At 45.3% G+C, this 144179-nt stretch overlaps 1 long non-coding RNA gene and 1 pseudogene across 4 annotated transcripts; one reads left to right on the forward strand and one right to left on the reverse strand.

Moving 5' to 3' along the window:
• Positions 1–19797: 19797 nt before the first annotated feature.
• LOC138296617 (uncharacterized) lies at positions 19798–118081 on the forward strand. 4 transcript variants are annotated; one of them, XR_011203871.1, is made up of 5 exons: positions 19798–20070; positions 42311–42374; positions 51430–51522; positions 114820–115045; positions 116662–118081. It is a non-coding gene; the product is annotated as an uncharacterized lncRNA (long non-coding RNA). The 4 variants fall into 4 exon arrangements; XR_011203873.1 differs by lacking the exon at positions 114820–115045 and adding an exon at positions 91127–91170 and having other exon boundaries at positions 19804–20070; XR_011203874.1 differs by lacking the exons at positions 114820–115045; positions 116662–118081 and adding an exon at positions 69962–70163 and having other exon boundaries at positions 19807–20070.
• LOC138296616 (phosphatidylinositol transfer protein alpha isoform pseudogene) lies at positions 20747–21792 on the reverse strand (annotated as a pseudogene).
• Positions 118082–144179: the final 26098 nt, after the last annotated feature.

Here is a 144179-nt window from a genome sequence, read left to right on the forward strand (position 1 = left end):
TTCAAACACCCGACGCCTGGTAAAGACACTGCAGACGCCGTCAGGCAAGGGGAGCGACCAAGTAGGCAAGGGTCGCTCCCTGGGAAGGGTTTGGGGGGACACATATATTTCAGGCCATTTCTGCCCCCCCGGGGGCAGATCGGCCTATTGTTATTAGGCCGATCTGCCCCCGGGGGCAGAAACCTCTAGGCCCCAGGGCAATTTTTTTTTTGTTTTTTTGTTTTTTTGTTTGTTTGTTTTTTTAGAAATGGGGAGCGACCCCTTAGGCAAGGGTCGCTCCCCTGAAGGGGCAAATTGTATTTAGGCCATTTCTGCCCGCTTTGGGGGCAGATCGGAAGATTTTAGGTCAATCTGCCCCCAAGGGGGGCAGAAGCCACTAGGCACCAGGGATCTTTTTTTTTGCGCCGTCACGCAAGGGGAGCGACCCCGTAGGCAAGGGTCGCTCCCCAGGGTGGTGGGGGCAAATTTATTTTAGGCCACTTCTGCCCCCCCTGGGGCCTGCTGAGCTAGAGGCCAAAATCCACAGGTAAACACTTCTGTTTTCTGTGAAAAAATGTGATGTGTCCACGTTGTGTTTTGGGCCATTTCCTTTCATGGGCGCTAGGCCCACCCACACAAGTGAGGTACCATTTTTATCGGGAGACTTGGAGGAACGCTGGGTGGAAGGACATTTGTGGCTCCTCTCAGATTCCAGAACTTTCTGTCACCGAAATGAGAGGAAAACGTGTTTTTTTGGTCAAATTTTGAGGTTTGCAAAGGATTCTGGGTAACAGAACCTGGTCAGAGCCCCACAAGTCACCCCATCTGGGATTCCCCTAGGTGTCTAGTTTACAGAAATGTGCTGGTTTGATAGGTTTCCCCAGGTGCCGGCTGAGTTAGAGGCCAAAATCCACAGGTAGGCACAGTTTTCTGTGAAAAAATGTGATGTGTCCATGTTGTGTTTTGGGCCATTTTCTTTTGTGGGCGCTAGGCCTACCCACACAAGTGAGGTACCATTTTTATCGGGAGACTTGGGGGAACGCTGGGTGGAAGGAAATTTGTGGCTCCTTTCAGATTCCAGAACTTTCTGTCACCGAAATGTGAGGAAAATGTGTTTTTTTAGCCAGATTTTTGAGGTTTGCAAAGGATTCTGGGTAACAGAACCTGGTCAGAGAACCACAAGTCACCCCATCTTGGATTCCCCTAGGTCTCTAGGTTTAAAAAATGCACAGGTTTGGTAGGTTTCCCTAGGTGCCGGCTGAACTAGAGGCCAAAATCTACAGGTAGGCACTTTGCAAAAAACACCTCTGTTTTCTGTAAAAAAAATTGGGATGTGTCCACGTTGTGTTTTGGGCCATTTCCTTTTGTGGGCGCTAGGCCTACCCACACAAGTGAGGTACCATTTTTATCGGTAGACTTGGGGGAACGCTGGGTGGAAGGAAATTTGTGGCTCCTCTCAGATTCCAGAACTTTCTGTCACCGAAATGTGAGGACAATTTGTTTTTTTAGCCAAATTGTGAGGTTTGCAAAGGATTCTGGGTAACAGAACCTGGTCAGAGCCCCACAAGTCACCCCATCTTGGATTTCCCTAGGACTCTGGTTTTCAAAAATGCACAGGTTTGGTAGGTTTCCCTAGGTGCCGGCTGAGCTAGAGGCCAAAATCTACAGGTAGGCACTTTGCAAAAAACACCTCTGTTTTCTATCAAAAAATGGGATGTGTCCACGTTGTGTTTTGGGGTATTTCCTGTCGCGGGCGCTAGGCCTACCCACACAAGTGAGGTATCATTTTTATCGGGAGACTTGGGGGAACATGGAATAGCAAAACAAGTGTTATTGCCCCTTGTCTTTCTCTACATTTTTTCCTTCCAAATATAAGAGAGTGTGTAAAAAAGACGTCTATTTGAGAAATGCCCTGTAATTCACATGCTAGTATGGGCACCCCGGAATTCAGAGATGTGCAAATAACCACTGCTCCTCAACACCTTATCTTGTGCCCATTTTGGAAATACAAAGGTTTTCTTGATAGCTATTTTTGACTCTTTATATTTCAGCAAATGAATTGCTGTATACCCGGTATAGAATGAAAACCCAAGGCAGGGTGCAGGTCATTTATTGGCTCTGGGTATCTAGAGTTCTTGATGAACCTACAAGCCCTATATATCCCCGCAACCAGAAGAGTCCAGCAGATGTAACGGTATATTGCTTTAAAAAATCTGACATTGCAGGAAAAAGTTACAGAGTAAAACGCAGAGAAAAATTGCAGATTTTTTCACCTCAATTTCAATATTTCTTTTTTTCAGTTCTTATTTTCTGTAGGAAACCCTTGTAGGATCTACACAAATTACCCCTTGCTGAATTCAGAATTCTGTCTACTTTTCAGAAATGTTTCGGTTTCTGGGATGCAGCATTGGTTTCATGCCCATTTCTGTCACTGACTGGAAGGAGGCTGAAAGCACAAAAAAATAGTAAAAATGGGGTATGTCCCAGTAAAATGGCACAATTGTGTTGAAAAATTGGGTTTTCTGATTCAAGTCTGCCTGTTTCTGAAAGCTGGGAAGCTGGTGATTTTAGCACCGCAAACCCTTTGTTGATGCCATTTTCAGGGAAAAAACCACAAGCCTTCTTCTGCAGCCCCTTTTCCCATTTAAAAAAAAATAAAAAATTTCACTGTATTTTGGCTAATTTCTTGGCCTCCTTCTGGGGAACCCACAAAGGCTGGGTACCTCTAGAATCCCTAGGATGTTGGAAAAAAAGGATGCAAATTTGGCGTTGGTAGCCTATGTGAACAAAAAGTTATGAGGGCCTAAGCGCGAACTGCCCCAAATAGCCAAAAAAAGGCTTGGCACGTGAGGGGGAAAAGGCCTGGCAGCGAAGGGGTTAAAGTACATAATGTGCAGTTCTGTTTTTTTTTTCCACAATCTATATAACTGTTTTTCCCCACTATTCACGGGTGATTCTTTATACAGTACATCATTTACGGTGTAAAATTGTAGAAACTGAGAACAGTAAAAAAGGGAAAATGAAATGTTTACATTTAATGTAAGATTGCATTACAACATAAGAAATGTGTACTATTTTATTAAAAGTACGAACCTTTGCATTGCAGAAACTAAATGTTTATTTTGTAATTTCATAAAGCATAGTATTATTGTATATTTATGTTTTTTTTTTATACAGATTAATGGAACCATCTATTTACATTGTCAAGGTATATTATCAAGGTGAATGCTAAGCCAGACAAAGATATACCCACTGAGGCACCCAAACCCATACCAATGCACCCACTCACACATCCATCTACACACCAATAAAACCACTGACGCACCCAGTCACACACTGATACAGTGAGAGACACACCCACCTATACATCTATACAGCCACTCACACAGCCACTCACACATATAGCCACTCACACACCCAGTCACTTGAACATCCACTGAAACAGCCACTCTTTCATCCATACAGCCACTCACACACTCCTCATACAGCCACCCACACCGTCACTAAGTCATTAACCTGTATAGCCACTCACACAACCACTCACTCACCTATACAGGCACTCACACAATAGGTCATTGACTCATACAGCCACTCATGCAGGCACTCACTCACCCATGCACTCACTCAAACACCCATTGGCTCACTCATACAGCTATTCACCTATACCCCCATGCCCACACTAAGGTACTCACTCATACAGACCCTCACACAGGCACTCACCCATACTGCTACTCACACACCCAGTAACTCACTCATTTATCCACTCACACATATAGCCACTCATACCCAGTCACTCATTCATACAGCCACTCACATACCCAGCCAGTCACTCATACAGTCATTCACACAGCTGCTCACTCACCCATACAGCCACTCCCACAGCCAATCACACACCTGTAAAGCCACTGACACACTAAGCCATTCACTCATGCAGCACACGTGCAGGCACACACTCACGCATACTCGCGGTGAAATATCTACTGATTTACTCATACAGCTACTCACACAGGCACTCACTCACTCATACAGCCACTGACACACCCAAGCACTCACTGATTCAGCTACTCAGACACTCACTCAGCCATACAACCACTCACACAGCCAGTCACTCACACACCCACTCACACAGCTACTCACTCACTCATACAGCCACTTACATCCAGTCACTTGAGTATACACCACTCACGATCCCAGTTACTCACTCATGCAACCACTCACACACCCAGTCAATGATCCATACGCTCATACAGTCAGCCACCCATAAAGCCACTCACATATTACACACATAATAACATAAAAATGAAAACACCCATTCAAAGTAACATATTTATATACGCGTAACAACGGGTATTCACGCTGTTACAAACAAAAACATAACATATCATTTTTCTTTCTTAAACCGTAATAGATGGTTCTAACAAGAACCGTTTTTTGAGGGAAACGTACATTTTTTATATTTTTTTGTGTTTTAAAACAATTTTGTTTTTTTTGTGTTATTTTTGTTTTGTTTTAAAAAAGAAGTGTGAAAAATTAGCTTTCAGAGCAAAACGCATAAAAGTTGTGCAACAAATGTTTTAAACGAAAAAAATGAACACGTGTGGGTGTTGCAAATTTAAACTAGAGCAGGGATGGACTGTTCTCCCAAACTCAGCACCTTTCTGCATTTGACACAAAAGTGTCTCAACATTTCAAACTCGGGCAGAGTAGCAGGAAGCTGTGATGTGCTTGCTGGAGTTGTAAAAGTCACTGGAACCATGTCGCCCGCCAAAGACGTATAAGGATTGGTCCAATTACACTGTCTCTCAGCATGAGCAAGGCGTCATGGATTGATGTTTTTTAAGTACCTTACTTGATGTTCCACAGGAGTACTTTTTTGAAATTGCTCTTGACAGCACTTTTTGACACAGGGTGACTTCACTCTCTGTGCTACAACCTTTTTCTCAACCGATGGTATCATAAAGAGTTTCCAGGCAATGCTTTCCTGTTTAGGAGCAGGTTCTTCATCAGATGAAGAACTTGCCATCTAATGTCGAGGACCAGCAGATGCCATGTAAAAAACATAAATTTGAAAACAAAACTGCTGCTGCAGATGTGTAAGTGCCAATTTTCACAGCCACACCTAAAGCAGTAAAAATTGGGTGGGGACTTCCTCCATAAATGGCTAAAATGTGTTTCAACCAGAAAAATCAATTTGTTCCTGTGTCACATGGGATTCATGATGACATCATCATGGCATTAGTACGTCATTGCGAATCAGGACAATGTATTTAAACAAGGTTTAAAACTTGTTTTCCTTATTATTATATGTTTCTTTATTATTTTAATAAATCACTTAACTCAAACAATCATTTTAAGGCGTCTATATTAATTTTTAAGTACTGTTAAAAAACGTGCCATATTCTCAGACCTTCCGCGGAAATATATGATGGGTGATTCACGACGGATCCACAAACGCGGAAACAAATTAAAAAAAAAATATATTCTTAATAATACAATTCTGTGTCAGGACCGGAGGCTTCGGATTCTGCTTCTCTCTCTTTTTACTGCACTTAAACTGCAGCTTATTAAAACACTTTACCACAAAAAACTACATTTCCCATGAATCCACAAACAGATGGCCCGTTGTGCCCATTCTAACATAATTTGTGGATCTAAAGGAGTGTTAGATTATTTAGCCTGGACCACCAGTTCTAAAATCTTCGTGAGAGGGCCAGATGTGTCAAAGTTTGTCTTAACTGTTTTTACAGGCTTGGTCTAAGGCCTGCTTGGGGTTTTTAGAAAACCTCTTTATGAAAGTTGCCATGTTTGGCTCGAGCTCAGGTGTCTCTGCCATCTTGCCCAACAACGAGGGCCGAGGGCATTCAGAGCGCAAAGTATTATGTACGTCCCGATCAAAACCCTCTCTAATTCAGTCTTGTACATAATGTGCTACCTCTGCACATGTGATCCACTCTGTGGATCGCTGATGGGTTATGTTTTCCAGATCAAATGATAAAGTGCGGGGAACCTGGTTGCCCTCCTGTATATAATGAGACCTACGCTTGTGTTTACCAGAAGGTTTGGGCTGGTCCTGGTCTTGATCAGAACCTGAGGATAGGGAACTCGACGAGGGATTCCCTTCTGTCTGAACAGAGGATTCCATACTGGTCTCTGGGACCTCCAGGGTCGGGAAGGAACCATATTCGTGGTCTTTTATCATGGACGCAGCCATATGCGCAAGGATCTCTGCAGATGAGGCTGGTCTCTTAGAGCCTTGTTGGGCAAAACCCACATCAAAATTTTGGCCATGCTGAGAGTCAGTTTCAGGCAGAGAGCACCCTCTCAATTCACGGTGACCAAATCGTGCAAGCGGTTGAGTAAAGAGCTTCAGAGCATTTATAAGAGCCTGGTTTACTGAGTCCTGGACATGATAAGCCAGGGCTTCCACCAATCTCTCCTCCATATAATGCTCATCAGCTACTTCAGGATGATCCTGATCATATTAATCCTCCTCGGCGTAGTATGCCATGACTTTACTGAGGATGAATGAAGGAGTTCAATGGGGGGGTAATGCCCCAGCAGGAATAGGCTCACAAGTGAGTTAATAAAAAAATATCTATATATATGATATATATATTTATAGCAGGATAAAATGTGGAGGGAGCTCCTGCCAACAAACCCCAAGGCAAGGCCCAATAGCATTTATCCACCCCGTTGAGCGTTCAAGGGGCTTGATTAATATTTGAAGTGCACACACAATCGCGCAGTGTCTCCTTCGATCTCCCAGAACACTACGGAGGAGATCGGGGAGAGTGCATGCGCGCCGTGAAAATAGGAAGAGGACTAGTCCTCTTCTGCAGCGGTCGTGGTCTATGAGTCCCAAGGACTCCAAAGCTTCCTAAAAACGGGCAAAGCCCAATCCATGAAATTGCCCTGTAGGGCGGCCTCCTCTAGGAAAAAACAAACTTCTCCAATAAATGCTGGCGCACGAATCGATCGCATTGGAAGCGATCGAGCGCACGGAGCGCTGATAATAGTTTTGAAGCACCACAACAAGCCTCAAATCCCCACTCCAGCTCCACACTGCTAATATGAGCAAATGTTTAAAATCACGAGGATCACTTATCTTTAGGCTGCAAGCAGCTAAGAAAGGGGTAGGACTGTGTTGGCAGAGCTAAATATACAGGGAGCAGACCTTTGATTGGCAGACATTATGGACTTCATGGGTAGTTTTTTGTGGTTGTGTTTTAATTGGCTGCTGTTTAATTGCAGTAAAGAGAGAGAGAAGCATAATCCTCGTCTCAGTGTCCTTACTAGAAAATTCTTGACGCATAATCTAGAAAATTTTGTATTCTCATCTTAAATGGCCTTTCAATTAAAAACATACCAGGTGCTTTTTTACTAGTTATTGTGATTTCAGTATAATCATAGCTGTCAAGTGTTTAAGAGGCTTGCAGGTTACATTTCACATGTCTGCGAAGTGCTACGCATCTAGGATTACATTAATGGAATGTTTTATTTTCAGCATTTAGAAATTACACATGTTGTTTATTGGTAATATTGTTTGCAAAACAAAATCAAACAGAGACATGTTATGTTTTTCAGCTGTGCATTTACATTAAGTTTAATAATACTTACACCGTATGCTTCTGCTGAGAGTCTTAAACCCTCCGATGGAACAGGCAGTGACCCAAATATTGAAAGATACGTTTGTATCACCACTCTCATCCAAACCCTACTTTACAGCAACATACTATTTTCTTAACAGTCTAAATAGATGGTGTTTGCTAACTGAGGTTGGTGATGGACACATTCAATTCCAACACCACTGATGAAACAATATCACTCTCTCTCTCTGACCTCCCACCCAAGCACAACCTATCTCCAGGAAGTATCTAGGGAATTCAGTTGCTGATGGCAGCTGGCTTTGATGGCCACCTATCATCTGGCTGGGTCTGAAATCATTTATTAGCATGGGGCCCAGATGAAAAGACTGGTAAGAAATAACAAAGGACCTGGGTTACATTAGAAAAGGGAAACATTATTAACTTTTCATAAGCTGTTCATGCATGTTGTAGCTGTTTTAAGGAATTGTATGAGCTACTGCATGCCAAAAAGGCTCCTACAGGTTATCTGAATTGTCTGCTGCCACTGGGGATCAGGAGTACCACTGTCTGAACATTTACCAGGTCAAATGGCTTAATTCCAGGGAGTGCATAGCTGGGGTAGGTGTGACGGACCCGTTGTACTACTGAAAAATTTTCATGTTGACTGGACCACTTAAGCCCGGCGCTATCCCTATGGGGCGCATCCTTTAATATGAGGAGGGTTCCTGCCGCGTATATTTAACTTTATGTCCTGACGAATCGCACCTTGATCTTTGTTGACTGTTTGATCGAGAAACATGTTGACCTTTTTCATTTTTAGCAGTATAGGGACTTCCAATCCTGCCTCCACCAAATCCCTAGACTTTAGGGTTTAAGGTCATTAGACACTATACTTGAATAGGGTAAAATAGACATTAATCAGACTTTTCCCTTACCCATTGTTTTTAACTTTGACAGAGGCGCATTTTCTTAATACATTTTTCTATTGTCATCGTCCCCTCTAGTCAATTTTAACAGCATTATTCACCAATGCCACATAACTGCACTCACCTACCGGCAAACATCTCTAATAAAAGATCTACGGTAAAGAGCTCCCTCGAGGGGCCATCAGGCATTGCAGTGCCAGCATGACAAGGAGCAAAGCCCGATGATAAAGTATGTCACCAAACAGTGAGCGAGGGCTCTTGTTCCTGATTTAGGACACCCACAGGGACCTACCGATCTTTCCCAGATTAGGATTTGATCTACCATCTTTACTGTGGAACTGTGCATCCATTGTTTTGTGATTTATATGGGGGTATTATGCACAGTGCCATTCTTTTCTAAGAATCTCCCATTACACAGGCCCTCCTACTTTTTTGTTTTTGACAAATGGCTTAATAGCCTGAAGCAGAAGGTAAACACATCACTGTATAACTTCTAGCTACTGATTTTTTTAAAAAAGGCCCTCGACCCCAATCACTGACACATACAATCACTCAAACTAGTCCTCTAGATTACAGGTTAGAGTTAAGAAAGTTACATTTAAAAAAACTTTAAATTCAATAAAAAATCTAAATGTTACAGGGATATTATAGTTATGAGATATAATTTTTTTTAAACATAGAAATTCACTGAAAAAAACAAAAGATACAGGGAATTTATAGTTAGAAAAATTACATTAAAAAAACCCTTAGACATTCAGTTGAAAAAACAAAGTTTCAGGGATGTTAAAGTTAGCAAATAGAATTAAAACAAACTTAGAAATTCACTGAAAAACCAGAGGTTACTGGGACATTATAGTTAAACTCACATTTCAAACAAACAAAACCATAGCAATTCAGCAGTTATAGTTATCTCACCTAAGTATAACTTACGCACCCGCAATGCACTCCTTATGACCTCACATATAACATCACTCATGACATGGTCAGGGACATCTCAAATTACATCACTGATGACATCTCAAATGGCATCACTGATGACGTCTCTGATGACATCATCTGCAGTACTGCCCATAACCACTCACATACCCAGTGAGACACCCATACAACCACTCACAAGTACACACACCTACTCACTAAGCCACTCATAAAGCCATACAACTACTCGCACACCCACACAACCAGTCAGATACCTAGTTAGACACCCACACAAACACTCAGACACCCTCTCAAAGACCCAAACATCCACTCACACACCCAATCAAGCACTCCTGTGCTCACTGACACACTCACACATCCACTCACACACCCACTTGCACATTCATACTATCACTTGTGCACTCAATTACACACCAATGTGGACACCCACTCACACTTCCACATATCCACTCACACACACACCCACACACCTATACAGCTATTCAAACCTTCACCCACACACCGACACAGGTACTCACATGCCCACTCACACACTAATATACACCTCACACACCCATCCACTCACCCATGGAAACTCTCAGGCAGCCACAAAGCCACACACACATTCACTCACACACCCATACAATCACTAAAACAGCCACTTACAAATTCAGGAAATCACTTACACACTCATTCACAGAGCTATACAGCTACTCACACAACCAATGACAGACCTATTGAGCCACTCACAAACACACTTACACATCCATACAGCCACTCATATACTAAGTCACTCAGATACCCACTCACAAACTCATACAATCACACAGCCACTGGGATCACATAGGTTAGAATTAGCATCAGTTATTAGGGGTATAACATAAATAGTAATTAAAGTTATGCAACAGCATATTATTTATCATTAAGTCTCATAAACTTTTACAAAACACTTACATCCATTGGATGATGTCATTAGTGATGTCATTTGAATGTCATCAGTAATGTAATCAGTGATGTTACTGACCATGTCATGAGTGATGCAGTATGTGTGGTCATAAGCAGTGTGTGCCGGGTCGTAAGTTATATTTAGGTGAGGTAACTATAAGTGCTGAATTTCTATGGTTTTATACATTTAAAATGTGAGCCTAACTTTAACGTCCCTTTAACCTTTGGTTTTTACAGTAAATGTATAAGTTTTTTTTAATTCTGTTTCCTAACCATAACACCCCTGTAACCTTTGTTTTTTCAGTGAATTTCTAAGATTTTTTTTAATTTAATTTTCCTTACTATAAAGTCCCTGTAATCTTTGTGTCAGTGGGAAAAAAAGTAATATATATATATATATATATGTCCTGCCTCTGTCGTAGTCCTGATTGAGGTGTGCTTCAGCTGTTTGCAAGACAACCCTCTCAACAAAATAAATTTACCACTAAAATCCTTCTTTCAGATATCAACAAAGTAGCCAATGCTTGTAGTGTTCTGCTGCATAAAGATTAATTTGATACAGAGCTGCCAATACCAATACATCAGAAGCATTTCAGCTATGCTCACTGGCCTGGTGAATAGTACTGCCAATGTATAATAAATACATGTTGAATCCATAACTAGATTGATGCCAAAAATTAAACCTAAAAATATTTTCACTACAGAATTAAATGAATTCTGGTTAACAGCCCATCAAAATTACATGGGGAACGTTACAAAAGCCACACCAAGCAATTGGGCTCAAGTGGGCTAGAATAATCACACATAGAAACATAATGCAATCCAATTGCCTGGCTATTGGTCTCCAAAATGTTAAATTACGTAAACTACTCACGGTAAAAAATAGAATATAAGTGATGGAAAACAGCATGCAAATAAATCATAAACACAAAATACCTTCCTGTCCAAGTGGGCTGGTTATGCCTAACAATATGGTCAAAATATTGCTCCAAAGTCCAAGCCAAGTGGCAAAAGTGTGCCTCCCATTGTAGAGGTGCCAATGCAACAGATTAAAACCACAAAGATGTGAAAGAGAGAAAGAAAACTGAAAAGCAAGGAAAGCATGGTGGTTTGTGCTTTTTACATTTGTGTAAAAACCACAAAACACAAAACAAGTAATTTTTAAAACAATTTTGGTACAACTACTCTTAAAAGAGGCTCCTAAAAAATAACAGCATATAATAACCATTACCTAAACACATAAAACGTTCCTCACTAGAATGCAATCCTCCTGAGAACAACATATCAATATCCAAAATGTACTTGGATTCCAAAACTCGCAAACTGTGTTCCTTATCACCACCCCTGGCATCAGGTGTAATTTCATCAATCACCACAAATTTCAACAATTTTCCATTATGAAGATGTACTTCAGTGAAATGGCAGATATTATTGATCATTGTGATGCACTGCTTTTTTGTGTTCCAAGGTAAGCTTCTTGGCCCTGGATTAATACTGCCAATGTATAGTTTTACACATGAGCAAATAAGGCAATATACACAAGTGGTGCTACACCCAAAATTACCATTGATATTATGTATTCGCTTGCTGTTAGGAATCTTAATCTTGGAACAACTGGAACTATTGCTACAAGCCTTACACTTCATGCAACAGAAACAGATCATATTCCAACTTAACCTATACTTTAATATTCTGCATCTCTGAAAGGTGTTTTGAGGTGTATCATGAATATATCCTTCCTTTGAGGATAGCATCAGTTTAAAGGATATGCCAATTCTTGTTCAAAGCCTTTCTCCGATGGAAGGCCTCATTGGAATATGTTGTAATAAATCTCATCTGATCTGTTTAATTTCTATTGAGGTCTCTCCATGGGTAAAGCAATTGTGTATGTGAAACAGCATCCACCGTAGTACTTGCTTGTCCTATCACCTTTGCACAGTAACATCTCTCATAAAACCTGTCTTTCATAACAGTTTCTCACTCTTATAGGCCTCTAAGGTGCTACAGTTCCATTTACTCTGGTGTAACTCTCCATATTGAATGCTGTAAATAAGGCTGGGGAGGTGAAAGCTCGAAGCACTCAAAAGACTATTCCCAACCATAGGTTTGCTGCAAAGTTTGCTATTTAACTTTCCTTGGCTGGCTTGGATTTAAAACCACAATAGTCTTGCTGCTGATTTGACTTGTAAGTTGGATGTTATAAGGATTATAATTCAAAAGTGGATATAAAGTTCCTGGCAGATAACTAATTTCCCTTGCAGATAACAAAAATATAATCACTTGATCATAGCCATAAGACTACATGATCATCAAAAGCAACCAACCGAGTGGACACCTGCTCCTCCCACCAGCCCATGAATAAATTTGCATTGCTGGGGGGCAAAGTAGGCGCCTATTGCTGTTCCCTGGAGCTGCTGGTACACCTTCCTATAAAAAAAGAAGTTATTAGTTAGACAGTATAACATCATGTCCAAAAGCATCCTGTATGTAATAACAAGGAAATTGACCTAGCTCTCAAAAAGTGCCTGGCCACTGATATACCCAGATCATATTTGATACGTGTTTAGAGGCTACACACATCAAGGGTCAACAATAAGTAATCATATTCCCAGTGTATGCCCTCAATTAATGTGCGGAAATGTGTAGTGTCCCTCACATAAACTGGAAGTGCTTAACAAATGGTCTTAAGTATTAATCTATATATTTTGACTTATTCTCCAGAAGAGACCCTGTCGCAGATACAATAGGTCTCCCGGGTGGTTTCTGGGCATCCTCATGAAGTCTGGGCAACACATAATATGCCACGGTACATGGATATTTACATTTAAGGAAAGTGTACTCGTCCCATTCCAAGAGCCCTTGATCTTTCCAGTCATGCAACATTTCCCAATACTTCTGATTGGAAGCTGCAATCTCCAGTAGCATAGCAAGTTGACTCCTTCAGCTGCGTGTTACCTTCCTTAAGATAATCAGATTTGGGATTGACCACTACATTACCCCCTTAATCCGACAGGTGGATGACAATAGAGAGATCAGTTTTGAGGCTTTCCAATAATTGAAATTGGACTCCTGACATTTACTGCCTTTTGATTTATATCTCATTTTCTTCAATTCATTTATGACACTCTTCTCAAACACCTCCAATATATCAATATGAACTGCAGGTATAAATGTAAATTTAGGCTTGAAAGGGCCAGGGCACGAACAATCAACATCAATATTCAGATCATGTAGGTTAATAAAAGGATCTGCATGGCTAGCAGTATCTGTGTTAAGTGTAGCCAATGTGTGTAAAGTTTCAATGTCCTCAATACATAGTTTACTCAAAACTGGTCCAGAGTACCATCACCAGATAGCTTAGGTCACAAGTTTTTCACCTTGAGTTTCCTAAGAAAGCAAAACATGACAATTCTGGTTTGGACATAATATAACCTACTAGAAGAACAGAAGGATAACCCTAGAGATTAAGGATTAATTTCCCCACTGGATAATTCCAGATTGGTTAGGTTGATCACATTCTTTTTTGCAAATGTCTTGCCCTTGTTGTCATTCCATGGGGCCCTTTTCTTTCTCTTTTTGAATCTTATTTTTGCTTATATATTCCTCTTGCTCTGCCTTGTCTGCCTTTGCCTCTTCTGGGATTTTGTTCCATATATATTCTTTGTTTAGCATCTGGAATTCTTCCTATTGGTTTCTGTACTCAAATTCTGGTTTCCAACAAGCAGTGTTTCTTAGACATCAGATAAGTTTCTGTTCAATGCATCACTCTCTACGGGGCCCACAGCTGGGGGTACCCTAGTAACTCTATGAGTAAGTTGATTCTCTTGTGGTTGTGCCCCTCCAAACATAAATGATCATATTTCCTCTGAAAAGTATGAGTTCTCCTTGATTCATAGACCTCGAAATCTCTTGCAAACTTTCATTGCTTTTTATTAGGTATTTCTTCCTCATGTTTATTAAGGTGAATCTGGAGTTTAGAGGTAAATTCATCATATGCTTCTTTTGATAATATTCCCTGAAGTTCATCTGTTAGCTTTGCAATCTCCTCTACCAATTTACTGCGGTCTTTGAAAGCATACTTTATAAGGATCCTCATTGTAGTCACACAAAAATCCTTATAGTTGTTTGCCCACTCCTCCAACATATCAGGATCAGAATCCTCTTAAGTGGGTAAACGCTCCACATCAATATACCATTGCAGAGAATCTGCCTCCCACCATTTAGCTATTTCCTTTTTGTGCAGGCCTTCTCGCTTCTCTTGTAATATTGGTATTATCATGCTGTTATCACTATTCTTTCTGATGTCAGGAGCAAGTGGTGGACTGCCACTGGGTAATACATACATATATATATATATATATATATATACATATATATATATATATATATATATATGTGTGTATATAGATTAACCTAGTGGTGGTTGCCACTAGGTAGCTATAGTTAGAACTTTTATTTGTTTTGCTAATAACTTTGGTGCCGTTTGATGAATTCCAAGAAAATACGACACGCACTACAGCTGCTGTATGGAAAGTTTCATGGTAATCCATCAACCGGGGGCTGAGAAAAAGGGGCTCCCAAAACATGTTTTCCCCATTCATTTTGCCTTAGGGATTTTGAACAGCGATAGCGCCCAAACCACTTGATGGAATTACACCAAATTGGGCAGAAAGGTAGCTCTTGGTCGAGAAAGCAACCTTTTTGTTATTTGGTGTAAATCTGTTCAGTAGTTTTTGGGATATTAAAAAAAAATCCAAGTTTGTATATCTAGGGACGCAAAGGCTTTGCACACCCTCACGATTTTGTGCTGAGATCTGATTAACTGCCAGCACTTCAACAAGGAAGTGTTGGCTGCCCTGATGGGACTCGGCTTCAGCTGAGTTCCAGAAAAAAAAGATGTAAAGAAACATAAGGGGCCAGGGTAGGGACACCCTGACCCCTTAGGTCTGCTGCTGGAGTCCTACAGGGACCCCCCCAAGCTAAATAGCATCTATTTTTTAATTTTAGCTGCAAAAACTAAAAACAAAAACAAGCGTGGGCTCCTGTGCTTGCTAATTCTGAAGTCCCCGGGTGGGCCAAGTCCCTGAGGCATTACCATTTTAATGCTGCAACCTCCCCGGGGCAAAAAAAAATAATGTGTGCAGGGGGTCACCCAGCCCCCGCAGTCCTGCGGACCGCCACCTCCCTGGGACTTTTATCAAACTCAGTGCACTCCCCCAGGGACCACAACCTCCCTGGGCTTTATACTAATTTGATGCGGGTGCCACGCAGCCCCCGCTGCTCTGGGGACCACCACCACCCCGACCTTTCATCAAACTCAGTGCTGGGGACCCCCCGTAGCCCAGGGGACGTCACCTCCCTTGGGATTTATACCATATTGATTGGGGCGTGCTCCCCCCGCAGCCCTGGAGACCACCACCTCCCCGGGGGCACTAAACACAAACAGTGAGGAGGGACCAGCCCCTCTGGGGCTATTAATGTTGGAAGGGGCCACGCAGCCCCCCTCGAGGAGCCAGGTAAATTGATATTTGAAGAAATGATGACTGAATTGGTCGAATAATTAGTTAGTAAGGAGCAATAATGGTATGAAAGTGAGAGAAATAGAATGGGTATCGATTTATGTATTAAAATTATGAAGTAAATATCGGATTATGATTGAAAAATATGGAGACTAACATGTTCCAAGATGGCCGCCGTAAATTAAGAGTGTTTTGTTGTCCATTGTTTGTGTTGTTGCAATATTTAAAATGTCAAATGGAAATAAAAGTATGGACTATAATTTCCTGTGAACAAGGGAGCCGTGTCTCCCAAAACGCGTCGGGCGGGTATATGTTTTTGCCTTTTGGCTAAATAAATATTTTCTTTAGTGATATCCAGTGACTGCAGAGTTGTCCTTTTGGCAAAGGAACGATCTTTCGAATATTTAGGGGCCCGTGACCCCGCTGCAGTCTGCCGTGCTGGGCGCAGACCAATGCGTGTTTGGATCAGGCTTTCCCTCCATGCATTTTCCCATAGGGTCTTTAGAGACAACTACAATCCAAACTGCTGAATGGAATTACACCAAATTTGGCAGGAACCTAGATCTTGATGCACAGATTGTGCGTTTTGTTATTTTGTGTTAAGCCATTCTGTAGTTTTGAAGTTATTAAAGGAAAAATAAATATAGATATCTGGGTGGAGCCTAAGCACAGATCTCATGGTAAGATCTGATTGACTGTCAGCACCTCAACCAGGAAGTGCTAGCAGCCATATTGGGACCAATATACATGAAAGCACCCCATTGAAATGCATTGTAGTGGATGGCAGGTTTAGATGGTCACAAAAAGAAGACCCTAAGGGTGACAGAGTTTAGTTGCAATATAAATAATTTGTTGATGGTACAATACAAATTTTAGGAACTGTGGTGTCTTCTAAGGTAACTTTACCCTGTGAAAAAGCCTTCTGCTGGGATTTCATGAATCATGTTGAGAGAAAACTGTTGCTCATGATTTTCCCATAGAGGATTTAGAAGGTGCTCCAGAAGCTAAAATGAGAGCATATTGGCTGTAAATTCACACTATCTTTTTAAGCCAGATGAGAATGAAGTCTGACATTCTCAGGAAAACATGAACTTCCAACAGGAGCCGCCTGTCAGTTTATTCCCTTGTGTTTTAATGCAGTCTTCCAGAGTGTTCTAAAGAACAACTAGTACAATAACAGTCTTACTTATGACAAAAGTGTGGCACACTTGTAGCCATCTTGATTGAATCAAATTGATGAAACTTAAACATTTAATTTAGAAACAAACAAAATGAGGGGGGTTCCTTTTGTCATCGAAATTATGGTTAGTGCTGTAGAAAGTAAATGTAGAACATGTTTTGAATGAGTTCTCAAATATCTTCCTCTTCTATTTCATTAAAACATTCTGACATGCAGACTGAAACATGCACTTTCAGCACCAGCAAAAGACTGCCAGTTAAATCCCTGGTGGTCAACAGTTTATTAGAGTGTTCTAATGAGCAACTAGAGTGCTAACATTCTGAAATTATGCTGAGAGTGTGCCACATCTGAATGCAATCTTCATGGAATCGAAGTGGAAAACTGAAAGCTTTTTCTACTGAGGATACTACAGTAAATGAGGAAGTTAGATGTAAGTAATATCTTTATTTGTGTGATTAATTAAAACCATTGCAATAGTGATGAACAGTAAACATTCAATTGGTCAGAATAGTCGGCCATGATTGAGGTTCAAAGTTTACAATTCGATATTGTATCAATAGTCAGATCTGACAGTGCAAAAAGCATGCAGCTAAAACAATAGGAAATTGATTGTGAAAGATAAAATCTACTTTTAGCAACCAAAATTGTTAAAACTAAGGTACCATAAGATCATCAAATTTAGTATGGGCAGCAAAGGATGTAGAAAGTCAGCCATGTAGGAACTTATTCTACAAATAACAAGAGCAAGAACAGTTAGAGATAATTTATTAGAATTAGAACCGGCTTTTAGCAGCCACAATCTGTTGAGATTGATAGACTGTGAGACCTTAAAATTCTGTATAGGCTGTAAAAACAAAATGCAAATTTAGCAACACTTTAGACTATTACTCCAGTCGGCAGGGATCAGGTAGTTTAAAAGTTCTAGTTGAATGTTCAAATTAACAAACAATTGGAGTGTTACTGGTATTTAGTTCCTGTTCAGCAATGCTTAGGAATCATAAAAGGCAACAGGCTAGCTGAACATCTCCACTAGCAAACCATCCTTTCACTGCCTGCCTGCATGTTCTTATTTCCTTGACATTAATGAGGGGCTTTAGCAGTAGTCTGTGTTCATATATACATTTCCCACATATACAGATGTTTCACATCCTCTTTTGCTGCCCCACACAGGCAGCAACTAAAGGTTGTCTGTGGGTGTTTTCATGTAGGTAAATGAAACAGGGAAGGGAGGGTGCCAAGTTGGTGCCAGAGATATATATCTTTGTTTTTTTTGGTCAACCCTGCACCTAGGTAAGATTGTAGTGCTGCCCAAGGGTAGCTGTGCAGATTGAACCATTCATGCGCCCTTCCAAACAGCACTGCTTTGTCATTTGCTAAGGAAACCCTTTTGAGAGTTTTGTTGACAAGCTGTTTAGGGCTGTTGCATGTCCCAGAGGCCTCCCAGAGATCACGTCTGCCTAGTTAATCTATTAACTCTTGCAAGTAGAACTTTGACAACATTTGATTCCATAAGTGAGCATTTAATGAACCAGGCTCAGCTCTCTTGATCTTATACCAGTTTTTGATTGAAGCAGCTCTGCATGCACGTTGCTGTGACTGCATACTGAATTCCAGTCTTATTTGAGCCAGAGAAATATATTGTGGTAAGTTAAAAATCATTCACAATGCTCTTGTTACTCTACAATCAAGCATGCTGCCGTCCCTACACCTCATACCTTCACTCCCATAGGTGTTAGTTGGAATGAGCTTTGCCTATTTCGCCTGAATCAGTGGAGTGAAATTTAGTCCTATGAATTTTTTCTTAAGAGTTTTTTAGTGCTACTGATGTTGCAATTCCTCTTCTTTTTAATGCCTCTTTATGAGCCATAAATGTACCTTTGCTGTCTTATTATGACCCCCAGATATTTACATTCATTAGCTGTTTCTAGCTGATGTCCTGCCAAATGCCAATGATGTTTTTGAATGACCTTTCTTTGATTTAAATGCATGACTTGGTATTTTTCTAAGTTTATATTCAACCCATTTTCAGCAGAATAACTTTGAGTGGTGTCCAGTAAGCGTTGGAGGCCAACCGGAAATCAGCTGATGAGCACAAGTTCATCAGCGTATAATAAATTTGAAAGGGCAAGTCAATTCATCTTTGGGGTGTGGAGTTGCACTTGTCCAACTCAGTTGATGAATCTGACATGAAGAGATTGAACGAAGTCTGGGCTAATATGCAGCCTTGTTTCAGCCCCTTTGTGGTTTGAATCCTTCTTGACAGATGGTCGCCAGCTCACAGCTTCACTTGGATGCAGGTGTCTGTATGTAGAGGAATCAACTGATTCAAAAGACTGGATGGAATATTTATTTTAGTAAGTTTGTCCCACAATTTCTTTCTATCTATATGGTAGAATGCTGAGAAGTAATCGATGAAGCAGACGTATAATGTCAAGCTGGCATCTTTTACAGCGTCAATCAGCAGGGAAATAATTTGTACATTTGTGTTAGCCCCCATGTGCTTACTCACACCTGTTTGATTGAGGGGGATGACTGCATTTTCTGCCATCCAATCTGTTAATTCAATGTACAGTAGTATTTAACATCATTGTATTTTAGGGCAACCAGCCTGTATTTTTTTGGCACCTTCTTGTCACTTTTCTTGAAAATTGGGGAAATAATTGACCCCCTCTAAAAACCTGGGATTATTTCAATGTAACGGGTGCAAGGATCAGCGTCGGACAGGACGTACCCCGGGGGCACTGCTCAGAGTGCCTGAGTAAAGGTCAAACCTCTACGCCACGCCAGCTCCATGGCGCAGGGGGCGGGGCCTCAACAACCAGGAAGACGCCGAGAGGCAGGAACAGGATGCCGCTGGGAAGGCGAGGAGGTCGGAGAAAGATGCGAGGAGGACGGAGAAAGAAGCGAGGAGGACGGAGAAAGAGTTGAGGAGGTCGGGAAACGAATGAGGAAGACGAAGACTGAGAGCGAGACCACCTGAAGGAGCCAGCCACGTTTCAGGAGGAACGTGGCCTCACCAGGTACGTGCAACGATCTAGGGAAGGGAAGAGAGAGTCAACAAAAAGACACAAAAGTGTGAAGCATTATTTGTTAGGTCACTATTTTTCCTTTTTATTTACAAGACCTATTAAAACCACTGAAAGGACAAAATAAGAAAGGACACTGGGTGAACGAAAAGCAGGGTACTAACCTAAGAAAGAAGTCGGACAAATTAAAGAAGACGTAAGAGGTCAGAAAACTAGAGTGAAAGGGCCTCAGACAAAGAAAATAGGAGACTCACTAAGAAACTAACAAATCACAGAAGAAAGGGGCACAGAAAAACACAAGAAAGAAGACAGAAAAAGAGAAAGAATAGCCATAGGGGAAAGAGTAACACCTACCATAAAGACAAACGTACCTTTTAAAACGGGCTTCTTCTTTTTCTCTCCCGATAATGGTGGACCACCTTCTGGATCCCTGAGGCGCCAACACGGAAAAGAAAAAAAAAAAGAGACAATAAGGAACAAGGAAGAACAAACAAAAAGGAAGAATATAGCTTACAGACATACAGACAAGTAGAAAAAGAGAAAAGATAAATAAAGGAAGATACAATTTATTGGAAAAGACAAATAAAAAAAAGAGAAAACCATAAACTTAAGTTGCATACTTACGTATCCATTTGTACTTACCTGTCACAAGTGGTGTAAGAAGTGGGATTAATACTGGACTCATCTGCTCACTATAATAAAGGGCATCTAGATTTAGCTATAGGCGGTTTCCAATGTCTGCCAAAGCTGGGAGAAGGACGGATCCAGTGTTCGGCATCACTCCAAAGGTAGAGCCACTCAGCCTCCCTCTAGGCTGGTCTCGCACTAGTACAGGAGGACACACAGCTAATCGTCTGAAGCCGTCATTCCCTTCACTGGGTCCTTCTTTCACATCTCATCCAGCTCTCTCTTGGTCTCATCCTCCATCCTGCGGATGTCCTCCATGGTCAGCTCCACCCATCGGTCTAGCCAGCAGAAGAGCTGCCAATGAAAGTTGGTAAAAAGACGGCATTCTTGCTTATGTATGAAGTTCTCCACTTTGTTCTGCAGGCCCCGCCACTTGAACTTTACAGTGACTAGTTTATATGCACAAATGTGAGGACAGTCCCTCTGCTGCCCCAGCACCTTCTTCCAATCAGGGCCCAGAGGACCACGCCCAATCTTCAATGATTTGTATTTTGATGGGTCTTCATCTGGTTTGTAATCCTTTGTTAAAACCTGGTGTCTGTCAGCAATGCCAATATGAACTACCTCCACATTCTTCCATACTTCAGGCCCCAGTTTGTGCACATTCTCCTGTGTACCCAGATCCGGTTTGTGCCAAGTTTCAGTTTTTATCAGGAAATCATCTTTTATGTATTCGTTTGTAATAAGTGTTCTGCAGTATGGGCAAGCATTCCAGGCTTTTTCATGCATGGTCAGAGCTTCTTCAGGAGCCAAGATCCTCACATATGGTTGGACTTTGCTGTGCAGATTGTAGATCTTATGATTATACTGTACTCTTTCTCCATCTTTTTTCGTACGGTTCATTCTTGAGCACTTCGACCCCTTCACCACCACCAGTCTCATTTTTACTGGCTTCAGCTGCAGAGTACAGCTGACCCACTTGGTACTCTTTGACACTCAGCAGCAGGAGAACTCAGAACTCCTTGATGAGAACCATGGCGCCTCCGTTGGGTCTTCCTGAAGGGCAGTGGCGATTCCACTCCTCGGGACCCAGTATCACTCCAAGCCCGGGTCTCCAATACCCCTGGCGTCCCTTACGTTCCTTTCCACTAGTCTCCCAATATTACTGTCTCCTGTTTTACCTAATGTGACCTAAGTCTCCCAGCCCCACCTGCGATCGACTCTAATACTGGTCTACAAGTTCTCTGCTATCTACTGTCTCCGTCACCTGGGCCTCACGACTGTCCTGCTCACTGCTTCTTCATCTAGTCTCAAGTGCCCCACTTTCATTAGCACTTCTCCGCCCTAGGTCCCTCTGTCCCTTCGGTTGCCTCCTAGTCCATCTAGCTGTTCCAGTTCCTCTGTTCTCTTGGTCATGAACTGCTTTCCCCTGCCTTCTTAATGAAGGTCTCAGGCTCCCCTTAGCCTCTCGGTCTTTCTATGTTACATCAAGCTGCCAGCCCTCAATTTCATCCTCCGCTGATCCGGAGTTAGCTTCTCCCAATGATTTAGTGAAGTTGTCCGAGCTAGTTGTTACTTTTGGTTCCCGCCATTCACTTTTCTTCCCAAAGATTCTTCGCCAGAACCTGCAGTCCTTCTGGATGATGAATTTTGCATTTAATCCTTTTATTGTTTATTGTATGTGTATGGAGTTAGGATCCGTCACTGGCCAGTTTAAATCAGCATGTTGCACATTCATTATAATTTCTTGTGGGAAATGTTCACTGTGATCTTTTGCTCCTAAATGAATATCTGCAATTTTGCACATCAAGGGAAGGGTTGCAAAAGTGTAGTCTATTGTGGTGATTGCTGGCCTGTTGTGAAGGGATGCTGCAGGGGGCAATCTCCCAGGAAGCGCCCATTCAGTGCACAAAAACCTAGATGTTCCATATCCCTCAGTAGAGTTTTGGCTAATTTAGTTGCTTTCCCACTTGCTACTTTCCTGGTGTGGGATGCTCCCTGTTGAAAAATGTTCTTCCAAGAAATAGTCCTCTTCTGTTGGCCCCAGCAAGTGCATGTTAAAGTCGCCCGCTAATATGAAATTTGACAAAGGCTCCTCCACTAGTAGCCTTATTAATTCCTCTCCCAGTAGTTTCAGTTCATTGATCTCATCATGTGGATGGAGGTACACGTTTATGAGCACCAGTTGTAGGTCATCATTACACTTTTTATATCCACTCTGAGTGATTGTGTGGCATTTGTTGAAGTTGATTTGGTATCTAGCACATTGACCTGTTAATGCTCTTTACTGAAGTATATATTGCAAGCCCTCCTTTTAAATGTCCAAATGTAGTGCTTTTTACAGCTGGGAGATGTTGTGTTTTGAATCTGTGTAGATGAAACGGTTGATCTAGACAAGTCTCTTGTAGGAAGATGAGATTGAAGTTTTGGAAGTATAGCCGTAGCTGAGAGTCCATTTTTTCCCCAAACCATTTATGTTCCAAGAGCATAATCATAAAAGGGTATTGTCCATTGGTGACTCTTTTGTTCCGAGTCAGGCATTAATACTCTAAATACGTATTGTTCTAGCTAGCCAACCCCAATCATCAGATATTGAGATACCAATCCTGGCTTGTCTCACCATCCAGCTGTAAATTGTCTCCTTGTGTACTGGAGATGTGCTACATGGGCCACTATGTACAGATTGTGTCTTTGTCGTTGTGTGCATGGGGCAAGGGGCATGGCTGCTCATTGCCTTTCAGAAGCAGAGGTTCTGGATGACCTGTTTCTTCCTAGGACATCACTTTGATCCCCCAGACATTCAGTTGTGCTTGCTCGTCCATGATCATCTTTGCTATTTCAAACAATCCCCAGGTTGCTTTTGTTGCCTTTTTCTCTAAGGTGTTTGTACTATTAGAATTCAATTGTTGCCATATCACTGGATCCTAAATACACAAGCCTGCAAATCGATGTTGGTAGTCTCAGAATATTTCTTCAATTGATGATTTCCCCCCCGGCCTCCAGACTTCTACTCTGGGATAAACCGGATAGTACAGGTTTCTGACTGTGCCTGTAAGTCATAAAAGGAGTTTGTTGATATACCTACTCTTCACTTTTTGGTGGACTTTATACCCCTGTCTGTACTGATTCCAAGATACTTTCATTAGTTAAGAGTAAAGTTGAAAGTTCCTCCTGTAATGCTGCCATCACCGCCTCTATTGTACTTGTTGTTCTGTCATCCTGGCTTTTGCCTCCTCTGCTCCCTTGGGCCTACTCAGCTGCTTCGATGTTAGTACCAGGCTGGTTAAGGTTATTTCACATGTTTGCTGTTGTTATTTTACTATTTGCCCTGGACTTATTATCGCTAGAGCCGGTTTGGAAGAATGTTGTTATGTCCTCCTTTTCCTACCCTTCCTCCACTGTTTCTGCCATTGCTTTGAGGAACATGCTGCTGTTGTTCCTGCCTCAGCCTTCTCTGACTGCCCTGGCTGTGGGGAATACTTCCTGATAGCTGATTCCTCCAAGGGTCCAGGTGAGACCCCATCAGTCTCTTGATCTTTGGTGTTTACATTTTTCTGAGAATGATCTTAAGTTTTTGAACATTTTCCTTGCTAGTTCCATCCCTCTCAACCTTCTCAGTAATTTGATCAGTTGTTGTGATAGCCAGCATGGGTATTGCCTGAGATGCTGCCCTTGTGGTGTTGGTAGCCTCTTTTATATCAGACAGGAGATTCCCCCATTATGGCCGGTAGTATTGATAGTTTGTCAACTATTGTGATACAATTGCAACATGATTGAGTTAGTTATGTTTCAGTCTGGGCCTTTCTAATCAGATTATTCATGTCAGATAGTTTGGTATCGATATTTGAGACATGTATAGCCAGAGAGTTAAGGAGAGATAGTTGAATATCTATTTTATTGGATTGGTATTCCATCACATTGATTGACAGTTTACATAGTGTTTAATAAAGATGTCCATAAATTGTCTGTCCCATTCTGCTTCTCCTTAGTGATCGTAGTTTCCGGCATTTTGCTGCCCTTCTCCTGAGATACTTCCAGAGTATATAAAGCTACCAATTCTTCCCACTCTTGAGTCGTCTGATATGATGCATTTGATGTGTCACCAATTGCAATCTCAATGTCTGACCTCTCATGCCTCTCTGGGGGGGGGGGAGTTATTATCGGGGTGCTATTTGAAGCCTGTTTTATGGATGCGAGTGTAGCTAGGTAAGGTTCACTGAGTTTGTCTCCATTACGTGACTTGTCATGTAATAACTCAGGTTTGATAGTGCTCTGTGAAACTTCATTTACGTTGTGATGCAGAGATCGTCTGATTTACAACCGCCTGGGAGTTCTTTTGCTTCTTGAAATTTTGAACCAGAGCTTGTTATCGGTTTTTCCTTGAGATAGGTCTCCATGAAGGTTACTTTGTGTAGGTTTTTACGGGCACAGAAATATCTAGCAGCAACCTTCAACCAGACGCTGAAACATCGGTTCATGCTTTTCCGCTTTGGGTTGATGAAAACGAAGGATATGGTCCCTTCATGGAAACAGCAGGGCCTGACACACTCCTGTCGACTGTGTGGGTACAGTAAAGAGTCTTTAGAACATATTTTTTGTGTGTGCCCGGCCTTGCAAAACCACAGGACATTTTATCTGAAAAACATTTTTAAGACACTGAACTTACGCTCATGTAGACCGGCCATCATTAGCTGGCACAGCGGACTCTCAATCCCGTTTTCTTGTTTAGGGACCAAATTCATGGTGCAGGCCCAGAAGCATTTAAGCATTTAAGATGCTCGCTCAGCTTCACTCATCTATTATTAAAGTGTTCGCAAGGGAGCAAGAAAGTCCCAAATTTAAGTTTAAGACCAAGTTTTGGAATCAGTGGAGAACATTTTAGTTATGCACAACTCTTTATCATGCCATGTTTTAGTTTTAAGCTTTTATGTTTTTACGGGTCTCCATTAACATAATGAGAAGGCAAAGTTTTATGTCATTATGTATTTTTGGAATTGCAATGGTTTTAATTAACCGTGTCAATAAAAAATAAACTTTCAAACTTTCAACTTTGTGTAGGTTTCTCTGTTTCCACTGGAGATATTGAAGGTGCACAGGGATTTAGTGGCAATTGTCCAGTGGTGTTTGAGTTTTGTAAGATAATGATTGTTGGTTCAAGCGGGGCCCTTGTGACCCCTGTCCTCTCTGGGAATGTTGCATCATTGCAATCATTTTTCTGTATAGTGAGCATTTCTATGGTAGTCTCTGCTATAGAGTGATTAACAGGGAGTGTGCTTGTGTTTTCCAGAATCAAATAAATTCTTTGCCCTTCAGGTACCGCTGGTCCTTGGTAGCCTCCAGTACCTAGAGATCCTTTTGCATTGCTTTTGTTTCCTTTGGTCATGAATGCTGGCTTGGCACCTAAGATGTTGGTCTGATCTATAACCACTGGGTACAAAACGGGGATGTAAGGCCGTTGAGGCCCTCATTGCTTAAACATAACACAGCCCCTGCATCTTCCTCAAAGGCAAATTGTGTGTAAATCTTCGGCTGATACCCTGTTGTTGTGGGAATTGTAGCACATTCTATGGCTAAGCAAAATCGGGTGAGGGGGTGAGCCATTTTTCTCTGCTAGTGTCCTTTTTTTGGTTGCTTCGTTTGTCCCTTTGCAGTTCCTTTTCCTTTTATTGGTTGTCAATAATCCCATTTGCCTCTCTCTCACTGATCTCATGTTGGTGCAATCTGCCTAGTTGAACCTCTTCCTAATCTCTTCTCCTTTGAGCCTCCTTGTGAACAGCCTCAGATCCCACGGGCTTAGGTCTGCGCAAGTATAGGTGGATTGCTGGATCTCTGGTTTACTCCTTTTGTATGCTTCTATTGTGCTCCTGTTGTACTCCTATAGTGCGATAACATTGGGGAAATTGCCTAAGTTTATTAGATTGTATTGTTCATGTGGAGGAAGGGAGAAGAACCCCAGCTGGAGTTTGGTAAACTAGCTGGAAGAGGCTTCAAAGCCGTTGAGGAGTGTCAAATGCAGGCACGTAGGTGAGCCAACCAAGCTGCAACTACTCCCAGCCAAGCTGGGCCATTTCTGCAAGGACAGCGGCTCAGACTTGAGAACTCCTGTGCTCTCCACACCCTGCGTAATACTCCCTCTGCTGTTGACTACAAGAAACTGCAGCACCCGGGGAGGAGCCTCAGGTGCAGGAGTGCAAAAGAGATGCTGTTTTGATGTCCAAGTGGTCTAAGATGACCCACAATGACCCAGGACCACAGGAGTCTAGGGCAGCGCAGCCACTCCCCTGCAAAGGAAGTTCCAAGGACACAGGAGGACACTACAAGGTAGCAGCAGGGTGACAACAGAGTAACAGCAGGTGATGCCGCTGAGATGAATCTGGGAGACGTCTCTCGTATCTCTAGCATATCCGCTCAGTTCGAATCCTCTCTGGCCGTGCCTCAGTCGGCCAAGCATGAGTCAGCCAAGATGCTGGCCTCTGCTGGCCCGCCCTATATGAGTAGCTTGTGGCAGCGGTGGGGCCAACCAGCAGGCAGGAGCAGAGACACGGCCTGATAGTCCAATGTTCCTAGCATGGACCGCACTGCACTGACGTTTTCCAAGTTCCGCCTTCTCACCTTGCTCCATTTCCTCGCATGAATACCCACAAATAGTCCGATAGGGAGCTTCATAACAAATAAGTCTCCCAAGATGGCCTTCAGGGATAAACAAGCCCAAATGTGGCACAAATATCACCCAAATGTAGCCCAGGTATAGCGCAATATCAAAAGTGTGCAAAGCACTTAGGCCCTCATTATGACTTTGGCGGTCTATAAAGTAGACCGCCGAATCCTGGCAGCCACAAGACTTCCTGGGATGGCGGTCATCCGACCGCCATATTATGACTGCTGACGGCTCTCTGCCTGAATTTGGGCGGAGAGCCACCAGCAGCCATACTGGTGGTCGGCGATGCAGTGGAGGCTGCTCCACTTCCCCCTCCATGTCATCACAACACCGCCACGCCTATTACGAGTTGGTAATGGCGGTGTTGTGGTGACGGGGCGCTGGCGGTGGAGCAGGCCACAAGGATCCTGTCCCCTCCCAGATGACCACTGTGCAAAGGAAAGTGCCCGTCCAATGGGGGAGGGGGGTTTGTGTGATTGGAGGGGGGTGGTGTTTATGTGCGTGTATGTGTGTGATTGTGAGTAACTGTGTGAGTACGTGAATGGATGCGGGGTTGGTGGGGGGGTGGTGTGTGCGAGTGTATGTGTGTGTCTGTATGTGTGTGTGAATGCATGATTGTGTGTGTGTGGTGCGTGCATGCTTGGGTGGGGTGGGGGTGGAGGGGTCTCTAGGGGCGTACGGGGGACCGTGGCTGTGTGGTGGGCCTAGGAGGGTGGTCACATACTGGACACAGGAATGTAAATTCCTGTTGCCAGTATCCTTTCCGCCAGGGATTTCCTGGCGGGGTTGCCGCCAAGGAATCCCTGGCAGAAAGGAGGCTCCAAATACCGTTGGAGGTCTATGGTTGACCGCTAGGGCGAAGGTGGACCACCTTGGCCCCGGCAGTCCGACCGCCCTGGTAGAACAGGCGGTGAACTGCCTGCTTTGCAGCGTGTTTGCCGGCATGGTCATAATCTGGCGGTCCAGCACCGCCACGCAGACGGAGGTGTTACCGCCAGCGTGGCGGAGCTGGATCGCCAGAGTTATAATGAGGGCCTTAATATTTTAGTCTTTTTGCAGTTTTCGATAGTGCAGACTTGACCCGAAGCATTGGAGTGCTTTACATGAGCATCTGTAACATTACACAAGGACACATTCATTTTGGTGTAAGGCATGAGGAGATTAAGGCGGTCATTCTGACCGCGGCGGTCGGTGGTCGCCGCCCGCCAAGCGGTTCCCGCCGAAAGACCGCTCCGCCATTCTGGCTTTCCCGCGGGGCTGGCGGGCGACCGCCGGCCGGCCCAGCGGGAAAGCCCCTTCAACAATGAAGACGGCTCGGAATGGAGCCGGCGGAGTTGCAGGGGTGCGACGGGTGCAGTGGCACCCGTCGCGATTTTCACTGTCTGCAAAGCAGACAGTGAAAATCTTTGTGGGGCCCTGTTAGGGGGCCCCTGCACTGCCCATGCCAGTGGCATGGGCAGTGCAGGGGCCCCCAGGGGCCCCACGGCACCCGTTCCCGCCATCCTGGTTTTGGCGGTGGACACCGCCAGGAACAGGCTGGCGGGAAGGCGGTCGGAATCCCCATGGCGGTGCTGCAAGCAGCGCCGTCATGGCGGATACCCTGGGCCAGCGGGAAACCGCCGGGAAACCGCCGGCTTCCCTTTTCTGACCGCGGCTTTACCGCCGCGGTCAGAATCGCCCAGGAAGCACCGCCAGCCTGTTGGCAGTGCTTCCGCCGCCCTCCGCCATGGCGGTCATGGACCGCCAGGGTCAGAATGACCCCCTAAATGATTTGCCCAGAATCAAAGGATGTCGAGCTGATGCTAAAACTGGAACCTGGTTTCCCAGTTGCAAAATCTGCAGCTGTGGCCGTAGCGTCAAATCCTCTACCCTAAGTGTAACATATAATCATGTGATCAACTGGATAAAAGAAAAATAAAGAAAGCAAATATTCTTAAAGTGCTTTTTGCTGTTTGAAAACTCAGAAAATATTTTCTCATTTTAGTTTTTTAGAGCAGTAACCATAATTTCTATGGAAATAAGACTATTTCATTTTTATAAGTTCTAAAGGAAATGCTTTAGGTATGACAATTTTGATGACATCCATATGGTGCCAGGCATTCCACATTTTTGTAATAAATATAGAATGTTAGCAATCTAGTTGTTCATTAGAATACTGTGGGGAGGCAGAGGTCAAGGGCACAGACTCAGATAATTGAGGGCAGGGAGGATGGTGCAGATGTAACAAGTTGAACATGCTTGGTGAGCAGGAGGGGCAGTGGCAGCACAACAGACCATGGAAGGCAGGGGAAGGGGAGTCAGGAGCAACAAACCAATCGTGTAGGACAGGCAAGAGAGGCTGTGGCAGTATAACAGACCACTGAGGGCAGAAGGAAAAGGCAGTGACAATACAACTAAACATGCTAACAGACCTGATTTGTGCAGAAGAAGTCTGATGTTTTTAAGACGAAAAAGGGCTTTATTTTTTCTGTCTCCTTCTTAAAATCTCCTATTTTTCAATGTAGGGGAAAATCAATCTCACTCTTACCAAGTTCAAAATGTTGGCACGTATCGTACATTGGATCATGGAGGGCAAGTAAAATGGGGTAGGGACTTGGACTCGGATAACAGAGAGCAGGAGGGAGATAGGCCGGGACACCAAACTGACCTTAGAGGGAAGGCGTCAGGTGTTGCAGTAGCACAATATACCACTCTGGGCAAGTGCAACTGTAGTGCAGCACAACAGACCATGAAAAGCAATAGGAAGGGGACAGAGCCATGCATATGGACAACAGAGAGGAGAGGGGAAAGAGGCAAGGGCAGCAAACTGGCCATACCTGACAGACAGGAGGGACAGTTGCAGCATAATGGACCACGAAGATCAGGGGGGAGGAGTATGGGCATGACAACAGACCAGACAAGGCAGAAGGGAGGGTATAGGGGCCTGCACATGGAAAATGGAGGGCAGGAATAAGGGAGCAGGAGCAGCAAACTGACCATTGAGAGCAGGCGGAATGGTCACTCGGAGCACAACACACCCTGGAAGGCAACAGTAAGACTATAATGGCATACACACGGACAATGGCGGGAAGGTGGCCGCACAGGGCAGGTGGGAGGGGCTGTGGCAACACAGAAGATCATGCATGGCAAGCGTGAGGGTTAGTGGCAGCACAACAGCCATGGTAAGCAAAAGGATAGTGCAGGGGCATGGACAAAGGACCATTGAGGACAGAAGGGAGAGGTAGGGGTGGAAACTGACAACAGAGGGCAGGGGAAAGAGCTTCACAACAGACCATGCAGGGCAGGCAGGAGCAGCAGTTGCTGCACAACAGAGCATGAAGGGCAGAAGGGAGGGTCAGCAAAATGGACCATGGAGGGAGGGGATAGGGGCATGGAACTCAGACAGGCAGGGTAGAGGTGGCAGGGACAGGCAGCAGCCATCTGACCATGATAGGCAGGTGGGAGGGGCAGTGGCAGTTCAACAGCATACTCAGAGTGGATATGAGGGAAAGTGGGAGGTACTTAGTACATGGTGGGCAAAAAGGAGGGAGCACGGGTATGCACAAAGATATCAGAGAGTGGGGGAAGCTAAGCACAGAGGATAAGCAGGAGGGCAATGATGCGGCATAGAATTCGGTAACAAAGGGCAGGAGGAGTAGGCAGGAATATCAAGCTAAAAAGAGGGCAATGTCAATCCATTTGACCATGCAGGAGGGTGGGGGCTGGTGCATGGACTCAGAATACTGAGGGTAGGGAGGAAGTGGAGTGGGCCACAAGCTAACTGTTCAGGGCAGGCGGGAAGGGCAGTGGCAGAACAACAGCCACACAGGACTATAATGAGTGAGTAGGGGTATAAATTTGGACAATAGATGGCAAGGAGGACTAGGGACAGGTGCTGCAATTTTGTTGAGGGGGCAGGACACTGCCAGGCCAGAACCTGCATCCAAACACCCCCCACCATGCATCACAATAGGCATCTTACTTAAAATTAAAAAAAACTGAAAAATTCACTGAAAAAAAACAAAGGTTACAGGTGCATTTTAGTTAGGTCCAGATTTTATATGCACAAAACCATAGAAATTCAGCTGTTATAGTTAGAGTTATTTCAAGTAGCTATAACTCGTGCCCTAAGGTAACTATAACTTGTGCCCTCAAAAAGCACTGCTAATTACCCCAGATATTACATCACTTGTGACATCATTGATTACATCACTGTAACCTTTGCTGTAAAATTGTTGATGAGAAAACTGAGAAATTCTAGAGCTTGATTTAGACCTGGTGGTCGCACCACCAAGGGGCCAAGAAGAACGTCATGTCAGCAGTCTTAGATGTATTGTGTCTAAGCCAAAGACTTCCATGACGAAGCGCATTCCGTCGTGAAAGCTGCATCCGTCAGCCAACGTGGAGGACTCCAGTGCTGACGATTAGGTCCTCCGTTGCCGTTTTGACAGGGTCATACCACCAAGCTATTTAGATCACATGTTTGTGCTTGTAGTGTGTCAGAGGTGGGCCCATAATGGCGGTAGTCCATCGCAAAACCCATTTAGTCTAGTACTATGGCTATGACCTTTGATTGGATGCTGGCAGCTTACACCTGTTGTAAAGTGGACAGTTGTGAACACCTGCAAAACACACTATAAAACACACTCCATCTCAGAACATGATCTTTTACCATCACACTGCTGCAGATCATTTGGATGGAAGAATTGCCACACAAGAGACAGGTTTTTTTCTGTTTCTCTCCCTCTGTATTTTGTTGTTAAAATCACATTTAGTGGATTCTCCCTCATCATTTGGGCACTAGTTTAGTTTTTCTCAATAGTTCACTATGGCAGAGAGGAGAAATCCCTGTTTTTCACAGGGAGAGTTGTTTGTCATGGTGGAGGAAATCATAACAGTAGAGCCACAATTATGGTACTACCATATTCCAGAAAAGGCATTGTGGTCCAGAATAGTTGACAGAGTGAATGCTGTAGCTAACAATCTGCATACAGAGGAGGAGATTAGGGAGAGGTGGAACAACCTGCAGGAGAAAGTTAGTTCACTGACCTGTAAGCGTCACCTGGAGGCTGAGAGGACTAGTGGTGGTTCTCCCAGCCCTCATTACAACTCTTACCCTGGGAGGAGAAGGTCTTGCTGATCCTACATCCTGAAGGCTTGACAGGAATCCCTGGTAGATTTGAGTCTGGTAAGTTACATTTAGCAATGTCTCTACAATCACACATGGAGTCCTGCCCTTAAGTTTGACGTCTAATATGCTGCAACACCTTTAGCAAAACAGATATAGCTAAGTTTGACTCCATGAAATATATTGTGTCAGACCAATTACTAGCAGCATGGTTGTAGCTCTCCTTTTAACAATGTGCAATATGTATAGTCAGATTGTGTGTAGTTCCCCCTCGATTATTCTTTGCATGGGCTCTGCCTCTTGCTTTCTATCAATGTATGTTGTTGTTCTTCCAAAAACAAGTCCTAAACTACATCCATTTTCACAGGAAGTAATAGTGCTTCTAAGTGGTATTTTCTCCCATAGGTGTGTACATGTTGCAAATATGTTTATTCATCTCCAATATAGTCATTGAAAGTGATATGTGTAACTTACTTTTCAAATAATTATTGTCTATAGTGTCAAAAGATGACTATAACTACCATGATGCTCTCTTTTTGGATCTGAAAAACAACAGTGCAATGTAATGTTGTTCCACTGACATTTACTTCCATGGGACAGTCACCATGTCATGCTATGAATTAAAATGTCACTTCTTGTGTATCTCTACCATATTAACACCTGCTCATAGCTAAATTGAATTGCTGAAAATGCTGACATAATTAATTGTCTTTTGAATCCGAGATTTCCAATATGTTGTGGCATGCTGAATATAAGTAGTAGCCATGTACAAGTTAATTTGCACTGTCCATGTGATGACCAATTACATTTTTATGTGAAATGTGAACCAATTTGGGTCCAATTTATTGCAGCCTGGTAGGCCTTGGGATGGTCCAGTACTCCAATCTACTTACCACTGTGTTGGGTTGAATGTCTGTCACATGTAACTTGCAAATCTGAAATGACACCTTTGCTTTTCAGGACATCTCTACAAGTCAGTACTGGAGTTGTCATCTGTGTAAATCAGGCTCCTTTTGTAAAATAATGAAAATCATACAGAGGCCTAATTAGTCAATCACTCTATTTCAAGTTTTTAGGTTGGCCCTTTTGTTGACAAAGACATATAAAATGCACAAACTATATATTAATTACATATTCTCTACAACCTTCACAGGCCCAAACACCCGGACAAGTGCACCACGTTCTAGCAGCCAAGACACGTCCACTCCAGCCCAGGAGCAAGCCTTCAGTGAGGACTCCAATGCTGCAAGTCAGGATGCCCACGAGCCAGCTGGTCCATCTGGTCTGTCTTGCCAGACAGTGTAGAAGGCTGGCTCAGTTTATGGTGTACACCTATGGTGTGGCACTCTATACTGAGTACAGGCAACCCTTAGTGATAGTGAATAGGTGTCCAGACAAAGGCTCTCTAACGATAGCTGAGTCGAGCAGCTGAAGCTTATACAGGAGGAATGTAAAGCACTTGCAATACCACAGTAGTAAGACAGTAACTCGCTCACATGAAAGAACCACACAAGTGCTGCAAAAATAAAGGATACCTTATTACAGCACTACTACTAGACTAGCATTGGTATATCTCCCTTTGGAGTTATCTACGCACAATATATACACAACATAACCAACAGAAATAGCATAAAATATACTGGACCATAGGGGAGGGCTAAACCATATACTAAGAAAGTGGAATGGGAAATAGTGAAACCAACCAAAGTAAGTGTGGTAGTTAGCTAGGAGTAGATGAAAAGAACAGAGGCAACTATGGTAAGTGTCCCGAGTGGCCAGGTGCACGATAGTTACCCACCCAGTCATCTCATAGACTAACACAGATAGTAGTGGCTGGAGTGTTATTCAGGACCGTTCCCAGTGGCCATGAGGAAACCAGCTGACAAGAGGAAGTTTGGAGAGTGCCCCCACCCAGGATACCCAGGAGACAGGAATACCTATACCAGGGACCCTGATGCAGAGGGGGAGAAGGGACTCCCTAACTAAAGCTAATGAGACTAATCTTGCCCAGTTGAGTCGTCATTATCTAACTAGAAATATCTGGAGAGTCCTTCTGCATTGGCATTGTCACTCCCAGGTCCATGTTCCACTGAAAAGTCCATCCCCTTTAGGGAAATGGACCACCTCAAAAGTTTGGGGTTCTCGCCTTTCATCTGTTTGGCTTCAACTTCTTCAAGTCCGAGACCACAGCAAAGGTCTCGCTCTCAATGGTTGACCAACGCTTTTCTGTGGGGGTCAACCTTCTGCTGATAAAAGCCACAGGTTCAGCCTGGCCCTTTTCATTAAATTGTGATTGCACTGCTCCTATTCCTAATTCAGAACCATCAGTCTGGACAATTAATTTTTTGCAATAGTCTGGGCTTTTGAAAATTGGAGCTAAGCACATGGCCTTTTTTAGGGCATCAAAGGTCTCTTGATAGCTAGCTGTCCACTGTACCTTTTTAGATATCTTTTCAGAAGTGAGATCATTCAAGGGGGTTACAATGGAGCCATACTACTTTACAGATCTTCTGTAGTACCAAGTCAAACCCAGAAGACCTCAGACCTGGGTCTGGATAGTTGGAGCAACCTAATCCATGATGGTTTGGATTTTGTTGTGTAGGGGATGAACTATCCAGCATTTTGTAGCTTTGATAGTGAGGCCTGCCTTTTTCAGGGCCTCAAGTACACTCTTGAGGTGGACCAGGTGATATTGCCAGGTGGAGCTAAAGACACCAATATCATCTAGATATGCTGCACTAAAGATGTCTATGCCTGCCAGAACTTGATTCACCAACCTCTGGAATGTGGCAGGTGTATTTTTCAGACCAAAGGGCATCACTGTGAAGTGATAATGCCCACTAGGAGTGTAAAATGCTGTTTAGGCTTGGGGGCATCAGTTAGCTTGATCTGCCAATAGCCTGCTGTCAGATCCAAAGTGCTGAGGTACTTGGCTGAAGCCAGAGTATCAATCAGCTTATCTTCCCTAGGAATTAGATAGGCATTAGACTTAGTGACTGCATTAAGGCCTCTGTAGTCTACACAAAACCTAATTTCTCTCTTTTCACCCTGGGAGTGAGGTTTTGGCACAGGGACTGCTGGGCTAACCCAAGGGCTATCTGAAGGCCCAGTCACCCCCAAATCCAGCATCTTTTGGATTCTGCCCTGATGCAATCTCTGACATGGTCAGGCTGCCTGTAGATTTTACTCTCCACAGGCAGACTGTCACTTGTGTCCACATCATGGGCACACCTGGTGGTTTTACTAGGGGTCTGTGAGAAGAGTTCAGAATACTGACTGAATACCTGTCTGTCGTCAGTTTGTTGTTGTTCAGAGAAGCAATCTGCAAAGGCTACACCATCAACTGAACTATCAACATAGTTGTGGGAGAGAAGGTCAGAGAAAGGGTCACTTTCTGGCTCCTGCCTTTCATCTGTGGCCATTAGCAAGCTCATGTCAGCCCTGTCATAGTAAGGCTTAAGGTGGTTCACATGAAGCACCCTGTGAGGGCTTTTTGGAGTGTCTAGATCAACCAAATAGGTGATCTCACCTTTCTGCTTTACTATTATGTGGGGGCCACTCCACTTGTCCTGGAGTGCTCTTAGGGCCACAGGCTCTAAGAACCACACTTTCTGTACTGGCTGGTAAACAGTCTGTACAGCCCTTTGGTCATGCCACTGTTTTGAAGCTCTTGGCTGGCCTCAGGGTATTTGGAAGGCTTCTTCATGTACTTGGCCATGCGAGAGCATAGGCCTAGTACATAGTCAACCATGTCTAGTTTAGTGGGGTTGAGAGGATGCTCCTAACCTTTCTTCACAAGAGCGAGAGGACCCCTAACTGGATGTCCAAACAGAAGTTCAAAGGGACTATAACCCTTCTCTTCTGTGGATCCTGTCTGTAGGCAAAAAGAAGGCAATGTAATAGGACATCCCATCTTCTCCTCAGTTTGTCTGAAAGTTCCATCTCTCATCTAACCCATTTCCTTGTTCATGATACGGAGTGGTGAATTTATACATTACTGTACGTGCGGCAGAATGCGCACCTCTTTTTACTCAAACGCTCAAAGTCACAATGTAAACATTCAAACAAAACAGTCCAAGGCTCAAATTTTGGCGTGCAACGCAGGTAGGTGTTCCATCCAGACACGCATAAACTTAATCGAAAAGCTAAAAGGTGCATCAGTCCCCAGGTGCAGTGCCATGTTGACATCATTAAATTATTTTTGCCATTTTTTAACAATTGTTAACCAGTTTTAAACCTTTTTATCATAATCTTGTCACAGTTTAAGGTAAATCCAAAGGAAACCAGAATTTCCAGTTTTTCCTTTTTTTTATTCACAAATGATGATGATGAAACAGTGTGTACAAAGTCGCTTCAGGCATAACAGCACATCTCGGTATTATGTTTCTCCATTTTAGTGTAAACCCAAAGCATTTCGGGAAAACTTCCTTCCTCATAGGTAACTATAGTATAAAAAAATTACAAATCTTTTTAGCACACAGGGAGCACAGTGTTTACCAAACAAACAACACAGCAATAAAAGAACTACACAAACAACCCATCTATAATCCATCTATAATCCTCCACAACACCCACAAAATTGATTTGTAACATAAAGAAAAAATCAAATCTACACTAACACATTAAACCCCCTAAATTGTTAAAAACTCGTGCACATGCTACGGCTACCCATAACTCATCTATATTAAATTTATTACTTAAATACTAGCGATGAGCAACAAAACATCAAGAAATACCCAATTAAACATGTGCAACTACAAAATATAATGCCATCCACTTACAATGCATTTGCTTTACAACAACCGTACCTCATTCTTAAGAAAATTCAAAGTCTGGCAGCTCCTGTGCGGCCCCTCCAATGCCTGCTCCAAAAGGAGAATCAGGTACAACTGATTGCTTTAAATAATCCTGCGCTAAGCCCTTGCTATTAAAAACACAAACAAAATACTCTACATCCCCCCTGTGCTCATTAGCCATTAAACAAAACAAAACAATCCAAACATCCTCATGAACAATAATTATGACTGCCCTACTGCTAAATTAACTTTATTAATACCTAACTCACACTTATCGTTATTCTATAAATAATATACAAAAACATTGTTGTAAATGTTCCAATGTGCCATACACCAAACTCAATCTACAAAATAAAATTCAAAAATATGGTGAACTGAAATATGAATAGAAGTGGAACACATGACCCATGTTTGTCATACAGCTGCACCAACGGCTTAATGATACACAGGTTAACATTGCGAGTATACAATAGAATCCTCGATTAATCTTTATATTTGGTTTGTCGCGACCATTGAAGGGTTACACCACATTTCTTCCAAATTGCTTTGAAGTAGCCAGACATGATGTTTACACCTCTGTCGGATACAACCTCCTTAGGAAAGCCCACCCTTGAAAACATTCCCAGGAGGGCGTTGGCCACTGCAGGAGCTGTAATGGGCCTAAGAGGAATGGCCTCTGGGTACCTGGTAGCATGGTTCACCACCACCAGAATAAATCTGTTCCTGGATGCTTTCAAAGGGTACTCCAACCACTGGAAGTGGAATTAAGGGGGACTTTGTAGTGCCACCTGTCTTGTCACTGGCTTGGCAGGTGACACAGGAGCGACGAAGCTCCATGATGTCTTCAGACAAATGGGCCCAGTTAAAGTGTTGGACCAGTATGTCCAAAGTTTTGCTTTACCCAAGATGTCCTGCAAGCGGAATGTCATGAGCTAAGGTCAATAAGAACTCTCTAAACCTCTGATGTATGACCAAGCTCTTGGTGACATCAGTCTTAGGGTCTCTAGCCTCGGTGTTTAGAAGCCCATTTTCCAAATAGACCATGTTGGATCCACCGACATCCCCTGCCTCCTCTGCAACAGCTTGCTACCTGAGCCCTTCAAGAGAGGAGCAGGATTTCTGCTCCAAACTCAGTTCTTCCCTGGAGGCCCCCCTATGGCCTTTTCCCTGCACAGGAAACACCAGGGTTTCTTTGTGGAAGAGGAGGAAGAGGATTTGGACCCACATCCAGAAGAATTTGGTAGGCCTGATGAAGACTCTTTCTTCTTTTCAGTTGACATTTCTCCATCTTTTCTCCATCTTTCTCCTGGGACTTAGAAGAACTCTTATTCTTTTGGTCAACCCCACTGAAAGCTATCTTACTCACCCTAATGTGAACCCATTTGTCTGCCTTCTTTCCCAATTCTTGGGGAGAGGTCGGATCTGAGTCCACCAGGTACTGATGCAGATTTTCAGACACAGTTATTAAGGATGTGCTCTCTTTCATGATAAGATTGTACAGCCCTTCATAGTCATTCACATTAGTACTGTGTAACCAGCCTTCTAGAGTCTTAACTGACGAGTCCACAAAGTCTACCCAGTCTTGAGAGGACTCCTTCTGAGTTTCTCTGAACTTAATCCTATACTTGGTTGTGAGCTCAAACCCATAAATCAGAGCCTCTATCAAGACCTGGTAGTTACCTGCAGCTTCTTCCCTGAAGTCAAATGTTTGTCTCTGCCTTTGTCTGCAAAGGAGATCGAAAGGATAGCTGCCACTTCCTTTGAGGGACCTTCTGTACCTTAAAGGCCCTCTCTAAATCAGTGCTCCACTTCTGGATGTCAACCCTTAGCATTGTAAGGATGAAATATCCTGTTGAGATTCCTGGAATCAAAGGTGTCTTCCCTTACCCTAGACTCTCTTATGCTGCCACCATGGGGTTCTAACCCCAAATTAATCCTTTCCCTTGCCATCTCTAGTGTCTCACTCTCTAGAGCCAGCTGCTGCTTTTTCAACTTGAATTTGGCCTTTTCAAGTTTCAGCAAGCTGAGCCCCCTACCTGGGGATCCCTCATCTGAGCTGAGTGGATGGTGTCAACAGCAGATGCTACGGCAAGGGAAGTTGAGGATGAAGAGGATATACTCCTCCTGGATTTCCTTTGGACCAGCCCAAGAAGAGAAAAAGGGGTTGTAAGAAATGGCTCCCTGTTGCAGTTACCCCCCACTTTTTGCCTGATACTGATGCTGACTTGACTGAGAAGTGTGCTGGGACCCTGCTAACCAGGACCCAGCACCAGTGTTCTTTCACCTAAAATGTACAGTTGTTTCCACAATTGGCACAACCCTGGCACCCAGGTAAGTCCCTTGTAACTAGTACCCCTGGTACCAAGGGCCCTGATGCCAGGGAAGGTCTCTAAGGGCTGCAGCATGTCTTATGCCACCCTAGGGACCCCTCACTCAGCACAGACACACTGCTTGCCAGCTTGTATGTGCTGGTGAGGACCAAAACGAGTAAGTCGACATGGCACTCCCCTCAGGGTACCATGCCAACCTCACACTGCCTGTGGCATAGGTAAGTCACCCCTCTAGCAGGCCTTACAGCCCTAAGGCAGGGTGCACTATACCACAGGTGAGGGCATATGTGCATGAGCACTATGCCCCTACAGTGTCTAAGCAAAACCTTAGACATTGTAAGTGCAGGGTAGCCATAAGAGTATATGGGCTGGGAGTCTGTCAAAAACGAACTCCACAGCTCCATAATGGCTACACTGAATACTGGGAAGTTTGGTATCAAACTTCTCAGAATAATAAACCCACACTGATGCCAGTGTTGGATTTATTAAAAAATGCACACAGAGAGCATCTTAGAGATGCCCCCTGTATTTTACCCAATTGTTCAGTGTAGGCTGACTGGTTCCAGCAGCCTGCCACACTAGAGACATGTTGCTGGCCCCATGGGGAGAGTGCCTTTGTCACTCTGAGGCCAGTAACAAAGCCTGCACTGGGTGGAGATGCTAACACCTCCCCCAGGCAGGAGCTGTAACACCTGGCGGTGAGCCTCAAAGGCTCACCCCTTTGTCACAGCACAGCAGGGCACTCCAGCTTAGTGGAGTTGCCCGCCCCCTCCGGCCACGGCCCCCACTTTTGGCGGCAAGGCTGGAGGGAACAAAGAAAGCAACAAGGAGGAGTCACTGGTCAGTCAGGACAGCCCCTAAGGTGTCCTGAGCTGAGGTGACTCTAACTTTTAGAATTCCCCCAATAGGATTAGGGATGTGACCCCCTCCCCTTGGGAGGAGGCACAAAGAGGGTGTACTCACCCTCAGGGCTAGTAGCCATTGGCTACTAACCCCCCAGACCTAAACACGCCCTTAAATTTAGTATTTAAGGGCTCTCCCTGAACCTAGAATTTAGATTCCTGCAACTACAAGAAGAAGGACTGCCGAGCTGACAAACCCCTGCAGAGGAAGACCAGAAGACACCAACTGCCTTGGCCCCAGACTTACCGGCCTGTCTCCTGCCTTCCAAAGAACCTGCTCCAGCGACGCTTTCCAAGGGACCAGCGACCTCTGAATCCTCTGAGGACTGCCCTGCTTCGAAAAAGACAAGAAACTCCCGAGGACAGCGGCACTGCTCCAAAAGAACTGCAACTTTGTTACAAGGAGCAGATTTAAAGACCCCTGCAACTCCCCGCAAGAAGCGTGAGACTTGCAACACTGCACCCGGCGACCCCGACACGACTGGTGGAGAACAACCAACTCAGGGAGGACCCTCCGGCGACTCTACGACTGTGAGTAACCAAAGTTGTCCCCCCTGAGCCCCCACAGCGACGCCTGCAGAGGGAATCCCCAGGCTCCCCCTGACCGCGACTGTCTGAACTCCCTTTCCCGACGGCTGGAAAAGACCCTGCACCCACAGCCCCCAGCCCCTAAAGAAACGGAACTTCTGTGCAGGAGTGACCCCCAGGAGGCCCTCTCCCTTGCCTAGGTGGTGGCTACCCCGAGGAGCCCCCCCCTTGCCTGCCTGCATCGCTGACGAGACCCCTTGGTCTCCCATTGAAAACTGAAGGAAACCCGACGCGTGTTTGCACACTGCACCCGGCCGCCCCCGCGCTGCTGAGGGTGTACTTTCTGTGCTATCTTGTGTCCCCCCCGGTGCCCTACAAAACCCCCCTGGTCTGCCCTCCGAAGACGCGGGTACTTACCTGCTGGCAGACTGGAACCGGGGCACCCCCCTCTCTCCATTATAGCCTATGTGTTTTGGGCACCTCTTTGACCTTTGCACCTGACCGGTCTGAGCTGCTGGTGTGATAACTTTGGGGTTGCTCTGAACCCCCAACGGTGGGCTACCTTGGACCAAAAACTGAAACCTGTAAGTGACTTACTTACCTGTTAAAACTAACCATAACTTACCTCCCCCAGGAACTGTGAAAATTGCACTGTGTCCACTTTTAAAACAGCTTATTGTGTTTTATGTGAAAAGTATACATGCTAAAGTAATGATTCAAAGTTCCTAGAGTACTTACCTGAAATACCTTTCAAATGAGATATTACATGTAAAATGTGAACCTGTGGTTCTTAAAATAAACTAAGAAAAGATATTTTTCTATAACAAAACCTATTGGCTGGATTTGTCTCTGAGTGTGTGTACCTCGTTTATTGTCTATGTGTATGTACAACAAATGCTTAACACTACTCCTTGGATAAGCCTACTGCTCGACCACACTACCACAAAATAGAGCATTAGTATTATCTCTTTTTACCACTATTTTACCTCTAAGGGGAACCCTTGGACTCTGTGCATGCTATTCCTTACTTTGAAATAGCACATACAGAGCCAACTTCCTACAGGGGTCTACTACTATGACCCTGTGGGGTTGGGCTCAGGGGTACAGAGGACACGGACTCGGATTTCAGAACCCTTAACAGGGCTGATACGTGGTTTATTGGTATTATAAGTCTGATGAGAAAATAACAAGGATGGTATGTCTTCTTTGCTTCGTGGATTTTCTCTTCTACGTGGGTGGTGGGTTTATAGGGGTCCTTTAATAGCTTTCTTTTTTCTTCTCCTTAGGTGGCGACCTTCAGGTGGCTTCTTCTGGGTCTCGAGGTTTCTCGGAAGAAAAAGGACAGGCCAGGTAAGTGGGACGATATTTTATTTTCTCTCAATTAAGTGGTTAGTGCAGGGGAAGTGTGAGGGGGTACGAAGTATAGGAGGTGGTGTTTAGTCGGGGTTTAGGAATTTTTAAGGGAGCAGGTTGTGCTGGTGCTCTGTCAGGCTAGGGATCGGGTGGGAAGACGATCTGTGATTTCCCCAGTCCCTGTTCCCTGAATAGCCTTTCTTAGCCTCCTCCTGCCCTCCCCCTTCTCCTCTTCCTCCCCTTTTTCCCCTTTAATGTGGCTGCCTCTGAAGAGCGCACGTACCTTGTACAGCCACGACCCTCCGGGGCCGTGGCAGGCTGTCTCGCTTTCTCTCGGGGGTTTCGTGTCTTCAGTCTCTGGACTGGACGTCGGCTCAGCACGTCTTTCCGATCCGGCGGCGGCCGTCTCCTCACGTTCAGCGTCTTCGTTCGTCTTCTTCTCTCTGGATGCGGCTGTGCGGCTTCTCTCCTGCTCCTCCAGCTCTGCTCCGCGGCGTTCGGTTGCGGCGTCTTCCTTTTGTGGAGACGCGGCGACCCGGAAGTCCGGTGCCGATCGTCGTCTCCGCCCCCACGCGTCTCCTTGACGACGCGAACTGGTGCCGGAGGAAGTGTGCGGCAGCTGCCCTTGTTGTGCGATGGTAGGCGAGGTGAGCGACACCCACCTACAGACCCTCTCTTGTGCTACCAACAAAGCTCCCTGCAGCCTCAAGGTTCTCTCCAGAATCCTCATGGTTCTGCCCAGTGAGGTCATAGGAAGTACCTGGTACCTCCTTTTCTAACACAGGGGGGTTCACCCTCTTCACCTAACTCACTGTCCCTATCGGGATTCTGAAGATTATCCTGAATAAGTAGGTTTAGTAGAATAGCCTTGTTAGGGTTATTACCTGTCTTTAAGTTGTTAGCTGAACACAGGGACCTAAGTTCTTTGTACCTAAGCCCCCCATACCTAGACTCCTGAGTTTGGTCAGTGTTCTCCACTTAAGAAATGGTGTTAGAGTAGTGCATGTGATGCACCTACCTACTCTAAGTTTCTAGACTTTTAAAAAGGCTTGGGGAAAATGCTATGATAGTCTCCTTGCTACCCAGGTTAAAGTTTAGAAGCTACTAGTATAGTATGTACCCAATAGCTAGTAGTGACCTTTCGTATGGAAAGTCACTGCTAACCAAGTGGTAAAACAATGCAAGTGTCTTTACCCACCGCTGTACCACCAATGTGGGAGGCTGGCTCAGTTTATGGGGTACACCTATGGTGTGGCACCCCATATTGAGTCCAGTTAACCCTTAGTGATAGTGAATAGCTGTCCAAATAACAAAAGCTGTCTAGGGGTAGCTGAGGTGAGCAGCTAAGCTTATCTAGGTGGAATGTAAAGCAGTTGCAATACCACAGTAGTCAGACAGTAACTCACTCACAAGAAAAAAACACACAAGTGTTGCAAAAATAAAAGATACTTTGGAGTTATCCACACACAATATATATGCAAAATAGCCAACAGAGATAGCATAAAATATACAGGGCTGTTCGACCTGACAGCCTTAGGGTGGTCATCCCCAACTTTTTGCCTGTCTCCCTCCATTTTTCTGACACTGTTTTTTTCTCGTTTTAGGACTCTGCACACTTTACTACTGCTGTCCAGTGCTAAAGTGCATATGCTCTCTCCCCTAAACATGGTAACATTGGTTCCTACCCACTTGGCATATTTAATTTACCTGTAACTCCCTAGTAAAGTGCACTACATGTGCCCAGGGCCTGTAAATTAAATGCTACTAGTGGCTCTGCATCACTGATTGTGCCACCCACATAAGTAGCCCCTTAACCATGTCTCAGGTCTGCCATTGCAAGCCCGGTGCGTGCAGTTTCACTGCCACTTCGACTTGGCATTTTTAAAACTACTTGCCAAGCCTTATACTCCCATTTTGCTACATACAAGTCACCCCTAAGGTAAGTCCTAGGTAACCCATAGGGCAGGGTGCTAAGTAGATAAAAGGCAGGACATGTAATTATGTGTTTTACATATCTTTGTTGTGAAAAACTCATAAATTCATTTTCCACTACTGTGAGGCCTGTTCCTCTCATAGACTAGCATTAGATCTGCCATCATATACTCTTAAGTGGTAGATTCTGATCTGGAAGGAGTAGACATATCTTATTTGGTATTGCCAGAATGGTAATAGAAAATCCTGCTTACTGGTGAAGTTGGATTTAATATTACTATTTGAGAAATGCCACTTTTAGAAAGTGGGCATTTCTCTGCACTTACTACCATCTGTGTCTTACAGCCTGTCTCTAATCCACGTCTGGTCTGTGCTGGTTGACAGCTCCCCTTGTGTATTCCACCCAGACAACCACAAACATAGGACACTCAGTTACATCTGCATTCATCTGCATACTGAATGGGTCTCTCTGGACAGGAAGGGTGGAGGGCCTCACACTTACATTTCAAAAGCCAGTGGCCTGCCCTCACACAAAGGACTGATAACCCCCCACAGAGACAGGACAGGGCTGAAAGGGAAACTTGTGCACTTCAAAATGACTCTTTGAAGTCTCCCCTACTTTCAAGGCATTTTTGGGTATGTAAACTGGGTCGCTGACCCCACCAAATCAGACACTTATGGACCTGAACTCTGTCAGAAGATCTGCCTGGCTGCCCAAAGGACTCATCTGTACTGCTTTGGTGAGAAGGACTACTTCCCTGCTGTTGCTTTGCGGCCCTGCTGGCCTCTGACTGTGATGGAAGGACTCTGCCTTCCCCCAAAAGTGCTCTCCAGGGCTTGGACTGAGCTTGCATCCTGTTTCTGAAGTCTCAGTGCTAACAAAGACTTCAACTCGTCAAGAAAATCCTTGTGCAACAAAAATCAATGCTACACCTGCAGGAATCAATGCACAGCCTGCCGACCAGAACAACGCAGCCCTGACTTCCCGATGTGAAATTTGACGCAGCGCCTGCCTTGCAAAAGAAAATTTGACGAATCGCCTACTAGATTGATGCAGCGCCAGCTCCTTCTACCAGCGCGTCAAGGATTTCCAATGCATCGTTTCTGGGCATCAAAATATCCCCACATTTAAGTGTGGAACCAAGACTTTACACCATGCCTTCTAAGTTAAGCCGACTGCTCAGTGCAGAGCTACCAGAGGGTGGGCACGTGATAATTTGGATTGTGTTGAGACTGACCCTGACTAGGATGGTGGTCCCTATTTGGACAAGGGTGCATACCTCTGCCAACTAGAGACCCCATTTCTAACACAGGCACTATGGGAGGGTCAAACCATATATTAAGAAAGTGGAATGTAAAATAGTAAACCCAATCAAGGTAAGTGTGGTAGTTAGCTAGGGGAAGATGCAAACACCAGAAGTAAGTACGGTAAGTCAGTGACCAGGTGCAAGGTAGTTACCCACCCAATTGTCCCATAGACTAGCACAGGGAGTAGTGGTTGAGGTTTGTGTGATTCAGGACCCTTCCCAGGGGACCCCGAGGAAACCTGCCGACAAGAGGAAGGTTACCCAGAAGACAGGAGTACCTACACTAGGGACCTGGATGCAGAGGGGATAGGGGACTCTCTCTGAAGTCAGTGGAAGCCTTGGATTGTCCAGCTGTTGTCACAACCCATGGACCAGGTTGGTGGAACCCAAGGATGGATTCCAGATGTGAAGGACCAGAAAAGGAAAGGGAAAAGTCCGGCACCCTTGAAAGTGCCCAGGTGGTGCAGGTGGGAATGCCCATCCTCCTAGAGGTGAAGTTCCTGCAAGTCGGTGGAAGAAGAAGTCCAGCTGCGGAGTCCCGGAGCTGCAGAAGATCCCAGGAGTTACCTATGAGCTGTCCCTTGATGGTCGCCGGATTGCAGGAGGGTCAGTGACTAGCTAGGTCACCAACAAGCACTGGCAAATGCAAGCAGGTGCTGAAGAGGCATTTGCAGAGATTTGGGGACCAGCAAGGTCCAGGAGACTCTATTCTTGAAGGGGAGTCAGGGCTGTCCCTCAGCATGCAGGAAGGCCAGCAGAAGTTGTTGGAATCTCCACGAGTGACCCACATGCGATGGAGACAGGGAGACACAAGAAGGCCTCAGCAGCACACAAAACAGATGTCCCATGTTGCAGGATTTGCAGGACAGGGGCTGATCTCTGAGTTGCAGAGTGCTGGATGCTGGGGCTTCTTGATGCCTGAAGATCTCCTGGAGGAAGAGTCAACAAGCCTGGACAAGTGTAACAGTTGCGGTGCACAGTGGCAGGAGCAGGGGCCCACATTCTCCCAAGTTGGACAGAAGAGAAGTAGGACCCAGAGGAAGCCACAGACTCACCACCTGTGCAGTAGAGCCTTTTGATGTTTGTGGAACAGCAGACCCCACCAGCTGGGCAATGTTGTCTTGAAGTGCCTGTGGTTGCAGGGGACTGCCTCCTTCACTCCAACAGAGATTCTTTCGTGCTTCCAGGTGCCAACAGAATACTTGTGACCCCTGGGGACGCACAGCCGTGGATTTTGAAGAATTCTTGCAGGATCCAGAGAAACAATGTTACATTGGTAGCCTTCCCACCAGAAGCAGATGTGTTTCAGTCCCAAAGCAGACCAGCAACGGTTTGAGAGGCCAGAAGCACAAGATGTCTTGCAGAGAGTTCCTTGGAGAGTCTTGCTCGATGAATCTGAGGACCCACTCTCAAGGGGAGCCCTTAAGTAACTCTAAAAGGGGGTTGATCACTCTCTGAAGTGACCCACCTATCAGAGGGGGACAGGGACCTGGCCTAACCTGTCAGATGCTCCCAAGTGCCTCTGCCCATCTTGTTTCCAAGATAGCAGAATCAAGTGGCCCCCTGGGAGAGCTCTGTGCACCTCCTTAGCGGAGGAGCTGGACAGGGGGTGCTCACTCCCCTTTCCTTTGTGCAGTTTCATGCCAGAGCAGGAACCAGGGGTTCCTGAACTGCTGCAAACTGGATTATGCAAAGAGGGCACCAAATGTGCTCTTCAAAACAATCTGGTGGTGCTTAGAGGTCACCCCACACCAGCCCTTAGACACCTAATACACAGGGGGAGGTGGTCACACCTCTCCCTTGCAGGAAATCCTTTGCTCTGCCTCTCTGACTTGAGCTAGGCTCACCAGCAGGAGGGCAGAACAGTGTCTGGGGTCAGCAGCACTGTGGGCTGGCAGCTAGACCCCATAAGGCTGCACAGTCATAACTGGGGGATCCTCAAAGGAACCCCCAGAGTACATGGTATCATGCAACTAACCCTGGAATCAGTGTAGTTGAATGATTCTAACATGTCCAAACATTCCTAGGTTCGGAGAAGCCATTATGTAACTGGACCATTCATGTTCACCAGTGCCCACTACTTACCTTAAGATGGCCTCCTCACACTTAAAGAGTCCAGTAAATGGATTCTGGGGTATGTAGGGGCACCCTGCTGATGAAGGGGTACCCTCACACTTAGGGACATGCACCCTGTCCTTGGGCTGAAGGGCCTACCAGAGGGATGACTTATAGTATCTAAGTTCAGTGGCAAGGATATAAGGCAAGCCTCGTACCTGTGGGGAAAGGGTGCTTGCACCATTTCACTCAGGCTGCAATGGCAGGCATGCAGACACAGTTTGCATGGGCTCCCATGGGTGGCATGATACATGCTGCAGCCCATGTGGGACCCCTGGTGTACCAATGCCCTAGGTATCTAATTACCATATACTAGGAACTTACATAGGTGCACCAGTATGCTAATTTGTGGGTGTAAAATGTTTACCAGTAACCAAAGTTAGAGGAGAGAGTACAGACACAGGGTCCTGGTTAGCAGGATACCAGTTAACTACAGCCTAAACACACTGACATCAGGCACAAAGTGGGGGGGGGTAACTATGCTAGAAAGATGGCACTTACCTACAGACAGCTCCAATGAGTCACACTCGGTCAACACCTTCCACCCCAGCTGTAATAACACCTCTGCATAAGGACACCTCCTCTCCATGTGTACCAAGGAGATCCACAGCAATCCTGTGCCCCCCAGCCTTGGCTGCTGTTGAGACAACACCACCACCACCCACAGGTATGCCAGGACCCAGTGGGATGGGGCACACTGCTTCAAGGGCACAGGTCATGTGAGGGAATCTGTGGGCCAGGCAAGTGAGGGCACTGGCGTCTTTGTCACCCAGACCACCATTGGCGAAGTCTTGAGATCAGTACAACAGTTCCAAGACATGATGGGTCAGGTTGTAACTGAGCTTGGGACTTCAAAATCATAAAGAAAGGAGGAGCTCCTTGGCAGGGGTGCTTTTTTATATCTCTCACCACATGTGCAGGACTTTTCCCATTACATCTGCCCCTGTCTGTGGTCCCTCCACATCTGGGCGAAGTACACCACTACCAGCCAAAGACAGTGAGGCCCTGCCACACGAGGAGCTTGCTCCTCCCAGTCCAGTCCCTGTACCTATGCCCCCCCCCTATCCCTGGAGGGGATGGTCATCCAGACCAGGAGGAGAGGATGGGAAGACCAACACTACAACCTCCAGGAAAAACAGAACCTAATTTCCTTCAGCTTATGTCTACCATTCACTCTGTGGACTATTTCATAGTCACATTTACCTTTTCTGAGGTCAGTTGCATCTTGAACATTGGACTCCAAACTGTGTTTGGCTATACTACCATGTTTCCATCTACCATGATAGACGTTATTTGTTAATTTCATATTTTTATCATTGATCTTACTGTTCTTTTGTGTCTTGCAAATAATTGTTATGGACCCATCTCTTGTTGGATTATTTGTGGCCTTTCATTTGGCATGTCCATCTTCTACCACTGTGTTGTCAAATCTTTTGAACATTAATTTGCCAAAAAATGTAGCAATGACAACGAGGTAACGGGTTATCCAATTTATTCAAAGACAACAAACTCAAATCAGAATGTATTTGGAACTTGCATATGTTGTCAACAATTCCTTGAAGACATGAAATCTGGGTTTCAACAACCACGCCTAACCCCAGAGGTCTGTACCATTCAGAGTTATATGCTCCACGACCTTGACACCATTGAGGAAAGGGAATATGCGATGGGGTCAAATAAAATGGCCACACTATCACTGGTGCATGACCTCAGTTGGGGCCATACATCCTGCCTTCACAATAGGGATCCCAGATTAATAACATTGATAGTCTACATCATGACAGTAACAACATTTGAGACAGCATAACCAGTAAAGGGCACTGTGGCGGTATCTGCTGCAATGACGCATTCACCATTCAGTGGTTTGTTAAGAAAAAGTTTTGTTACCTAGGAGCAAACACATCAACTGCTACCTCCAATGTCCACAAATTGAAGATTTAGCCAATGTGAAGGAAGAACAGTATGCTAGGGCTCAACATACACATGTGGGTTGAGCAAGTAAAGTGGCACATGTTGCCTTGATGGCAGCATCACACAGAAAACAGGTCTGATACAATCTTCTAAACTTCCATACTATCAGACTGCAAGTTGTCTCTGTAAAAGATTTGTCCATCCCAGGTGGGTGTCTCTACCAACATCAACACATGTTCACGTTGTACTTTCAAACAGCACCATATCACTGCAAATGTCACAACATTGAAATGGCCTAATTAAGATGACATGGTGAAGGACCCTGAATTAAATCGAACTCAATTGACAGGTCATGAGGATACACATACCTAGCACAAACACAGTTAATCTCTGTCAGTGACCACAGTACTTAATGTAGGGAAACTCTGATCCACTAACATTTTTGCCTTGGATTTTCGTGCACTAAGCATTCCTAACAAACTACCAAAGCAGACTGATATTTTACCTATGTCACAAGTTGTTCTGACATTGGAGGTTACAATTTGTAAAGGTAAACTTACACTCTAACCTATGTCAGCTGCTTCTTCTTCACCACTGTCAACTACTGTGGGCATTGCAACATCCTCACAGGGGGATCATCTCCCTCTCCCTCCTCTGCAATTAGATGGATGTTCCTCTGCAGGGCGATGATATGGCGAATGCAGCAGGCAACCTTATTGGGTGAGTAGGGGAAGGCTCTAACGGTCTTGTCCAGGCACCCAAACCTGGCCTTCAGGAGCCCAAAAGCCAGCTCCATGGGCCTCTGTGTTCCTTCATGGGCCTGATTGAAGCAGACTTCCCCTGGCGTTGTTGGATTCCTTTGCGGTGCCAACATCCATGGTTGGTTAGGATATGCCAAGTCTCCTACACAGAAGCAACACATCAACAGATTACTCACATATCAAGCATTTGTCCCTCCCTAAGCTAGGAATCAGGCAAAAAATCCTCAAGTAATATTGTACTTTCCAACAAGCCAGGCTGTCTCCGGTCCAAGTTGTGATATCTGCATGGGTATGTTGTTGTTCTGAAATACAAATGAATCATGTGCTGACCCACTTGAGATGTATAAGTCTGATAAGCAGACAACTTGCACATTGATGGAATGGAAGTTCTTCCATTCCCCTACAAGTGGTGGCACCAAGGCAATATGCGTGACATCTATTGCTTCAACCACATGTGGTAGTCCACCCAAAGCATAAAGTTCTCCCTTCACAGTGCCAAATCCTGTGAATGTGGGAATTGGGTGTAGGTGCTGATGTGTTTCATCAAGGAAGCAAGGACTGTAGCACACCACTGAAAGTTGGCTCGGACATGCCCTCAGATACTGCCACAGTGTATTGAAAGATGCCTGTGGCAACAAAATTAAGTACTGTCATGAGTTTCACTATTGGTGTTATGGCTGCTGAATTCATGTTGTGATTCAGGACATCAGGCTCCAACTGCTGACACAAATCCAGGATAGTTTGCCTATTTAGACACACATTTCTATTTGCGATTGTTGAGACTTTTTCTGTAGGTGTCCATTGCCATGTAGGCAGTCTGCACCAGATTGGTGGGTGCTATTTATATCTCGAGGTCTATTCTGATATATTTTCTGACTGCAACATTACACACTTCAGCATTGCACAGTATTATGGTGGTGTTTGCACAAATAATTGAGCCATGAATGAGTCCAGTATTACTGTGATGCTACAACTATGAGGATAACAGAAATGCCCATGACTTATCTTCTGTTTCGGCAATGACAGGGTTGATTTCCCTCTTGGAGCTGGCCCAGGAGCAATGGCAGGACTGGTAGCAGCAGATTCATGGTGGCAGGAAATTTGGAAAATGTTAAAAAGGTGAGTTTCATCCTTATATAGCTCCCAATCTGCCAACTCAGGTGTGGAGGTTTAGCCCCCACAGTTGCGTTGGCAGAAATGCACATCGTGATTGGCTTGGCAAAGAAAGGGGCTGTCATCCCACCACCAGCTGATTTTGCCTACAGTGCCGTCGACGCAGGTGAAGTTTCTTGGCAGTGACGGCAGGCCGTCAGTAGTCTTTTGGCTATGCTCCCACTGACATCTAAATAGAGCAGGTGGACTGTCACAGCAGCAGGTGGGTTTAGGGTCAAAAAGTAAACGGCGGAACTGTTACCACCAACATCTAAATCAGGCCCTTAGTTTTGATTGTGTTTCCATCGGAAAAGCATTTTTGGTTTTCTATTAACTTCGGCACCGTTTGAAGAATCTTCATGAAATTTTCTGGAAAAAAGTTCTTCCACCTCAGCTCCTTTCTAGAAGGTTTCTGGAAGATCCATCAAGTGGAGACTGAGAAAAAGGAGGAGGTCCCAAAAACTCATTTCCTCTTTCATACTTGCATAGGAAAACTTGACACAGCTAAAAGCAACAGAACAGAATCACACCAAATTTGGTTGAAAGCAAGCTCTTGGTCTAGAAAGCATGCTTTTTGGGATCTGGTGTAACTCAGTTTAGTAGTTTTTTAGAAATGTGTATATTGTATTGTATATTTATATGAGAATCATTCTATATTTTATGCCTCAGAGGATCTGCGTTGGATCCGAGATGGATCCTCAAGCTCAACCATGAGTTTTGATTTCCTGGCCACAACTTGAAGGAAAAGTTGTGGCTGCCATTTTAGGACTTGGGGACTAAGTCCCCAAGTCCTAAAAAATAAAAACAAATTAGATATAAGAGGGCAGGTTAGGGCACACTGATCACCTGGGCCTTGTAAGAACGTCCCTGAGAGACCCACCCGGGGGTCACATTTTTTAAACAAAATGTTTGTTTTGGGGTTCTATGGATCAGCAGATCCAATATGATGACCAACGTGAGACCTCTGGGGATTTGCTCTGGATCCATGGACAAACAACGGGGCTGTGCGCCTGAAGGGGCTTGGACATCTGTGAGGGGATAGTTGCAGGTTTTGGCCACAGGCCAGGCCCTTTGTCCATCCCCATGCATTTCACGACCAAAGGCCGTGCACAGCGGTAGTTTGAGCACCCAGCCCCACACTGTGCATGGCGATGGACATTCTTACTTTACGTTAAAAAAGCCCTAGAAATTCACTGAAAAAAATGAAGGTTACAGTGATGTTATAGTTAGGTATGGTAATAATATCTTCTTTGCATTTAAAAACAACCTTTGAAATTCACTGAAAAAAACCTAAAGGATAAAGAGGCATTATAGTTAGTTGAAAATGTCAGGTAAAACATACCGTTTTAAATTAACAAAACCACTGAAATTCACCAGTTACAGTTATCTCAAGTAACTATGTCTCATACCCTAAAATAACTATAACTCACACCCTTGCCATGCACTGCTTATAACCTCACATATTACATCACTCATGAAATGTTCTGTGACATCATTGATAGAATTACTGCAAAGTCTGAAATTACATAATGGTTGACAAAACTGTGCATGGCGTGGGAGCGGGTTATAGTTATTGCCAATCATGTCCTCCTAACACGCAAACTGCTCCACGAGAACATCCTATATCCTGGAATCAGCAAACAACTCACCAGAAAATGGCAAACCACCAGAATTACTATCACTCTCCCCGGTCTCATGTAAATCACACCACACCTATACACAAAAGAGCACATATATGAAAAGAAGAAAACCACGGCACATCACAGGCTCAAGGTGAAAACCATGTATTCCTTGGTGATATATCAGGACAAGAGTCCTCTGATCTCATGAAACACACTAGGTAAGTGGTTAAGAAGCATTGTACAATTTCCATGTTTGTGAAAAATCAGCTGACACGTGTTTCGTCATCATTGGCTTTTTCAAGGCTGTAAACGTATACAAATAGGATGTATCAATCACAAGAATTGTAAATGCATAGGAATCAGATAGAAATTTAGTGTTGAACTGTGAAACAGCCAAAGTCTGTGAGTTGGAAAGAGAAGCCCAGTATTAAAAAGTGGTGTACTATAGATCTAGCATGAGACGAGAAAGGGGATGCCACCTTTTACCCCCGTGTGTAGTGAAGTCACCCACAATCTGGAAAACACGGTGTGTGGCAAAACGAGAGAGAGGATACAAGTGCTGGTGTGAAGAAAGAAATTAGCATAATAGAAACCATAAAGGTGCCTTCAACCCAAAGAGAAAAATATACTGGCTGTGGTGTTCGAAGAATGGTGATCGTCACCTACGTTTGGTGTGGAGAACAAATAATATACGCCCAGAAGCATGAGAGGTTGGAAAGTAAAGAGACGAACATACCTTTTTAAATATAGAGCTTAAGATTGTATTTAACCGGACTCCAATTATCAAGAATTGTAAGAGTAAGTACAGATTGTGGCATGGATGTAGTCAGAGTCCAGAGACCATGGTAAGTCTGGAAAGAAAAAATGAACAATGAGCCAGAAAAAATATCAAATGAAAAAGAAAAAAGAGGAAAAACGGGGCCTGGGTGTAAGAATAATGGCAACTAGTTTCAAAAATAATTTTTTTACGAAAAAAAGGAGTATTACTGTATATTTATCTGTATGTTGTTTTGAGATTTACTCCACGATTGTTAGTGTAGAAAAGATTAGAAAAATTAGAAAAAATATATATAATTAATGTATGTTCTTTACCGTTTAAGTTGTGGGCGCAGGTCAATTAAATTCTTATGTGTATCGAGGTTAATGAAAAGAGAACTGGAAACTGAGTAGAGGCAAAGAAAAAACAGACATACGACTCTGTGTAGCATAAGCCCTTGTCGAAAACGCTGACTGTCCTTGGGCCAAATGCGCGCTAAACGTATTTTCGCGCCATAGTAAGTACGGGGAGAGACCATATTGAAAAAGGTCTATGTATTATCCCCAGTAGCTCAAACGTGGGGAGATATCAATGCGCCCAGCCGCCCTTTAGATCAAATAGAAGGGAGTCAAAATGTAGCGGCGAGCGCTATGAAAACCAAAGCACAAATAACCGTCAAAAGGTTGAGCAAGGAATATACGTCCAAGTCCTCTTACCTGCAGCAGGACTATACTTCTGTGCCGTCTGTGTGTGGCGTCGCCAAGGAGACATTCGCCGACATCACACCGGTATTTATAATGGGAAGAGGACCAAGGATAAAAATAGAAAACGGACTAATGGGAGCCAGGAGATGCAGTCCGCCATCTTGGAAAGGGGAAGGGGACCCAGATCTATGTGATAGTATAAGAGTAGAGTGGTGCACGTGAAAAAGCACAAGAAAGGAAAACACACCGCAAACGTTATATAGAGTAAGTAGGTAAAAAGTGATAAAGAACATATGCCCACTGAGAAGTAGTGAGCATGTGTCAAAGACAAGTCTGTTGTCCAAAATGTTTAATAAAAAACAGAGACAATTACGTTTGAAACTTCAAGCAAGGGCGTATGCCCACAGACAAGTAATGGGCATGTGTAAATTACAACTTGATTCTCAGAAATTTGCAAACCAGAGATAGTCGCGTTTTAACAATTAAAAAAGGTTACAAACGACATGTATGTTAACATAAGTCATCTCATAAGTGATAAAATGACCTACAGGTGCATAGCCAGCCCACCAGAGCCGATAAGAAAGAGACATGCATACTCAAGGAGTACTATCATTCACCAATTGCGCATAGTCACATGATATTGAAAGAATTTACAGATAATACATGTGGACCATTACATTAAACGAGTGGCATTTCCAAAATCAGTGTGCTGTAACAGATTAGTGGTCTATAAAAAGACATGAAGGTCTTTGTCGGAGTTAAGCCCACCCTCTACAGTGCGCAGTTTGACTATCCACCTGCTCTCCAGTTGTCTCAAGAAGAGAGTCTTGTTACCACCCCTTGGACACTTGCCTAGGGTGGCAATACCATGTGTTTGTATGTCTAGTTTTTCATGCAGAGGGTGTGCTGAGTTGTAATGCACCGCAAAAGGGTAGTCCCTGTTGTTGTTTTTAATCGCCCGGATATGCTCTTGCAATCTTTCTTTGAATGGTGTGATTGTACTACTAACATAGATTTTTTTGCATATACAAATGATACAATAAACAATGAACTTGGTGTTACAATTCATGAATTGCTTAATGGTGTATGTTGTTTTTGTGTTGTAGCAAAAATTCTTCGTTTTGTCTAGAGCATATTCACAAACATTGCAGTGACCGCATTTATAAAAACCCGGAGGTGGAGAGGGTAACCAGCTAACATTAGTGACCATTGGTAGATAACTGTGGCACAATTTGTCCCTCAAGGTGCGGCCTCTGCGATGAATCATGTCTGGTCTATTCTTTAAGCCTTTCTTGAGAGTCTCATCAGATAGTAGAATGTGCCAGTTGTTCTTAAGAATCTTAAATACTTCTGAACTGGCACACGTGTAGGTGGTTATGAAAGCTGGGGCCTTTTTTTGGGGCGTCTGTTTATGTGGTTTCTTGTGAAAAAGAGATGTTCTATCGATCTTTAAAATCCTATCCCGTGTGTTGCTTATCAGTTTCTTGGAGTAACCTCTATTGAGAAAACGATGCTCTAGTAGTTCCAACTGTTTGGAAAATTCTAGATCTTCCTGGCAGTAGGTGACGATCACCATACTTCGAACACCATAGCCAGTATATTTTTTTCTTTGGGTTGAAGGCACCTTTATGGTTTCTATTATGCTAATTTCTTTGTTCACACCAGCACTATTTGTATACGTTTACAGCCTTAAAAAAGTCAATGATGACGAAACACGTGTCGGCTGATTTTTCACAAACATGGAAATTATACAGTGCTTCTTAACCACTTACCTAGTGTGTTTCATGAGATCAGAGGACTCTTGTCCTGATATATCACCAAGGAATAAATGGTTTTCACCTTGAGCCTGTGATGTTCCGTGGTTTTCTTCTTTTCATATATGGACTGTTACCTTGCTTAGGCAACAGCTTACACACCCTGTGGCTGGGTGTATTACCACTTGAGCACTCCCTTTCTTCAAATCAGACTTCTCATCATGAACTTTCAACATCCAAGACAATAAGAACTCTGGAAGTGCGCACCTTTTATACACAGCCTCAACTTGTTGTTACCATTGCTGTATACAAAAGAGCACAGTTCAAACTCCTAACTCACACCTACAAAGCTCTACACAACACTGGTCCTGCATACCGCAATTGCTGTATCTCCTTTCATAAACCCACCAGACACCACTGATCAGCCAGCCTCCTGATAGCATATATCCCATACATATGCAGACTAGAACTGCAACACTCCTAAAGCATAGATCAATCTGCCATTATACATCAAAGCGTCCTCTTCAATTCTTGAGTTCTGAAATAAGCTAAAGACCTGGATCCTTGATTAGTGCCTCTAACTACCCTAGGTAAGGCTACTCCACACCTATTCAGCACCAGGGTATCCAACATGGGTGATAGTGCGCTCTACAAATTCTTAAACAAGGACATAACAAAACATAACTAAAGCCCTGCCTCCTGTAGTTTGACTGCGGGACGAGGAACTATTATCTCTTTTCCTGAAGCCATTGCTCACTCGCACTGCCACGTTTTGTGATCTTTGTAGCCAGCACAGAAAGGTTACAGGGAGTTTGGAAGGTAGTGCATCCTAATAGTCAAGCTGTATTTTATTGAGACTCCGACAACTGTGGCTCAATACTACATTGACATCAGAGGAAGAACTGACTTCCTTTTCTGGAGATGAAATAAATAGCACCTGTCTGTAGTGCTATCATGCGGTGCCAGGGTAGCATGTGTATCAGAAATAAAGCCAAAGTTGTTAACTTTCTTGCTGGTTTAACGGTGAGATTCGACATTTTTGAGGGTACAGTGGAGGATTGGGCTGATCCCCGCCACCCCTCCCCCAATCAAAAAATGATAAGCTCTGTCTTTGAAACATTCAACTTCAGATAATGAGTTGCCATCGAGTCCTGACTCTCAGCAAAAGTAGCTCATGACCTAGTGATAGGTTGGGGTCCCTGAAAATGTAATATATACTTGGGGGCCGGGGGTGTCAGGATAAGATTTAACCAGCACTTGAAATTCCTTAAAAAATAATAAAAGGACATAAAGGCATGTATTGAAAGAACAGAGGACATTAAATGACCCCTGCTGAATCATGCAATCCGTTTTAGGGATGTAAAGAGGCACATGTTTGCAAAAAGAGTTTTTGAGGCTCCCAGAATATTAATAATCTACGCGCTACAAATTATTTGATTGTAATACTTAACGAAGGTCAAAGCATTTTATTAGCTCAATAATACTTTTTTGTGCCACGTTACCATATTTTAAATTAAATCAAGTATATTTAACATTTTATTTCAGTACGTGCTTATTTCTCTATTTATTTAATCAATTCTTATCCAGGAACATTTATGGTGGTGGAGCTAAATTAATAGCATGAGCGTGCTGAGCCATTGTGAAAGCAAATATAACTTCCTCCATTTAACATTCCAGATAATTTTCTCACTGTGACTCATTCCTGAGCTCTGTAAGCAGAAAATATTAGTTTGAAGCAACTAACTGTAAGGAGATTTCTTCTAATCTATCCTTCTCTAAGTTCTTTCGTAGAGGAGTTTTTAGAAACCTTCATGAATACGGTCTTGGAATGCAGTGGAGGCTGGTGACATTTGGAAGTGGTGGGGCGTTAAAGTTTGAGATGAGGGTACGGTGGCGAGCGAGTGTAGCGAGCGAGCACAACTGTCCAAAGGAGGGTTCGGGGGGATTCTTCCCTGAGAAAATTTTGTAAAACTGGTGGCCAAATGGTACATTTTCAAGCATAATTGAGAAAGCAAGGAGGTTAATAAAGCAATTGTTAAAGTGTAGTTTTCTCGGATTTCTTTATTTATTGATATACCTTTACAAATGAAATCTACTGAGGAAATACATGTTATTGTGATTTGTCGGACTGGACACAATGAGACAGCAAGGAATAAACATTAAAAGGTAGTACCCTACAAGGCACTGTAAGTCTCATTCAGGGGGATAAAGAAATATGATCACATCACCACCATCCTGATGATGGAACTCCTTTAGCTCCCCTTGCTGGCCCACTACACCATCAAATCCAGCTGCATCATTAATAAACATTGCAATTTGGGCTGTGTTTGTCTGTGCTGTTCAGATGCTGTGACGGCCTTATGAGGGGGGTCCTGAGCAGCCTTTCAGGAGACAGATGGGCCTCTGTTACATCCCTTTGTACAACAATGCGAAGGGGTCATTCCCAGTCTCTTGCTGGGCCGGCCCATAAAGTATGCAGATTGAGCAGGGGGCCTGAGCAGACGTAATCTGTGCATTAAGAGTTATGGCAACATTTACATTTTTTTCACAGTGAAGTTACAAATACATGCCTCTTTACGACATAACATTGTCAGACCCCTGCCGTGCAGCCCCCCAAATCCTTATCAAGTGTGAGGCAGGCATGTTTTTTCCTTACATTAAAAAGAAGCAGAATGGAAAGATAGAATGGGCAGGCATCAGCTTCTTCAAAGTGATGCTCATCTGCAATTATTACTTGCCACACTTGCCACCTTTCATCAAAATTGGAGACAGACAATACCCATAGCTTCCCAATGACCTTTTGTTACGTGTACCACCTCTAGACAGACCCTTTGATGCATAAACTGTTGATAAACTTGTAACCAGAAAGAGAAACTACACGTCTCAGAAAGCAAAGAGGTGATGGCCAAAAACAAGACTGGCTGAAAAGTTACATATAACATACTTGGCCGCTGTGCATGCCAGTGCTGAATGCAAAGTTCAATTGGTTTACAAGACTGACTGGAAGTGTCTGAAATGGCGCGGGAAGAGGAGGCATCAATGACATCAATCTGAGCTAAATTTAAGCCATGTTATTCAAGGCAGAGGGCATTCAGAACGAATTAGTTATTGACAAGGGTAATGTCAGAGGGCCTGAGCAGCCCTGCCAAGTAACACGCATCGTGTTAGACTAGCGCATATTAGTGCTGGTATCCGCATTACCACACTAAAATGCGTTAATCATGCATTATATCTTCTCTGACCTAGCGAATGTGCGATGAGGCACTGTAGGAATCATTAACAAAATCCACCTGGTTGCCCTTTGGCGTGGTGTTTACTGCCTCCTGCCCAGGGCAATTTATTCAGCCCTGTCAGCCTAGGCTTATTGCTATGGTTATACTAGTTTGAAGTGTGTCACTATCATACTTATAGTCCTTTTGTTTCCACAGCAGCTCGCCATTTTCAAAAAACACAATGCTATTACAATGCCCGGCTTCTTCAAATAGGGCACACACACACACAGAAACTCTCACAAGCCGCTGACGGGAGCGGTAAGGCCCGCTCTCAAAGCAATGGCTCACACCAACTATCCAGCAGCTGATAAACAGTGTTATGGCCAGTGGCAGGTCTGCCTGATGTTTCCATATAAACGTGTGCTTGGGGGCAGGTGGGTGTTTTGGATATAGGCGAACTCTGCAGACGATCTTCAAGGCGCACTCACACCACTTCCTTCTGAGCCTTTCTACTAGAGGCACAAATGCAAAGCAATTCGTTAATGAATTAGACTGGAATGCTACATTAAACCTGATGTCAATTGCAGTCTGTATGTTTGAGAACCACCCTGCTTAAGGTCTAGAGGTAGGGGGAGGAGTGCTTATTTATCATCAAGCAGTGACTTCTGTATCAAAGTTTAACTGAACAAGGTACAAACCTCCTATGCTTCCCAGTCCCATCCCTGGCTAACTCATACACTTCAGGGTTTTCTTTGCATTCTGGGACTTGTAGTCATAACTTTGTAACGATATAACCAAGATTAAAAGTCTCATAAGGCAAAGAAAATGTGTGGATTAGCTACACAGGCATAAAAGAGGGAGATTTTGGTGCTGTGAGAAGACTACACATTAAAACAGCATGATTAAAAAGACGATGCTTAATTTAAAAAAAATCTGTGATTTATTTTAGTGGGAATGCATCACGGGAAAAGTGATCTCTTGCTGAAATGCTCGTCACTTATATCTGTTATTTAAGGAGCATACGATTCCCACAGCAACAAATTAGCCTTCCGTCCTCTGGTGAATTTGTGGTCAATGATTTGAATAAGAGCAATAGCAACTCTCTGAAATGTCAGAAGTGTGCTACGTGAAGTGCTAAGTAAATATGCATTATTGCTCTAACCAACATTAAATTGGTCTGTCAGTTATTTGTGCTTCCCACATTTTCTGCTATATCTACTCATGATAAAGTGGCACTCAAAATGTCACACATGTGGATACAAATGTCACTCACAGGCACGCCCACATATATAAATGTCACACATATGCATACTGAAAACTTGCCAGCTATGCTTGAGCTTGATTCAAAGGCCCAGGTGAAGTACGGCCTTTGAATCAAGCTCAGGCTCTCCAAATTCAATATCTTCAGATTTCTCTGTGAAAAGGCACAAAATTCTGCAGGAAAATACTGAACAGCCATGTTTCTTTGGACGAATTGCATCAGCGAGGGCTACCCTCTAGAATACAGGGATTACATATATATTCCCCTCAATCCTTTGTCCTGTCAGCGCCATCTTCCCATGACCTCATTTATTTTTAATCCCTACTGAGTACCACCCACATACAATGATTGAAGCCTCAGCGAGGATCGTTTTCTCTCATTAAACCACAGGTCCGTGACGGAACTGAATGGGTTAAGCCTCAACGCAGAGATGTTCGGGAAGCTGCATGTCACAAGTTTGACTCTTGGCACGGCCTACCAGCTTTTCATCTTTGCAAAGTCAATATAGTGACCATTAGGCTTGATAAGCATTACAACTAACTGCCTACAACAGCCAGTTCAATGGGCAGTGCGCCTAGATAAAGAAAACACCCACGCTATAGTGGAAGGCGCTATACAAATCCTGGTAACAACAGTGGCTAGCAATATTCAGGCATCATGCATGCATTGTGGCATCGATCCGTCCCCACAATTTTAACATACGTACATTTCAATAAGTGTAAAACAGTTTTCAAATTTCTGCACAAAAATTTTGAATTGACCCTTACTTATTTAGGCAAGGTCAGATGCACACAAAAGTGCGCTTGTGAAATAACCACACATTTAACATTTTGCTCAGCCAGCAATTGGCAGACGAGTTAGTTGATGATGGTTAGGAGCTGTGTTGGAAACATTGGCAGCGTTGTAAGGGGCAATGGATGGCGCAAGCTGGCGTGGCCCCTGCCAAGGGCCCTAACACATCTTTTTTTTTAAGCGCTGGGGCGCTATATGAAGCACGCATGCACCTAAGCGCTATTCATCTCCTTCCTTGCCGGTGAGTAAACTGATGTAAATTTAGGGGAGTGAGCTTGTGCCCTATAATAACGGCCACATACATATTCTTTGATAATAGACGGTGTGTGTGTAAAGCAGTGCTTGAAATGGAAAAATAGAAGTGCAGGTACTCTGTGCCAGAGTACCTACGTGTTTCTGAGAAGTGCCGGTACTCTCACTCTCAAATTAAAAAAGTGCCGGTACTCAGTACCAGCCCATTTAAACCACTGGTGTAAAGTTATACACGTTTGCACAAACCTCAAGGTGTAAGTCTGACCCTGGTTTGCCCTTATGCGAGGTGCTTCGTCCTTGCGGAAGAGTGTGAATGCCGGCCCCGGTTCCCCTGGTCCCGTGGCCTTTAGATGTACCCCTGGAACTGCTGGAGGATTCTTGTGAGTGTGGTGCAGAGCCCCTCAGACGACATGTAAAGGGGGCGCGGGAAAGGTCCTAGACCCCCTCACTGCACAAGGCACCATTGCTATGATGAGGGATTTTAGTGCTTTTCAGAGCAGGCATGAAGGCATGTGGAGCTCTGAAAAGGCCGGGCTGTGGTGACCAGACCGCTTATCTCAGCTCCATCGACTCGACCAAGTGATCTGGTCATAAATCAGGGGGCAAGTCCAGATGAGGGCACGCAGTGTCATGAGGGTCAGCACATTGGTCGGCAGACCGTGCAAATATGTTAAAAGAGCACCATTACAATGGGGTAGCTAAATGCACTCGGAAGGTTCCAGAGACAGGGCAACTGGAGTAACTAAAAATTCAAACTCTCACCGTCTGGTCCGTCTCAGTACAGAACATTCATCCTGACTCCTGACTTTGCCTCCAGGCCTGCTCCGAGCATAGAAGTTGTGACCTGATCGCAAATCTCAAAGGGAGGGACGGAGGGGTTAGGGGGGGATGGAGCAATGCAGGGGATGGGGGGAATAAAAAAAATTAAAAAAGTCAAATACTTACCTTTTCCCGTGGCCGCTGCATGCAGATCACGTAGTGGTCAGCCAACCTCGTATACACCTCAATCCTTTCCCAGCTACTCCCAGAATGAGGTGGGGCCATGGAGGCTTGTTCCCACCCACCCTGTGACGAGGGGCTACAGTGCTACACAGCCTTTCTGATTGACAACCAGCTTTGGAAACCCATGGCTTATGCTAAAGCGTCCAGGCTGTTTTGTTTGACCGAGGCTTCAGTGCGTCATAAGAGGCAGTACCTTACAGTGTTGTAGGCTGCCGGAGGCCAGGGCTGAGATCAGGTAAGCCCTATAAATCCTGCGACGGCCAGCACATGCAGTGCCGCACATTTGTCTTACAAAAGTGCCTGTAGTTTTGCCTGACCCTCGCGCAGAGTGAGGGTCACACTGTTATGAATGATGCAGAAATTGAAGCTGGGGCGGAGCCCTGCCGCCCTAATGAAGAAACCGCCACTGTTGGAATGGTTTCTTGAAGCAAAGTCTTGAGTTGAGGGCGTACTAACAGTAGTGAGAAAGGATTTACATCTAATTGGGGTGAAAAGCATGGCGACAGGCATTCTCAGAAGTTGAAGAAATTAAAATTAAAGAAAAATTTCTTACAGCAGGGCCGGCTTTTGGGCGATGCGAGCGGTGCGACCGCAACGGGCGCTGACCTCAGGGGGGCGCTGTGTTTAGCAATAACTTACCACACTTGCGATTTAAAAGCAACTGCTGAAAGGTTCCTTGTGCGTTTAGCTTTCAAGAAACAATCAAAATGTCAAGATACCTCTTGTGATTAATGTTCCTGCTAGTGAGAGAGATGGGAGTTTTGCCTAGCGGCAGCTTTGACTCACCATAAAGTAGCATAGAGGCTTAATATGCCTGATGCAAAAAAACAGAACTATTGGGCATATTTGAGAAAAGTGGCACTGCACACAGTTCAGGGCCACTTTTCTTGCACCCCTTAGCGCCTCCCTAACGTCACCATGTGTGCGTCCTATTTCAAATATGGCTCACCGTGGCGGGAGTTAGGGGACTAGTGTCATAATTTTTTATGCTAGTCTGGTGCTTTGCAGGATTAGCGTAAACAAATGTTGCCGCTAATCTTGCAAAGCACCTAGAGGCCCATTGTTACCAATGGAAGCCTCCTTTTAATGCCTGCTCTGAGCAGGCGTTAAAAGTGCCGGAAACAAAATGACACAAAGAAATCTGACAGATTTCTTTGTGTCATTTTTTCGCCCCCCTAACGGGGATGCCCCCTTTGCATACATTATGCCTGGCGCAGGCATAATGTAGTGCAAAGGGTTTACAAAGTGGCGCAATGCTTGCATTGTGCCTCTTTGTAAATATAGCACAGCATTTTTGGCCTTCTAACACCACATTAGTGTGAAAAAATGGCACTAATATGGCGTTAGAATGGCACTAGGGGCTCTTAAATATGCCCCTATGGCAGTACTTAATTTGTGCTTGTTGTTTCCGGTGCGGAGCACCAGCTCTTATTTTTGAGGACCATCACTTATTTTTCTGCCTCAAGCATTTACTGCAAGAATAAGACAGCTATGGGAAAGACGGAGGAAGAGAAAAACGAAAAAGCCTCACAATGGGAAAAGGCAGAAATCCGCAAGAGTGAGCTGAAGGGGCAGGGAGTGCCTGTAAATGGATAGAAGAGGCCCAAGATGGCTTCAGGATTACGCTGCCTCTGTATTCCGCATTCACACATTTAATTGCAGCAGCCACATGTTTAAGAGGAGGGCTTTTGGCACTGTCCCCTTTTTATTTACAAATTAAGCACTGCCCTATGGGGCATATTTGAAAACAGTGGCACTGCACACAGTGCTGCGCCACTTTTCTTGCACCCCCTAGCGCCCCCCTAACGCCACCATGTGTGCATAATATTTAAAATATGGCGCACCATGGCGGTAGTTAGGGGACTAACGTCAGAATTCTTTATGCTAGTCTGCTGCTTTGCAGGATTAGCATCAAACATGTTGACGCTAATCCTGCAAAGCACCCAGAGGCCCACTGTAACCAATGGAAGCCTCCTTTTAATGCCTGCTGTGAGCAGGCGTTAAAAGTGGCAAAAACAAATGAGGCAAAGAAATCTGTCAGACTTCTTTGCGCAATTGTTTTTGTCCCCCTAATGGGGGGATGCCCCCTTTGCATTCATTATGCATGGCGCAGGCATAATGTAGCGCAAAGGGTTACAAAGTGGCGCAATGCATGCATTGCATCACTTTGTAAATATGGCGCAGCGTTATTGGCCTTCTATCACCACATTAGCTTGAAAACAATTACACTAATGTGGCGTTAGAATGGCACCAGGGGCTTTTAAATATGCTCCTTTGGGGCATATTTGAAAAAAATTGGTGCTGTACATAGTGCTGCGCCACTTTTCTTGCGCCCCTTAGCACCCCCCCTAACGCCACCATGTGTGCGTCATATTTAAAATATGGTGCACCCTGGTGGTAGTTATGGGACTAGCGTCAGAATTTTTTATGCTAGTGCGGTGCTTTGCAGGATTAGCATAAAAAATGTTGTCTCTAATATTGCAATGCACCCAGAGGCCCATTGTAACCAAAGGAAGCCTCCTTTTAATGTTTGGACATGAGTATTTTTGGGCTGGGTGTCAGTGGCAAGGGCAAAGGGTGAAAGATAGGGTTTAATAGCTATCATAATGGGGCTTAAGGGATGTGGGGCTAATATGGATGTAGCACTTTCATCCTAACTAGGGTGCAAGAATATGTTTTTGAACCCTACTCAAAGAAGCACATGGAAGAGCTCATTAAGCTACCTTGAGACGCGGTGTGGCCTGGAAGCGCATTTGCGGAAGTGGCTTTTTGGGGCTTCCACTGTGCTCTCACTAAAATCCTGCAGTATCCTCGCTGCCGCCCTTCATGTTATGCAGAGGGCACCGATCATTTTTGGAGGTTAGACCAAGACATGGGTTGTCAGGCATTTGCCTAAGGAGTTGAAATCGAGACCGGGGAGTAGCCGTGTCCAGATCAAGGCCTACATGCCGAGTGCGGGTGGAGTGAGGTGGCCTGTAGGACTTTCGCGGCTGCAGTGGTTGGCCAGGGCTGAGGTGCAGTGGGTTCTACAGAGTGGGCATGGCTGGTGTTGGGGGCCTATCAGGCCCGTGCAGCGGGCATCATTTGCCGCACCTGGGACTGCAGTGTGAGGGGCACTTTCAATATCTACCATAACCTAAGTACTATGATTGCGCGAATACTCAAATACAGGGACCGAGACTTAATTCTCCAGATGGCAAGAGTATCGTCAAATCTTACCTACGAGTCTCACCAAGTTTTAATATTTCCAGACTACATTAAACTAGTTCAGCAACAGCAGTGGAGCAAAAACTGCGTGCCACGTGACTGCTCGTTATGCCATTCCCAGCAAAATTGGAAGGAATTTTTGAAAATAAATCCCACTTCTTGGAATCGTATGAACAGGTTGGTAATGGATTGAAAAAATAGCATATTCCTTTTAGAAGGGCAGAGAATAGTCGAGAATCCCCGGAGAAAAATGTGTTAGTAGGACTCTGCCCTCGGAAGCAGCAGACTCATTGACTAGGCAAGGCCCGGACGAGATGGGCAGGGAGGAAAGTGACCCTATCGGATAATGACAAAGTGCATCCTACTCATGGCAATCCCCCCACAAGTTTGAAACAAAAATAGCTGTTGACAGGACCGCTCCGATGCTGCCTGATCGACCTCAATTGAACTAACTGCAAATTTGGACCTGAATGGGAGAGATGTGTGTGTGTGTGTGTGTGTGTGTGTGTGTGTGTGGAAGGGGGGGGGGGGTAGTTTCAATCAGTTCATGACCTGTGTCGACTGCGGTGGATAGACCACCCTTGTAGAATCATGGGTCTGATGTGCTTTGGAGATAAGTAATCATTCTTGTGAACTTCAGTCTGTATTTTAAGCTGGTCACCTCTGTGGGCGACACAGTACTGGTATCTTTAATTGTGGCTGGTAGCCATTAATATTGTAGATACAGGATGAGCAGTTACATCGTATCATGTCTGTTTTGTCCCCCCCCCCACGAACCCCACTGCCCATTGACTTTTTTTCTGTTCTTGTTATTGTTGGTTATAGTTTGGTTCCCACGTTCCCTTTCCCAACTGTCAGCGTCCTAAGTTTATTTGTTCAGGCCAACAGATGCTTCTTTGTCAGGAATTTAGGGAGGGGAGGGGAGGGGTAGGGAAGTTGGGGATTCAGGGTCCCTTTGTTAGCCCACCAGGTTCTATTTTACATCGGTTACATGTGTCTTGGTTGTTTGAATGTCACCACACTATTCACTTATGCAGGTTTCAGGATCATGACTACCGAGTCCGCCTCTTACCTCTTAGGGGCCTACCACATAATCTCCTGGAATGTTAATGGACTTAATGATAAGCTTAAGAGAGGGTCGGAGATGTTTTGTGTCAAGAGATTTCGTCCAGCTTTATTGATGCTTTAGGAGACGCTCTTGCTTGGCACCAGCTGTTCCTTCCTTGGCTGACATGGTTACCGTAGAGTGTACCATGCAGATCATACTCTGGGCTCCAGCAGGGAGGAGTCATCCTTTCCTCCAGCAGTACATACGATATCCACTGACTCAACATTGGAGAACATTTCACAGTTGTTAACAGAGTCTTTACCGGGTTTAACCCTTGTCAGGGCAACTTTAATGCTATAATATGTGCTCATGTGGACACAGACTCACATTCAGTGATAGCCAATCCAGCGGTTGCATAAGTGGTTGGAGGCACTTGGCCTTGTGGATATTTGATGATTGGAACAGTGAGCTAAAGCAGTACACATATTGTTCATCCGCGCATGGCTCTTCCTTGCATATTGACTACCTCTTTGCCTCCCTTCAGGGAAGTCAGGAATATCATTCACACATGCATACTTCCATGGGGTTTTTCGGGACCACTCCTCTATTGCCTATGAGTATATATAAAGCAGGGGGCGGGGTGAGAGGACCTGCTCGTTTGAATGCCTGGTGGTGTTTGGACGATTGCTTTAACGATTATATTTTTGATAGCATTACTGAGTATTGTGCCTTTAACAAGGCCTTTAAGATAGTTGGTAGGGGCAACTCTTTCGTCTTTATTAATGGGACCGGAAAGTGAAATTTCACACTTACACCGCACTAACCCCACGTCGGAGACTCAGCAACGCTTACATCTGTCCTGGGCTACACTCAAGCAAAAACTTCTCTTAGATACAGCCTGATTGCATTGCCTCCACTCTCAAGGCTGGTTATACAAAATGGGGGCAGAGGCTGAAAAATTATTTATTGGTTTCCACACAAATTTAACCTCAGTAAAGTTGTCTCCTTCATTCACTCTGTAAGTGGAGTGGCACTCAGGGCAGCGCCTAGTATAACTTCTGAATTTTCTTTCCACTGCAGTGAGCTGTATACCTATCACCTTATGCTCATAGCTGAACAAAATAACTCACTTGCACGCTATCTTCCAATGTATGCTTTACCAGCAAAGGTGTGTGACAACTTGGGTCACCCCATTACAGAGATAGAGATTGTTAGTCCTGGCATCCTTGGCGTGGTCTCCCTTATGTTTTTTTGCCTCTGCTTCCTATGTTTTGACTTTGTGCTGAACTTTGTTTTTGCCTGTTTTGGTACTTTGAGCACTTTATCACTGCTGACCAGTGATGAAGTGCAAGTGCTCTTTGTGTAAACTGTGGGCCATATTTTTGGAAAATGACGGAGCGCGACGATGCGCCAAAATTGGCAGCGCCATGCTTCATCATTTTCACAACGCAGAGATGCGCCATATTTAAGTGAATACGGCGCACCCAAGTGTTGACCCCTGCACTGGCGCTAAATTTAGCTGCCAGCGCCAAAGCAGGCATCCTTGCACCATCATTCATGGATGTCTGCATTGAGGGGTGTGAGTGTTTATGTGAGGGAAGATGGCCCTTCCTGCACATAAATAATCACTAATGGCACTTTGGCACTTCTATGTGTGCTGCAGAATGTAGCACACACAAAAGTGCCAAAGTGTTATTTTCAAATGATTGTTTATGTACAGGAAGGGACACCTTCCCGCACATAAACAATCATTTCTGGCATTTTGCTCTTTCTATGTGGGCTGCAAAATGCAGCACACATAGAAAAAGCACAAAACGAGTAGGAATAAAAGTATTCCTTCTTGTTGCGCCTCTGCTAACGCCAACCCTAGGGGTGGCGTTGGATTTTGGCACTGCCTCAAGTTTACGAAATCTGGTCAATCTGAGGAAGTGTCAATATGCAATGGGTGTTGCTGTGACACGCCCACAGTAACACCCATTGCACTCCCCTCTGGCACAGAATACTGCATCGGAGGGGGCCATACTTACAAGGAAGCATAACGCTATAAAAAGAGGTGTTACACCTCTTTGTAAATATGAAGCAGTGGTTAGCACCACTGGAGCTAGGGGATTATAAATCTGCCCCTGTATGTGTAATTGGCTTCTCCATGATTGGCATATTTCATTTACTAGTAGGTCCCTAAAAAAGTGCACTAGAGGTGCCCAGGGCCTGTAAGTCAAATGCTACTAGTGGGCCTGCAGCACTGATTGTGCCACTCACATGAGTAGCCCTGTAAACATGGCTCAGACCTGCCACTGCAGTGTCTGGGTGTGTAGTTTGTTAACTGCCAATTCGACCTTGCAAGTGTACCCACTTACCAGGTCCAAACCTTCCCTTTTTGAACATGTAAGGCACCCCTAGGGTAGGCCCTAGATAGTCCCATGGGCAAGGTGAAGTGTATGTTAAAGGGAGGACATTTACTGCTGTGGTTTACCTGTTCTGACATGAAATACTGCCAAATTCAGTTGTCACTGTTGCAAGGCCTTTCTCTCTCATAGGTTAACATGGGGACTGCCTTTAAATATCTCTTAAGTGCAGTTTCCCTTTGGGAGTAGATAGAGATGTGGAGTTTGGGCTCTCAGAACTCACAATTTAAAATACATCTTTTGGTAAAGTTGTTTTTTAGATGATCAGTTTGAAAATGGCACTTTTAGAAAGTGGGCATTTTCTTGCTTAACCATTCTGTGCCTCTTCCTGCTTGTGTATTCCATGTCTGGGTCAGACTGACAGTTGGGCTGTTTGTGAATTTCCTCTAGACAGTGAAACAAAGGGCGCTGAGGTGTAGCCTGCATATCCTGATGAGTCGCCTGGGCTAGAGTGGTGAGGGAGGAGCTGAGACACCTCAAAGGGGTATGTCTGCCCTCACACAATGCAATCTCCAAACTCCTGGTGTGTGTCTGGGGCCAGGCCTGGGCAAGGCAGGATCTTGTGAACAACAGAGACTTTCATTTGAAGTTTGCCTACTTCAGAGGCAGAACGGGGTATAAGTAGTGGACCCAAAACCCCAGATTTTTAGATTACTTCTGGACTCAAGATAAATCTTTGCCAAAGAGAAGAGCTGAAGAGCTTAGAAGGAGTACTGCCCCTTTGCCTGTGCTTTGCTGGGTTGCCCGGCAGGTGCTGCTTCTGCCTGAAAGAGGACAAAGTCTGAACTTTGTGGTATATTTCTACTTGTGATCTGTCTCCAAGAGCTTGGACTGAGCTTGCCTCCTGTTTTGAAGTCTCTGGGCCATCAAAGACTTCCTCAGCCAGCACTTTGACTCTCTGCTGAGACTCCTACCCTGCCAAGTGGTGCCCTATCCAGTCCCTGGCCCCTTGAAAGGTGAAGCTGGTGGAACCAAGGTGGAAATCCATGCACAGGAGTAGTGCGGGGAAAAATTCAGTGCATCACTTGCGACGCGGCTGTAAAAATGATGCACCACCTGCATCGCCACTGAGAAAGCAACGCACCACCTGCATCGTGGCTGGAAAATCGATCCATCACTTGCATCACAGCTGGAGAAACGATGCAACACCCGCTTGCGGCTGCTAAAATCGATGCAGGAACTATCACTGTGCGGTCAGATTTCACATGCATTGTCGCTGGGTGTCAAAGTCAACGTGAACCTGTCTGAATCCGAGATACCCATCTGGAAATCCACACATCGCTCTTGCAAGAGAGAAAAATGACGCATCGCCTACCCGACCTTAATAAGAAATGACACACGGCCTCACTTGTGAGTAAGGAATCGACGCATCGCTGACTTTTCTACCACCCGCTCGCCCGTGCTGCTTTATTTTTTACGCAAACCAGACACTTTGTGTAACGTCAATGCACCCATTATTTTCTATGGAGTAAGACTCTTTTTAATTTAAAAATTCATAGCTTTACCTGTGTATGTTGGAATTTTGTCGTATTGGTCTTGTTTGATTCAGATAAATATTCACTATTTTTCTAAGCTGGTGTGGTGTCCATTTTGTAGTGTTGTCAATGTATTACTGTGTGTGTTCGTAGAAATACTTTACACATTGCCTTTGAGATAAGCCTGAATGCTTGTGCCAAGCTACCAAGGGGGAGATCAGGGGTTATCTTAACTGTGTATCTCCATTGCCCTGACTAGAGTGATGTTCGCTGCTTGGACAGAGGGCAAACTGACTGCAAACCGGAGACCCCATTTCTAACAAAGATACAACAAGCTATTAATTCTATGCCATCAGATAAATCCCTGGGCCCCAATGGCGTTCCATTGGAATTTAAGAGATACTCCTCGCCCCTACTTAAAGGTGCTGTATAACTGCACTTGTGGTCAAAAGTCATTCTCCTATGATCTGAGAGAGGTGAATATTACAGTAATCCTTAAACCAGGTAACCTCCCTGAGGAGTGTCCTTCTTATCATCCCATAACATTAATACATATTGAAGCAAAAATTCTTACAAACAATGTTGGCACTCACTTAGCAAAAACTGTGCACCTGATAGTCCAAGAACACCATAACAACTAATGCCTAATGTAAGTTATCCACATTGTCTCTGCTGCTTTCATGTGGCTCTTGCTAGCACAGGCCAATTAACAGCTCTCAGTGTCCTCCTGTTGGTGGATGTAGAACACATCTTTGATATGTTACACTGACTTATTAGGTTGGCAGCTCTGCACAAGATGCAATTCGGTCCCCATTACCTCCGTCTGATCGAAATACTGTGGGCCATATTTATACTTTTTGACGCTAAACTGCGCTAACGCAGTTTTGCGCCAAAACAATTAGCGCCGGCTAACGCCATTCTGAAGTGCCATGCGGGCGCCGTATTTATTGAATGGCGTTAGCCGGCGTTAGCCGACCGGCGCTGCCAGGTGTGCGTGAAAAAACACGACGTACACCAGGCAGCGCCGGCGTAGGGAAAAATGGCGTTTGGGCGTCCCAAAATGGGGCAAGTCAGGCTGAGGCAAAAAAATCGTCTTAACCCGATTTGCGCCATTTTTTTCGGGCGCCCAGACGCCATTAACAGGACTCCTGTCTTAGCAAAGACAGGAGTCATGCCCCCTTGCCCAATGGCCATGCCCAGGTGACTTATGTCCCGTGGCCATGGTCATTGGGCATAGTGGCATGTAGGGGGGCACAAATCAGGCCCCCCTATGCCACAAAAAAAAAAAAAAAAAAATACTCACCACAACTTACCTTTTCTTCCCTGGGATGGGTCCCTCCATCCTTGGGTGTCCTCCTGGGGTGGGCAAGGGTGGCAGGGGGTGTCCCTGGGGGCAGGGGAGGGCACCTCTGGGCTCATTCTGAGCCCACAGGTCCCTTAACGCCTGCCCTGACCCAGGCGTTAAAAAGAGGCGCAAATGCGGGGTTTTTTGCCCCGCCCACTCCCGTGCGTCATTTTTGCCCGGGAGTATAAATACCACGCACATGCCTGGGAGTCATTTTTTAAGACGGGAACGCCTACCTTGCATCTCATTAACGCAAGGAAGGTGTTCACGCCAAAAAATGACGCAAACTCCATGAACTTTGGCGCTAGATGCGTCTAACGCCAAAGTATAAATATGGAGTTAGTTTTGCGTTGAATTTGCGTCGAAAAAAACGACGCAAATTCGGCGCAAACGGAGTATAAATATGCCCCTATGTGCCCAATTATGGGTCCTAGTCAGGCTAAATGGTGTGTCATCCTCCTTTCCTATATGTATGAAAATACCATCTTTCTTGGCATGTTACCCCCAATTTCTGCCTGTTTGTCAGTGTGTTTTGCCTGTCTCACTGGGATCCTGCTAGCCAGGACCCCAGTGCTCATAGTTTGTGGCCTAATCTGTGTGCTATCAGTATGCTAAACTGTGTCACTGAAGTTCTACTAACCAGTACTCCAGTGCTTATGCTCTCTCTACTTACCAAATTGGTCACTATAGTTTAGTGACTCCATATTCTAATTTCAATTGGCACACTGGACCCCCCTTATAAGTCTCTAGCATATGGTACCTTGGTACCCAGGGCAGTGGGGTTCTAGGAGATCCTAATGGGCTGCAGCATTTCTTTTGCCACCCATAAGGAGCTCAGACAAACCTTTCTTTAGGAATGCCACTGCAGTCTGAGTGAAATAGTGCCCACACTATTTCACTGCCATTTTCACTGCACTTAAGTAACTTATAAGTCACCTATCTGTCTAACCTTCATTTGCTTAAGGCTAGGTGCAAAGTTACTAAGTGTGAGGGCACCCTTGAACTAGCAAAGGTGCCTCAATGCTGTCCAGGGCCAATTCCCCGGACTTCGTGAGTGCGGGGATACCATTACACGCACGCAATACTTACACGTCAATACATATATGTAGCGTCACAATGGTAACTCCGAATATGGCCATGTGAGGTGTCTAGGATCATGGAATTATCTCCCCATTCCAAATCTGGTATTGGGGGTGCCAATCACATGCATCCTGGGGGCTCCACCATGGACCCCCAGTACTGCCAAACCAGCTCTCTGAGGTTTCCATTGCAGCCCCAGCTGCTGCCACCTCACAGACAGGTTTCTTCCCTCCTGGGAACTGAGCAGCTCAATCCCAGGAAGGCAGAACAATGCATTTCCTTTGGGAGGAGGGTGTTACACCCTCTCCCTTTGGAAATAGGTGTTACAGGCTTGGGAGGGGTAGCCTCCCAGAGCCTCTGGAAATGCTTTGAAGGGCACAGATGGTGTCCTCCTTGCATAAGCCAGTCTACACCGGTTCAGGGACCCCCAGTCCCTGCTCTATTGTGAAAGTGGACAAAGGAAAGGAGAGTGACCACTCCCCTGTCCATCACCACCCGTAGGGGTGGTGCCCATAGCTCCTCCAGTGTGTCCCTGGTGTTAGCCATCTTGGATTCCAAGGTGTGGGGACACTCTGAAGACCTCTGAGTGGCCAGTGCCAGCAGGAGACCTCAGAGACCCCTCCTTCTAGGTGCATACCTGGGTAGGTAGCCAATCCCCCTCTCAGGGCTATTTAGGGTCTCTCCTCTGGGTATTTCCTCAGATTCAGCTTGCAAGACTCCTCCAGGAATCCTCTGCATCCTCTGCTTCAGCTTCTGACTCTCGGATCAACTGCAGACTGCTCCAGGAACTGCTGTAACTGCAACAAAGTATCCAGGATGACTCCTGTGACCTGCAACTTCAGCTCCAGCCAGCATTTGCAACAGTTTCCAAGGTGTGCACGCTCGGAGGACTGCCTGTCTTCATCCTGCACCAGAAGAACCAAAGGAATCTCCCGTGGAGTGACGGAGTCACTTCCCTGCTTCTGCAGGCACCCTTCTGCGATGACGACCAGTACTCTGGGACTCCTCTCCTGACAACATGCGTGCTCCCTGGAACACAGGCGGTGGACCAACGTGACCCAGACTGTCCTAAGGTCCAGCTGTCCAAATTTGGTGGAGGTAAGAGCTTGACTCCCCGTGCTGCAACAGTACCCCTGTGCATAGTGTCATCTCCAGCTCCTTGGGCTTCTCTGCACTTCTTCCAAGAATCCTTTATGCACAGTGTAGCCCAGGTCCCCAGCGCTCCATCCTGTGACACACAACTCGCTGAGTTGTTATCCGGCAGTGTGGGACTTTCTTTTGTTGTCCTGCGACAACCGCACTTTGGATCTTCTTTGTCCCCATATCCTGGGACTCCCGTGGGTGCTGCCTGGTCTTATGTGGGCTCTCTGAAGTGCTGAGAGCCCCCTCTGTCTTTTCAGTCCAAGTTGAGACCCCCAGATCACTCCTGGGTCCAGGCAGCTCCATTTTGATCCAAACCGTGTGCTTGCATGAACCAAGGCTTGTTGGTGGAATCCAGCAATGCAAACAGCCTGCATCCAACAACTCAATGAGGGACATCTCCTGCACCACACAGGAGTCCACAGCCATCTTCTTTGGTGCTCTTCTGTACTCTTCTTACCAGAGAATCCACTTTTGGACCATCTTCTAGGTTGGCAAGGGCTCCTGTCCTTCCTGGACTCTTCTTCGACTTCTGGACTTGGTCTCCTCTCTCCACAGGTCTTCAGGTCCAGGAATCCACAGTTTGTTGATTGCAGTCTTGCTTGGTTCTTGCAAAATCTCTCATCACAACTTGTAGTGTGTCCTGAGGAAACTTGCAGTACTTTACTCCTACTTTCCAGGGCTCTGGGGCAGGGTACATTACTTACCTTTGGTGTTTTCTCACACTCCCAGCGCCCCTCTACACATACACTTGCCTAGGGGGGGAATTCGTGATTCGCATTCCACTATTTTGGTATATGGTTTGTGTTGACCCTAGGCCCATTGCATTCTATTGTATTTTCTACTGTTTGCACTATTCTATGACTGTTTACTTACCTGATTTTGGTTACTAGTGTATATATTGTGTATAATACTTACCTCCAGAAGGAGGAGTATTGCCTCTAAGATATTTTTGGACTTGTGTCACTAAAATAAAGTACCTTTATTGTTGGTAACACTGAGTATTGTCTTTTGTTGTGTATAAGAACTATGTAACTATAGTGGTATTGCAGGAGCTTTGCATGTCTCCTAGTTCAGCCTAAGCTGCTCTGCTAAAGTTACCTCTAGACAGCCTAAGATGCTTGAACACTGCCTACATTTCACTAATAAGGGATAACTGGACCTGGATTAAGGTGTAAGTACCTTAGGTATCCACTACAAACCAGTCCAGCCTCCTACACTATACAAGGAGGTACCCTTCAGGGTTGACTTCTGTCACTGCTACTTTTCTCATTGCTCCTGTAACCGCTAACACAGTTGATAAGAGTAGACTCCTGTATATGCGGTTTTTGCCAGGGTAGTGACCAGGAAGATAAAATCTCTTTGTATGCAGGCTACATGCATTTGTATGTCCAGCAGCCTACTATCACAATTCTCCACCTCATACCCACCCATATACTACAGATTTATGGAGACGCTTCCGGTCTGAGGGTGAATTGATATAAATTCTCATTGGTCCCAATAAAGGGTGATCCCCCATTTGTTGGATGGGGCCAGGGCTGTGTGTGATACAGGGTGGGTTTCAATGTCTAATTATGACTACAACACAGTCTCAGCAGGAATACTGACATCTAAGCATTGCAAAGTTGACGGATGAATTTACAATTGACCAGGGCTGCCCTGCCTCTCACAATGAGGGATCATGGGGCAATATTTAAAATGATCTCCCTTCCCCACTTTTTGTTTGGTTTACAAAATTACCTCTTTATAATACCATCCATGTCGAGGATCAGTTCAGTTCTTATGTATGGGCTGGTAAAATTCTGCAATTATCATTTCAGAAATGTTTCTAGCCAACCTATGGTGCTGGGTTGGGCAGACATTAAGCTTTCTTACTGGGCCTCCCAGATGTTTTCAATGAATGACTGGGTTTACAGACACAGGACAGACCCAGCTCATGGACTTGTATAGGAACTGCTCACTCCCTACAGATTATTGTACCTAGTATATGTAATGTCCCCTTCCCCACTCTATACCTCCAGTAACTAGACTGCCTATTCTGTGCTGGAAAGCAGAGCTGAAGCACATTTTATTGTTTAAAAAAATAAGTGTGGTGACTCCTCTGTGACAGGGTACATGGATGGCAGAAACTGGCAGACTTTTGGGGTTCTCTCTGTGTGACTTAAGAGATATATCAACCCTTTGTGACATCTGGAGGGACAGCCACATCAAATAATTTGAGGACTTAGCAATAGAGTTCGATTTGCAGAAGCCTCAGTTTTATCAATATTTGAAGGTTAGGCATGCAATAGATTCATTTTGACACAACATAATGGCAGTCCTTGAAAATAACCCTCTTGAAGTTGATAATTGAACAACATGGTGAGGAGCATTTCAAGTCTATATTAGGCTCTGGTGATACACTCTCCCAACCCACTTATGTATCTTAGGGCAACCTAAGAGGGGGACGTAAGTGCCCTCAAGGAATACGATTGGACTGAAGCTAAAATGGCTTCCTAGGGAGTTGGCCATTTCAATGCTTTTTTGACTCTTTCAATTTAAATACTTGCATATGTTTTATTATTTATTTATATATATGTAAACATATATATAAATAAATATAAGCACAAGGTGCTTATATTTATTTCTATATATGTTTACAGCTAGATTCATATCAGTATTTTGTGTGGGAGTTTAACTCAGTGTTTTTCTGTACACTTTGTCCTCATAAACGTTTTTTGAACCATTGACGAGTGTGTACCCTATCCATGCACTATAACATTATATTTTTCTACATCTAGTATATTCCCTTTGGTTTGAGGCTTGCGCGTTCCTAGGATGCCTTATCTCTACTATGGGATGGTAAGCTCTCTGTGTCATGTTTATTGTGTCACACTTTGTTTCGGGGTGATTACTTTTATCACTTTTCCTTTACTTTGTAGACACCAATGTACGTCTATTTTTCTATTTTTCTATTTTCATGTAGGGCGACCTACTGACCAAGTGATGGTGACAATTAGTCCTCGTTCAGTAAGTGACTTTCCAGCACTTATTTCTTTTTATATAATTAGGAGAAGTAGTCATTACGGTCCTGATGAAGTGCCAAGGGATCATTTCTAGACAGCAGAGGCACGAAACATGTTGACCACACTATGTTAGGACTAGGTACACTACCTTTTTCCTTTCCATGGAGAGCAGTGGGACGTTATTCCCCGTATTAACTCCTCTTGTTTCCCTTTTTTAATCTTGTCCTGAACCTTTTTCTGAGTTATTAACTCATGATGCCTAAGGCTCAGGGTTTATTTTAATCCGTTGTCTCTCCCTCTCTTCCTGTTGTCAGTACTTTTGCAGACCTTATCATTTCTGCTGTATTATTTTCGGTTGAGTGCCACCACCTTGTGTGGGGTGGTCCGCCAGACATTGCAGTACCGGTCTGATGAAGAGATAGCCCAATGATGATGCTTAGCACCCTAGTGGATGCTTGAGGGCTCTCCTGACAATACTGACACTCCCTCTCCCTGCATGTACATATATTGGAACAGTGTACTATTTCTACTTTCATATCTAGGTTTTGGGAGACCGTACACTGGACCACAATTCTCCCAGTCCCTCTTTTTTCTTTGATAGGTTGGACAGCAGTTGTGCTGTGGGACTTGTATTGTTCTCTTATCAGGATAATTTCTATCCTTGATTTTTCTTTCTCGTCTGTCTAGTCCGAACTATGGATAATTTCCAAGGTCTCTGCTATGATGACGAGGTAGTTTCGGCCATACTCCAGGTCCCTTCTATTCTCACTAGTGATGGCTCGGAGCCTTAAGGAGGATTGGGACATACTATCCTCTCTGAAGCGTGAATTGATCAAAACCATAATGCATGGTGCGATCATGACGGAATACCTTAGAGCCAACATTGCCCCGAACGGCCTACTGGTTTCGAATGTGCCCAGGATTTTTCTACAGGACTTGGCCTTTAGGTATGACTGGGCACAGATTGCATGGAAGTGCACCAGTGATTGGCTTGTCCTCATCATTAACACTTCAAAACGTTTAGCCGAATCTATCACCATACAGATTAACTGTGTGGAAAGTACAATCAAGACGACAGTCACTTTAGCGGCATTCAGGAGCCGCCTCCTTGAGATTAACACGGAACTCGATGAGACCAAAGAGTTCCTCACCCAGCAAAAAATCTCTAAATTACAAAAGGACATTAATAAGTTTGAACGGGAGAAGGTATATCCTTATATCAAGGAAGACTTTGAGGCTGATGCACAATCCTGCTCATCAGATGAGTCCAGTGTCCAATAAGAAAGCGCGTAATTACAGCATTAGCTCTTCATCCGACGGATGGAGCACTGATGATAGCATGCCTCAACCCTTTTACAACCTCCCACAATATCCCATCAATCAACGTGTTTTCTGGCAACCTCCCTATCCATTCTTTCAACCTCGCCCTATGTTACCTTATGGGCCTTTTTTAGGCCGCAGCCAGGGCTGAGGAAGAGGCAGAAGGAGAGGAAGAGGCAGGAGGGTTTACTGGGGCAGAGAGGAACCACAAATGGTCACCCGGAGTCAGGGCAAGATTCCCCCTCCGAGGACCTAGTGGTCAACCTATCCTGTCGACAACTATCTATACATGAATCGAGAGTCCTGAACAGAGGCCTAGGTTTCGTACCTACACCACCTGAGGACTTTTTCCGCTCAAATTGTGAGCTGTCCCAATCCTTTGAAAGGTTCGTCTACACTTCTTTTTCAAGGATCGTCCAGCCCCTCCCCCCCACAGTTGGTGACACAGGTCTGAAAAAACCCTCTACTTTTGTGCCCCCATCACATTCTCTTCCATGTGAGGTCCTGGCCTTTGAAAAAGCTGTCCTATCAGACCTTGACCAGGTCCACCCTAAGCAACCATTTATCAGCTTACCTACTCTTGAAAAAGAGGCCCTTCAGACTCTGTCCACTGATCAATCTATAGTGATAAAACCAGCTGATAAAGGAGGGGCTATAGTCATCATGGACACCTCTGACTATAGGCAGGAATGTCTTTGCCTCATGAGTGACACTACTTATTATGCACCTTTAACCTGTGATCCCACCAGACTAAAATCAAGAGTATGATCGAAGAAGCCTGTGGCAATGCCTGGATCTCCTCTAAGGAGGCTGAATTTTTGGAGACCATACATCCCGTACTCCTTATTTCTATTGCCTCCCTAAGATCCATAAGGGTACCTTCCCCCCACCTGGACGTCCCATTGTATCTGAGATTGGTTCGGTGTTGGAACCGTTGTCCACCTTTTGTGATTTTTTTCTGCAACCCTTGGTGAAAGATTCCAGTACTTATCTTCAAGACACCAAAGATGTCCTCAATTTGATTGAGATTGTCAATTCTACTATGCAAACTCAGGTACTGATCATGCCGCAGAGTTTCACACACACTCCTGAGACCTTACTCTGTGTCTCTTCTATACCTTATACTTCTAGGTAGGTGACATTAATGTTAACTAATGTATTTTGCACTTTATTTTGAGGGGGCTGAGTCTGGTTGCTCAACTTAGAAGCAACATATGATTATAATCTTTGTTACATTGGTTTTAGATGAGACGGAGGGCTTACATGTCCTTTTTCTCTACATACACGCCAGCTTAATTATCGGGGAGCAAGACACAGCGCCCCCAACACAAGAATTTACCCAAAAGAACTGTTTTGTTTATAGATCGCACCGTAAAAGATTTTGGTTCCATACGTGCTGACTTATGAGTACTCCCTCACGAAGACTCGGGGATAATAGTGTTTTGCCCCGTCACATGATTCCCACTACTCTTTCTCTATTGATCGTACATTATCTTGAAGAGTTTTACTTGATTAGGATAAGCCATTTATTCATGTTAACACCTTACTTATACTTTGCCCTGAGGAAGTCAATGAGATTAATTTCTCAGAGACGAAACACGTGTTGGCTGTTGGATGTTGTTGTGATGACCACATATGGAATCTTTCTGATGTGATGAACATGTATGAAAACCTCGCACAAGAATAAAGACACTGAACTTTAACTCTGTTTGGATTTTATATTGATTCTCCGAAGACCAAGAACCTAACTGCACAGACTCTTATCTTATTTCATACGAGTGCCCTGGCCTTTTGAATCAGTTTGGTTTTTCCTATTGGAGAAACACTGGAGGTGCTGGGAGGACCCTCCGTTCTGGAGCACCGTATTTACTATCTATTGTTAAAGAAATGTTTTGGTGATATTCTGTTAGCGCCTATCCCTATAATTTTCCCCCCTTTTCTTCACAACTTTTAAGATCCATAAGGGTACCTTCCCCCCACCTGGACGTCCCATTGTATCTGGGATTGGCTCGGTGTTGGAACCGTTGTCCACCTTTTGTGATTTTTTTCTGCAACCCTTGGTGAGAGATTCCAGTACTTATCTTCAAGACACCAAAGATGTCCTCAATTTGATTGAGATTGTCAATTCTACTATGCAAACTCAGGTACTGATCACTTTGGATGTAGAGGTCTTGTATACGAACATTCCCCAGGAAGCCACCCTGCGAGTCGTGGAGTCTGCTCTCCTCCAGAGTTCCTGGTCTTCCTCCACTCCTGTGCATTTTGTGATTCAATGTGCTACATTAGCTATGACGCAGAACTTTTTCGAATTTGAGGATTCCTTGTTTCATCAAATTCGGGGGACTTCTATGGGCAGTACATTCGCTCCAAGTTTGGCATGTCTGTACATGTATCATTTTGAAAAATTGTTAATTTTACCTGCATCCAATCCTTACCATGATAACATCAAATTGAGGTGAAGATGTATAGATGACAGTGTTATCATTTGGCAAGGTTCTTTACAGGATGTTGATCTCTTTACCAACTGGGTCAATACTTTAGACCCCTTTTTGAGATTCACTGCTCATATCTCCACTACTCAAGTTCCTTTCCTGGACTTAATGATCAGGATTGTTGACGGTAAACTTGTGACCGATACTTACCACAAGAATACTGACCGGAATAGTTTGCTTCTATACGACAGCCATCACCCAAAGGCCCTGCGTGACAATCTCCCTGTTGGCCAATTTTTGAGGTTACGTCGTAATTGCAGCTCGGTTCAATCTTTTGACATTCAGGCTCTTGAGTCGAAACATAAGTTACACAATCGTCATTACCCTAAGAAGATTGTCAACCCGGCCTATAAGAGGGCTCGGAACAACCACAGGGAATCTTTGTTAGCACCTGTTACAAGGGGAACAGAATCTCGGATAACTTGTGTATCCACATATACCCCTTTGTCCAACACTATTAAAAAGCTTATTAATAAATGTTGGAGCATTCTACAGTGTGGGGGTACTCAGATCCCGAGACCGCATTTTGCCTTCAAAAGATCACCCAACATTAAAGATTTAGTTGTGCATACACGTCCATGTATACAAGGAGATACGTCAAACCAGACTACTTTATGGAATCTACCCCCCGTTACCTGACATTACCCGTGTGGTTCTTGTAATGTCTGCTGCTTGACCAAACGGGTCGATAAATTGGATTTGAAATATGTTGGCACCTGGCATCTAAAGAGACATACGAATTGCAATACTCGACAATGTATTTATTTGATTACCTGTCCCTGAAATTTGCAGTACGTTGGCATGACTACCAGACCTGTTAAACAGAGAATCAATGAACATCGAAGTAATATTAGGTGTTCCCGTATTACTACCAAACTTAGTTCACATTTCCTGGAAGCACACCATGGCCCTGACGACCTATGGTGGATAGTTTTACAGGTGCTGAGACGTAATGACAGTGCTCCCAAACATCTATTTCAAACTGAACAACATTGGATTTTCAGACTCAAGACGTCTAGTGAGGGCCTAAATGATGAGATCCCATGGTGCACTTTGTCACCTTAAATCAGTTACAACAATTTGCCCTTTCACTCACTCGATACCTTTTGACTGTTGTGACAATAACAAAAAAAAAAGTCTATGCTGGCTAATGTTTTGGTGTTACTATATCACTTATAGAGGTTTGCTAGAACATGCCTCTTACACCCTTTCCTTCCCTCCAGACTTTTCACAGGGATTTTCCGTTGATCCAGCAAACTGGGCAGATCCTTGACGTATATCTTCTACATTTTTCTTTACCAATTTTTACATTATTCAAATCAAATCAAATCATTAACATTTATAAAGCGCGCTACTCACCCGTGCGGGTCTCAAGGCGCTAGGGGAAAAAGGGGGGGTTATCGCTGCTCGAACAGCCAGGTCTTTAGGAGTCTCTGGAAAGCGGAGTGGTCCTGGGTGGTCCTGAGGCTGGTGGGGAGGGAGTTCCAGGTCTTGGCCGCCAGGAAGGAGAAAGATCTCCCACCCGCCGTGGAGCGGCGGATGCGAGGGACAGCAGCGAGTGCGAGGCCAGAGGAGCGGAGGAGGCGGGTGGGGATGTAGAAGCTGAGGCGTCTGTTGAGGTATTCCGGTCCCTTGTCGTGGATGGCTTTGTGTGCGTGGGTGAGAAGTCGGAAGGTGATCCTTTTGCTGACTGGGAGCCAGTGCAGGTGTCTCAGGTGTGCGGAGATGTGGCTGCTGCGGGGTATGTCGAGGATGAGGCGGGCCGAGGCGTTTTGAATGCGTTGCAGGCGATTTTGGAGTTTGGCTGTGGTCCCGGCGTAGAGGGTGTTGCAGTAGTCCAGGCGGCTCGTGACGAGGGCGTGGGTCACGGTTTTTCTAGTGTCGGCGGGGATCCAGCGGAAGATCCTGCGGAGCATGCGGAGGGTGAGGAAGCAGGCGGAGGACACGGCGTTGACTTGCTTGGTCATGGTGAGAAGAGGGTCCAAGATGAAGCCGAGGTTGCTGGCGTGGTCTGTGGGGGTCGGTGCGGTGCCGAGGGCCGTGGGCCACCAGGAGTCGTCCCAGGCGGACGGGGTGTTGCCGAGGATGAGGACTTCCGTTTTTTCAGAGTTCAGCTTTAGGCGGCTGAGGCTCATCCAATCTGCGACGTCCTTCATACCCTCTTGTAGGTTGGTCTTGGCGCTGGCGGGGTCCTTGGTGAGGGAGAGTATAAGTTGGGTGTCGTCGGCGTAGGAGGTGATGATGATGTCGTGCTTGCGTACGATGTTGGCGAGGGGGCTCATGTAGACATTGAAGAGTGTCGGGCTGAGTGATGAGCCTTGGGGTACGCCGCAGATGATCTCGGTGGGTTCTGAGCGAAATGGAGGGAGGTAAACTCTTTGGGAACGGTTTGAGAGGAAGGAGGCGATCCAGTCCAGGGCCTGGCCTTGGATTCCGGTGGAGCGGAGGCGGGTGATTAGGGTGCGGTGACAGACGGTGTCAAAGGCAGCCGAAAGGTCGAGCAGAATGAGGGCGACTGTTTCACCGTTGTCCATCAGGGTTCTGATGTCGTCAGTGACTGAGATGAGGGCGGTTTCAGTGCTGTGGTTGGTTCGGAATCCGGTTTGTGAGGGGTCGAGCAGGTTGTTGTCTTCCAGGAAGGTGGTCAGCTGTTTGTTGACGGTCTTCTCTATTACTTTGGCTGGGAAAGGCAGAAGAGAGATGGGGCGGAAGTTTTTCAGGTCGCTCGGGTCAGCCGTAGGTTTCTTTAGTAGGGCGTTGACTTCGGCGTGTTTCCAGCATTCGGGGAAGGTAGCAGAAGAAAAAGAAGAGTTGATGACGGTCTGGAGGTGCGGGGCGATGATGTCGTCGGCTTTGTTAAAGATGAAGTGCGGGCAGGGGTCCGAAGGGGCGCCGGAGTGGATAGAGTTCATGATGGATTTGGTTTCTTCTGTGTTGATGTGGGACCAGTTGTTGAGGGTGATGGCCGTGGATGCCGGTTCGGTGGTGTTTGGTTGGGTCTGGTGTCCGAAGCTGTTGTGGAGGTCGCTAATCTTGCGATGGAAGAAAGTGGCGAGGGATTCGCACAGATCCTGTGAGGGCGTGACGGCGTTGGCGCTGGGGTTGGAGAACTCCTTGACGATGCTGAAGAGTTCTCTGCTGTTGTGTCTGTTTTTGTCCAGTCTGTCGGTGAAAAAGTTCCTTTTGGCGGCGCGGATCAGGTGGTGGTGTTCGCGGGTAGCGTTCTTGAGGGTGGTCATGTTGTCAGCGGTGCGGTCCTTGCGCCAGGCTTTCTCAAGGGCGCGACAAGTTTTCTTTGATTCTTTGAGGGTGTCAGAGAACCAGAGAGGTTTTTTGGTGTTGGTCTGTCGATGCGTGCGTTTGAGGGGAGCAAGGATGTCTGCGCAGTTGGAGATCCAGTTTGTGAGGTTGAGGGCTGCGTCGTTGGGGTCGGTGGTGAGGGTGGGTTGGTTGGCGGCGAGTGCGGAGAAGAGTTGCTCTTCGGGGATCTTGTTCCACTGTCGACGAGGGATGGGTTGGGTGCGGAGGTGGCGGGTCTCGCGTCGGAATGTGAAGTGGACGCAGCTGTGGTCGGTCCAGTGTAGGGCGGAGGCGTGGCTGAAGAAGACGTGTTTGCTGGCGGAGAAGATGGGGTCAAGCGTGTGTCCGGCGATGTGGGTGGCGGTGTTCACCAGTTGTTTGAGGCCGAGGTTGGCGAGGTTGTCGAGCAGGGTGGTGGTGTTGGGGTCGTTGTTTTGTTCCAGATGGAAGTTGAGGTCACCTAGGAGGATGTAGTCCGGCGAGGCGAGGGCGTGCGGGGAGATGAAGTCGGCGATGGCGTCGCTGAAAGGGGCGCGTGGCCCGGGAGGACGGTAGATGAGGGATCCTCTGAGGGTGGTCCTCGGATCGGTGCAAATCTGAAAATGCAGGTGTTCAGCGGCGAGAGGGGTGTCTTCGGTGGAGGTGGTGACGCTGATGGAGTCTTTGAAGACGATGGCGATACCTCCTCCTACCTGGTTGGTGCGGTCTTTTCTGGAGACCTTGTAGCCTTCGGGGATGGCAGTGGCGATGTCAGGGGCCGAGGAGGCGTTCATCCAGGTCTCCGTGATGAAGGCGACGTCCGGTGCTATGGAGTCCAGGAGGTCCCAGAGTTCAACGGCGTGTTTGTGGACGGAGCGAGCGTTGACTAGGATGCACTTGAGGTGGTTGATGGCGCGTGGGCTTGTGGTCGTGGTTGTTGCGTGGTGGAAGGTGCGTTTGCAGGAGTTGCAGGCGAAGGGTCCATGGGTGCGTTTGGGGTGAGCTTGGAAGCAAGTGTTGGAGCGTCCTGGGTTGAGGGCGTGGAGGGTGGTGGGGTCGTAGCGGGTCAGCGGGGCTTGGGAGAGCTGGGGACCAGGGGTCGTGGCACTGAGCGCGGGACAGGCGCAGACGGGCTTGACTCTGGTGCGCCTCTGGCGCACCAGCGGCCGCCATATGAGGTAGGAGGGGGGAGGAGGGGTCAGGTGGGGGCGAATGGGAGCTGGGGGGTGGGGGTGTGCAGGAGGTCGCGGCGGGAAAGCGCGAGGGAGGGGGGGGACAGGTAGAGTGAGAAGAGCTGGGGGGGTTTAAGGGTGGAGGGGGGTGAGTGTAGGAGGTTTAGGAGATAAGGGAGAAAGATAGGAGTAGGGTTGAGAAGATAGGGGAGGGGGGTTGTAGAGGTGGGTGAGGGTGAGAGGTAGAGTGAGAGGATAGGAAGATAGGTAATAGAGGGGGTGAGGGAGGGGGGAGAGATAGAGAAATAGATAGAGAAAATAGATAGATAGGGAAATCGATAGATAGGGAAATAGATAGAGAGATAGGAAGATAGGAGGAGGTGGAGAGTGAGGGAGTTAGATAGTGGGATAGAGAGATAGGTAGATAGGAGGAGTGAGGGAGGTAGATAGTGAACGGGTTAGATAGGGGAGATAGAGAGGGGGATGCGAGTGGGGGAGGGGGATGAGGCAGGAGCAGGAGGGCAGGCGCGGGGAGAAGAGGACGGAGGAGGCAGAAGAGCCGAAGTCAGAAGACAAGAACAGAAGACAAGAAGACAAGAAGACAAGAAGACAAGAAGAACAGAAGAACAGAAGAACAGAAGACCGGAACGAGAGAAGAAAGGAAGATCAGAAGACCGGAAGGAGAGAAGAAAGGAAGACCGGAAGAACACAGAACACAGAAGAACACAGAAGAAGATACAGAAAACAAAGAACAGAGGGCAGAAGACCACAGAAGAAGATGAGGAAGAAGAGAGTGAATACGGGGGAAAGAAGAGTACAGAAGAAGATTACAGTCGAGGAGCGAGGAGGAAGAACAGAAGAACAGAGAAGAAGAAAAGAAGAAAAGAAGCAGGAGCAGGAGAGAGGGTGAGTAGCGCGGGGCAGAGCGAGGGGCTGGGAGGGGGGGGGGTACTTACTGTGAGGTGGGTCTCAGGAACTCAGGAACCTGGAGGAGCTGCAGCGGCAGGGGGAGCGACCTACCCTTGGGTCAAGGGTCGCTACCACTGTAGCGCAGCGGCCGCCATATGAGGTGGGGGGGGAGGGGTCAGGTGGGGGCGAATGGGAGCTGGGGGGCGGGGGCGTGCAGGAGGTCGCGGCGGGAAAGCGCGAGGGAGGGGGGGGACAGGTAGAGTGAGAAGAGCTGGGGGAGGGGGGTTTAAGGGTGGAGGGGGGTGAGTGTTAGGAGGTTTAGGAGATAAGGGAGAAAGATAGGAGTAGGGTTGAGAAGATAGGGGAGGGGGGTTGTAGAGGTGGGTGAGGGTGAGAGGTAGAGTGAGAGGATAGGAAGATAGGTAATAGAGGGGGTGAGGGAGGGGGGAGAGATAGAGAAATAGATAGAGAAAATAGATAGATAGGGAAATCGATAGATGGGGAAATAGATAGAGAGATAGGAAGATAGGAGGAGGTGGAGAGTGAGGGAGTTAGATAGTGGGATAGAGAGATAGAGAGACAGGTAGATAGGAGGAGTGAGGGAGGTAGATAGTGAACGGGTTAGATAGGGGAGATAGAGAGGGGGATGCGAGTGGGGGAGGGGGATGAGGCAGGAGCAGGAGGGCAGGCGCGGGGAGAAGAGGACGGAGGAGGCAGAAGAGCCGAAGTCAGAAGACAAGAAGAACAGAAGACAAGAAGAACAGAAGACCGGAAGGAGAGAAGAAAGGAAGATCAGAAGACCGGAAGGAGAGAAGAAAGGAAGACCGGAAGAACACAGAAGAACACAGAAGAACACAGAAGAAGATACAGAAAACGAAGAACAGAGGGCAGAAGACCACAGAAGAAGATGAGGAAGAAGAGAAGTAGAGTGAAGACTGGGGAAAGAAGAGTACAGAAGAAGATTACAGACGAGGAGCGAGGAGGAAGAACAGAAGAACAGAGAAGAAGAAAAGAAGCAGGAGCAGGAGAGAGGGTGAGTAGCGCGGGGCAGAGCGAGGGGCTGGGAGGGGGGGGTACTTACTGTGAGGTGGGTCTCAGGAACTCAGGAACGTGGAGGAGCTGCAGCGGCAGGGGGAGCAACCTACCCTTGGGTCAAGGGTCGCTACCACTGTCGCGCAGCGGCCGCCATATGAGGTAGGAGGGGGGGGAGGGGTCAGGTGGGGGCGAATGGGAGCTGGGGGGCGGGGGCGTGCAGGAGGTCGTGGCGGGAAAGCGCGAGGGAGGGGGGGACAGGTAGAGTGAGAAGAGCTGGGGGAGGGGGGTTTAAGGGTGGAGGGGGGTGAGTGTTAGGAGGTTTAGGAGATAAGGGAGAAAGATAGGAGTAGGGTTGAGAAGATAGGGGAGGGGGGGTTGTAGAGGTGGGTGAGGGTGAGAGGTAGAGTGAGAGGATAGGAAGATAGGTAATAGAGGGGGTGAGGGAGGGGGGAGAGATAGAGAAATAGATAGAGAAAATAGATAGATAGGGAAATCGATAGATAGGGAAATAGATAGAGAGATAGGAAGATAGGAGGAGGTGGAGAGTGAGGGAGTTAGATAGTGGGATAGAGAGATAGAGAGATAGGTAGATAGGAGGAGTGAGGGAGGTAGATAGTGAACGGGTTAGATAGGGGAGATAGAGAGGGGGATGCAAGTGGGGGAGGGGGATGAGGCAGGAGCAGGAGGGCAGGCGCGGGGAGAAGAGGACGGAGGAGGCAGAAGAGCCGAAGTCAGAAGACAAGAAGAACAGAAGACAAGAAGACAAGAAGACAAGAAGAACAGAAGAACAGAAGAACAGAAGACCGGAAGGAGAGAAGAAAGGAAGATCAGAAGACCGGAAGGAGAGAAGAAAGGAAGACCGGAAGAACACAGAAGAACACAGAAGAACACAGAAGAAGATACAGAAAACGAAGAACAGAGGGCAGAAGACCACAGAAGAAGATGAGGAAGAAGAGAAGTAGAGTGAAGACGGGGGAAAGAAGAGTACAGAAGAAGATTACAGACGAGGAGCGAGGAGGAAGAACAGAAGAACAGAGAAGAAGAAAAGAAGAAAAGAAGAAAAGAAGCAGGAGCAGGAGAGAGGGTGAGTAGCGCGGGGCAGAGCGAGGGGCTGGGAGGGGGGGGGTACTTACTGTGAGGTGGGTCTCAGGAACTCAGGAACTCAGGAACCTGGAGGAGCTGCAGCGGCAGGGGGAGCGACCTACCCTTGGGTCAAGGGTCGCTACCACTGTCGCGCAGCGGCCGCCATATGAGGTAGGAGGGGGGGGGAGGGGTCAGGTGGAGGCGAATGGGAGCTGGGGGGCGGGGGCGTGCAGGAGGTCGCGGCGGGAAAGCGCGAGGGAGGGGGGGGGACAGGTAGAGTGAGAAGAGCTGGGGGAGGGGGGTTTAAGGGTGGAGGGGGGTGAGTGTTAGGAGGTTTAGGAGATAAGGGAGAAAGATAGGAGTAGGGTTGAGAAGATAGGGGAGGGGGGGTTGTAGAGGTGGGTGAGGGTGAGAGGTAGAGTGAGAGGATAGGAAGATAGGTAATAGAGGGGGTGAGGGAGGGGGGGAGAGATAGAGAAATAGATAGAGAAAATAGATAGATAGGGAAATCGATAGATAGGGAAATAGATAGAGAGATAGGAAGATAGGAGGTGGAGAGTGAGGGAGTTAGATAGTGGGATAGAGAGATAGATAGGTAGATAGGAGGAGTGAGGGAGGTAGATAGTGAACGGGTTAGATAGGGGAGATAGAGAGGGGGATGCGAGTGGGGGAGGGGGATGAGGCAGGAGCAGGAGGGCAGGCGCGGGGAGAAGAGGACGGAGGAGGCAGAAGAGCCGAAGTCAGAAGACAAGAAGAACAGAAGACAAGAAGACAAGAAGAACAGAAGAACAGAAGAATAGAAGACCGGAAGGAGAGAAGAAAGGAAGATCAGAAGACCGGAAGGAGAGAAGAAAGGAAGACCGGAAGAACACAGAAGAACACAGAAGAACACAGAAGAAGATACAGAAAACGAAGAACAGAGGGCAGAAGACCACAGAAGAAGATGAGGAAGAAGAGAAGTAGAGTGAAGACGGGGGAAAGAAGAGTACAGAAGAAGATTACAGACGAGGAGCGAGGAGGAAGAACAGAAGAACAGAGAAGAAGAAAAGAAGAAAAGAAGCAGGAGCAGGAGAGAGGGTGAGTAGCGCGGGGCAGAGCGAGGGGCTGGGAGGGGGGGTACTTACTGTGAGGTGGGTCTCAGGAACTCAGGAACCTGGAGGAGCTGCAGCGGCAGGGGGAGCGACCTACCCTTGGGTCAACCACTTTAGTTCCATGTGGGTCCTTGATCCTCTCCCTTTTCATTGCTATCAGTGGACATCGTTTAATACCACACATTCTTGTGCTTTCTTTACATGTAGGTAGACTCCCACATAGTCACCTATGGCTACTGTGATAAATTCTACCACCAAGATGGCCGCCGCATATGCTATTGTTAGTCCATTTTTGATTTCCACGACCGACTTCGGTCATTGGCGAGTTCCGGGTTAAACGTGCGTGTTCGCGTTCCTGATTCCGGCTATTTATAACCCCCCCGGGATGCTGTGCAGATGTTTTCAGGCACGCGACCCTGGGTAGGTTTACTGACATACCGGAGGAAGATTTGAAGTAAGTTTAGTTTTGTCCCGGTGACGATCGTTTTATTATGAATGCTTTGACAGCCTTTCACTTCCCCCACGAGCCTGTGACAGCGGAGACCCAACTAGTCAACTCATTTGATGTTCACTAACTAGACCACTCAGAATTGCTTAATAGTGACTCATTTCTCTTGTGTGGGGAACAAGTATTTCTATGTTCTAACACTGGCTTTAGAAGCATGGACTGAGGATTTAGTGACCACTATAAATTTTTCATTTTTTTAGCATATGTTGTCTTTTACCAGACGTGCTCTAACGGAGCCTAGTCTTACCCTGGGGCATGGTGCTTATATTTATTTATATATATGTTTACAGCTAGATTCATATCAGTATTTTTGAGATCCGTGTGGGAGTTTAACTCAGTGTTTTTCTGTACACGTTGTCCTCGTAAACTTTTTTTGAACCATTGACGAGTGTGTATCCTTTCCATGCACTATAACATCATATTTTTCCACATCTAGTATATTCACTTTGGTTTGAGGCTTGCGCGTTCCTAGGATGCCTTATCTCTACTATGGGATGGTAAGCTCTCTGTGTCATGTTTATTGTGTCACACTTTGTTTTGGGGTGATTACTTTTATCACTTTTCCTTTACTTTGTAGACACCATTGTACGTCTATTTTTCTATTTTTCTATTTTCATGCAGGGCGACCTACTGACCAAGTGACGGTGACAATTAGTCCTCGTTCAGTAAGTGACTTTCCAGCACTTATTTATTTTTATATAATCAGAAGAAGTAGTCATTACGGTCCTGATGAAGCACCAAGGGATCATTTCTAGACCGCAGAGGCGCGAAACATGTTGACCACACTATGTTAGGACTAGGTACACTACCTTTTTCCTTTCCATGGAGTGCAGTGGGACATTATTCCCCGTATTAACTCCTCTTGTTTCCCTTTTTTAATCTTGGCCTGAACCTTTTTCTGAGTTATTAAATCATGATGCCTAAGGCTCAGAGTCAATTTTAATCCGTTGTCTATCCCTCTCTTCCTATTGTCAGTACTTTTTGCAGACCTTATCATTTCTGCTGTATTATTTTCAGTTGAGTACCACCACCTTGTGTGTGGTGGTCCGCCAGACATTTCAGTACTGGTCTGACGAGGAGATAGCCCAATGATAATGCTTAGCATCCTAGTGGATGCTTGAGTGCTCTCCTGACAATACTGACACTCCCTCTCCCTGCATGTACATATATTGGAACAGTGTACTATTTCTACTTTCATATCTAGGTTTTGGGAGACCGTACACTGGACCACAATTTTCCCAGCCCCCCTTTTTTCTTTGATATATTTTATTATTGCCTGGCATGGTCCTGGTGCATGGGTCAGACGACTTTGGTGTAATGCTGCCCCAGGCACTTTCTGCTATGCTGTATGGGAGTGTCTGATGATAAGCACTTATTGGAAAGCAATCAATGAAAGATTGGGACAGGTGGTAGGTAGACAGGTGCAACTGGACCCCAGGATTGTCCTTCTGAGAATGATGCTACAGGATATATGGTGATGAAGAGTGATGTAGCGTACCACTGGAGAGATGGGCAGCCCCCCTCATCATGAAATGAGTTAGAGGCATGGATTGTTGTGCTAAAATCAAAGAGCTAGCATAGAAGGCTCGTAGGGTGCACAAGAAATACCTTAAAATGTGAAGTCCAAGGACTGGCTTAAATAGAACCTTGTAAATGCATTGTGGTATACGTGTGGATGTGTCAGTTACACTGAACTGTTTGACTTGAATCATTGTTAATGCACAAACAAACCTGCTGTGGTAATTCTGTCATATGGGACTTTTAGCAGCCAACTGCACGTTTTATCTTTGTTCTTTGTATGGTACAAAAGTAATTTTAAAAAAGCTATCTAAAGTCAGAGGGGAACAAAGTCCAGACAGGATTCCAGTAACAGTTTACATACCTAACAAAAAACAAAGGTCAGTCATAACAGTTAGCAAGACTTTTTACTGCCTGCACACAGTTAGGGAAAGTTCCTGCATAATTTACTGAGTTTACAAAAAAGGTGCCTTTGACATCTATCCGACTACCACTGACTGACCACAAGATGTGTGTGGGAATTTGGGGCCAGATGTATCAAAAAACGAAATTGCATTTCTTAAATAGCGAATTTTAAGAAATCGCTATTTAAGAAATGCAAAATGGTATGTATGAATTTTGCGATTCGGTAATAGCGATTTCTTAAAATTCGCAAATGCTATTACCGAATCGCAAATAGAGAATCCGACCCTATTTGCACCTATGGGCCTGTTGCGAATGTTTTTGCATTTCCTAAATTGCGAATTCCAGTTAGGAATTCGCAATTTAGGAAATGCAAATCCCATGGTGCTGGGGGATTAAGGCCCCCTCTGCTGCCCCCCAAAAATATTTTTACGGACATGTGAAGCACACAGATGCCTTAGGGGCATGTGTGCACTACATGTCAATTTTAAAAATGCATTTAAAATGCATTTTTAAAATTTGCACATGGTTACCACCAAACTTTTGTTGGTGGTAATTGCATTTCCTAAATGCCCAATTCGCATTTAGGAAATGCTTGATACATGTGCTTAAGAAATCGCAAATAAGGATTCCTTATTTGCGATTTCCTATTTAGAGAATCGCAATTTGCGACTCTCTAAATGGGGTCGCAATTTTAATGTATCGCTATTTTAGCGATTCCTTAAAAATTCCACTGCAAATGCCTTTCATACATTCTAAAAGGCATTTTTGCATTCGCAAACGGCCGAATGTTGCAATTCGCACCGTTTGCGAATGCAAAATCGCTTGATACATCTGGCCCTTGGTTACTAAGGCCCATATTTATTCTCTGTTTACACTGGATTTGCGTCATTTTGTTTAACGCAAATCCGGCACAAACTTAACTCCATTTTTATATTTTGGCGCTAGACCTGTCGAGTGTCAAAATATTGGAGTTAACATCATTTTTTGCCTGCGGAAAACTACCTTGCACAATGAGATGCAAGGTAGGCGTTCCCGGGCAAAAAATGACTCTAAGGCCTTTGCACCTTTTTTATCCTCCCGTGCAAAAATCACTCACGGGAGGAGGAGGGCCTTAAATAATGGGGCTAAGCCTGTTTAACACCTGGGTCAGGGCAGGCATTAGGGGACCTGTGGGCCATTTTCCATTGTCAGAGGCCTTGGAAACAGCCCACAGGTGCCCCTCCCTGCACCCAGGGACATCCCCACCCACACCCAGAGGACACCTAAGGATGGGGAACCCATCCCAGTTAAGTCCAGGTAAGTTTTTTTATTTTTTAAAGTGCCATGGGGGGCCTAACTTGGGCCCCCTACATGGCACTGTGCCCTGTGGCCATGCCCAGGGGACACAAGTCCCCTGGGCATGGCCGTTGGGCAGGGGGGCATGACTCCTGTCTTTACTAAGACAGGAGTCATGTCCATGGGGGTTGTGTGTAAAAAAATGACGATAGTCAGGTTAGCGTCATTTTTCTGACTCTAACCTGACTAGCGCCATTCGTTGATGCACAACCTCCTGTTTCCCCTACGCCTCCCCCACCCGGTTAGCGTAATTTATTTTGACGCTAATCGGGCCTTACTGCTGGCTAGCGTCTTTCCTTACATATGACGCCTGGCTGGTGTCCAGGAATGGAGCTAGCCGGCGGTAAACTTTTTGGCTCAAACCTGCGCTAATGCAAGTTTGCGTCAAAAAGTATAAATATGGGCCTAAGTATTTACAAAAGCAAAGAAGAGATAAGGGAGAAGCTAGTGGCCTCAGTCGATAATCAATGTTATACATCCCTGCAAGTGGTACATGGTCTAAAACTTGTTTGCTTATTGGTTCCTTTACTGTCAGTGCAATACACGTTGAATATTCCCATAGTAGTAGGGCAGCACCAGTGATTCTCACCCAAATTGGGAAATTTTGATATTCCTTCCCTCATTTAAGTTGATGATCTCATTACACTGAATCAAACTCCTATCGGCCACCGACAAAAACCTTATCACCTAGGAACATATTCTAGGAATGTACCTTGTAATCAAAATTGCTAAAGTAAGATACAAATCTATTCAAAATGTGTGAATTCTAAATTTAAGTGGTGATTTGAGGCATTACTGCTGGAAGTCATCAATGAGTATAAAAAGGCATATTGGTTTCCAGCACGTCACACAGGGCAGCGCATACCCATGAGTAGTCAATGTTGGTAAAGTCTATTGGAACAGTGAAGATAGTGTTGCCATGCTTCATTGTAGAACAGGAGAAAACGGGCTATTAGAAAGGTGTGTAGTGAAAATTCCACTGATGCCTCCCTGGGTCTGATTACAAGTTGGGCAATTAATTCTGTTACATGCTTAAGCCCCTGTTTATGCACGAGTCCAAATTACGAGTTTGCTTTTATTTAACACATCCTAAATTATCAGTTGCTTTAAATAACCCACAATTCGTTGAATTATAGCAGGTCAACCCTGCCAAAAATTAACAAGGGAAAACATACAGTATTTACCATATCATAGGGAATTTGGTGTGTTAAATGCCAAAATCCCATGGTATTCCCCACAATCTCATAATAGGTGTTTTATAGTGCACCCAATAAATAACATAACCCATGTTATTGTTATTTATCAGGGGCTATAAATAACGCCTCAACTTGTAATCAGGCCCTATATGGAATTGAATGTTTGTATCCGGAGTATCATTTGAACCGATATGAAATAGAGGGGAAATTATGTTAGAACATTTTAGCCACGCCACTGGGATTGTCTATTAAAACAATACGACTTGAAATAGGCATGCTTGGTATCTTTAATAAAGGCCATGTGCAAGTTCTCAGGTTCTTCTACCAGTTGTCCAAGATCCCAGATTCAATTGAATATACGTGGGCTGTAATGGAATCAGCATGAGATTACAATTAATTTATTTTTTCATTTATTTAAAGTTTTTTACTGTGCGTTTAAGGCCCTAGAGCACATGAATGCTTTTCTTACAAGACTGCACTCAGTATACAATATTAGGGGGCCTAAGGCAACACTTGAAAGCAGCTGAAATAGAACTGAGCTTGCAGTCCAACACAGCACATTGTGTTGCAATTAAGATTATACTACCCATCAAACCACACTGATAGACTCTTCTTAGCTTTAATTGAAGGCAAACCTATAAGGAAATGTACTTAAACTAAATATCAAGGGGTCCTCTTTTGGCCAAGGATAAATGGTCATGGAATAGGGAAGAAGCTAATGACAGATTGCGCCCATTATGTTCAAAGTGTATCTAGGAATTCCCACATGTCCTCTTTGTTCGCTCAACAAGGGTTCTTCAGCCTTGTGGTTTATGATGTTACTAGGACCCTTAATGGCAATATTGCACCACATTACATGGTTCTTCATTATGGCCCATATTTATACTTTTTGATGCAAAACTGCGCCAACGCAGTTTTGCGTCAAAAATATTACCACTGTGCGGGCGTCAAATTTATACTTTGACGCACAGCAGCACAAACCACAGGTGTAATTCATTTTTTTTTACGCACACCGCAGCGTCACGCCGTAAAGGAAAATGACATTAACGCGGCGGAAATGACTGTGAGCCGATTTACGACATCCCAAATCGGATATGCAGCGTTTTTTGACACAAGAACGTCAAAATTCCCCGCAAACACAGCCATTTCAGCATAGGAGAGCCAAAATGGATTCCAGATGCCTGTACAGACCCCAGGTGTTACGACTCGGTCGTCCCATCTCTAGGGGGCACTGTACGGGGACTGTCGGAAGCCTGGGAATCACCTTGAACAGTTATCTAGAGTTCCTTGCTGACTCCGGTTTGTTTCTCTTCTGGCCGTGGTATGCTTGTGTAGTACTACATTTGCTTCCTGGGACTGCAAGTTCCATAATGCACAGCCTGGTAGTCAGGAAAGCCTGGATTCTGTTTCCCATTGTTTTCTATGGGAGAAGTCCAGTTGCTCCTTTTCACCGGATCCTCTCCTCCAGGACTTGCAAGTATCTGAAACTACACACACCTGAGACCTCTCCTGTGCATCCCAGCTTGGAACTGCTTATAAGCAGCCATTTCCTCAAGATCCCTGTGTGCATTGGAGTTCAATTTCTTTGTGTTACAGACCCTTTATCGGATGGTGTTCCAGTTTTGTTCCTGTTCCTGATCTGTTCCAGCTTGAAACTGTTTCCTGTTTCTCTGCCCTGCTCCTGATTGTTCCAGCCAGTGTCTGCTCCCTATCTCTTAGCCATGTACCTGTCTGTTTCCTCCAGAACCCGCTCCCTGTTTCTCTGTCCTGCTCCTGCCTTGTTTCAGCCTGAACCTGCACTCTGTTTCTCAGTCCTGTTTACTGCTTTTTCCTACTCCCTGTATTCCAGCCCTGTCCTTGCCTGTTCCAGCCAGAGCCTGCTCTCAGTTTCCTAGTCCTGTCTCTGTTTGTCCCAGCCAGAAGTTTGTGCCCTGTTTTCGAGTCCTAGTCCTGCCTTTGCTTCAGCCTGAGCCTGTTCCCAGTTCTTGCCTCTGCCTCTTAGTTTGTTCCCTTCTGTTTCCATTTCTTCTTGGTTATTTGTGTCTGGTAAGTGTTCTATCAGTCTTCACCAGTGTATAAGTGTCCTCCTTTGTACTGGGGTTGGCTCCTGGTTTCCAGGAGGCAATTCCAGCCCCCATCCTTGTCCAGTGTTATACGTTGTTTTTCGTGCTTAACAGTGACAGTGTGCTATTGCTGTTTTCTCAGGAATCACCACTGTGTTTCCAGCTGGACCCACAAGAGCGTGTCTTGTGTATGTAAGTACTTTCCTTGTTTGTGCTCTAGGGTCCAGAGATAGAATCACTTCTGCTGCCTCCTTTCTATGGGGAAGGCAGGGTGACTATCTGTAAGAGCAAACTGCACAGAGGCATTGACATTCCCTGTGACTGTGGGAGGTTCTGCGCCTTACTCTGTGTACAACCCCAGCGTGTTTGTCCATTAGTAATCTGTTTCCTGTTTGTTCACACAAGGGTTTCTCTGGTTTTATTTTCCTGTGCCTGTCCATAGCTGTCCTTTCCGTGTATGCCTTTAGCTGCTCTTCTGCCCCAGTATACTACCTCTTTAGGATATTCGGTGACCTCAAGGGGTGTCCCAACCAAAGTCCTGATCAGACCCACCCGAAACCGTGACACCAGACCAGGAACCAGCCAGGAGGACCCACACAAGACCCATGACAGGGGGAAGAAGAAATGAAAGTGTTGCTTCAGTGCAGAGGAGCAGGAAATCCTGGTAAAAAAGGTGACGGAACACCAGCACCAACTGTTAATCACCTCTAAATTGCCAATCAGTAGGAGAGAGGCAATATGGCAACAAATTGTTGACAAGATTAACAGTGTGGCAGAAGTATGCAGAACAGTCATCGAGTGCAAGAAACACTGGCATGACTGCAAGCGCAGGACCAAGGAAAAGATGGCCAGGAACAGGAAGGCAGCACTGCAGACTGGAGGTGGGAGTCCAGCACCCCAGGAGCCCCTGGACCACATGGAGGAGATGGTGGCAGCCGTCATCCCTGAGGAGAACGTCACAGAGATTCAAGGACAGGACAGCGCAGACTACCAGGAGACAACGCACATGCAGGGTAAGTCGCATGGGGAATTAAAATGCACTAATGTCAACTACAACCGGGCGGGGGATACCAACTACAAAATGCATGGAAGTCATCATATACATGGAGTGGCATGGGTAAAGGGGTACGGCATGTGGGCATGGCCTGTACGGAGAAAAGGTGGGGCACACCATAACACAAAACCAACAACAGTTCCATGGGGGTATGCTGCCATGCCAACGATGTAGCAAAGGTAAAGCCACGCCAGGAGGGAAGAGCACAACGTCAAACTGACATCCTGTCACACGTCAGCCACTACACCCCCTACATTAACTAGGGCCCAATTAACAACCTCTAGCCATACCGACAACTAGAATGTAACAGTGACAACATTTGCCACTACCACCTCCGCTGTGTGTGCAGCTCAAGTACCCAATGGCAGTAACGTCCCCATGGATCATACACACCTAAATTTGAGTGTTGAGGATGACAACTTTAACAATCCCCTGAAACAAGATAAATGTTCCAGTCCTGTCAATTATGAATGCCGATAGTTGCCGCAAACATCAGCCAATGTCATCAACATTAGGAGCTACACAGCACTAAAGCAACACCCATGCTGCATATGTCAGGGTCCATCCTGTGCCTGGGTCACAATGCAACATCCCAAATGTCATACTGCTCAGACAACAGCATTGAGGGGGAGGACACATGTAACTGGTCACTGATATACACCTGCACAGTCAGAGGAGGAAAGGGGACACTGCTACAACTATCAGGGTAATCCAATGTACCACACATTCCCCAACATCAGCTGTACACATTACCAATGCTGACATCCATATCGTGCCATAACAATGCTATGCATAGTATATGCTACATTTCAACTATATATAAGTGGATGTGAAAGATCAGAGACTGGGGCAGGTCCAGATTGTTAAGTGTGCTGCTAGTGCCATCAGAGCACCCACAGCCAGTGAAAGGTCTCACCATGAGAATGGATGTAAACGGAGGGTTGAGTAGGACAAGAAGGTGGCAAATCACTGTTTTGCCCAAACCAACACCTAGAGGAGATGATGCTGACAAGTCAAATAACTTACCACAATACATGTGACGTGCAGGTGGGGCATAGGCCTGGGAGAATGCCCATCTGAAAGACTGGAGCAATGAACAGGAAACAAGATCACAATGTGAAAATCATCACAAGGCAGGCATGTCACATCACCAATGCCACAACACAGACACACTAACTGTCACCTATTTCATTGCAGAGGACAATGGTTCTCCTGCCGATATGCCTGTCCAGGACTACCCTGATGACATGGATGACGAGCTGACACACATTAGCCACCAGACCCTCCAAGATGTCCTTGGAACCCTCGAGACCCCACCTTCAGTCACAAGGAGTAGCATAGAACAAGCAGCCAACACAGAGGACCCACCCACCACCCCAATTGTAAGACCTGCCAGCTCCGATACAGCTGATGACTCAGATGACACAGGCACCAGCTTTGAGAGAACTGTAGTTGGAGTACAGCGGGAGCTGGCCAAGGAGGTGCGGGTGGGGATGCAAAATATGGCAGCCAGCCTTGAGGGGGTGCGTTCGTGCATGATGTCAACTGACAAACAGGCAGCAGCTATGCAAGGGCGAACAACTAGCTTGCAGGAAGTAGAAAAAAGACTGAAGAAAATCAGCACAGCCGTAATACAGTTGACCCAACACCTACAACAGCAATCCTGTCAACGCGTGCACGAATGCAACATTGAACCCCTGAGGGCCGACCTGGCTGCCTACCATCGTGATGTGGCTGCTATTCTTAAGAACCAGCAGATCCTCCTTGCATCAGTACTGCCCTTAAGACCCTCACAGGTAGTAGCTACCGGGATGTCTGACTCCACGTCTTCAAACACTGAGGTGTGTGTTGCCCCTTCACAACCACCACCACCTAGGACAGAGGAGGCAACACACACATCAGAAGAGGAAGACATGGAACAGATCACCTTCACACGTAAAAGTACCCGGAAGCACTAGTCCCTGCCACATGGCCACCTATTACCAAGGTCCTGCGCTTCGTAACATGGCAGTCTTGCAACAACTGTACTCAACCACTGTTCTGCAAACCACTGTATATCTTGTCAACCTGCCTTGTGACTGTCTCTCACTTACTCATTGGCAAATCCTGTCCCTCTGCACTGTCTGACACATCACCCCAGCATGTCAAATGCATTTTCCTTTAGCACTTGTGTAGGATCACAATGGAAGATGTCAATCTAAAGGACTCACAATCATGGACAATGTACATATAGCACTACAGCACTTTTCAATACATAGCACTTACTCAACCACTTTGTCTCTGTGTAATGTGACACATCAACCGTTCAGCACACCACTGAATTCTGCCTCCTGTCAAATTACATAGCTTGTCAATACCACTGTCCTGAAATAATGTAGTCTGATAACTATGCACAGTGGCCTGGATTCTACCATACTCTGCCCTTCCTGAGGGTAATATCTGATGAAAAGCTAAACTATACACCATAATTCTGTGTTGGACAGAATAATGCTACCTCAAGGGATATCTAAGCCATTAAATAGTGCCTGCAAAATGTTGCCTCCATGCAAAACTAACACATATAACATTGCCCACAAATCTAAGCGAACGGTCACCAAACTGCTTGAATGGAGGTGTCTGAGTTTACATCCAAATAAGTAATCATGCTGAACAGTGTAACAAATGATCTATGTGAGTCATGAACACGATACTACAAGAGTGCTTAATATCACTCAGCTTATAAGGGTTTCCTTGAACATCAGACTGCAGTCAGACATAACACAGTGTCCCCAATACCAAACCTGGAAGCACTGTATGTGACTTTGAAAACATACTTATTGAAAAAAACATGTTGGGATCCATAGTAACTGTGATTGTTGGTTGCAATGAATGGTCTAATCTTTGCAAGGTTGCTTTGGGGTAGCTGCCAATGTTACAGCTAATTTGGGATTTGTTTGTAGCAAAGGACACAAATTGTATTACAAAAGAAATCATGTACACTCATGCAAAGGCCCTGATCTACAAGCATGTCACACATACTGTAAAGGGTTTACTACATATTTATTAAACTGTAAAAACAGAAAAGAAAACTCGGGGAAAAGTCTTACCTACCCTAATCTACCCTAACTACTCATTACCCACAACTGTCCCTAACTAACCTAAGCTAAACTTACTTATCACATGTAACGAAACGTTCTAAACATCAACCCACCACCCCTCTTATGAGACGGGACACATGGAGGACAACAGATACTAACCTAAACACATACTATCCTATACTAAACAAATATATATTTGTTTGGAATTTTTTTATTTTTTTATATATATTTTTAAAACAGACAAGAACCCCAACATAGCCCCACACCCACCCACCCACACACTCAAAAAGAAACAGTAGAAATAATCAGGACCCCCCACCCACTAACACTAACTAAACTAACAGCCTATACTAACCTAACACTAAGCCCCCTAAATCCACAAAGTATAAGAATAAGGAAAGAGGAGGGAGGAGAGGAAATCATGTCCATCAAAATGTCTATAGGTTGGCCCTCCGGAGGGTTCGCTTAATGGACTGCACCCACCGGTTTATATGTCGCACATCCTGCCACAGACGACTCATTTTTCACAGGACGCAGTCCAATTTACGCTGCATCTCAACAAAAGCAGCAGGGTCAATAGCTGCAGCTGGGGTGGTCTGGGTGTCAGCTGATGAAGTGTGGGGCCGTGTAGTGTCCATGTCTGTGGGCTACCCTGCAGGTGGTGCTGTACAAGGGCCTGGAGCACTTGCTGATGTGGTTGCTACAACGGTCCCAGCTGTTGGTGGTGCCACCTGGGTGGTAGTGGTGGTGGTGCTGGTGGTGGCTTTGGTGGGCAAAGTGGGGCCGCCCTGTGGGAATGCCCTCCAGGCTCCGGAGGCCCGTTCGTCCCAGTATCTGCGGGCCATTCTTTGGTACCCAGACTCTACCTGAAGTATATGCTGGTACCTCATTGCCCGCCTTTGGAATTCCCGCACCTGGATGGGTGTCATATTTGCAGCTGTGAAGACAAATCGAAAAAATAACATTAGGAACTGCATTGTGTGAAATGGCTCAAGAAGTAAATCAGACAATACATCTACTGTACTTGTAACAGCTCATATCATCATACAGATCATTGAATGTCCCTGAGGAAGTACATGGCAGGCCAGCCAACAAAGGTTCTATCACACATAGCACATCCAAACCCTACAAGATGGGTAACAACTGGCATGTTTTGGCATCAGAGTTCTGCCAGTTGTCAGCTAACAATCATGCAGCACATCCTCCGCCAATACCAGGGCTACAAATGTCATTGTACGGGATGGAAATCTAGGGCCACATGATCTGCAAGTTGTAAATGGACTTGCTAGTGTAGTACTCATGTGGGAAAAATGAGTGTGTATACTAGGCTCAGACAAAAGATTCACTGATTTTCATGTCTGTGTACCAAACTTGTATCATCAGTCCTAGGTACACTATTCACAAACCCATGCCTGTGTTTGAGGGTGGGGGGTGGGGTAACAACTAACAATTTCAAACAACATGGACACCCAGGAAGCTTATGAAAGCTGGACATGTGTTTGGCTCTACACACACACCACAGGTACGGTGTATCTACAAATAGGAGACGGCAAACCCTTGACCAATCCCAGCGCCACACATGTCTGGAAATGGAGACCTTTGTCCACATCATATACTTCCAGTAAGCCATGACTTACAACTAACACGGAGATGCGAGAACACCCCTGGCCATGATTTGCATGCACACCTAGGCCATTGCACTCAAGTGCCACATACTCGTAGCACTACATGTGGAGCTACATGCTGCTAGGAAGTTCAACCTACAGTTTAATAAGTACATTAGTGAATAGGGAAGCCGAAGTATGTGGGTAAGCATTTAGCAGCCCCATTCTGGGAGAATGTGGGTCGGACAGGCTGACTAAATCACAGATTAGGTCCAGTGTGACTCTTGCTGATACAAGTGTTATCCACATGACTCATCCCCATTCACATTGCGGGCCGACAGGACTGACCTAGAATCCCTAAATAAGACAATAGGATAAGCATTGGCCAACTCTAAAATGGTGATAAAATGAAATCCTACTCATAGAACAAGACAAATGATGGGCCAGCGCATCACACCTTGCTATGTGTTCAACACACAGGAGTCCATCACACATCACCAGCAAACACAACACATAACAGACATATCAACACTTACTGGAGTTGTCTGGGTCCTCCAATGAAGCCACCTCGCCCACAGTGTAGGGTGCGGGTCCACCTGTAAGGCATGGGAGGGAGAAATGTGCTCTAATTCTGTGCACTGTCCAACAATTCCTAAGACAAATACTATGTTTGATTACATAAGTAGGTAAAGCCACTCAGACATGATGATACGGCATCTGATATAGCATGGCTAACATGTACATACCATTGGTCTCCTGTGAATTTTACCCACATATCTGCACACATGCAGTGGCCCTAACTATCATGTGGTGGCAAACATGCTCCTTCATTAGTGAGCAGACATAATAATGGAGTGTATTCGTCTCATCATGTGTACCCAAGAGAGACATCCAATGCCACTTTCCTTGAGGAGTGCATTACCATTCAACCAGCCATTGTGGCCATGACAAATTTATGACACACAGGTACAATGTACAGAGGGGCAGGGACAGTTGTAAGCCCTCATGTTGTTACATTTTCTTCATTTGATGTGGCCCAGCTATGATGAGTTGCATCAACCATAGAGAAAGGAACCCATGTGCATACCTTTGGCCAGCCATCCGTAAACGAAAGGTGGAACAACAAACACCATATACCAGTCTAAGATGGTAGCTGAGGGCACCTTGAACTTTTTCCCTATGTCTCCAAATCCAGATGTGACATGTATCCGAAAAGACGAAGGGCCACAATAATTCCTAAGAATTTTTTAATTTCCTTGATCGCTTTCCTTACACACTCACCAGACACACATGAGACATATGTTTGGGCCACATTGCTATCATCAATTGACGTGAAGCCTGCACTAATTTTCAGCCTCATGTTGTGTTTCAAAAGTCAGTCTAGCTGTTGCGTCAACAAATGTTCGTTATGATTTTGAAAATCTATACCTCACAGGCAAATGTGACCTATCTCTATACTTAATTGGCTCCTGATTTGTGTTGCTGTTTGACACAAAGGCGGCACCAACTTACATTAAGCAAAAGTATTCAGTAAGTTTGCAGAGCACTTGCTTCCTAACAGCTAGCAATTGTGGTCCTTAACATAGTCCATGAATGACCCTGTATGTTTCCAAAGCATTCCACACACTCAACAACATTGCCGGCAGATATTGTACAAATCATCTGATGTCACTACAGAGCATTTAATCATGCACATTTACATGATTTGTACTCCCCAACAGGGCCACCAATCACAATTCCCAGGTGGTCCAGCAGATCTTGGTCCCTGGAGATGAGGTCAGCCCAGCGGTGCTTCAGCTGGTGGTCATTCCTTGGGGTCCGATAGACGCGTTGCAAGTGATGCTATACCTTTTCCCACCGGAGCCTCCGTGCCTCGGTGTGACTGAGCCACAACACTCCTGTGGCAGTGGTGGACCAGCAGACAAGGCAGCACGTGGCCACATATTTCCAGTGATCAATTGCACAGAGGTGTCTGGTTCATATGTGTGGTCCAATGTTGATCCTGTATATTTTTAGGGGTCTATGTTGTCACAGTTACATCCAGGTCCCATCATGAGTCAGTGGCGGCTATTTCTGTATCTACTGAGTATCCTTCGGAGATCAATGGAAGTAAAGACGATGAGGTCATGAGAACCTACATGGGGATGGTCCCACCCTGTCACTGCAGATGTGTTATGAGACTGTCAACAGGGCAACCGTGGTGTGCTGAGTGAGATCATATCTCAGGAGTCATGATCCGGCAGGTGTCATTACAAAATTTGTACACAGGTTGGCCTGTAAAGTTCCCACTGCATCTGGGAACATCATAGTCTCTGTGTTGATTAATCTTGCAGCTATTCAGCATGCACAGGCCATCAATATGTTGTGAGCAATCTGATTCAGCGTGTGGACTGTCAGGGTCCTAACTTGTGGAATTTTCATGCACATTATCAGAGGTTGCTGGTTCTGCTGGAGGCACCTTACCCAATCCCTGCATACGGCCCTGGTACACTATCACAATTTGTCGTTCATGCATACATGATACCCAGACAAGGGATAGGCCATGATTTTGGTATTTGGAGACAAATTTACAATTATGGTACAATAAAAAAGCAGATGATGCTATACAATGTATTTGAGTATGCATTGAGGAAGCACCTGACAAAATACCCCCTGAGGAATGTGAGGTTTGGGAAAGCAAGTGTGTTACATATGTAGACACAAGGAACCTTTAGGGTAACGCACAGACAGGTGCCAGTCAGGCTGACAGGATGCAGGGTCCAGCAATTTCACACAGTACATACTCAGTGGTCTGACTTACACTGGTCGGAGGAAGAACAAGACAGTTGACATGGAAGACTGTGTTTGTCCTGTGTTTTGGAAGATGACACATAAACCCAAGGGCTGTGTTACACGGCTTATTTTTCTAGCAATGCATAACCGTAATCGACTAAATGGTAGCTTCTATGTTGTTCCAAGCATCTGCAAGGGCAGTGCATGTTCAAATGGGTGGTCTGCATGGAGGTGCTCACAGGTGTGTGCTGCATCAGTTTCTCACAAGTCCTGAAGGTGAGATTCTAGTTCAAATGGCCAACAGTACATTTCACATGGGAAGCAATCTACAGCTGATAACAAGGCTTAGAAAGTACAAGCCAGTGTATTAATTGACCTGACGTCCGTGCAGTCAGATGTACTATGACATTGGCATACCATTGGAAAAGGGTGAAGCACACTGGATTACTATTGTTAGTCTGTGTGTGGAGAGGAGGGAATATCTGGGTACACATTACCATATTACCATTCCAGGGACCTCTTCATACAGGTGGGGTGAGACCAGGAGCATGGGTGTGTCAGGAGTTAGGACATGGGCTGACATATACATGGAATGTCCTGTGCGCAATGCTTGTCATAGGTGTGGCACTTGTGCTGTCTATGTTCTGCTTATATGGAACTCTAGTCACAGATAGTCCTTGCAAAGATAGGTGCTGTATGACTTACTGCTGTCAAGGGTCTGGTCATACATTCCTGTTACCAATGCAATAGCACATCCACTGCCTCATGTATGAGGCAGATTTTTCCCTTATAGACTGATGGTCTCTTAGTTGTGTGCCATATGCTGCGATGAACCATGTTGCCAAAATGTATGTGTGAAATAGGTGTGGGCCTCTGCTATTGCCCTTCAAAGGTGAAATGTACAGGATATATGCCATTTACAGTGTGTGTGAATGTGACTGTTGAATTATACGCATTACAATTTCTTTGGAATTTTCTGTGTCCTGATCGGTATATCAGCAATGCTTCATGAGGCTACACTCTTATTCTGATAGTTAGAGATAAAGGTGAGCAAAAACTATTACCCAGATCATGAAATGGTGATTATTATCGGTGTTTATTTACATATGTTGCTACAGTGGTGATGGTGGGCTGTCTCAAAAGAAATTGTTCACAATATGTTGGCGCCTACGCAGTCCAGCAGCTGTGTTTTGTTGTTCCCCCTCATGTTGCAGGCCAGCATCCTCCTCTTCCTCCTCTTCAGGCTTTTGTGGCTCTGATTATAATAGGGGAATGTTCCTTCATATACAAATGTTGTGCGGGATGGCACATGTTAAAATTATCTTACAGACCATTTCTGGTGAATAGAGGAGGCTGCTACCAGTGATGTCGAGGCACCTGAATCTCGACTTGAGGATGCCGAAGGTATCTGCTGCAGTGCTTGGGTTGCCAAATGGTGTCATAATCCATGGCTGGATCCCATACCCCTGATTAGCTGAAAGAGAAAATGATTGGGATCATGTTGACGTATCTTACCCCATTCATATCACCTTGCATGGCAGTAGTTGTCCTGTGTTGTCTGTGGCTCTTTTGTGTTATTGTGTTGATTGCTAGGCTTCTAGGATGTACCATCTGCATTGGGTTGTTTCCTTGGCTGAACGAGTGTTTGCCTGCTGACCGGTTTTCAGCAGTATATTTTGAGATTTGCTATAGTGTGCACTCCCTAGCATTGTGACTTGTGATACAGGTGTCCCTGTCTCTCCACTGGGGTGAGATGATAGTTCCATACACAGATTCAATTTGACAGTGGTGGTAACACGTTAGCATCTATGTACCCTGGACATCCCATACCCTTAGACATATGCAATGGATTAATTTAAACATCAGTGAGACGCTTATATTTTGCAAGGTGACAATTAGCCAAACCTGTCCACACGTTCTGATCATTGACGTATTGACATTAGACTGTACACTAATTTCAGATGTGTGACACGTTCACTACAGACCTATCAAACATGGCTAGCGGTGTCACAACCTCAGTGTGTTCCTGTCCACATGTTGCTGTCGTGGTGTATGTGTTGTGTGTCCTAGAGGGTTGCTGTGCAGTGTGTATATAAGTAGGTTTCTGTACTTACCAACAAGTAGTCCATTGCCATATCGTCCATCCTGGAAGTGTTGATTGATGGTAGAGTGACGGAAGATGAATGAGTCATGGACACTTCCAGGATACTTTGCCACAATATTGGTGATCAGTCCTTGGCGATCCACAATGGCCTGCACATTGATGGAGTGTGTGTGCTTCCTGTTGCGGTATAGGTGTTCAGTTGCTGCAGGTGGCTCAAGGCGTACATGTGTGCAGTCAGTGGCACCAAGGTCGTGTGGGAATCCATTAATGAGGTAAAACCCCTGTTTTGTCTCCTGCTACATCTGCTGTGTGTTTGGGAAGCAGATGTGGCGGGTGTGAGTCCAATGATGGCATCCAGTACTTTGGGCAAGAAGGCAGAGAATGATGGCTGTGATATCCCGGCAACCTGGGTGCCAGTAGTTTGAAAGGAGCCACTTGCCAACATGTGAAGTACAGCTAGCAGCTTGGTTTCTTTTGTGATGGTGCGGGTGTCAGCAAAGTGGGTGCCCACTGTGGCTCTATGTTGCGCAGCAGCTGCTGAATGGCTTGCCAATTCAACCTGTACCTCTGGATGATGTCATGTTCCCTGAGGCCATGAAGGGTTGTCCTGGTGTGAAATATCCTCTCCTGCCTTTTGCGTTGCCTTTGGGGTCTCTGCTGGTGTTGTGGTAGCTGCTGTTGTTGTTGCTGGGCTCTGCGTCTGCGTGCACGCTGGATGAGAAGCACCTCCATGTCTCCCTTTTGCTGCACCTCCATGTCTCCCTTTTGCTGCTCTGCTGTTGCTTCTGTGTGTTCTGATTAAATACAGGTGTGTTTGCCCCATTTTAACGCCTGCCCGGACCCAGGCGTTATTTGTTGACGCAAATCGGGCTGTGCATCATTTTCCGACTCCGCCTCCCGGCCGTGCAGGATTTTTGCCGGGAAGCATAAATACGACGCACGGGCGTTTAAGTCATTTTCTGGACGGGAACGCCTACCTTGCATATGATAACGCAAGGCGGTTTCCCACATCCAGAGAATGACGCACATGGCGGGATTTTAACGTCCTCGGGCGTCAAAGTTTAAATATGGGGCAAGGTTTGTACCGAATATGCGTCAAAATCTTTGACGCACATTCGGCGCAGACGGAGTATAAATATGCCCCTATGTATTTTATACACTGACATTTGTTATGGAGCTGCTGCAAGTATTTATGGGCTTCACTGATCATCCTCATTTACAGTATTCAGACTGCATGCAGCTGGGGTGCTTCTCTGCTCTACGCATAATCAGCACTGTGAAACACTGGGTTGTTTGTTGAGCAAGTAACTTGATTTCAAGGTAAAGAAAGATTAATCGCTTAAATAGGGAATAAAACAATTAACCTCATTTGAGAGTGATGGCATTGATTATTAGATAGGGGTTTTTGTTAATGTTGATATTGATTATAGTGATGTTGATGGTTCAATGGTCTACTGCTTAACTAGGACACTCCATGCGATCCAAAAGGTTCATCGACCTATACGCATCCCCTTGTGAGTTTATTTACTAAGGACAAGGTGCGCTAGCAGTTTTTGGTAGCAGCTTGATGGTTAGTTTCCTTGGGTAACTAGTTAAGTGGTAACTAGTGGTTATGGTAGTAGTCTAAGTTAGGTTCAGTTGTTTATGAGGTTTGAATTTTGTTTTTCTGAAAAGGCAATGGCAGCAAAGATGATGTTCCCTTAAACCCAGAAATGAATTTCCCAGATCCTGGATCCTGTTGGTAAGGTTGGGTATGTTCTCGGTGCAATTTTGAAATAGTATGAAAGAGTAGTAGGTTGCACTTGCACAGGCTTAAGCAAACCGCAGGTGAATTATGATGTATGAGAGGTAAAAGTAGGGAGTCTGCGTACTCCAGTTAAGGATTAGTAGGAGTGTGCGTACTCCACAGTGTGAGAGTAGGGAAGTCGTCGAACTTCATATATGTGTGGCGCTTTGTGCTCAGAAATTATCCACGTGGTTGTTGGTGATGCACGGACCCTGCGTGGTCTAAAGACTCCGGAGTATATTGACAAGTGTAGAAGACACTTGGTTATATGTTGCAATCTGTCTGGTTTAGTAGGTTGATCGGGTGTGGTCAACAAGTCAGTGTGTGTGGTAATTGAGTAAAAGAAGCTTCGACTTCGATTTGGCGAGTCCTATGTGTACCAGGACAGACCCATTGATCAGTTGAGAGTAAAATTTGCAGGTCGAATTTTGCTTGCGAATGTGGGGGACTGAGAAAGAGGAATAGCTAAAGAGCCCTAAAGAGCCATTAGTGAAAGCCCGTAAGGTCCCTGAAGCGATTGTGTCCTTTCCTGTAGTAAACCAGCAGGCTTGTTTTAGTTATTGGTTGGTAAAGGTGCTCGCAATAAAATAGCATTGGTTGAGTGAAATCGAGTTGAGGAAGACAAGCCTCAAGACTTTGTCAGCCGCTATGTGTCAGTGTGAGGTCAAAGTGTGCCGCGCTGGGATAGGTTTGCTTGGTAAGAAGAGCCGCAACTGGATTGGCAGCCGTCCGTGAGAGGCAATTGGTAGAGTAAACGGGTAAAGGGAATCTTGGGAGTAAAAGTCATTTCATTTATTGAATTAATAGTAAATAAAAACAGGTAAAATGAAGTTTTTCAAGGCGTTTAAGAGTGCAATGAGGGGAGATTCTTACATTAAGGCATCAGTAGGGGAGCCGACCCCCCCCCCCCGGAGGATTCTCCGGCGTATTTTGTAATGGCAGAGAGAGGTGTAGCTCCGTGTTTGTGGTTAAAGCAATGGATTAAATTGACAAAGAATCAAGAGACTTTAGCTTTTCCGGAACTCGGAACGTTTAATTTGAGAATTTTGGATCAGTTGCGATTATCATTGTATGATATGAAGCCATTACCGAGACCAGCACAGTTCGAGGCTTTAGCAGTCTGGGAGCTAGTGGCGAGACAGCAGCAAGAGCTGAAATTTAATAGAAGGGTGAAGAAAGTGGAAAAATCAGTAGCAGAAGCTAGATGGGATTGGGAGCAAAAGAGATGGAGGATGGCGACAATGCAAGAGATTTAAATGTTCCCAGCAATTACACAGAGAGATGAATTGGAAAAAGGGGATAGTGCCAAGGAAGAAGAGAGTGAGGCAAAGAAGAAAAGGAAAAAAATCTTAAGTAGACGATGATGACTCTGATGTCGAGGATCTTATCACGCAGTTGTTAAGAGACAGACCTCCACCTATGAAAACCTATGCAGGGGGTCCGGGTACTAGTGCTACAGCCCCTCCTGCTACTCCTGGAACATCCCAGGGAGCTGTGGGAGCTGTACAAGCAGAAGGAGGACAGTTGCCAGGGGTAGTACAGAGTACACCTGTTGCAGGGACTAGTACTGTAGCTCAGGCTCAGATGCATCCACCTTCAGTACAGAGAATTTATCCAGATGTACCAGTTCTTGAGACTGTGTCGAATATCATGGTGCCAAGGGAGCAGGTGCTTCCAAAGCCAATATTGATTCAGACAGACCCGACACCAATGTTGTTACCCTCAGCACAGGCGCAAGATATGTCGAAATTTACCCCTTTGACAGGAATTTTGACAGATTTTACCCCAGTTATGAATCAGGCAATGGGAGTATCTCTCGCACAAGGTGCAGGTGCTAGGGCAGCTCCGGATGCAATATCGCTACCGGATACTGTTGGTCCAGCGGTACCTTTGCATGCACAAAAGAAAACAGAGACAGGAGAACAAGGTGACATGTCACAGAGTCTTGTAAGAAGGGGAGTGAGAGATTCTGCACAGTTGACATCGTCCCCAGGACAGGCTATTACTGAACCTAGACCTTGTATGGGTTTTAGTCCTCTTGTGGCATCGCCAGATGTGGTAAATGTCTTGAATGCAAGTCAGAACCTGAGACTTCTGACACCGCAAGCTTCAGCACAGTGGCGCAGCAGCTGCCAGTCCCGAATGCAAGTAATATTACATTGCAAGGGTTGACAGCTCAGCAGTTTAATATTTGGCTCGATAGTCTAAATACTTCTCAGAGTGTATCAAAAGGGGAAGATCAGCTGATCCGAGTGGGATTAAATATTGAGGCAAATTAGTTAGTTGAGGGAACAATGGGACTGAATAGGTTAGAATCCTATACCGAGGAAGAGCAGAGGTATTTGTGCCCAAGAATTACAAAAGAGGTGGGGAAAGTACACCAGAGGTTAGCGGAATTGGCAGAAAAACATGACATTAATCTTAAAACGATGAAGCATTTAAGACGAAGTTACAGATTAGATTTTGAGGCAAAGGATTTTGAACACATGAGATCAGCTGGCATGAAGGCACACCTAAAGGACTTACTGCAGAGTGCACAGATTTGGGGAGCATTAGAGAAGTGGGAAGGCAGATGGACAAAGAAAAAGGAGAAACTAAAACGAGATCCCCAAGAAGAGGCAGAAGGAGTTGAAAAAGGGGAATCAGATAAAATGCTTCCGATGAGAGAAATTCCAGGGGGACAGTTTGTACATGTCCCATGGCACAGAAGCGACATACTGTCCTTTACGAATGATTATCCCAAGTTGAGAGAGAAGCCAGTTGAATGGTATCAGCAAACTGAGAGATTTGTGAAGCTCTCTAAATGTTTGTGGGAAGATCTGAACACACTATTGGAAATAGTTGTACCAGCTGACTTATGGGTCGAGTGTAAGAGGGCAGCAGACTGGCCAACAAGTGAACCCAAGAGAGACAAGGTTACAGGTGCACCGTCACCCGAGGTTATGAAGAATTATTATAAGGTGATTGAGTTCCTGAAGACTAGGATTTCTCCTAAGAACATTGATTGGCAGAGTATTGATAGAACGGTCCAGGAGTCTAAAGAGTCAATTCATACTTATTATGAGAGGTGCTGGAGGCTTTTAAGGAGTACAGTGGCAAGGAAGCAGTTGAACCAAAAGACGTGTTGCATTTTGTGTTCAGATTTGTTGAAGGGTTGAGACCAGAAGTAGGGCAGATGATTAAGAACGATTTGATTTGCTGGCAGGCAAAGCCGATTGATGGGGTGTTGCAGTATGCTAAATATGGTAGTGATAAGATTGAATTGAAACAAAAGAAATTGAAAGAAAAAGCAATGGTGATGCAGATTAAGGCAGCCCAAACAGGAGTACAAGGAGTTTTAGTGCTGCCGATGCCACCGCAACAGAGAGCTGTTATGTTTCAACCTCAAGTGAGGGGTAGAGGGCACGGAATGGATATGATGCGTGGTCCGGATTTAGGAACTGTGGTTGTTCAGAATGACATGCAGGGCATGAAAAGGATGTTGCCATGCCATTTGTGCGGAAACGTGGGACACTGGAAGCGGGAGTGCCCATTGATGGTGCTAGAAGGAATGGTCCAGCAAGGTGATGTCAGTGAAATTCAAACTGTAAAGATCCCAAAAATGAGGGGCATAGTTCTGAATGCTCAGAATCAAGGACAGAATTTCTTGCCTGTTCAACAGTTGCAGGTGCCTCGAGCACAATTTGCTCCATTATCACCAGTACAGCAGCAGGTTTCTATGGTGCCTAGACAGCAAATGCACATACCCCAAGCACTGATGGAACAGCAACAAGTTATGCTTACTCAACAAGTCACAGGTCAAAGACAGGACAATAGTAACAATACAGTACACCAGTTCCCATTTCACAGTGAGGATGAAATAAACGATGAATGGATGAGTGATAGTTCGGATGAGGGAGCCTGTATTCTTGCTGCGTCCCTAGAGATAGATCAGAGAGGGCCTTTTGTGAAGGGAAAGGTGATGGGTCACAAGGTCTCATTCTTAGTTGATACTGGAGCTACGCGCTCCACAGTGAGAAGTGTGGAAGTACCGAATTTAGCTCTTTCTGGCAGGACAGTTCATGTTGTGGGAGTGGAGAATAGACAATTGACGAACCCCATCACAGAACCAGTGCAAGTTGAAATTGGAAATTATTTGGGACTGCATAGATTTGTGGTGTGTGATTCAAGTCCTGTGTCCTTGCTAGGTATAGATGTTTTGTGCAAGACCAAATGCTCTACAAACTGTACAGATGCAGGGATAGAAGTCCAAACAAATAGTGATGATGAAGAGTAACAGGTACCCATTGATTGGATTTTTCCCAATGTTCACTATGAAGGGGTTCCATGCAGATTTACAGGGAACTGTAAAAGACGAAGTTTGGGACTTGACAGGAAAGGAAGTGGGATTAATTAAAGGAGTGGAACCTATTAAAATTACTCTGAAGGCCAAATGTTGAATTCCCCAAACTTCCTCAGTATAAAATGGCACAGGATGTGATGATAAAAGTTGCACAGATAATTGGAGACTTTCTAAAACAAGGAGTCCTAAAGGAAGTGTTGAGCAGCCCATGTAATTCATCGATAATGGGACTGAAAAAGCCATGTGGGAAAGTACGAGTTGTGCAGGACTTGCGAAAAATGAATGACATGGTTAAGTGTTGTCCGATTGTGCCCAATCCAGCAGTGATACTGTTTCAGATTCTGTGCGAGGCAGAGTGGTTCACAGTGGTTGATTTGTCACAAGCTTTCTTTTCAGTACCACTTCACGAGTATAGTCAGTTTCTTTTCAGTTTCAAATTCCTAGACAAAGTCTATAACTGGTGTAGGCTTCCACAAGGGTACACGGAGTCACCATCCCTGTTCAATCAGATCCTGAAGAAGAATCTGGAGTCATTGGAGTTACCTTGCCAATCGACTCTTGTACAGTACACTGATGATATACTGATCGCATCCAAAACCAGGGACAAGTTTAAGTATGACTCGATTGCCCTGTTGAATCATTTGGGAGAGTTCGGACACAAGGTCTCACCTGTGAAGTTGCAGTATTGTCAGAAATCTGTAAAATATTTGGGACATCAAATTGAGAAAAGATTGAGAAGAATTTCCAGAGAAAGGATAACCATGATTTTGCAGAGAAATCCCCTGACTTCCCAGAAGGATGTACGCATGTTTCTGGGAATGGTAGGGTACTATAGACAATGGATTCCAAATTTTGCTGAGATAGCCAAACCCCTACAGCAACTGACTCACACCGGAGTCACAGATCCCATTATCCTAGATGAGGACCAGATGAGGGCATTCACTGAATTGAGAGAGAGTTTGTGCAGGGCTCCAGCGTTGGGAATGCCTGATTACACAAAACCTTTCACATTGTTTTGTCATGAACGTGATACTTGTTCTTTGTCTGTTTTAACACAGGTCCATGGAGGTGTTTATCGCCCAGTAGCTTATTTTTCAGCTACCTTGGACCCGGTTGCAGCAGCTTTACCAGGTTGTCTGCGAGCAGTAGCCGCAGTTGATCAAAGTCTTTCCCAATCTGAAGGGGTAGTCATGAGATACCCAGTGACGGTAATGGTACCACATTCTGTTGGAATTTTACTGTCAAGGACGAAAACACAACATTTGACGGGGCCAGACTGACAAGGCATGAGACGAGCATTTTGGGAGCTCCAAATGTAACTTTGAAAAGATGTACAGTGTTGAATCCAGCAACATTATTGCCAAGTGATTCTGCTGAAATTGAAAAGGAGGAAGTTATAGAGCATGATTGTCTTGAAGTGACTGAATTATGCACAAAGCCGAGGCCTGACATTAGAGATACTCGGTTAGAAGAAAATGATCAAATTGTCTTTGTCAATGGTTCATGTCTCAGAGATGGGACAGGCACCTTGAGAGCAGGAAATGCTGTATGTACAATTACAGGAACTTTGGAAGCATCATGGCTCCCAGGATTGTATTCTGCGCAAGTAGCAGAACTGGTGGCTCTTACTAGAGCTTGTTATGTTTCTACCAGGCTGCGAGTGACAATATACACTGTTAGTCAATACGGATTTGGAATTGTTCATGATTTTGGTCAATTGTGGTCACAGAGAGGTTTCATGACCTCCAGTGGAACACCAGTAAGAAATGGTGACAGGATAAAAGAATTACTTTATGCAATTTAGTTACCCGAAGAAATTGCTGTAGTAAAATGCAGTGCACATCAAAAGACACAAGATTACATTTCCTTGGGAAATGGGTATGCAGACCAAGTCGCAAGGTTTTGCGCCTTGAACTGTATATCGTTCAAAGATAAGTGGGAACTGATGCCAGAAGAAGAGGCAAATTGTGCAAGTTTTGCATTGAAAATAATTTACTTTAGAAGAGTTGAAAACCTTACAAGAGAATGCAGACAAGGAAGAGAAAAATCTGTGGTCGAAGTTGAAATGTTTACAGAGACCAGATGAAATTTGGGTATCTGAGGAGGGTCAGATGGCATTGCCAAATAGTCTGTTGACTCAGATGGCTCGGTATTACCATGGTCAGGCACACATGGGAAGAGATGCCATGGTTAGGTTGTTTAAGGTTGATTGGTTCAATCCCAAATTCAGGCACGCAGCTGAGGCCATATGTCACAGATGTGTGATCTGTCAGCAGTTAAATGTGGGAAAAGGGACAGTGGTGAAATTGAGCCACATTGGAAGAGCAGGTGGACCATTCAGCAGAATGCAATTGGATTTCATTGAGATGCCTGCATGTGGTGGATTGAAGTATGTGTTGGTGATTGTGTGCGTGTTTAGCCATTAAATTGAAGCATACCCCACACGTAGGAATGATAGTCTCACAGGTGCAAAGCTGTTATTAAGAGAGTTAATACCATGGTTCAGATTCCCGATCTCTTTAGAATCAGATAGGGGAACGCACTTCAATAACAAAGTGATTAAGCTCTTATGTGCAGCATTGAACGTTGTACAGAAGCTTCACTGCAGCTATCGTCCAGAGGCATCAGGACTTGTAGAGCAGATGAATGGTACTCTGAAATCAAGAATTACCAAAATGTGTGCTGCCACGAATCTGAAATGGCCAGATGCATTGCCTTTGGTGTTGATGTCAATGCGAAATATACCTGACAGGAAAACAGGTCTGTCCCCACATGAGATTATCATGGGTAGAGCAATAAGGTTACCAGCAATACCAGCCAATGCTCTTGTTAAAAATTCAGATGATATGGTGTTGGACTACTGCAAAGGTCTAGCTGATGTGATTCGATCTTTCTCTCAGCAGGTACAAGCCATTACCCTGCCACCTATCCATGACCCAGGTCACAACCTGAGAGCCGGAGACTGGGTTGTGATCAAAAAGCATGTGCGAAAGACTTGCCTTGAGCCACGTTGGAGAGGTCCATACCAAGTGGTGTTCACAACTACAACAGCTGTGAAATGTGAAGGTTTGCCTAACTGGATACATGCGAGCCATACCAAGAGAGTGGTGAGTCCTCAAGACCATAAAGAAATGTTGTTGAGAGCACCAACAGCAGCGAAGCAAGTAGTTCTTCCTGAACCAGAAACAGAGCAGGCTGAGCCTGAAGTGGATCCAGAACTGGTCCAAAAAGAAGAGCCGGCTCGACCTTCATACAACACAACGGTCGCTCGGACCGTATTACTAATTACGGACTCGAACTGTCTCACTTGGTTCAACATTTTTCTTCTTTTTGGAATTATCGACCGCGTTACTTTATAACGGTTGTTCGGACCGTTTTACTCATGATGGATCTTGACAAATTTTCACCATCTACTATTTTTGGAAGTTTTCTTCTTGCCCTACTACTATTGATTTTTATGACCAACTGGATATCATCCTGCCCTGAAGAAGCCCCTTTGTTGATGGGCGAAATGTGTTGGCTGTTATTTGTTTGCACTACGTGCTGCAATATGAACATGATAATTGTGTGGAATTAAAATAATCAAATGGAGGATTTGACTTGTCTCTACCGCTGGAGTATTGGACTGCTTGTTCACTATATTTAATGATTCGTTTTCCTTGCAGTGCACCACCTACTTTTGTTTAACTTTACTGGAGCCATACTTTTACTAAATACTGAACTATCTGCGGATAGAGCTATGACGCTTCAAAATAGGCTTGCTTTAGACATAATATTAGCGAAGGACGGAGGAGTCTGTAAAATGATTAATGCAAATCACTGTTGTTCTTATATTGCTGAGAAAGAGATAAAAGATTTGCTTACTAATTTAACTAACGCAAGTAAGGATTTGAAAGAATTGAAAGAACCAGGAGTTTGGGAAAAGGTTGGAAATTGATTTGTTACAGTGGGAAATTGGTTTAGTCACATTTGGGGTGGGATATTATGGAAAATTGTCCAAGGAATATTAATTGTTATTATTGTCATATTAGGCTTATGGGGGGCATGTAAATTATCGCAGAAAATAAAACTAAAAAGGGGCAAAAATGATCAGAGGAGGGAAGAACAACCCAGGAGAAGAATCTATAGAGAAAATACAAGAAGGAGAAATCGAAATGTAGCTGAAAGTAATTTGTAAAATGTTGATAAGGGAAAGGTGTGATGACATATTTAGTCATCAGAGGAGGGACTGTTGGAGCAGATATGCTAAAATGAGAAATTTCTAATGATTTGCGTGCAAATACCAATGAGAAAATCCAATAAACTAATATTTGAAAATAACGTGTATGAGCAAAATGTGCCTGCTTTAATGTGAAGACGCGACAAGGCTGCTGATGACTGGAACTGGAGAAAAGGACCTTGAACTGTACAGAGTTCAGAAGGCTCTGCTTGAAAATTCTGCAAATGTACCAGTAGACAGGGGATGATGAGGTCAAATTGATGCAAGTATGTGTGGTGTAGGCTAAACGTGCTTTCGCAGGACTTGAATAATGGAAGCACTGACTAAAAGACTATGAGCAACAATTTTGTTACCTGAAGAGCCGGATGATGTCCTCATCGACAGAAGAACCAATCAAACTAATGGAACTTGAATCCTGAATTGACGTGTACATGCGGTAAACAAAAACTATAGGTGAGAGTCATAACTTCTGATAAGGTTGACCAATTAGCAATTATTGGGACGGACTGAGACACCCTAATAAAAAGTCATGACAAGGGGAGAGATTTTAGAGCGCAGAGGCGACAGTTGATGACGTCAGAAGACGATGCTTGAAGTGCTGAAAATTGGGCTTACTTTCTGTGAGCCTGATACTTTGCTGATGACTGATGACCTGGAGATGAAGACTGACTCGTTGCTGATCCATCTTGGATAGGTAGCTATAACAATGTGACTGACTAATGCATGCTTTTTCTTTTAGGTACCAACTGCGCTGTTTTAAATATTTTTATCTCTTAAATAGATTTTTCCAAATTAATGTTTTGTCTAAATTGTTTTTGCATGAAGACCCACATGCTGATGCTAATCTGGGTTAGGTAGGCTGACAAGGGTGACTTTGACGGTGACAATTGACTGACCAAATTGCATTGCTGAATTACTCCACTAATGTAGAAAATTGCTGACTTATATTGTACTTTGATTTCTCGAGATTCTTTTGGTGAAAATGTTTTGTGATGATTAATAAAGTTTGATTAACAATAAAGAGAATAAAGGTTTTGATTAGAATTGTAACCAATAGGGAATAAAACAACCTCAGTTGAGAGTGATGGCATTAATTATTAGATAGGGATTTTGTTAATGTTGATATTGATTATAGTGATGTTGATGGTTCAATGGTCTACTGCTTATCTAGGACACTCCATAAGATCCAAAAGGTTCATCAACCTATACACGTCCCCTTGTAAGTTTACTTACTATGGACCAGGCTCACTAGCATATTTATTTACAGATATTCTAGATAAATTTGTGATAATTTTCTCTTCTCAGTTATCCTTGGTGAACATCGAAACACATGGATGAATTCTCATAAAGATTATGAAAGCACCCTTGGTATGCCAAAGCAGAAACGTGTATGTTTTCAAAGTTTCAGCAGACTTGTTTTTGCGGTTCTTCGTGTTTAGTTCAGGAGTTCAAATGGATGACAAAAACATTGATGCAGCACTAAATTGGCCTTGTCCTGCAACAGCAAAAAGATATCCACAGGTTTTTGGGATTTGCCAACTTTTGTCAGTAGTTTATTCTTGTCTTTTTGACACTGTGAATCTCGAATCTAACTAGGAAATGTGTTGTATTTAAATGGGGGCCAGAACAGATACAAGCATTTGAAACAATAAATAAAAGCCTTCAATACAGCACCACTCTTATACAATCTGAGTTGCTTTTCACCTTTTATTGCTGAGGCTCACACCTTTGCCTTTGCATTTGGAGCAGTGCCATCACAGAGAGCTCAAGGGACGGAAGCCTTGCATCCAGAAGCCTCTTTTTCTAGGACATCATCAATTATGGAAAGGAACTGCACAATAAATGGTACTGTCTTATTTGCAATTAAAAACACATCAAAGTATTTGGGACATTACCTGGAAGGAGCTATACATAAGGTAATGGTCTGCACGCACTACATATATTTGGGAAATGTCAAGAGATAATGAATGCTAGATGGACTTTGTTTTCTTCACCATTCTGTTACAATATAACTTAATGCCCCAAAAGAGATATGGGTAGGCTTGTGCACTTTCACGCTCCATGGATCATGAAGAATCTCCTCGAATAAGTCCATTCTTTCTGGCTACATGAACAATTAAGCTAGATGTCACATCATTGTGAACACGTACATCTGAATTCTGAAGTATGGATATGCCTAACACTGTTAAAGATATCTTGGAACTGACCAGCCGCGGCTCCTCCGTTACGGTAGAGGAGTATCACTCCACAGCTCTCTCAGCAGTGAAAACATGAAAAATAAAATGATAAAAGCACAGGCAATTATCATTTTATTTTTCCTGCTGAGTCAAGTGCATGGTGGGGCAGGCTGGGCCATCGTGATGACAGCAGCTGCAGCAGGAGAAGGAGTGGTGGGCACTGCTGCAAGTGGGCATGACGGCTTCATCAGCCGTCTTAAAAAGAACAAACCGACATGCGCACTTGGATCTCCCCACCCTAGCTGTGGTGCACAGCTGGGTGGAGACAAAGCACAGGCTCCCAGCGCCTGCCTGAGCATCAAACCAGACCACTCAGGTCAATCACAGTGTGCTGTCATGCTGGTAAAACTGGTAAATGGTATTACCAGCATCAGAGCAGCATGTGGATTGGCGCTGGGGACTGAGAGCCTTGCTCTGGACTATCAGGAGTCGAGAGAAGAAGTGGGGAAGAGCACCGAGGCGGCAGCCTGCAGGTAAGTGTTTATTATTATTATTTCTCCCTTCCCCCGCGGTGCCCCCTATCTTCCACCTGCGCTGCCCCACCACTTTTTTTCCACTGCGGCCACTACTGGAACAGACATCTCAGAGCTGAATAGGTGTTCATCACTGCTTTGGAAAGATGCTTTCTCGGTTGGAGTAATCACACACCAGCAGCAGGCCAGCTCATAGAGAAAGAAAATGGAAGTTCTTCCCCAACAATTTTTGTGGCCCCGCTTGAAGCAGGCAGTAACTGACAACAGGAAAGATTGTATTACCTGCTCAGGCCAACACAGGCCATCAACCTCCAGCTAATCTAGTAGAACCACAGCTTGGGGCCTCCAAACCCTTGGCCGACTTGCCAGAGTCAAAGGAACAATCAATATTGTTAGTAGTGGCTGTCTTCTTCCCCAGATTGGCTTATTTTGTATCTTTACCAAAGTTCCCAACTGTTCCTTGGTTGGCTTAGATGTTCCCTAAGGAGATAATGAGACTATATGGTACATTTTGTTAAAACAATTAGCAATATAGAATTACAAATCTGTGAGTGAAAACCCAGAAGCATATATTTAAACAAAAAGGACCAAACAGGCCTTTGAAAAATAGCTGCAATGTTTCTTACACTCACCAGAGGGTCATTCACAATGTTGTGTAGCCATTTTAATTATAGCTCCATGCACGTTAGTTTAGCACATTAGGCCTGCCGCTGTGCACTTTAACCTAGATATATATTTTATTCAGCTACGTTTATTATTTTAACAATAGCCACATTTGCCGTCTTGTTTTATTTCTCTCTATCTAGCTGTTATTTGCCTAGGCCAGCACTGCGTTCTTAAACAAGACATTTCTTTCACTCTGTGCTTCTTTCAAGGCTGCAGTAAGATAGGTTGCCGATAAATGTGGTAATGTTTTGTCTCTGGTATTCATAGAAACATACACATCCTTACATAGGGACATTTTCTCAGAGCATCAGCTGTTTTATTATAAACACACTTCCCTGTCCCTTACACATTAGAGGGAGATTCCAGCCAGATGACCACAACTGTATGCTGATTGCTGAACGCTTTGCTACAGCTGCTTCAGGCCTTTGCTCAGGTATGGGGTTGAGCTCTACCCAGGGGAACCTGAAGAGCAGAACTAGAGCTTAATATGCTGTCCTCTAACATAGCCTAGGTAGGAATTCATCTATGGACTCTAGTGACAATATGGCAATGTTATTTCTATGTTTCACTCTCCTTGTCACAATTTTAATCCTGTCATGCTCTATTGTCCTGGTTATTGCAGTACATGCTTTATTATCTAAGATGCAGTTGCTTCAATAAAATCATATTGATACATATACTGCTTCTGCTTGTCCTTGTATATGTGAGACTAATGTAACTGAGAGAAACGGATGCGATCTGAGTGACCACGATTTCCCTGAGGAGTCAATTGTGTCATGCGCTCGGTTGCCCAATCATCCCTGCCCATGGGTAGAGATGAGGCCAACAGGTGTCACCTGTAGTGGGTCAGACTCAGTCCCCCACACCCCAGATGATTCTGCCGCTCAAATCCAGTAGTCTCATTAGAATAATGAGAGCCTACACGACAACCATTCTCCTGCACTTATGGTTACAACTGTAGGCTGAGGCTTGCTTCTTTTCAACACTTTTATACAACAGAGGTTCACTTGTGGCATGTATCGTTATTTACAAATGCATGATGTTACTACCTGTTTGGTAATCAATCATTGGGGGCCAGATTTATCAGTTTCATGCAATGCAGCAAGACAACTTGCTGCGGGAAAGGGAAAGGGCAGGAAAGTGCCATATTACCAAATATATGGGGCATTCCTGCTCTCTGCCTGTGCTTGAAATGGTCAATGGTCGAGAACACCTACAGCCCACTACTCACCAACCAGACACTTCCATTTAGCAAACGCCCATCCGTTTGATGAGCCAATCATGCTTCAAGGGTGTGAAACATAGCAGGTGTTTGGACATTCAACCCCCTATAATGTGGAACGCCTCCAAGCTTAATCTGAAATCTGAACCCAATCACAGGCGACTGAAGACACTTCTGTATATTGAACTATTTAGACTTTCTTACAACTGGAGTCCGAGCAGATCAGGTTAAATGACATCGGACATGGTTACTTACTTATCTGATGGGACTCCAACATTGCCCCAGTACCTTCTTTGAACTGTATTTTCCGTCATCTTCAGCCTCCGAAGTAATCAAAAGGCTGCACGCAGCACTCTGTAATACTGACGGATAAATAAATAAATACATTTAAATTTGTAAAATGTGTTTAATTTTCATTCTCGGCAATGCTGTCCTGTCTTGACAAGACAGTAGAAGGATACAAATGGGACACCAATAAAATGCTGAAAAGGTCAAAACGGCGCACCTAATTAGCACAGTTCTCAGTGAAGACGAGCTGTTAATATGCACATCAGACATTCTTCCCTAACCGGAAAATGCCACAGTAGGAAAACTATATTCCTCACTGTGATTTGTGTAGAAGGGAAAATAAATGCCTCACTAAAATGCTGGGCGAGCTATTTTGCAGTTCTTGCGTGCCACCCAGTGGCTCGTCATTTGTGCCACCCAGTGGCTCGTCATTTGTACAAAGCCATAGGAATATCAGTGAGATAGATATACAAACGATCTCGGAATAAAAACTTCTCATTTCGCCTCTTTAAAAGCTAGGCAAGAGAAGCAGCTTTTACTACTACAAGAATGATATAATCCAAAAGATTGAATACATATAGTATAAAGTATCTCCAGCTTTCTGATATGAGGTAGTAATAATATTCTGTAACAACGCGGTCGAGTCCACAGGTCCACTCCGATGAGAATCTGGTTTTGTTGTGTGTTTGTGCCCTTCATACCATCAGAAATAAGAGATTTCTCAATCGAATGAATGAATGTAATAAAATGTACATAGATATGCAGCTGCCTCCGAAAAATCTGTGATGACAGTTTTCAGTAGACACATGGTGAAAAATGGCTGACACAATGCAATAACAGTGGCGGCTGCAGCTAATCAAGGTTGGCGATGCAGGGGAGTTAAAAATAATAAAAAATAATAAGAAAAATAAAGCTTATCTGCTGGCCGCCTACGTTATACTCCTCTCTTACCAAATCCTAGAATTGGGGCACAAAGCACAGGCTCCCTATCCAGATGCTTCTCTCATACTAAAGCAAGCTTGAGAGCATTGCCGCAATTGGCCTGAGCGGGATGGTTTGACGCTCGTTCAGACACAGGGAGCCTGTCCCATTTCTCCAACCCGGCAGTGTGACACAGCTGGGTTGGGGAAATGTAAGTGCGCATGTCATTTCATCCAAATTGACATACGCAATTACAAGTGCCCACCATTCTTCCTCCCTGCCATGGCCGAATCCTGCCCTAGACTCCTATGGCTTAGTCAGACAGTGACAAATAATTATTTGTCACTGCCTGACTCAGCAGGGGGGGGCCGATGCTCCTCTGCTATTATGGAGGAGCTGCCCCAGGGCAATAATGCAAAAGCCTTCACATGCGTTCATTTGCAGCTTTTGCAAGTTCTCATGTACTCTCCCACACTCCAGACCCAATGCTTACAAGCCAACAGCATCCAGCACCCCACTCACTCACGCTCACACAGACCAAACAACACCCACACAACACAACACACTCTCATTCATGCTCCTCAACACCCGCTCGATCACCAAACATGCCATGGAGATATGGAACCTAGGGGTATATTTATACTCTGTTTGCGCTGGAATAGCGTATTCTTTTTACGCTATTTCAGTGCAAACTTAACTCCATAGTTATATTTTGATGCTAGACCCGTCTAGCATCAAATTATTGGATTTAAAATCATTTTGTGCCTGCGGAAAACTACCTTGAGTCAATGTAAAGCAAGGTAGACGTTCCTGGGCAAAAAATGACTCTATGGCCAAGACGCCTTATTTATCCTCCAGTGCAAAAATGGTGCACGAGAGGGAGGCGGGCCTAAATAATGGCACTAAGCATGCTTAGTGCCATTATTTAATGCCTGGGTCAGGACAGGCGTTAAGGGACCTGAGGGCCTTTTTGCATGGTCAGAGACACCCCACCCCACCAGAGGGACAGCGGGGGTGGGGGACCCCATCCCAGGTAAGTAGAGGTAAGTAAAAAATTTATTTTTTTCTGTAGTGCCATGAGGGGTCTAACTTGGGCCCCCCTACATGGCACTGGGCCCAATGGCCAGGCCCAGGGGACATATGTCCCCTGGGCCTGGCCATTGGGGTGGTGGGCATGACCCCGTCTTAATTTAGGCAGGAGTCATGCCCATGGGGTTTTAACATCAGAAAATGTCCCTGGTCTGGTTAGAGACATTATTTATGCCTCTGCCCATAGTAGCGTCATCTTTCGCCCGCCTACTCTTTCGCATAGAAACATGGCTAAACTCATCCTCTACACCCAACGTCATAAATCCATCCCAGTCGCTTTCAAGATTTCCAGACAAGACCGTCAGCACAAGCCCTGTGGTTGAGTCACCATCATACTCAATGATACCATAAGCAGCATCACCTACACGGACACCTCTAGCAGCTATATGGAACACCTCACGACCAAGATACGCACCATAGCCAACTTCTCCCTGGACAGAACCCTCACATACAGAAAACCAGGACACTGGGCCAATTTTGCCATTGACATCACGGACTTCGTCTCACCCCTCATCATCAAAGCCAGCACCATTATCATCCTTAGAGACCTTAACTTTCACCTAGAATATATTGAAGTGATCCAAACTCTATAGCCCTTCTAGAAAAACCTTGGTCTCACTCAGCATGTTACCATGCCCACCTACTCTGCCGAACACCTATTGGACCCAATTTTCTCCTCAAGCTGCAACATGACCGTCAACAAGCCAGCATGTATGACCGGGACAGACCATGCCCTCATCAGTTTTGGCATACTCATCCTACACACCACAAACTACCACCACCAGAACCGCCTGCTTCAGCTGAAAAAGCATCACAGAAGAACAGCTGTTTTCCACCCTCTCCATACACCAGTCCAAGCACACCATCATCTTGTCAACAGTCATTAGGAACTTCAACAAATGGATCACTGCATGCACCGACATCCTGGCAAGTGCAATCCAAAGCAAGAGCCCAACCATTAGACTAGTTGGTACAGAGGAACACACACTGATGAAACACCACTGAAAGTAACTGGAGCAAAAATGGAGAATGAGTTAAGACACCACAGATAAAGACATCTTCCAATCATCCCTAAGATGCTACCAGCCTCATATACGGAACACCAAGCACACAGTTCTTGCACATCGCATCAACACAGTCATTAACAGTAGTAAGGAAATCTTTGTCATCATGAAAGATTTCCCACACCTCCTTCCACCACCAGCAACATTAGGCCCTCACAAGACCATTGCATCAAGCTCTAGGAATTCTTCTGAAACAATATCATCTACATATACAGCATCTCTGACATTCAACCAGACACTGTCACAGTTGCAACTCAACTTCCCATCATAGCAAAAAAACAAACACTGACCTTGTTGTCCACAATCACTGCCACTGAAATCACTCCTACCCTGAAGACCATAAACTCTGGAGTTCCATCTAACCCTTGTCCCCACCACCCCTTCACCAAAGTAGTCCTATTGATTAGCAAAGCACTAACACCCATCCTCAACACCTCCATTGGCTCAGTCACATTCCTGGACACCTGCAGACCCTGGCACCATCATTTCCCTGCTCAAGAAACCTGGCCCAGCTACGTTTTTCAACTACATTTCCAACTACAGACCCATCTACCTCCTACCATACCTTGCAAATGTCTTAGAGAAACTAATCAACCAATGCTTCACCATTTGCCCGAGCACCCACCAGCTCCTCGACGCCACTCAGTCTGGAATCAGGCCCAACCACAATACAGAAACAGTACTCATTGCTGTCACAGATGACATTCTCATGATCCTTGAAGGAAGGAGACATGGAAGACCTCTTTCTCCTGGACCTCTCGACCACATTTGACGTGGTCTGATACCCCATCCTCATGAGGAACCTGCACAAATTTTGCATCCAAGTATCCGTTCTTCGTTGTATCTGCTAGCTCTTAATGGGATAGAACACTAGCGGTCAGCCTGGCACCTTACTCCTTTGAAGCCCTTAAACCCACCTGTGAAGTGCCTCAAGGATCATCACTCAGCCCCACACTTTTCTGTGCATGCATGATACCTCTGGCCAACTTCATCTGCATACACAACATCAATATCCTCTCCTAGACTGATGACAGACAACTCATACTATCCCTCTCAGATAAGGCCCCCAGCATGTGAAACATGTTTACCACCTGCATGACCGAAGTCGCTAACTGGATGAAGGCCAGAGGTTTCAAGCTCAACAGCGACAAACAGAAGTAGCGAACGTCAAGAACACCTCACCATGTAACACCCAAACCCAGCACCCACACAGGAACCTCATAAAAATCATCAACAGCAAACTGGACATGACCGTACAACACAACACAGTCACTGCATTCTGCTTCCCCACCCTGAAGATGCTGAGGAAGCTCCTCAAATGGCTCCTAAGCAACAGTAGAAAACTGCCTCACAAGCCCTAGTCAGTAGCAAGTTGGACTACAGGAACACCCTCTACACTGGGCGCACCAAGCAACTCACTAGAAAACTACTAACCATGAAGAAATCCATCCTCAATTTCTCACACAGAAGTCACATCACTGTACACCTCAGTACGCTCCACTTTCTCCCGATACTCAAACGTGTTCATTTCAAACTTCTCAAAAAGCATTCAAGGCACTACACAACTTAGGCCTCACCTACCTGAACAGCTGCATCTCCTTCCATTAAACATTCAAACACCTCCACTCTGCAGGGCTCCTGCTCATACATGTCCCAGGCATACACAGAACCAGATCAGGAGTACAGGTGATCTTTTACATCAGTCCTAAAGTGTGGAGCAGCCTTCCACTTCACATCTGAGCCTCCTCCTCTCGTCATGAATTTCACAAGAAGCTAAAGACCAACCAACCATAGGCTGAGCTAGGCACATGCACCTGCTCAGCACTAGGATACCCTTGCAGGTAATAGTGCACTTTGCAAATACACATAACAATATATAACATAATTATCAATATGCAACAATCAAACACTAGAGCAGTCCAAAAATACCATCATTAACATGAGACCACAGCAGTAGGTAAAGAGATACTCACTGTCAACACACAAGACACATTAAACATCACCTTTCAAACACAAAACTGACCAACTCCATTGTACCTAACTGAATAAACACACCACAGAACAATGACAAATGTACTTCTGTACAACACACTTGCAAATCTTCCCATTTGTATGGAATTATGGATCAGGCGAAACCTGTGGTTATCAACCCCACCACTCTGACATACTACACTTCGCCACATTTTCTTTCCACAAAGTAATTACTGTTACAACCTCTTGTGACATTATACATTTCTTCCACATCACATCCACTGGGTACTTCCCAATGCTACTTCTAATACAGGGTGCTACTCTTCCCAAACTTAGCACTCAATATAGGTTTTCCACTCTTGTAACATCATACAACAGGGTACTACTACATTTCCCTAACTTGGTATATCCTAGTAAACCTCATAGTTAGTGGGAAACCAGGCACATTTCTTAACAGACACACATATAATAATGCAAACTGCATGAATGACAAAATGCCAAATGAGCCTGCAGATTATTCAATTGAATGTTATTTTAACAGAAGACTTTGGAATTCAGATAGGCAGTGCTTTGACTTCCCATGACTTCATGATACAATATATCCTTGAACAAAGCAGTGTAATTTCTATCTCCAATGTCTTTGGAGATAGTCCTACTTCTCTTTCTAAGTTAACCAGGAAGCCTAGGGTAGCAATTCTTCCACATCTCCAGGTCTGTTCCAATAAAAAATCAGTTTCCTATCAGAGACGTGGCCTGATTGGAAATGGTGACAGATGTTTAGTCTGAGGCTCCTGAGCCAACCGGAGGCCACAGAGCAAAATATCCTGAGCTAGGGTCGCTTGGAGCTACTCTTGTCAGCAGCGCCTGCACCAGAGGAGCACTGGCACCTGATCCTGCATGGTCTACCAGATACAGAGCCCTCTAAATGGTGGGCTGAACCACGGCCAGGGGGGAATAACCGTGAGCAAATTGGGGCTCACCCACTGAGAGTGCCCTGCACCTGGGAAGAGAATGCCTGTACCGCCCAGTGGAGGTCAGGGGCTGCAGCCTAGCAGCGCTGGCCGTCTCTAGTCATACAGTGAAGGTAGGATCTCCCACACAGTGAGGAAGAGCTGCGTGAGACACAGCTGGACTACTGCGGCCCTAGGGGAACAAATAAGAAAGCAGTGCCACATGAGAAGGAGCAGCAACCACTACAGGGAGAGGTGTGTGAATTTCCAAATTAGGCTATGGCCTTCATGTAGCTGCAACAGGGCACCATTGACTGTTTGCATGGTGCCTGTAAATAATTTGATGAGTTCTTGGAGAGTTATCATTGATTGGGTCCCCCATTTCCCGTACCTAGAAGACTGTGATTTTTTACTCCACTGATGGCTCACTGCAAGGCTAGGCAAAATATTGGATCTTGGGGTCCTCCCTTGTCTCCCCTGCTCTTGCCTCCACTTTCTCACTGAGTGGGAGTGCTCATCATGTCTCAACTGCATGCTACAGTGCTATGCCTGGAGGATGGGGCACTGGAGGGAACCTGTGAAGAGCCGCAACAATAATTCGGGAGGACTCTGGGCCATAAAGGTGGATGAGTATCAACTTACTAGTGTCCTGTAGCTGAGAGCCACCCACCCCCTCTGAACCTTGCATGAACATCACAGCGGAGACATTCTTGACTACCTCACCAAGTACGGGAAGGATGCACTGGAGACAACAGTGCCAAGAGTGAAAGATCCTGCCCAGTAAGTCTTGACCATGGAGATGGAAGTGTGACAGTTGACAAATAGATTTAAAGACGCAGAAAGCAGATCTCATCACCACAACATGCACTTAGTGGGAGTGTCAGAGAAGGCCATCCCTGGAACTCTGTGTAGAAGAATGGCTGAAGGACACAGTTTTGAAGGGTAAACCCTCTTGTTTCTTTTCAGTGGAGAGAGCATATAGAGTCCTGGTGACCCCTCCACCTCCGGGGATAAATCCACGCCCAGTTATTGCTCACCTAATGAGCTTTAGAGACAGAGACATGATCCTTCAGGCAGCAAGGAAGCATGGGCCATGGATGACTGATGGTCAGGAGGTCAACTTATACCTTAACTACACTAACCTGCTTCAAAAGCAAAAAGAAACATATATCCCACTGAAGAGAAATATGCACCAATTGGACCTGAAATATGCGCTTCTTTACCCAGCAAAGCTATGAGTTGCTCACTTTATGAGCACTCTACTGGAAGCCCCAACCTGGCTAGAAACACAAGTTTTGTGGTCCAGACAGCCAACAGGTGAGGGAGTCGGGGACAGGTGGTGGAAGGTCATGAACAAGCGCAAGAGCGTGAGAAAGAAAAACAAAACTTCCCGACCCAAACACAAATAAAAGAGGCACATGCCAAGGCAGTTCTGGAGATTAAACAACACAGAGATTCCCAGAGTAACAACAAGTGGCAATCTCTTGCCCCAGAGGGAGGGGGAAGAAGCTCGGACCATACAGAAACAAAACACTGGTCGGAGGAGGGCACGCTGTCGATCATAACACCCATGTCATCAGATCTACTGGGCTAAGAGGAACCACAATTAACACAGCCCAGACACTAGTGCTTCAAGCTCAGGGAAGGAATCCTGGCCGACAAAGGGTTTTGCCATATGCCTATAGAACTCTGGACTTATGAGTGATCACATGGACAGTCAGAAAACATGGCAGCAGGCCAAGCTGGCCATGGTAGACCACACTCAGGTTTCAGGATGAAAATAAAACTGCTCTTTACTATACAAATGTGTTTGGGGCTCTTCAAAACAATTGTCTGGTCCAATCCAGGGTAATCAGAATGATTTGTGCTTTGTGTTGACAGATCATTTGAAGCATTATCCTATTTAGGGAGATAGGTGTAGAGGTTTTTTTCAAATGGGCAAACCTGTGTGATAATTTTTTGTGAATCTCTATTTTTAAGTTGCATGTGGTTGTAACAGGTAAACTGATGTTACTGCATTTTAAACAACAGAGAAATATACTTTATAAGTGTGTCCAAATATAATTTAGTTATGTCATATTTTCGAGCTGGAGACCATTTTATTAGAAATGGATGCCATTTTCTTATTTACCATGCTGCTGCTTGTCTCCCCCTTCCACCCCCCCCCAATGAGACACCCAATGCAAGCCTCACAGTTTCTGCAGACATGGTAAGTGTGAAGTTGTTAAACCTGACAGCCTTATGGTGGTCACCTCCAACTTTTTGCCTGCCTCCCTTCACTTTTTGACACTGCTTTTTTCTGGTTTTAGGACTCTGTGCACTTTACCACTGCTAACCAGTGCTAAATTGAATATGCTCTCTCCCTTAAACATGGTAACATTGGTTCATACCCAATTGGCATATTTGATCTACTTGTAAGTCCCTAGTAAAGTACACTACATGTGCCCAGGGCCTTTAGATTGAATGCTACTAGTGGGCCTGCAGCACTGGTTGTGACACCCACATGAGTAGGCCCTTAACCATGTCTCAGGCCAGCCATTGCGAGGCCTGTGTGTGCAGTTTCACTGCCACTTCGACTTGGCATTTAAAAGTACTTGCCATGCCTTAAACTCCCCTTTTTCTACATATAAGTCACCCCTAAAGTACACCCTAGGTAACCCATAGGGCAGGGTGCATTTTAGGTAAAAGGTAGGACGTATACCTGTGTATTTTATATGTCCTGGTAGTGGAAAACTCCTAAAATCATTTTCCACTGCTCTGAGGCCTGCTCCTTTCACAGTTTAACATTAGGTCTACCTTCATATACTGTTTAAGTGGTAGATTCTGATCAGAAAGGGGTAAACATGTCACATTTAGTATGGCCAGAATTGGAATACAAAATCCTCTTTACTGGTGAGGTTGGATTCTATATTACTATTTTAGAAAGTGAGCATTTCTCTGCACTTAAAATCCATCTGTGCCTTACAGCCTGTATCCAATCCACATCTGGGCTGGGCTGGTTGAAAGCTCCCTTCTGCTTTTCACCCAGACAACCACAAACACAGGATGCTCAGTCACACTTGCACACATCTGATTACTGAATTGGTCTTCCTGGGCTGGAAGGTGTATGGGCTTGACACTTACATTTCAAAGACTAGTGGCCTGCCCTCACACAATGGAATGCCAAACCCCCTACTGGGACCCTGGCAGACAGACCTGTACTGAAAGGGGACCTTGTGCATTTCAAAACCACTCTTTGAAGTCTCCCCCACTTCAAAGGCACTTTTGGGTACATAAACTGGGTCCCTGACTCTACCAACTCAGACACTTCCTTGGACAGACACTATGAACCAGATCTTGCAACCTGCCAAAAGGAGCTGCCTGGCTGCTCGAAGGACTCACCTGGACTGCTTTGCTGTGAAGGACTGCTGCCTTGCTGTTGCCCTGCTGCCTTGCTCGCCTCTGGCTCTGCTGAGAAGTGCTCACCAAGGGCCTGGATTGAGCATGCCTCCTGTTTCTGAAGTCTCAGGGCCAAAAAGACTTCTTCTCTTCAAAAGGAACTCCTTGTGTGGCGAAAACCGACACACAGCCTGCAGGAATCGACCCACAGCCTGCCTAGGGGTGAAAGAATCAGTGCATCGCCGACACGGAACAACGCAGCCCGGCTTCCTGAGTGGAGATCACTGCATCGCCAGCGTTACGACTGGAACTTTCTGCACAGCCCACCGGATCGACGCATTGTGAGCTGGAATGATGCAGCCCAACTTCCTGCATGAGGAATCAGTGCAGCGCATGCCGTGCAACAGAAACTCTGACGCATCATCCACTGGATCAATGAGGCACCTGTGACTCCATCCTACACCCTCAGGATTTCCACGCATCGTCCCTGGGTGACAAAATACCCTGCATCACAGTGAGGATCCAAGACTGCATGCCAGAAATCGACGCAAAGCCCTTGCAGTGTGGGAGAATTGACGCATCGTCTGTGCGTGTCCGGAAATCTGAAGCACACATTTCTTTTTCCGTGCATCTCCTCCTTTGCGTTCTTCGTGATTGTAATTTTGACGCACACCAGGTACTTAGTGCACACAAGAGACATTGGTTGGTTTTCAAAGACTTAAGACTCTTCTTATAATTGCAAAAGTGATATTACAACTTGTGCTTATCAAATCTTGATTGTTTTGACCTTAATTTACTCAGATAAATATCTTATATTTTTCTAAACCTTTGTGGAGTATTTTTGTGGTGTTTTCAATGTCTCATTACATGATTTATTGCACAAATACTTTATACATTGCCTGCTAAGTTAAGCCTGACTGCTCAGTGCCAAGTTACCAGAGTGTGGGCACAGGATAATTTGGATTGTGTGTGACTTACCCTGAATAGGACTGTGGTCCCTACTTGGAGAAGGGTGTATACCTCTGCCAAGTAGAGACCCCATTTCTAACAGACCTCAATTGTCATACCGGTCAGTAAGCTTGTATTAAGAATGAAACTTTCTTTGTGTTCCCTTTGTATCATTCTATAGAATTTCTGCTGGAAGTTAAGATGTAGACCTGCTGAAGGCATTATTTTATAACGGCGTTTGTCTAGAAAATGTTTTGCATTGTATTTCCACATCTCCAGTCTTTGAAAGAGATTTTGTAATTGTTTCCCTGTTCACGGATAAGTCGAGCTGTGATTGGTTGTCTAGCCATGAGTTGCGGTGGGATTGGTAAGACATCACAACAAAGGAGTGCTCTTATTGGTTAGTTACTGACTAAGGCATGCTGTGATAGGTTGGCCTTTGCCTAAGCCGCGCTCAGCTGGATCTTTTTCGTTAGTTTGTTGTTTCAAGGAGAATTTTAAGATTAAGAGAGTCCATTTTATGATGAAAGAGTTTGGGTATTACACATGCACATGGACTCTGAATGAAATAAATACACAGCTCATGGTGAGGCCTTTCAGTTTCCAACGGAGGGTATCTTCAATGTAAACAAATGTGATTTTTTTAGACAGACCATGTATGGCACGAAGACAATGGCCAGCCTAACACAAATTTAGGCAATAAACAAATGGAAACGTATGGATACAGAGAAAGATTGAAAGAAGCTTCTGTGGAATTAAAGAGTCTGTTGAGTCACTGACCTTAGAGTAAGCTAATTTGAAAAGAAAAACATTGGAGGTAAGATATGATAAAAAGTGTAGAAAAATGTCTGTTTGCAAAACAAAAGGATGAGCAGGGAGAGGAAACAGATGAGGATGAGAAATTCATATGTGAGTTTTTGACTTCCAGACCGCCTACATACACTGACAGCCCCACAGTGATAGCTCAACCTCCTGTAGCGGTTGACAGAGGTGCCAGTGAACCGTGTTTTCGAAAGAGGTGCCAGTGGAGAGGGTGTGAAACAACCCCCTACTGGAGTTGTACTGAGTGTACCTATGGGAGCGACAGTTCCATTAGAAGTAACTAGCATGAGGAAGAGGTACAGATAGAATGCAGGCACAGGTTTCTCCTGTGAAGATTGAACTATCACCTAAGGCCATTAGCGTTGGCATTCTGAAGACTGAATTTGGTGAAATCTTAAAAGGCAACGTAGACTTTAACAGGCTGTTAACATATAATACTGAGGAAATTAGATACTTGTTAAAGGAAGCTGCTAGCCGTGTTAATAAAGTGTATGATAAACTGGAAGAGTTAGCAGCTGTATTGGAAGTTGACATTAGCAAAATGAAAAATTTAAGGAAAGTTATAAAATGGATTTGACACATGATGAGATCAAAGAGATGGGTCTGATTACATAAGGGCCAATATTAAAGATGTGATTGAGAAATGGAGTGATGTGAAGAAACATAGAGAAGGATAGAAGAAAAACACAGAGAATAAAAAGAAAATGAAAGGGTCTGAGGAAAATAGAGAAATGTTGCAAGCGATTCTGAAGTGGCAGCGAGTTCAATACTGAGGGATCCCTTGAGAGAGGTTCATGATGGAAATCTGGTGCTGTGCTCTAGTGCTGATTTCTATGCGTTTATGCATAATTGTTTTAGAAGACCCTGCAAAATGGTATGATGAAATTTATAAGCTACTAAGCATTTCTCCAATGTTATGGACAGATTTGAACCCTTTATTTGAAACTGTGGTTCTTGGAGATGTGTGGTTAGAGTGGAAGGTTATTGTCGGTGGCTGGCAGAAGAGCCAGTGAGAGCTGGCCTGAACAATGCACCAGTTGCAGTAGTAGCAGGCAAATATAAGGTTGCCATTGATTATTTAAAAAAGCGAATTACTGACAAAAGTATAAATTGGGGCAAAATTTGATTTTGAGAACCACACAGGAGCCAACAGAATCTGTGCATTCACATTATGAGAGATTGGTGCACATTTACAAAAAGTATAGCAGAGTTGAAAACCCAGAGCAAGGTGGTGCTGATGGTTTGGTTTCAGCGTTTGTGAATGGATTGACAGCAGAAATTAGTAATCACATTCAGCAAAGTGAAGTGTGCTAGCAGAGAAAGAGCACTGATGAGATATTGATGTTGGCTAAAAATAGTAGTGAATATTTGAAGTAAAGCAGGGGAGCTTAAAGAGAAAAAGATGATTGCTCTGACAAAGCAGTTTGATTACACAGAATGGAATGAGTGGAATGAATCAAGGAGGGAAAGGTGTTATGAATGATGGCATGAATGTGAATGTTGAGATGTTAAAAATGAATAAGCATGTTATTCTTGTGGAAGATTCGAGGATTAGAAGCAAGACTATAGACAAAATCCGAACAGGGTATGGGTAAATTCAGAACAAGTCCCACAAGTGCATAGAAATGGTGGAATGTCAAATATGAAAAAGTTGAGCAGAATATACAAAATCAGAAATCACTTCAAATGCCCATACCATCAGCTCCAGTAATGCAGCAAAACATGGGAAATAAAATGCCATGGAAAGGAGGGTACACACTACATTATTTGATCCTAAATGATGAATTGCAAAGAGCAGTTCACAGTGATGGTGCCTGAGAGGGGAAGAGGATTGTTTACTTGGAGCAGTCCTAGAGGTAGATCACAGTGGCCCATAAATTGATGGAAAAGTCAATGGCCATCTTGTTTGGCTCCAAATTTAAACGGGAGCTACCCATTCTGCAGTTGGTTCTGTGGAAGTCCCAAACCTACCCCTCTCTGGAAGAGCAATCCAAGGTGCAGTGATTAGGAAGAAACAGATTGTTAATCAGGTTACTGCAGATGTTTCAGTTAAAATTGGTTAATTGAATAGTAATCACTAGTTCACATTAAATCATTCAAGTCCAGTGAATCTCTTGAAGGGACCTCGTTTGGGAAATGAACAGTTTGATCTATTGCACACCGGATGGTGTTGCAGTGGAAACTCAAGATGAAGATTCAGTTTTTAAACTTAGCTCAGAAGACTAACTAGTTGAGTTATATCAGTTGTTCGCAAAAGAAGACTGAACTCTGGATTTAAGACATACTTTCAGAGAAGAGGTATGGCATTGCACCAGCACTGCGATTGGATTGATCAAGGGAGCATAACCAGTTAAAATAAAGATAAAACCAAATGATAAATTTCCAAGGGTGAGGTAATGAAGAAGTTACTTACTTTCGGTAACACATTGGCCCATATTTATACTTTTTGATGCAAAACTGCGCAAATACAGTTTTGCGTCAAAAAGTATAGTGCCGGCTTGCGTCATTCCAGAGCGCTAGCCAGGCGCCAAATTTATGGAATCTCGCAAGCCAGCGCTAAAGGTGGGCTAGCGTCTGGAAAAACTCTGTTGGCCGGGTGGGGGTGGGGGTGGCGGTGCCGGGGAACGGGGTTTTGCCTCAAACTATGACACTAGGCTGGTTCGAGGCAAAAGAAATGCAAAGAGGGCGTTGCGTGACTACGTACCGACATCGTCCACTGGATGTGATGTCAGTGGAATCTATGTAACCCCCTCGCTGAAGCACTGACATCAGTTTCTTCCATGACTATTTTCCATGCTCAAATCAAGGAGCCACGTATAGAAACTGCCTATTGAGACAGAGTGTTAGAATAAAAGACACCTCTGTGTGAAGTAATCACCAAATTTTCAAATCAAGGTGTAGATTTCCATAATTAAATCTCTGAGACCAAAGAGGCCTCAGTTGGCAGAGCACGAGGATGGGTGGGATGTTAAGGAATCTATGGCTAGATAATGCCTCTACCACATAATACATTATCGAAGGTAAGTAACTTGTTCATCTGCTAGAGACATCTAGCCACAAATTCCTTACTTTAGAATCAGATACCAAAGTCATAGTAAACCGGATGAGGGACTGTGAACTAAGACCTTCAAAAAAGTCTCTGAATATCAGAAAGCAGGTCTAAAGCAAGAGAAAAAGATTGGACAATCATACTAATTAAGGTGAGTAATAATGTACTCTACAACATCAAAACATGTGGAAGGAACCACAGGTAAATAAAATCATAAAACATGAAAAACATAGGATAAGCTCATCCATGTTACTATGTCAAATATGTGTCATAAACCACCCAACAATGAGGAAAGTCTCTAACCAGATGAAAACCAGTCTCAGATAAGAAAAATAAATCCTACGTTCATAAGAATACCTATGAGGAAACACATACTCTTTACTAAAAGAACGGTGTAAAGGACCACAGTAAGAAAAAGTCATTAAAACGTTAAGAGCATGGAGATAGCGTCAACCATGATTAAGACCATTAAAAATCTGTTTCTAAAACAAAACCATTCTAGAACAAGTCAAAAAGAATGGCCATTCATGATAATGTAAGTGAGCCCTAACAAATTTCACCCCATAAGACTCATGGGAGGAACATGTATGAGGAGTCACCAACATTCAAAAACATAAAATAAAGAAAATCCATGTTATTGTGACCGGTGTTAGAGGTGAACTAACAGAATGAATATTAAACTGCTCGCTCCTCTAATGGGATGCAAACCCATGTAATACTGTGGAAGGGACTACAGCAATGATATTATAAAGATAAAGAAGACATGAATAAGAAACCCTACCCACGACCATAGAACAGTATTGCCAAATGAGGTAGTGGATATAAATCTATTTGTTCTTATATGTAGACCGAAACTGCATGTTCTACTCTGTTGGAACACAGAGCAGAACAGCATGCTAATGAGCAATATCTCTTACCCTGTAAAGGTATATCCCAACCATCATAAGCCATCAGCATCATAAGCCATTCACAAACTATAATGATAGCGAAATATGATAGCGAAGCACAATATCAGGGGTTGCTTTTACTTATTCCAGGTTGGCTTGGATCCTATTTTATCAGTCCAAAGCTGTAATACTGTGCCTTGAGTCGTTAATGTTTTTTGTCATTTAACAATTCGGTGAGGATGGCACTATGTCAATCCTATGCTTACAGATTTTGGCCCTCATTACAACCCTGGTGGTCGATGTTAAAGCGGCAGTAAGACCGCCAACAGGCCGGCGGTAAAAAAAATTGAATTATGACCGTGGCAGAAACCGCCAACATAGACAGCCACTTTAACACTCCGACCGCCACGGGGGTACAAACAAACAGCATGGCGGTCACTGCCAACAGACAGGCGGAAGACAATGTACCGCCCACACCATTATGAGACGGCAATCCGCCACCTTTTCCGGGGCGGATTCAACGCGAACAAAAATACGGCAGAAACTGGACTTGGAAGGGAAAACGCTCACCTCTGCACACCCCACGAGGAACCAGGACACCATGGAGCCAGAACTCCAAATTCTACCTGCCATTCTCTTCCTGCTCCTCTACCAGGAGCACGACCGATGGCGGCGACCACCACGGTGAGTACTGCACCTACGACACAGGGGAGGGGGGAGGGAAAAGAGAGTGACACACACACGCAACACAAAACACCCCCACCCCCACCCTCACACACAACAACATACACACAAATACATGTTGAAACATTACATTTACACCCCCCAAAGCTCCCTGGAAGAACGCAAGGACAAAAGGAAATTACTTGAACGATTGTAATGAGTAAAAATCCATTTGTCAAAAAAATATATATATACACTAATAACAAATATGTACACCAAGATTTCAAGCCCATGTACTGCAACTACATAGTCCGTGGACCACTGGGCCCAAAATGCATGGGCGAGGCCCACACAAGATACCTGATCCAAACGGAGAGAACTCTGCTGGGGCATCAGATCGAAATAAAACAGGCACCTCAGGGGGAAGGGAAGGGGGGGCACCTCAGCCGATGAGTGCACAACGCCAGCTCTACGAGGGGGCTCCATGCCTATTGAGGTATCCTGGGGAGTGCAAAGCCACAGTCTCACAAGTCTCTCCAGTGGGTGGTTTGCCCACTCGTTTATCCTGGGAAGTGCATAGCCACAGTCTCTCAAGTGTCTCAAGTGGGTGGTTTGCCCACTGCATTATCCTGGGGAGTGCAAAGCCACAGTCTCACAAGTCTCTCCAGTGGGTGGTTTGCCCACTGCTGCATCCTAGGGAGTGCAAAGCCACAGTCTCTCAAGTGTCTCAAGTGGGTGGTTTGCCCACTGCATTATCCTGGTGAGTGCAAAGCCACAGTATCACAAGTCTCTCCAGTGGGTGGTTTTCCCACTGCTTTATCCTGGGGAGTGCAAAGCCACAGTCTCTCAAGTGTCTCAAGTGGGTGGGTTGCCCACTGCATTATCCTGGGGAGTGCAAAGCCACAGTCTCACAAGTCTCTCCAGTGGGTGGTTTTCCCACTGCTTTAACCTGGGGAGTGCAAAGCCACAGTCTCTCAAGTGTCTCAAGTGGGTGGTTTGCCCACTGCATTATCCTGGGGAGTGCAAAGCCACAGTCTCACAAGTCTCTCCAGTGGGTGGTTTGCCCACTGCTGCATCCTGGGGAGTGCAAAGCCACAGTCTCTCAAGTGGATGTCATTCTCCACTGGTTCTGTAGGGGGCTTTGTGCCCAGAGTGCTTCATCCTGCCAAGGACAGAGGTAGTGGATGTCATTCTCCACTGGTTCTGGAGGGGGCTTTGTGCCCAGAGTGCTTCATCCTGCCAAGGTCAGAGGTAGTGGATGTCATTCTCCACTGACGGTGGACCAACATGGAAGCTGTCCAGGTCTCAGGGACTGATGACCAGCCACGTACGACTGACCACTGGAGATGGCAGCCATGTCTGCGGTGGTGCCACTGGCACAGGATGTGGCGTGGCTGCTGGCGGTGCTGCCGGCGGCCTCAGTAGCGGCGGTGCTTGCGGCGCTCATTGGGCAGCGGTGCTGGTGGCTGGCTCAGTGGGCGTACTGCTGGCAGCGTTGTCCTGAGCGGCGGTGCTGTTGGCTGGCTCAGTGAGCGTGCTGCTGGCGGTGGTGTCCTGGGCGGCAGTGCTGGTGGCTGGCTCTGTGAGGGTGCTGCTGGCTTCGGTGTCCTGAGCAGCGGTGCTGGTGGCGGCGGTGCATGTGGCGGTGCCGGTGGCGGTCTTGTCCGCTGTGCAGGTTGGCGGTGACTTCCCTTTCTTCCTCTGGTCCTTACCCACCTTGGATGGTGGCACAGCTATCTTGCCACTCACAACTGTAGTCCTGGGACAGCCCTTGGTGGCAGGTGTTTTGGCCTTCTCCCTCCGGGCTGTGGCCAACTTCTTTACTTTTTGAGGTGGGGGAATGTCCTTGTGCTGGCTTCTTGGCACACTGGCTGCCCTGCTGCTTGGCGCACTCCAGGAAGCCGGGTACTGCTGGCACCACTGATCCCGGTGATCTGGTGGCTGAGGTGCTGGGTTGGGGGCTGGACAGGTGGGCCCTAGGGGACAGAAGGGGTGGGGGAGGTGTAGGGAAGAGGTCATTGTTTGACAGGAAAAGTTTTTTAGACACACTGGGACGGGTAGATGGAGGGGGTTTGGGAGTGGAGGAAGAGGTAGTGGTTGTAGGAGGTGTACGTTTGCTGACTTTGGGTGAAGGTGCATGGGCTGGAGGCTGTCGTGAGGTGGATGGCTGTTGGGTGGGTGTGTGACTGCGTTTGTGTAGTTTGGGAGGAGGGCTCACAGACACACTGGGAGAGGACAATGGGGATGTGTGAATGGTAGTAGGGGTGGTGAGTGCACGTGAGCGGTGTGTGGTGATGGGCATGCTGGTGATGGACGTAGTGGCTGAAGATATAGTGCATGCATGTGTGAGTGGAGACATGACAGGGAGGGAGGAGGGAGACCTGGAGGAGGGGGACACAGTGGAGGAGGTGGATGTTGGCATGTCTGCATGTGTATGATGCTTGTGTGAGTGCCTGTGGGATGTGTGGTGCTTATGTTTGCCTGAGCTACCCTTGTGTGTTAAGGTGTGTGCATGCTGGTCTGATGGGGGGCTTGGGATAGGCTGAGGTACTGGGGATTGGGTCTGGGTGGAGGAAGTTAGAGGGGGAGGCTGGACACAGGTACAATGGCTGCCATCAGTGCTGAGGCCAGAGTCTGAAAAGCTCGCTTTTGGGCTGCCTGACCAGAATGAATGCCCTACAGGTATGCATTGGTCTGTTGCAAATGCCTCTCTACACCCTGGATGGCATTCAGAATGGTAGACTGCCCAACAGTGAGGGATCTGAGGAGGTCAATGGCCTCCTCACTGAGGGCAGCAGGGCTGCCAGGGGCAGGGGCTGAGGTGCCTGGGGCGAAGGAGATGCCCACCCTCCTGGTTGAGCGCCCACGGGATACACACTGAGGGGCTGCTGGGAGGGCGGTGCTGGTAGGGGGGGTGGTGGCTGTACCTGTAGATGCGGTGGGCACAGAGGGGCCCGCCACCACAAGGGAGCTCCCATCAGAGGAGGAGTCGGTGTCGCTGGTCTCAGCTCCTGTCCCCGCCGTGGAGCTCCCATCGCCCTCCGTCCCACTGGTGAATTCGGAGTCCGTAGTCTCGCCCTCCAGGGCCATGTGGGATGCAGCTCCCTCGTGCTCCGGTGGCACTGCTCCGTGATGATGCTAATGCACACAAGAACAGGGAGACCACAAAAAGGGGGGGGAAGAAAGTATAAAGACATGGTCAGTGCATGCAATACCGCTACCGTTGGCGGACACTGCAGACACAGCAGCCTTCTGCACTACACCATGCACTAAGAGTTCTCTAATTAATCACAGGGCCATGGGGTACAAGGCTTATGCCTGATTGCTGCACACATGAAAGTCACAGGAGCCTGACTAGGGTTAGATGGCTCTTACCACTGGTGGGGATGGGTTGCCACTGAGCCTGCCTCACAAAGGATCCTTGCCTGCAAAACGCGCCCTGGCCTAGTGTAACCCACTGCCCACCTCCCCCACCAAGACACCTCCCATGCGCGCTGAATCAGCTGAATGAGAGTGTACTCACCCCCTTGTGGCTGCTGTGATGCCCTCAAGCGCCCATCCAACTCCGGATACGCCACCGCCAGGATCCGGAACATCAGGGGGGTCATGGTGCGACGGGCACCCCTCCCACGTTAGGAGGCCATCCCCAGCTGGGCCTCCGCCGTCTTCTTGTTCCAACGGCGAATGTCCTCCCATCTTTTAAGCCAGTTGGTGCTGCGTCTGTGGTGGACCCCCAGGGTCCGGACTTCCTTGGCGATGGCGCGCCAAATATCCTTCTTCTGGTGGGCGCTGACCTAGAGGAATAGTACAGGGGAAAAGGAGAATATATAACCATCCGGACCATCACTGTCATTGGCCCATGTTCCCACCCTTGCCCTGACGCACATACACTCACCGTCCGCTCATGCAGGCCTCATCCCCCCCCATTCTCCCATCCACACCACTCCAAACAGGCATTGCCCATACAGCATGCTCACAGTGTACTCACCTGTTTGTCTGGAGGACCGTAGAGTAGTGTGTACTGGGGGAGGACCCCATACACTAGTTTGTCCAACTCCTCTGAAGTGAAGGCAGGGGCCCTTTCCCCAGACACTGTAGTCATTGTCGCTTCCAGACTGAGGTCACAGCAGCACTTGCAGTGTAGGTCCTCTCCTGTCGAAGATCAGGTATCAAGTGAGTGAACAGAGAGAAAATGGCGGTCACGTCCGCGGGAGTGCGTACCGTCACCGCCGGTGTACATCGTCATTGGCTCCTGGGACCCACAGGGTCCAATGTTAACCAATGCAGGATTGCGCCGTGGTCTTCGACCGCCTACTGCGACAGTTTACGCCAGCGCAGTTACCTCATATCCCATTGTCCCACCTTATAGGTCAGGCAGCCGCCATTTAAGGGGGCCACATGGCATTAATTTAAAATGCGTCACACATTTCTAGGCCTTGCATACACACTAAGAGAGGCACATAGCGGATTGACAATTGTGTGCAATAAAGTTGTGTTTTCGTACCTAAGTGTTGGCTGACCCTCTGCTCGCTGTTCTCATCCATAGAGCACGTCCGCTGGGGCAGGTGAGGAGATGATGACATCCTCCGGTGTACAGACCGCTGGTGGACTTGTCGACAATGGAAGAGCGACATATAATTGTCCCCTACAGACTTGACCGTGCCACAATCCATGAACGGTGTGCCCAGTTGGAGCCAGACCTGATGTTAGCTATCCGCCATCCCACAATTATCCCCCCTCTAGTGCAGGTCCTGTCAGTACTCCATTTCCTGACAAGTGGGTCTTTTCAAACGACAGTGGCCATAGCATCAGGGATGTCCCAGCCTATGCTTTCCAACGTGTTGTCCAGAGTGTTGTCTGCCCTGCTGAAACACATGCTCAGCTACATCGTTTTCCCTCAGGTGGAGGATTTGCCTACAGTGAAAGGTGACTTCTATGCTTTGGGACATATCCCCAACATCATAGGTGCCATTGATGGGACACTTGTGGCCTTGCCCCCCCCGCAGGAGTGAACAGGTGTACAGAAACCGAAAGAGTTACCATTCAATGAATGTGCAGATGGTGTGTTTGGCCGACCACTACATCTCCCATGTGAATGCCAAGTTTCCTGGCTCAGTGCATAACGCTTACATTCTGAGGTATAGCAGCATCCCTTCTGTGATGGGGCAACTCCAGAGGCACCGTGTGTGGCTATTAGGTGAGGACATGGACCCTATACAGTGTGAATATTTGTCTGGGGTTGTCCCTAAGGGTTAGTGTGTGTCTAACAGTTGTCCCTCGACATTTGCAGGTGACTCTGGCTACCCCAACCTGTCATGGCTACTGACCCCAGTGAGGAATCCCAGGACAAGGGCAGAGGAACGGTACAATGAGGCACATGGGCGAACTTGGAGGGTTATAGAGAGGACCTTCGGCCTCCTGAAGGCCAGGTTCAGGTGCCTCCATATGACAGGTGGTTCCCTATTCTACTCACCAAAGAAGGTGTGTCAGATCATCGTGGCCTGGTGTATGCTGCACAACTTGGCTTTAAGACGACAGGTGCCTTTTCTGCAGGAGGATGGTCCTGAAGGA

Source organism: Pleurodeles waltl, chromosome 5, assembly GCF_031143425.1.
Source record: "Pleurodeles waltl isolate 20211129_DDA chromosome 5, aPleWal1.hap1.20221129, whole genome shotgun sequence".
NCBI lineage: Eukaryota > Metazoa > Chordata > Amphibia > Caudata > Salamandridae > Pleurodeles > Pleurodeles waltl.